The sequence below is a fragment of the Felis catus genome, chromosome E1 (assembly GCF_018350175.1).
Source record: "Felis catus isolate Fca126 chromosome E1, F.catus_Fca126_mat1.0, whole genome shotgun sequence".
Taxonomy (NCBI): Eukaryota; Metazoa; Chordata; class Mammalia; order Carnivora; family Felidae; genus Felis; species Felis catus.
Genome location: NC_058381.1, coordinates 44,292,549 through 44,405,122, shown reverse-complemented (window position 1 = coordinate 44,405,122; position 112,574 = coordinate 44,292,549). Strand labels below are relative to the sequence as shown.

The 112,574-nt window shown below is 51.0% G+C and overlaps 1 long non-coding RNA gene across 10 annotated transcripts; it reads right to left on the bottom strand.

Annotated features, from left to right (window-relative positions):
- Nucleotides 1–44,146: 44,146 nt before the first annotated feature.
- Nucleotides 44,147–105,286, bottom strand: LOC102899185. Of its 10 annotated transcripts, none has more exons than XR_006589479.1 (15): nucleotides 104,571–105,286; nucleotides 103,001–103,873; nucleotides 102,358–102,458; nucleotides 101,986–102,084; nucleotides 97,781–97,868; nucleotides 91,728–91,795; nucleotides 89,549–89,694; nucleotides 89,196–89,402; nucleotides 86,656–86,812; nucleotides 85,200–85,336; nucleotides 56,521–56,631; nucleotides 55,699–55,786; nucleotides 48,144–48,505; nucleotides 45,961–47,762; nucleotides 44,147–45,725 (listed from the first exon to the last, which is right to left on the bottom strand). It is a non-coding gene; the product is annotated as an uncharacterized LOC102899185 (long non-coding RNA). The 10 variants fall into 10 exon arrangements; XR_006589482.1 differs by having other exon boundaries at nucleotides 45,961–48,505; nucleotides 103,001–103,271; nucleotides 103,779–103,873; XR_006589480.1 differs by having other exon boundaries at nucleotides 45,961–48,505; nucleotides 103,001–103,268; nucleotides 103,779–103,873.
- Nucleotides 105,287–112,574: the final 7,288 nt, after the last annotated feature.

Here is a 112,574-nt window from a genome sequence, read left to right as displayed (position 1 = left end):
TTTGGGCTCTGAAGTGGGGAGGGGCATTGCCCAGGAAGCCAGCTGGTCACCCTGGCTTAACCACACAAGACGGCACTTTCTAGATGAAGCACATAGTCCCGAGTCTTGCAAAACCCCCATTAGGTTAGTGCTGCAGAGCTGGTCACGCTGAATCCCACCCCACCCAATCCCAAAAGAGATGGATGGGCGCACCAGCCAGACTGCCAATTTTTGTCCTCAACAAAAATTGAACGCAGGGGCGCCTGGGTGGCTTAGTCGGTTAAACGTCTGATTTCAGCTCAAGTCATGATCTCAAGGTGTGTGAGTTCGAGCCCCATGTTGGGCTCTGGGTTGACAGCTTGGAGCCCGGAGCCTGCTTCAGATTCTGTGTCTCCCTCTCTCTGCTCCTCCCCCACTTGGGCACTCTTGCGCGTGCTCTCTCTCTCTCTCTCTCAAAAATGAACATTTCAAAAAAAAAAAAAAAACACCTAAACGCACAGTGGTCTAGCCTAGTGCGGGTTCTTGAGTCAGGCAGCCTGAGTTCGAGTCTTGGCTATTCCACGTACAAGCTGTATAAACATGAAAAATGACTTAACAGTGCCTCAATTTTCTCATCTAAGAATGGGGGTAGACTTACCTCATAGGGTTGTAGGTTGTTTTAAATGAGTTAATGTTTGTAAATGGCTTGGAACAGTGCCTGACACGGGTTTAGTGAAAGTTAGCTGTAGTCGCTATAATATCATCGTCACCATCACCAACACCACCACCACCACTATCAAGTGGACCTGATGCTCAGATGTATAGGCCTCATGGTCCCTCCTTCTAGGCAATTCTTTGTGGGAACAGAATTCTTGATTAGAAGGTCACAGCAGCAGTGGATTGTGGGTGGAATCAGAGGAGAGGAAGCTGGTGGGTCCTCAGGGAGGTTTGCCCAGGCCCTGATAAGACTTTGCTCTCCAGCCTTGCCCAGCCTCGGAGCTGACTCTCCAGGGACCAGACAGCTCCAGATTTCCAGATTCTGTGTTTCTCTATGTTTAATAAACACCATCAAATTCTGCCTTTCTGAGTCCCATTGTCCTCCCCTAGACTTGATCTTTAAATATGCTAATGCCATCGATTAGGCTGTAATCATGCCTTGTACTTCCTACCTTTTTGGCCTGGGATTCAGACCTTCTCTTTCTAAAGGAGCATCTACAGGGGCACCTGGGTGGCTCAGTTGCTTAAGCATCCGACTTCGGCTCAGGTCATGATCTCCTGGTTTGTGAGTTCAAGCCCCGCGTCTGGGTCTGTGTTGACAGCTCAGAGCCTGGAACCCCCTTCGGGTTCTGTGTCTCCCTCTCTCTCTGCCCCTCCTCCACTCATGCTGTCTCTCTCTCTCATAAATAAATTAAAAAAAAATAAAGGAGCATCTATAGATGGTACAGTTCCCCCCTCCACCAAATGGACTGTCTTGATTTCACCAACTTAACATCCACACCCCACTCCCACTCTGGGGTGGGAAGAGGAGAGCTTCTATATCACTCCATTACCTACCTACTTAGAGTTTTGGCCTTTACTGCTTGATTCGGGGGAGGTACAAGAGCCTCCTGTTTAACATCCCTTCTGTAGAAGGATTCCATATCCCCTTTCATTTGTCCTGAAACTGCTTCCTTCCACCTTCAAGAGCCTGGCTCTCATCCCCTGGGCTTGGTGAAGCTTCCAGCCCCGAGGCCTTCCATGCTCCTCCCCCATCTCAGCCCCAGCTGCTCCAGCCAGCCAGCCTGACAGCTGAGTGGTCTCCTTAGCAGCCTCCCCACCCCTCTCAGGGCAGCCCCCTGCTCCTGGTGACCATTCCCTTCCCAGACTCTCTTCTGACTCCCCCTTACCCTCCCCTCTTCCTGTCTAGGCCCAGACCAGAGTCACCTTTCATTCATTTAACCTGCCAGATTTGGAAGAAAGGAGAAAAATGAAGAATTTAAACAGGAATAAGAGGCACTTCCACGTCCTTCCAAACAATAGGAGAGACAGATGATGCCCCCCTTACCTATGGGTTCTGTTGACTCCAACCATGGGTATCCCAGTGAGTTTGATGGTCTGGAGCAAGACTAGTGGTTCCAGACTCCTTGGGCGAAAAAAACAGTTCTTGATTTTTAAAGTCTAATCTATTGCCGGATGATATAATTGCAAAGAACAGTGAGAACGCATTATTAGAAAAAGGAAGCAACAGATAAAGACATACAAAATAAAAGCCCGATTTTTAAAGCTTTTAGATCCAGTGGACTTAAAACTACTGTCAAGGTACCTAACATTTCCTAAAAGCTTACTGTCAATTTCTGCACTTGCCCTGTCATGGACTGGCAACAAATTGTTTGCAGAGGGATCATGCTTGGAGTAGCACTGGTCTAGAATGCTTCTTCAAGCGTAAGGTCAGGAAAATGGCCTCGTGGAGGGAACAGCTCATAAAACCACCTGCACATCGGGGAAGATGGTATTAATTACCCCATTCATCCGTGCATTCATTCAACAAATATTTAATGAGCAGCAACTATGTGACAATCACTGTTGGTCGCCAAGGTTAATAAAGATAGTCCTCAAGACGGTCACAGAATGGGAGACTTTGATAAATAATTAAAACCTAATGAAATTAGGTCAATAACAGACCAGGCACCATGGGTATGGAGGCAGAAATATTAATTCTGCCTGGGGCCAACAGGGAAGGTTCTACCAAGGAAGTGATATTGTGCTGGGGTCTGGACGAGAGACAGATGTTCAATCCCATATGGCCAGCCAGCACTCTATAAATGAGTTAATACATGCAAAGTGTTTAGTGCAGTGCCTGGCACATGGGAAGTGCTTCAAAAACATTAGTGGTTCTTATTATTAAATCTTACAAATCATCATCATCATCATCATCATCATCATCATCATCATCTTATCATCATCAACCCAGATCGACCCATAACTTTGTCTTGGGTTTGTGGGGTTGTAGGTAGCTCAGTTGGGAGAGGAGGACAAACGGGGCTTTGCCCACCCCCTATGTTAGAGGAAAGATCTAGAGGAGGAGGGTTGGGAGTTGGGTATTGAAGGACACGGGTATGGACAGGTGGAGAAGAGAGGAGGCCTTCCAGGCAGGAGGGTCCCTTAGAGACATAGCCAGAGGAACAAGTGCATGGCAGGGGAGGAGACTGATCTGATGGGGACAAGAAATGGGGATGCAGTGGCTGGGTGAGGCTCAGCAGAACTGAGGGGGGGAGGGGACAGGCTGAGGATCCCCTTGGATAAAGGACTTGATATTATTCCTTCTCTCATTTAGAACAACAGGTAATAACAATAGTAATTAGGATTCGTATGGCAGTTTGTACCACATAGCTCTTTCACAAACATTTTCTCATTTAATCCTTATAACAACCCCCTAAAAAAGGTATTAATAGCCTCACTTTACAGATGAGAAATCTGATCTCAGAGGTTGATCTCTTGCCCGAGGTCACAAGGCTGGCTTTGACACAGGCAGGACTCCAGCCTGACGTCCCCAGCTCCCACTCCAGATATTTTCCAGTGTACCAGAGACATGAGCTGAGCCTAGACCCCTAGGCAGTTGTGATATCACCCAGAGGCAATCATAGCTCCAAGAAAATGAGTCTCTAAAATCATTCTTTCCTTCTACTTTCTCAGTGGGAGGACAAAAGAGGGGAGTAAAGGCAAGCCACAGGACAAGCTTGGTAGTGACATAGGCAAGGTGGGCCACTCAGAGTTCTCAGGTGACCTACCCATTCCTCCTCCTTCCCCCCTCCCCCAGTCTGAATCTGTATTGATCCAGGGCAAGGATGCTTATCCTGGGTACAATTACCATGTTTTTGCACTTATTAAGTGTGGCCAAGAGGGCCACGGAAGTTGTTTCTAAGAAAACTTTTTAAAGGCGCACTGAAGTCAGAAGAGTTGACACCATGGGAACATTCTGGAAGCGAAAATAGATCAGAGATGCTGGCCATTTGTGCAGAGTCAAAAGGAAGGGCACACACTCACATATTTTCACAGAGAAATAGCATCCCTCTAGCCTAGACTAGTGGTTCTCAGCTAGGGGCTTCCCCCCCCCCCCCCCCCAGGGAACATTTGGCAAAGTCTAGAGACAGTTTGGTTTTTCACAACTGGGGAAGAGATACTGGCATCTAGTGTGTAGAGGTCAGAGATGTCACTAAACATCCTTCCATGAACAGGACAGCCCTCACAGCAAAGAATTATCTGGTTTAACATATCCATAGTGTGGAGGTTGAAGCACCATGGCCTAGACAAGTTTGGTACCATGGACAGCAGAAACCTAGGCTTTCCATGGGACTGATCCAAACCTAGACATTCTATTCTGTCTGAAAACCACAGAAAAGCAAGGGTTCCCCACTCCAGATTTCCTGAACTCCATCATTTTGAAAACACTGAGGCCCCAGGGAAGGCACTGAGGTAATACCATGGTTGGGGGCGGGGGGTTTCTGCTTAATGTCCCCCAGCTGGGTAGTTGGTAGAGCCAGGACAGGACTTAAGGGCTCTGGGGTCTTCTGTGAATGTTCTGTATCCTTCTCCCAGGTTAATGTTTAGCCTTCCCCCCTCCACATCTTCTATAAGTATCATTTGTCCCTTTTTTCTGATTCTTAAAATCCTATTCAGAACTAGGAGAGGTCTCATAGAAACCTGCTCGTGTAACAGGTAAGGTGCTATTATTTTTGTTTTACCGATGGGTACATTGAAGTCTGGAGGCTAAATGCGCAATGTGCCTGTTTCCCTGAAGAGCTGTGAGCTTCTTGGAGGGCAGATACTGCTTCCTTTTCATCTCGGTAGTCCCAGTCTCTGGCAAAGTCCTGCGCCTCAGCAGATGCCAAATGAAACGTTTACAGTTAATGGTCAATCTTACCATTGGATTAGATGCCAGGCTCCTGCCTCCAGGGCAGTGCGCTCTTTAGGGATCTGTCCTCTTCTGGATCCTTCTGGACCCACCAATGTAGCACTTCCTGTTTTGGAGTTTGATCTCACCCCAGCCTCGGACTCTGGTCCCCCAGAACAGGCAGTTACACCTTCCTGGTGGGAAACCACAGCGCTGAGACTCGGCCTGGCCTTTTCACTCCTTCTCTCCCCTCCCCTCAGGCCTTAAAAAGGGCTCGGGCTGAACAGATTTCCTTTCCAGTTTGCTGGGAATGTCTTCACCACACCCAGAGAAACTTGGGAAAACTGGCCACCCTGACTTTTACTGGCCACTTACAACTCACAGAGCAAGACAGAGAGACTGAAGAGCTGTATTAACTAGCTACAATATGAGGACCTCACGCAGACTCTGATTCAAACAAATAGGGGGAAAAAAAAAGACCTAGAAATAAACAATTGGAAACAGGAATTCTAATTAGAAATTTTAAAGTGTGCTAATGGTATTGAGTTCTTATCTTTTGGAGATACAACTTAAATTTTGACAGATGAACCAGCATGGTGTCTGGGATTTGCATTAAAGTAATGCAAGAGGAAAGGAAGTGGGTGGGGATGTTGATGAAACAAGGTTGGCGGTGAGTTGCTAACTGTCGAATCTGGATGATGGGTACATGGGAGTCTATGGTAACATTTTGCCTGTTTTTATGCACTGCAAAAATTCACAGCATGTGAGAGCTGCCTGGGACCACTTAGGGAGCACATATGGCAGGGTTTCCAGACCATCTTCCTTGGAACCCCAGGATTCTGAAGAGATGCCTCGGGGACTGAAGTTAGAGACGAGGCGGGAGGAGAAAGTGGCGATGGGGAGATTGAGGAAGGGGCTCTGAGGCTGCCCTGGTTTTTAGCCAGTTTTATATATTAGGGTTGTACAGTAGCTGTCATTTTTTGAAAAATGGTTCTTCCCAGAGGGGGAGGCAGTTTTTCCAAGACCAGGGGTACTGGGGGCAGAGCTGGGCAGAGCCTGGTCTCCTGACTCTCAGATTCCTGCACTCTGTACTGATGCGTCAGGCCTCAGGCCTGACTGATGCCCTGTGGCCCCTGCAGGACCCTGTGGACCTGAGACCTCGGTCCAGTTGGCTGTAGCTGGGATGGGGGCCGGGTCACGCTACCCCTGCCTTGAGGTGCCTGTAGGCAGGCTGTCTCCCATGGGCTGCTCACTGCCTGATTTCCTAAGCCAGGCCTGTGGCTCAGAGCCAGGCTTCGCTTTGCTGGCTGCCACCTGGCCAGGCCCCAGTGGCTCAGCTGGACGTGGGCCAGCACCCCCAAGTACGCCTGAGCCACAGAAGTGCTGACTGGGGCTCAGCCTAATGGCCACACAACAGTAGTTCATTCCAGAAGAGGAAGGCCTCATGCTGCATGGGTCCCTCCTGCATGAGAGGACTGGCCTGAGGCTGGCCAGATGGTTCCATCCCCATGTGGCCAGGGCAAGGGGATGATAAAGGCTGAAGTTATTTCATCCCACCTGCACGCTTGGTAGGGGAAAAGCACAGAGAGTTTCTGAGTCATGGGGCAGAGGTGAGGGGGAAGAGGAGGAATTACCTGTAAGATGGGTGGGAGGTCCATTTACAGGAAACAGAGCCTGGCTGGACTTGTGAGGGCACAGAGCGAGAGTGGCTGTGTCAGCGATGGAGAAGGTCATGGTGGTTGTGCGGGGACCTTCCATTTGCCCCTCCATATCTACCCTCCACATTTCCCTACCTGCTGTGTCCCAGTCCCAGGGCTGACCAGTGTGAACTGTACCAAATGGTTTCCTCACACACCCACCTTCTGTTGGGTTCGGCCAATAGGAAGCCGTGACTGTAGATGAGCTGAAGAGAGGAGAGTGAGTTGTGTATTTATCCCACTAGCTCTTTCCCTGTGGGGGTGGCCATGGCATGGCTGTGTCCCTTGACCAGGGGCCCCTGCCGCTCCCACAGCAACCTCTCTCCAGAGGTTCTGGTAACTTCTTTCTCCCCTGGTCTCTTTGGATCTCAGGAGAATCAGTCCTCGCTGGCCTCAGGATACCGCATGACCCCCGGTAGTTTCCCCATTCTGTGCAAATCTTTGTAAACAGTCTTTTTAATAAACCCTTCTGGAATTATCTGATTCAAGTGGGTCATGCATTTCTTGCTAAAACTTTGGTCAGCGCGGGCTGCTCAGAAGCTGAGTTTACAGACGTGAGACAGTGCACAATGAGTCTTTTCTTGCATGTGACTCTAGTGAACTAGAGGGATGGTGAGGCCTCCCAGGGGGCCTGACTGGAGAGACAGAACAAAGCTCGGTGCAACCTAAAAAAATGAGCAGAGACCCCAGTGGAGGGAATCCAGCTGGAGGCATGGTCGGTAGAGATGTCAGGAGGACATCTCTCCAAACCACACTGGAGAGATACTGCTATGGGGTAGGGAAGGGCAGGGGGCGGAGGGGTCCAAGACAAAGAGTAGCAAAGCCAGGCTGTGCCCATGCCTGTCTCACTGTGCTGATGGAGACAGCTGTGCACTGCATGACTCCAGGGGTACCCCGGGGGCCCCGGGCCTGTGGCTGCTAAACTTCCAACGATAGCCCCATTATCTGGACCAGAATGTCCTGCCCAACCTACGTCCCCAGGCTTGCTCTGGGTCCTCCCCTGTAGACATCCGGCCTCCAAGTTCCCTGCCCTGGCCCTTGTCCTTAAGCTCTGCCAGCTTCCTGAGTGCCTTGCCCCATCTGTAGAACTAGAATCTCTATCCTGGATGCCACAATCTCCAAGCCCACTTCCCTCCTGCACCAGTTCCCACCTTATATTAGGGTTGTGTCCCCACACCTGCCCTCCAGCCCCGGTTCAGCAGTCTTTTTGCTGCATGATATTGGCAAGTCACGTCTTCTCTCTGGACCTCAGTTTCCCATAGTGGGGGCTAGAGGTATATTAGGGGACCTCTCCTGTCCCTTTCAGACTTAAATAAATCCATGATGTATGTCCTTTGTCCCAATGACAGATGATGCAAGAGAAGAGAGTGTTTTACATATTCATCTTGTATTCCCACAGCACCTAGCAGAGGGCCCAGCCAGCAAGGGTTGGATGGATGGACTGGTGGGTGGGCGGGTGGGTGGATGATAAATCTCCCTGGGGTGGAGAAAAGCAATTCATTACATGGCCCTAAGTTGATAGAAATGTCCCCTGGGAACTTCTCACTGCCTCTGCCCACCTCCTGACTAATCCTGCGTGTTCTCGTTTGTAACCTGGTGCCCTGAGCAGTCTCTCCCTTGGAAGTGCATCTGGAACCAGCCTAATAGTTACCCTGTGAAGGAACATGAGAGACCAGCAACCACAGTCACCTCCAGGGTGTGAGTTTGGGGGGCTCAAGAGACAGGACGCATTCCTTGTATTCCCTTTTATTCTCTTTGGATTTTTTTTTTTAACCATGAATTACTTCTATAATATAAAGGAAGTTTTGTTTTTGTTTTTGTTTAAAAATTTTTTAATGTTTATTTTTGATAGAGACAGAGAGAGACAGAGTGCGAGCAGGGGAGGGGCAGAGAGTGAGGGAGACACAGAATCCGAAGCAGGCTCCAGGCTCTGAGCTGTCAGCACTGAGCCCGACGTGGGGCTCCATCCAACTCACGCGAGATCATGACCTGAGCCGAAGTTGGGCACTTAACCCACTGAGCCACCCAGGCGCCCCAAGGAAGTCTTTTTGAAGAAAAACGAATACACTAGAGGCTGATAAGTATTTGTTTCTTTCAAGGAGAGGAACTAGGTAGCTGAGGAGTGAGGCAGGGGTGAGAAACAGGGAGGAGACCCACTTGTCAACTTTGGTAACCATCCTTTGGTAACTTTGGGATTTCATACCACGTACGTTGATCATCTATTAAAAACGAAACACAAATTTAAGGAATCACTAACCTGAATACAGTATTCTTATAGAAAAATGGGGCACTTGTATTTGACAATAGCTCACTTCCTCCTCATGACAGCCCTGAGTAACCATTATTATCCCTATTTTCAGATGAGGAAACTGAGGCTCATAGAGGATTAAAGCTTTGCCCCTGTCTCCTTAGTTGGTATAACGTGGCATTGAGACTCACACCCCAGTTTTCTAATCCTGAAGCAGGCTGCCAGAGAGGCTCAGCTTACCAAATATACTTCCATTACAGAAAAACAAATTGGCATTTTGACATGTGACTCAGTCTCTGAAAAGTTTGTTTATTGTGAGTCAGCCCCACTGAGTTCTAGCCTGCTGGAGGCAACTGAAATAACAAAGTTCCCAATGCTGCAAAGCTGAGGCTGAGACACAGGGCCGAGGAGACCCCAACGAACGGCACACAAGAGGGGCTCCCCAGGCCACCTGTCGCATTTCAACTTCTCAACTCTGGAATTCTCAGCTTCATTTTTGGAAATTTTACCTTACACTTCACTCCCTCTAGAAAGCCTCACCGGTGCCCCAGACTAGCTCCGTGAGATGCCCTTGTCACTCAAAACACCCTTGTCCCAAGTCTGCCTTCCCTGCTCCCCTAAGCTCTATGTCTTGATCACAGCCACGTTCCTGCACACCTAGCCCAGCCCCGTGCCCAGATCGTAGCAGGAACTCGACGGACACTTGTCAAATGAATGCATAAACCAATGGCCAGGGTCCTGCTCCTGCCAGGGCACCTTACTTGTCTCCTTTTCTACAGCCTGCGTCTGTGCTGATCACAGGTGCTCAGGAGTGCACAGGGGCAGCCACAGGGAACAGCCGCCTGGGGAGTCGTGCTGGCCAATTCCTGAGTCTCTCTCCAGGGATGAGGACAAGGGGTGGGCAAAGTGGCCGCTCATCTTGTCAACAAATGAGCGTTGGTCCCTCCCAGAGGGCTAGTCCCTTCCCCTCTCTGGACCTCCCAGGCTGCCCAGCCCCCAGTTCGAATTTCTCACAGACCCAGGGACTGGAGTGGAGTGGGGGTGGCAGTGGGTGGGGGAGGGGCTGTGGGAGGCCTCAAGGGGCTCCTGCCCCTGGCGTTGTCTCTGATGTTAACTCGGGAGAGCTTGTGGAAATTGCTCATTTCTGTGTCTCCATCCCTCATCTCCCCCTTTGCCTGTCCCCGCCTCACCTCCCAGATCTCCGCAGCCACGCCTTCCAGAAAGACGGGAGGAGTCAGAGGAGACTGAGTTCCATTCTGTCTGGAGCTTGTTCTAATGGGCTGCAGCCCTCCTCAGGCCCTGACACCCACCCAGTCTCCACAGCCGCTGCCCACCTCTAACATCCCCTCCTAATAGCAGCTACCTCTCTTCATTCTCCCCCAGCCCCTGGCTGGGGGATTTCTGCTCCAAGGTGAATGTCAGCCTTCCTAAGCCCTGGGAGAGCTCAGGCCTGGTAATGAACAAAAGCTGACCTGGTCTCTGGGCTGAGGCCACTGCATTTATTAATCCCCCACTGCAACAGGGCCATCACTGGTCCCCAAATACTTGCTCATCACTATTCCATCAGCCCAGTGGAGCCATTTATTGGGCACCTACTATGGGCCAGGATTTCACAGCAGGAGGGACAGTAGTGTTGGGGACATGGCCCGTTTCCTTCTAGAGCTATAGTCTTGTAGGAGCAGCTGCAAAGTAAAGGGGTCGGTGTCCAAGAGGAGACATCACCACCGTGAAACCAACAGACCTGGAGTCTGGTCCGGGTCTTCCTACCAGCCAGCTGTGTGACCTTGGGCTAGTCCCTTCCCCTCTCTGGACCTCAGTACTTCTATCTATAAAATAAGGAGCTGAACTAGGTTGGCTGTATCCAAACTGCAATTTGGAACCCATTACAAGATGGTGAGGGGCGCCTGGGTGGCTCAGACGGTTAAGTGTACAAATGTGGCTCAGGTCAAGATCTTGCAGTCTGTGAGTTCAAGCCCCGTGCCAGGCTCTGCGCTGACAGCTCAGAGCCTGGAGCCTGCTTCGGATTCTGTGTCTCCCTCTCTCGCTGCCCCTCCTTTGCTCGCACTCTGTCTCTCTCTCTCTCAAAAATAAGTAAACCTTAAAAAAAAAGATGGTGAAATAAATTTAGTGAGTCAGAACGAGCATTCAAATATTAAAAAGGGGGGGTGCACCTGGGTGGCTCAATCGGATAAGTGTCCCACTCTTGATCTTGGCTCAGGTCATGAGCTTACGGTTTGTGAGACTGGGCCCCATGTCGGGCTCTGCACAGACGGTGAGGCAGTGAGGTGACTGCTTGGGATTCTCTCTCTCTCTCTCTCTCTCTCTCTCTCTCTGCCTGTCTCTCATTCACGTGCACACGAGCCCTCTAGATAGATTGATAGATAGATAGATAGATAGATAGATAGATAGATAGATAGATAGATAGAGATAGACAAACTTAAAAAAAGGAGCAAACATATCAGAGCACCACGCATCGTAGAAGTAAGTGTTACATAAAGAAACTTCTTTCGGTTGTGGGTATGTGTGAACACACGTGTGTTTTGTATCCATGTTGCTTTGTATGTGCTGCCTGATGGTCTGGCAAGGAGTTTTCACACTGATGTGTTGGTATTTCACAGATCTTCATGTTTGTGAGGACATTTGGGACAAAATACTGGAAACTCTGTGTCTGGCAATCCAATACACAATCAGATGAATTCACTTAATCCCTCCTTCTGGAGACGAGGAAACTACAAACCAGAGGGAAGTGACGGTGAGCACTAGAGGGCTAGAACCTAGCCCCAGTCCATCGTCCCCCAAATGGCGGGGTGCTGCTGTGGGGGGGTGGGGGGGTGGGGTGTGATGGGTAGAGAAGAGGTGGTATTTTGGGAGGCCAACCAGGGAGTCCTCTGGGAAGGTGGCTGCCTACTCGAAAAGCCTCGAAAAGTATTTAAAATAAAACAGCTCAGCCTGGCTTCCCTCCCCCACAGAAGGCGGCCTCCACCCCCGCCCTGCTGGATCATTCCTTGACAGACACATTAGTTAAAGCCGAGTTAACCCTCGACGCCCAGTCCCCAGCATCAGGGCAAGACCTGGACCCCAAGGCCGTTCCTTCCCTGGCAGAGACTGGATGTTGAGCAGGAGAAGGTGAACCCACAGCCATACTATTTTTAGTCCAAGAAGTGGTTGCCAGGGACATTAAGCTAATTCCCTGCCGTGTATCAGAGAAGTGACAGTGGTGCTGTTTGCAGAGTCTAATTGCGGGGATTTATTGTAAAATGCAGCTTGTCAGGGCTGCCGTGCCTGGGGTTCAATCTCCTTGTCATCGGAATCTGAGCTATTTGCCGATTTCTTGGGTGGGAAGGAAGGGAGTGTGGTGGAGAAGGGCAGGCGCTAGGCCCTGGTACCCTGGACAGCTCTCGGCTGACCTTGTACCAGGAGGCGACGGGATAACAGGGATGGAAACTGGACTGGGGCTGAGCAGGAGGGGCCGGACTGCTGGGCCCCCAGTGGACGAGACTCAACCTTGACTTGCTTTGTGCCTTCAGATCTGGAAAGGCTCCTGCGGGACCAGGCTGACAGCTTTTCCTTTTACCCACGGATAGTTGTAGCACAGGGGGCATGGATGGGGGTTAATTAGCAGGAGGGCTTTCGGTTAGACAGAAGGAGGACCTCCTTGACATGAGGGTGCTTGGTGGAGGCAAAGAGGGGACAATGTCTGATCTCGGTGGTGGTTGTTCTTCCACCCAAAGGAGGGAGATGAGCAGGTACCTAGCAGAGCCACTGTGTGCCAGGCACACTGGGTGGCACATTGATGGGGTCTTAATCTATGGCCCAGGGCGTTTCTGCACCCATTGCGTAGATGAGGAAACTGAAGCTCGAGTGAAGAGACTCACCTAAGGTCACATGGCAGCCAGGAGAGCAGAGCCGGGATTTCAAAGAGAATGTGTCCAACTCCAGAGTTTCGTTCACCTGCTTTCACTGACCTAGGATCCCAGGAGCTGGAAGGAGACCTTTATTCCTCTGCGCCTGAGATTCTGGGGGCAACAAAACATTCATTCACCCATCTTTCCGACGAACGTAACAGATACTGCACCAGGCCTCTGGAATATATAGAAATAGAACGTGGTGTCCACTCACAAGGAGCTCACGTGGAGAGGTCATTCCGTCCAGTCCTCTGCCTCACTTCATCCTCTCCAGAGACAGCAGTCTGCATTTCAAATAGCTCAGTAACGGAAGACCTGCAATCCTGTGTCGGGAAGCTTCTGGTAACCCTGGGAAGGGGTAGGGGAAGGACAGCTTGGACTCTTAGCGTCTTGGGGGACGGCTGGACTCAGGCCTACTTTCCTTATTTAGAAAGCTGGAGTAATGATGCAGAACCACCTTATGGGAATGCTAAATGAGAAAGGGAAGGTTGAATGCCCCTGGCCATGGGTTCAACTTGCCCGAGACGAGCCAAAATTGGGTTGATCACTATAGCAAAACCCTGTGATCGGGCAGAATTGTGGGGATTCTTCACAATTATTTTTAAGTTGTATATATATACATATATATATATGTATATATATAATGCATACATTATAATGAATATATATATTAACAGATACCACAGAACTCACACATGATACAAGAATCAAAAAGTATAAAGACTATCTCCTGAAATTTCCCCTCCCTCCCTGGCTTTTAGCTGCCCAGTGCCTCTCTCCAGAGGCTCCAAGTTTATCAGTTTCTTGGTACCCTTCCGGACGTCGTCTGTCTATTCACATAAACAAGCAATTATGGCTGCACACTCTTTTTGTTTCCTACAAACATGCTTCTTTGCACCTTGGTTTTGTTCCCACTTAATTTATCTTGGAGATTGTCCGAAATCGGTCTACAGAGAGCATCCCCAGTCATTCCTTTGTAATGGCCGCATAATATCCCACTCATCAGATGACCATGTTCTCTTTAAATTATCCCCAGGGATGGCATTTAGGCGTTTCCAATATTTGGCTCTTATAAAGAGTGCTGCAAAAAACAACCTTGTTCCTAAATCTTCTGACATATATAAGAGTATATCTATAAGAGAGGGGCCCCTGGGTGGCTCAGTTGGTTTAGTGGCCGACCTCAGCTCAGGTCATGATCTGGAGGTTTGTGGGTTTGAGCCCCGTGTCGGGCTCTGTGCTGACAGCTCAGAGCCTGGAGCCTGCTTCAGATCCTGTGTCTCCCTCTCTCTGTCCCTTCCCAGTTCATGCTCTGTCTCTCTTTCTCTCTCTCTCAAAAATAAGTAAACATTAAAAAAAATTTTTTTTTGATTTTTAAAACATTTTGAAAAAAAATTTTTAAAAAGAGTATATCTATAGGATAAATTCCCAGGAGAACTGCTCACCCATGAACATGTGCATTTATAATTTTGACCCTTATTGCCAAATCGTCCTCCAGATAGATTGTGCCAATTTGCACTGTCTTAGGGTGGGTTTCCCCGGAAGCAGACCCTAGGATAAGGATTCAAGGGCAGGTAGTTTATTTGGGGGGTGATCCCAGGAAGCTCTAGTGGAGGAGGGGAGAGTGAGACAGGGAGTGGAGGAAACCAAGCAGGTTACCCCTACAGTGACCGGAGCTTAATCCCACGGAGGAACTTGGGGAGACTTTGTGGGGCACAGTCCTCGGAATTATCCCACTGGGGGCATGAGTGCACAAAGGTAGGGCTCCTCAGGAAACCAGGGTGCCCCGTAGCCCCACACCTTCACCGATAGCACATGGTTATTCCGAAAGCCCAGTCCTCCTTCCCCTGATGCACATCCCTGCGCCCCATCCTACACTAGCTCACCGACAGTCTCTGCCCTGCCCACCCTGCTGCCCCATCCCAGGCTGCCAACTGACCATTCTGCCCTCGAGGGGTCCCTGCTGGCTGCCACGCCCTGGGGAAGGTTCAGAGGTGCGTCTCGGGTGACTAGACACGAAGCTCCCTGAAAGGAAACTTCATCTGGCACTTCCTTTGTGCCCTACCCCCACCCCCTCCAGGCATCAGCACAAAATAAGGCCACTCTACAACTGCATAACTGGCCCAAGAGAAGATGCTGCCCTCATTCCCCAGAACCCATACCCTGCATGTCTGCATGTGAACCCTGGGCGGGGAGGCCGGTGGGGGGAGGGGGTGGAGGCAAGGCCACACAGAGGACATAGACATAGACACCAGGAATCAGCTTGGCCAGAGCAGAGACTGGCTGCCTCTGGAGGTGGACAGGGCTGGTGTAGGGGGTGGCACTGCCCTCCCGGCTCAGGACGCTTTTCCCTGCTCTGCCTTCTCTCTATGCCTGCTCTCCTGCCAGGCTGGCACAGAGCTCGGGGTCCCCCTCACTAGGGCCCCTGAAGAAGACTGGAGAGGGGATGAGCTACTGATGAGGGTGCAGTCCTACCCTGTCACTTGCTGCAGGATTCCATGCCCTCCCCTAGCTTGTGTAACTGATGGCTACTGTCCCCACCAGGACGCTAGCAGTCAGCCTCAGATGCAGCAGAATAATAATAAGGCCCAGAGCAGGACCCTGGTCAGGGGCATTAGTCCTTGAACCAAACCGGCAGCCAACAGTGACATAAACAAGATGCTGAGGTGGGAACAGAATGAGCATCCTGACATCTGCTGGACTAAGCGGGGGGGGGGGAGGGGGGGGGGGTATTAGCGACGGCCTCTCCCTACCCGAGTCCTTTTCCCACCCGACCATTAGTAGAAATGCCAGAGAGAAAACCCAGCACTCGTGGCAACTGGCTCAGTGTCAGGGTGGGGGGGAGGGCAGGTTGAAGGGAGCCTGGAAGCTTGGGGGGCACTCCCTATCCCCTCCCCCCAAGTCCGACTCGTAAACACTGGACGAGGCCTGGCCCCTCTCTAGGTCTCAGCTTACTTCTCGGTAAAGTAACGATGCTGTGCTAAACGCCACAGGTAAATGAGCAGTGAGCACCTGTTTATTACGTGTCAGGTGGTAGGGAAACAAAGTCGAACAATACACGGTCCCTGCCCTCAAGAAGCCTTCTGTCCAGCAGCAAATAAGCGTAACCGAACAGCCCCATGGGAAAAGAACAGAATAAAGTGGTGTGGGAGGGTCACGGGGCACAGATGAAGGACTGGTTGATTCTCCCAATAAGGTGACACCACAGATAGCCTGAGGCATCCGAAGTGGGCTTCAGAGGACGGGTAGGAGTTTTCCAGAGGGACCTCGGTGGCTTTTCAATACTTCCAGTGCCAAAACTCTATTCCCTAGTCTGCCTCAGCATTTCCAAACTGCATCCCACAAAATTCTAGCCTCTTCGAGATGTGATCTGAGTGCTCTCAGAAGATGGAAGAGGTTTGGGGAGGCAATGTTCAAATGAAAAGGGTTTCTTTGCTGCAGGACTCATCAGAGCCTTCACTATACTCCCTGCATTGTGAATGTCTGAGAAGAGGGCAGAGACTAAGGATACTCCTTCCTTCCTCTCTCATCTTGAAGAGTTCTACACAGCCCAGTTGGGAAAGGGCTCTCCCAGCGGTAGGGGTGGGGCTGGGGGGTTTCCAAGTGAGCGCGGGCCCCGGCAGCTCCGGTGCCTCCCTCGGCATCAGGGCACAGAGGCCTGGGCTGACTCCCAGCCCCCTGCCTGCCACGCAGGCCGACATCCATCCATCCAGGCAGGCCTTTACAAGCCCGGTAATCTCCAGAGGACTCTTGTCCTGCTTCCTTTCCCACCTACAGCCAGGCAGGTGGCCCGCGCATGCTAAACAGGCCTGCCCCTCAGCAAGGCCCCAGGGTGGAGAGCCGGAGGCTAGGCGGAAGCCCGAGAAGGAAGGAGAATGCACCTCTGGCCAGCCGGGCACGGCTCAGGCCCGTGCTCTGGCCTGTCTGGGCCGGACGGGCTGCTTCTGTTCTCCCTGCCGCCATGCTGCACTTGGCCGGGGTGGGCTTTCCTGGTCCCCCCCGGGGCAGTACAGGGCCTCTGGAGCCAAGGGCTCTTACCTAGAAGCCCCACATCACCCCAAGCTGGACAGAAAGGGAAGTCCAGACCAGGGGAACACAGACTAACACCACATTCCCTCCTTCCTTCCTTCCTCCCTTCTTTCCTTCCTTCCTTCCTTCCTTCCTTCCTTCCTTCCTTCCTTCCTTCTCCTCCTTCCCTCCCTCTACCCTTCCTTCCCTTCTTCTTTCCCTCCACCCGTCCATCCATCCACTCATCCACTCACATGAAAGGCCTCAAGCCCCTGTTCTGTACCAGTCAGTGTGGAATTCACAAGATATCCATTGCTGATAAAGGAGACCTTCCTTCCCTCCCTGCCCCCATAATTTCTTTCTTGCTCCTCCCTTTATTCCTTTCCTCTCCTTCATTTCCCTCCTCCTCTCCTTCCCCTTCCCCTCTTCCTCCTTTCTTCCTCTGCCGTTCCAGCCCCCATCTCCCTTTGATGTGCACCGAATGCTCATTACGTACAGAATTCGGACCCTGACCCTCCAGACGGGAGCTGGATGCCCACCACACTGGATGCACCAAGCGGAGGAGGCAGGGGTAGCCTGCTCTGTCCCCAGAATAAACTCTCTGGAAGAGAGGTGGAATGAAGGAGCAGAGAGCACCAAGGGGGCCAAAGAAAGGACTCCAACATTCCTGAGAGCTTACAAGCGCTGAGCCTGTCCTAAGGGCTGTTACATACACTAGGTTAATTTCCTCAGCCCCAAAGTGTGTGAAAGTGCTGTTATTGTCCACATGTTTACCCATAAGGGACTTGAGGCTCAGAGAGGTTATGCAGTGGGCCCAAGGTCACACAGGAGTGAGTAGAGACCAGAGGCTGTTGACTCCAAAGTGCCTGCTTCTCGGACCAGGTGATATTGAAACAGGAGTTGAAGGATGTGACGGGCCCGGACAGCTGGAGAGGCTGGTGAACTGGGGCTGAGCGCCAGACTGAGTCTGTGGGAGGCTGGCCTGGCTGGGGCTGGGGGGTTGGGGGGGGGCGGGGAAATCAGCCAGGATGGAGAATGGAGGTGAATTGGGACGAGAAGGGACTGCTGAGCAAAGCCGCTGGCAAGACAAGAGGGTGGGGCTGGCTTCCCAGAGGTGGCTCATCAAAGACCCCAAGACAGAAAGACTTCTGGCCAAAGGAGTGGGAGAAACACTGGGGAATCCTCGCAAAAAGGCACTGAGACTGAGAAACGTAAGCTTCTCCGATTTATCTGCTGCAGGTTATGTTGTGGGTATCGATTTTTTTTTTAATAAAATTTCATTCTGATTTCTTAAAAAAGAAAAATGAGCACAGATGCATGTGGAGACAAATGGCTTGGTATAAAGCTGCTTCAAGGGCAATGGGGCACAGTCCCCTGGGGGAAGGGGTGGTCCCACCCCTGGCTGCGGGACGGTGCTGGGGGTGGGCAAGCAGGCACGAGAAAGACACGGGGATCAGAGAGGTCCCCCAGACATCAGTCCCTACCCACGCCCTTCCCTCCCACAAGCCACTCTGGGTTGGAACGTATGCCACCTCCACCGGTCATGCCTCTGCTGGGACACCTACACCAACCCCCCACCTGATGTCTGGGGTCTCTCCTGCACCACCCGGCAATTGTGTGCCTAGGAAAACCACACCACCTCTCTGAGGCTCTCCTCTTCCGCAAGCGGGGATAATGCCACTTTGTGGATGTCCTGCCTCCTCCACGGGGATGTTGTGGTTACAGAAAATAAAAGCACTCTGCAGAAACTACAAGTTTCCCCCAAAGGCAAGGATGGGGTATGGGGCTGTTGATGCCTCCCCCCTCTGCCGAGCAGGCCTTCTCCCCCAGAGGCCTCCCTCACTGGCACTCTCTCCTCTCCCCTACCCGCACCCTACCCATTTTCTGTTCCTGGAGTAGGGGTGGCATGGGGAGGCGGGGCTGTGCCCCCGAGGGGCTGGTTAGTTTCTCTTTGGCCCCCTGTCCCCAAATCAAGTAGCCGCCCCCACAGAGCGCAAGTCAGACAACAGTTTCGCTCCTGAACTGCTACATCTCATGCGTCTCTATTTGTAAATAGATTTTTTTTCATAAAGCAGAGACACTAAAACAATGATATACTTATCTAACACCTCTCTTTTGCCTGTTGAATTTAAGATAGCGTTTTATTTGGCGCAAGATTTAAAGTAACCCCAATTCCCAAGTATAGATGCGTACCTTCTATCCAACAAAACTGTGACCAGTCTCTGCTGAAATTAAGTCTGACTTCTCCCTGAGCGTCTCTGGAGATACTTTAGTTTTCACAGCCCACGGTCTGGAACTATCCATCGACATTTGCAAGCAGTTTGCAGTTCTTCTTTTGGAAAACCCTTTCCAGGTGCTGCCACCTGCCATGCTAATTGCGCCCTTGACTACTAATTTTCTAGGTGGGAATTCACCTGCCTTCCTACCCCCGCACTTTGCAATCCCTTCTGCCCAAGAAAAATTTGGCCTTTAAAAAAAAAACCTATTTCTGGGGCACCTGAGTGGCTCAGTTGGTTAAGCGGCGGACTCTTGATTTAGGCTCAGGTCATTCGTGAGATCTAGCCCCGCATCGGGCTCTGCGCTCACTGTGCAGAGCCTGCTTGGGATTCCCCGTCTCCCTCTTCCTGCCCCTCCCCTGCTCACGCGCACATTCGTGCTCTCTCTCAAATTCATCTCAAATGAATAGATGTTGGGGCACCCGGGTGACAGTCAGTTATGCGTCTGGCTTTGGCTCAGGTCATGATCCCACAGCTCGTGAGTTCGAGTCCCACGTCTGGCTCTGTGCTGACAGCTCAGAGCCTGGAGCCTGCTTCGGATTCTGTGTCTCCCTCTCTCTCTGTCCCTCCTCTGCTTGCTCTCTCTCTCTCTCTCTCTCTCTCTCTCAAAAATAAATAAATATTAAAAATTAAAAAAAAAACGTGGTTAAGGATCAAACCATCCCTGGTTTGAGTCGCTATCCCTGCTCTGCTCGATGAGCTGCTTAACCTCCATAAGCCTGTTTCCCCCTGACAAACAGGGATGATAATAATAGCACCTGCCTCATAGGGCTGTTGTGAAGATTGGATGCGAGTCCGTGCACTGGCCTGATGCGTGGGTGGCAAGAGATCCTTATGGCTGATTGCAGTGGCCCAGGCTACAGATCAATGTTTCTCCCACTAGACAGTGGGTTCCTTGAGCACACGAGCCAGACCTTACTCATCTCGCAGCCCGTCATTCATCAGGACAGCTCTGGCCCGACCTCATCCATGCTGCCTTCATCCAATGCTCCAACCTCATGGTCCTTTCTGTTCCTTGAGACCCCACCATCATTCATCCTACCCCTCTGTATTCCCCTAGGTTTAAGTTTGTGTACAAATGATCAAAACAACAACAACAAACAAACAAACCCCAAGTAGTAGTGGCTCGAAGGACATGGAAGTCTATCTTTGTCTCACACAGACATCTGGGCAGGTAGCTCAGGGCTGATACGGTGTTTCAATTTTAAGGCCTCACGCTGTATTGCCTGCCAGGTGTGACTCATGAGCTCTCGGCCCCCAGCTTCATGATCCAAGATGGCAACACTCCCGGCAGCCAATGAAGGAAGGGACAAAGAGGAAAGTTAGGGGCGCCTGGGTGGCGCAGTCGGTTGAGCGTCCGACTTCAGCCAGGTCACGATCTCGCGGTCCGTGAGTTCGAGCCCCGCGCCGGGCTCTGGGCTGATGGCTCTGAGCCTGGAGCCTGTTTCCGATTCTGTGTCTCCCTCTCTCTCTGCCCCTCCCCCCGTTCATGCTCTGTCTCTCTCTGTCCCAAAAATAAATAAACGTTGAAAAAAAAATTAAAAAAACAAAGAGGAAAGTTAAAGGGTGCATTGGTGTTGTCTCTTAAGGAAAGTTCCAGAAGCTCTCACAGGACCCTTTCACTTACATCCATGTACTAGAATGTGGTCGTATGGCCACACCTATCTGAGAAGGATGCTGAGAAATGTGGTCTTTATTCTGAATGCCCTGTGCCCATATAAAATTTCTATTTCTTTTTTTTTTAATTGTATGTTTTATTTTTATATTAGAGAGAGAGAAAGAGACAGAGTGTGAGCAAGGACGGGGCAGAGAGACGGAGACAGAATCTGAAGCCGACTCCAAGCTATGTGCTGTCAGCACAGGGTCCAACGTGGGGCTCGAACTCACAAGCCATGAGATCATGACCTGAGCCGAAGTCGGACGCCTAACCGACTGAGCCACCCGGTGCCCCTAAAATTTCTATTTCTATGGAAAGAGAAGAGAGTGAATATTGGCAGGAAACTAACAGTCTCTACCACCCCCACACAATGCAACACAAATTTTTTAAGTTTAAAATTAAGAAAATTAATTGTGGTAAAATACCTATAAGATTGACCCTCTTAACCATGTTTAAGGGTACAGTTTGGTGGCATTAAGTACACTCACAGTTGTGCAACCAATACCATCATTCGGCTCCAGAACTTAAAAAAAAATATTTTTTAACATTTTTATTTATTTTTGAGAGAGAGAGAGACAGAGCACGAGTGGGGGAGGGGCAGAGAGCGAGGGAGACACAGAATCCGAAGCAGGCTCCAGGCTCCGAGCCGTCAGCACAGAGCCCGACGTGGCGCTCAAACACACAAATCACAAGATCGTGACCTGAGCCAAAGTCGGGCGCTCGACCGACTGAGCCACCCAGGCGCCCCTCCAGAACTTTTGTCACCTTGCAAAACTGAACCTCTGTCCCCATTACACACTAACTCCCCATTCCCCCTCCCCCAGCCCGCGGCAACCACTGGTCTACTTTCTGTCTCTCTGAACCTGACCGCTCTAAGCACCTTGTATAAGTGGGATCAGACAGTGTTTGGCTTTGGTTTATTTCACTTAGCCTATTGGCCCCAAGGTTTATCTGTGCTGTAGCGCATGCTAACACTTCATTGTGTACCGTCCCAGAGTAATTTCTGCCGTTCCTTGATTTTGGACCTGCCCTCCGACTAGACCCGAAGATCTCCATTCTTTGGCAAAATTGTGTCAGAGGATTAACACGCGGCAACGAGAAGGCTTGGTGCTGGGGGGGGGGGGGGCTTGGGCAAGGACAAGCTTTATGCTCCTCTCTGCCCTACAGCACCTTTCTAGGCAATAGCTCTCACTGTTGCTTCATACGTAATTGTTCAGTGATTGACAAGTCACAGTCTACCATCACTGTGGGTTAATCTGGGGACACTGAGACCAAAGACCCCACAGATCGCCCAGCCTACCTTCTCCCATGCCTTTTGTCCAACTTCGGGCACCTTGTCCCCAAGCCTCTCCTTATGTTCCCTGAAAGTCCTTTTCACTCCGTCTGTTCTCAGTTGTCTTTTCCTTGCTCTTCTCCACTGCAGGAGAAAGTGGAGAGCTTGAGAAGGGGCCGGTCAAGGTTTGGGTTCAGGCTCTTGATGGGTTGGGGAAAGGATAGACGGGGGGTGGGCCCACAGTGTGCTCTCCAGGAAGACCTCCCCTCCCCCAACTCACATCTCTGCCTTTCGCTCTTGAAGATTACATGTACATCTATGGGGCGGGGGGGATGTACCTGAATACACCTGGCTCTGTACATAAATACATCTGGCCTTGTTCCCGAATCTTCTGAGAGAAACGGTGAAAATAGAAGCAAACAACAAAAAACAGATTCCTGGGCCGCACTCCAAGCCTACTGAATTGGAAGTTCTGAAAATGAGGGACCAGAAATCATTTCTAACAAGGTCCCCTGATAAGTCTAACGTAATGAGCTTGGACCTGGGAACCACTAGTGCACAGAGGAGTTTGTGGAACTGGACAGCCTTGAGTCCAACATCTGTCTGGTGCTTGTGTTAAGCTGTGCCACCCAACCAAGTTGCTCAGCCTCTCTGAGCCTTTGCCCTAAAAGGCGGTGGTGAGAAAAACATAAAGTGATGCACGTAAAGCATTCAGCGCACCGCCCGGCATGCCCAGCACCCTAATGAGGAGGGAGCTGATTTTACAGTTATTATTACGTCATTAATTAGTATCATTGAAACGCCTGGCATAGCCCACTCTAGTTCTGAAGGGTGCTGTCGCCAGGCAAGGCCCCCTGGAGAGAGGGTCTCAAGTTGAAAGGCAAACAGATAAAAGGCAGCAATGGGGCTATTTGCTAGATGCTGGGCTCAACGAAAGCGTAAGCGCCAGGGAGCCCAGGGAGATGAAAGGAAGGATGCGCCATGTTGGTGATGGAACCCGGGGGATGCTGTCTGCCGAGCTCACCCCTGTAACTCCAGCCATCAAGGCAGCTTTCCGCAGCAGCAGCAGCAGAGGCTTTGAGAGGCCTCGGGGCAGGGAATTCATTCAGGGGGATAGTCCTCTGGGCAGCTGGAGCCACGCTAGAGACCCTTGCTCCTGGCAGGGAAAGGTGGTGAGCGAAGGGCGGAAGTCCATGCTTTTCGAGGGCAGTCTCGAGACTTGGTGCCCAGGTTGCCTCCTCCAGCCTGAGTTCAGGGCTTCCCTGCCTGTCCCCTCTGCCTCTCCCCCTGGAGAGTGGTGACTTCTCCCACGTTACCCCGCACTGCTGGCCCCTCCGCCTCCATTCTGCAAGCCCACTGTGCTGTCTCTGGGCCCCCTTGCTCTGCACTTGGTAGGCTATCTTTTGGCTCTTGGTCTCTAGCCCTTGGCTCTTTCTCCTCAGTCTGCACACCCTAGAGAGCCTCTCCCTAGACCGTCCCTGTCCAAAGCAGGCCAGCCAACTGCTCTCCACCACAGCACCTACCTATTTCCTTCGTGGCATCTCCACGATCCAAAATCGTCTTGCGTATGATGCACTTGCTTATCGTCCGTCTCCTATGGAGGGGAACATATGAGCTCTGTGGAGGTAGGAATTTGTGTCCTAGTCGCCTCCCTATGTCCAAGACTAAAACCCAGTGCCTGGTGCAGAATGGGGGTCGGTGCACATTGCCAAATGATTTCTTTACCTGGTCATCTTAGTCCTTATCACCTGGCAAAGTGCCAGGGACCGGGAGCTGCCTAATAAAACCTTGCTGACTGAATAGATGATACCCTCAGCCGCTCCGGAGTTGGTTTGTTACCAAGAAATCTCCTTAGAGTGATCCTAGGGCTATTCAACAGTATTTACTGAACAACTACCATGGGTCTGGCACTGAGAGAGGCTCAGGGGATGAAGCAGAAAAGCAGAGCCCCCAGGGGTGCCTGGGTGGCTCAGTCGGTTGGGCGTCCGACTTCGGCTCAGGTCCTGATCTCACGGTCCGTGGGTTCGAGCCCCGTGTTGGGCTCTGTGCTGACAGCTCAGAGCCTGGAGCCTGCTTCAGATTCTGCGTCTCCCTCTCTCTCTGCCCCTCCCCAGCCTGCACTCTGTCTCTGTCTCTGTCTCTCTCTATCAAAAATAAATAAAACATTAAAAAAAAAAAAAGAAAAGCAAAGCAGAGCCCCTTCATGGTCTACACTACAGAGGAGAGGAGGTTAGCTGGGAGGAGGGATTTTCTGGGAGGCGAGTATAGATGCTCTCCACTTCCCCCCCATCCTTTTCCCTGAATTTCGGGATCTTCTAACACGCCATCATCTATCATCGTGGTTTAGGTTTGCAGGTGTCGGGGGTTGCTGGCAGGGGGTTGAATGTTGGAGGAGGAGCCAGAGGAAATTGCTCTTTTTAGGCAGGATCAAAGCAGCCTCAGCACAGCTACAAAGCTTCTCCGTCCCCTGTCCCTGTCCCTCAAAGCCTCTCCCCCCTCCCCGGTCCCCAGTCCCTTCGCTCCCGCCCACTTACAACCCAGACAGCCTGCAATCAGGCACCTTCATTACAAAGACTGATGTCGCACAGGAGATGGGGATCTGAGAAAGCTTCTGCTGTGTCTGACTTTCGTGGTGGGAACGCGGGGCCCTTGGTAACCAGATCGGCATAGCTCCGTGACTCTGTGCCGACCGACCAGGCTAAGGCAAAAGCTTCCTAGGAGGACCTGGAGTGAGTCCTGGGGGCCTAGGACAGCCAGCGGCATGGGGTGCGCCGAGCAGCAGACACAGAAACAAGGGTGGGAGGGAGACCGTGGGGCTGGAGAGCTGGGGCAGGAAAGGATGAGAGTTTTGGGGCCCAGACAGCGGAGCCCTGGAATTGCCTCGACACACACGGCCTGTCCAGAGGGTCAATAACCAGAGGGCTTTCAGCGACCCTGCATGCTCCAGGGGCTGAGGGACTCCCCGAGGTGAACCGCAGGCTCCAAAATACGAATGCCCCATTCTGCTTGCCATGGCCTGAAAGTTTGTGCGCGCCCAAATTCGTATGTTGAAACCTCATCTCCAATGTGATGGCATTTCGAGGAGAGGCCTGTGGGAGCCCTCACAGATGGGATTAGTGTCCTCGTAAAAGAGACCCCCGGGGAGCCCCCTCGTTAGGACACAACGAGAAGACTGTACGACACAGAATTTGCTGGCACTTTGATCCTGGACTTCTCGGCCTCCAGAACTGTGAAAGATAAAGTTAAGCACCCGGTCTGTGGTATTTTTGTCACTAAGCCACTGCTAATGGGCCTGGTCCCCTCACCTCTCTGAGGTACAGCCACACACACATAGCCACTTGGCCAGAGCCCCCTATATTTCAGGGTCACCCCGTTCCTGTAAATCAGGCTCTCAGCCCGTGGGAGTGAGGGATACCCAGGCTTCCCTCACCCCACTGCATTGCCCACGCAGCCCCTCGGGTCTAGCAGAGACCCTCTGCCTGGAAATGAGAAATCTCCGCCCAGAAAATCCACCCCAAACCCTGAACTAGAAGGGGCCTTGAGATCTTTAGTCCAACCTTTCTTCTTACAGAGGGGAGCTGAGGCCCAGAGAAAGCAGAGACACCCCTCCCGCCCCCCACCAAGGGCTGGTGCTGAAATCTGGCTTCGCAGACTCACCCCAGTTCTTTTTATTCCGCAACGCCGCCCAGTACACAGTAGGTGCTCGATATATATACTGGCTGAATAACTGAACGACTCAACGGATGGATGAATGGATGGATGGTTGGATAGGTTGGTTCGCAACTTTAGAAAAGGAACGGGGACATCATCCTGACTTCCTGTGGTGTGGTTAGCTCTGCAGACCATGCCTCGGAGATGTATCAATAAACCAAATGATCAATTAGACACAAGCCAAAAGTGCATCACGCACTACACGGCAGCGACCAAATTGGCTCTGGGAGCAGCAAACTGTGCCAGACCAATTTAATTTCCTCTCCAGTGATAGAGTGACGGGCTCACCGGCGAGAGGGGGAAGAAGGAGCTGTCATCTGTCTTGATTTCAGGGCGGCTCTTTGGTTCTGTCCTACATGACACTCTCATCAACTTGCCAAGGAAACACTGTGTTCCAGCGTCCCCCAGGGGTGGACAACCAGCCCGAGGCTTCACACCGGAGGCCTTGTCCCCACGTCAACTCCCCACGGGCACTGGGCTCCCATGCAGACGCCAGCCTGTGCGTGCCTTCACCCGGGGGCCCTCCCGGGTGCTCACACCCTGAAAACCGGAGAGGTTCAGATGCAGACATGCACGCACGTGTGGGCAAGGACATAACGTGCACAAAGCCACAGAAATATACACGTGTACTTGCGAACATGCGTGTGTCATACTGAGATCTGCATGCCAGGTACGGGGCCACACGTGAGCCCAAGGAGGCCAGCATTTGAACCCGAGAATGTGGTGGAGGGGAGGGCAGGGTGGGGCTGAATTGTTAACCACGTGCTACATCAGTGGCTTCCATAAGTGCTATCCAATTGAAATAGAATTCAAGCCACATATATTCTTTTCTCTTTTCTTTTTTCTTCTCTTTTCTTTTCTCCTTTCCTTTCCTTTCCTTTCCTTTCCTTTCCTTTCCTTTCCTTTCCTTTCCTTTCCTTTCCTTTCTTTCCCTTCTTTCCTTCCTTCCTTCCTTCCTTCCTTCCTTCCTTCCTTCCTTCCTTTCCAGAGAGAGAGACAGAGTATGAACAGAAGAGGGACAGAGAGAGACACAGAATCCGAAGCAGGCTCCAGGCTCTGAGCTGTCAGCACAGAGCCTGATGTGGGGCTCAAACCCACAAACCACGAGATCATGATGACTGAGCCACCCAGGTGCCCCACCACAGATATAATTTTAAATTTCCAAGTAGCCACATTGAAAAAAAAAAAAAAGTGGAGCCTGGGTGGCTCAGCCGGTTAAACGGCTGACTCTTGGTTTTGGCTCAGGTCATGATCTCGCAGTTCATGGGTTGGAGCAGTACAGAGCCTGCTTGGGATTCTCTCTCTCCTTCTCTCTCTGCCCCTTCTCCACTCATGCTCTCTCTCTTTTTCTTAAAAAAAATAAAAGTACATTTTTTAAAAACAATAAAGAGGAAAAAAGATGATGGGGTGCCTGGGTGGCTCAGTCAGTTAAGCAGCCGACTTTGACTCAGGTCATGATCTTGCAGTTAGTGGGTTCAAGCCCCACGTCGGGCTCTGTGCTGACAGCTCAGAGCCTGGAGCCCTGCTTTGGATTCTGCGTCTCCCTCTCTCTCTGCCCCTCCCCTGCTCACACACTGTCTTTCTCTCTCTCGTTCAAAATTAAATAAACATTAAAAATTTTTTTAAGAAAAAAAGGTGAAACTAATTTTAAGCTACATGTTTGCTTTTTGCACTTTATGCTAGCTCAGTACATGCTAAATATAATCATTTCAACATGTGATCAATAAAAATATTGAGATATCTTATTCTTTTTTTATTTTGTTCAAAGTCTTCAAAATCCAATGTGTATTTGATGCGAACAGTGCCTCTCAGTGAGGATACTAAATTCAGCCACACGTATTTCTTATTGGATGTGTTACATCCGCGTTTGGATTTCACAGAATATACAGTTGGGAAGGTAGGTTCACATACCTAAATTCTCCCAAACGTATTAAAAGTTTTTAAATAACTTATCAGTATCCGTTTTTAAATTTAAATTGGTGTAAATGGAATAGTTCAGCCCCTTCGATGGCCTACCCACATTCCAAGTGCCCAACAGCCACGGGAAACACTGGCTACCAGATGGGACATCAGGCTTGAAGCCCCTCAGGCTGACGTCAGACAAAGGCAGGGGCTGCACGGAGGGGGTCTCGGGCGGTAAGGGGAGCTACATTAGAAGGACAGGCAGGGGTCAAGTGTCCAGGGCCGCTGGGCCACTGAGGAGCTTCATCCCACGGGCGGTGGGGAATGGAAAGGAAAGGAGGGTTAAGGAAAGCAGAAAACAGGAAGCCAAAGGGTTTCCTGATGGCTGCTCCGGAGGCAGGTAAGGGGGGAGAAGAGCAGAGGGGATCAGGGGACTACAGATGGCATTGTTAGCCTCCTGTGGGCATCTCCCAGTCCCCAGGACGCAGCCTCAAGAGCCCGCTCCTCCCCAGGAGGAGCCCTGGTGTTGCCTACCTGGGCTGGTTCTGCCCATCTCCTTAGCCACAAGTATCCCCACCTTGACCCCCACCCCCACTGCCACCTCGGCATCCATATAACCAACCTCCAGCCATTTGGACAAGCTCTTGCTGGCCCCACCTCCGACTGGGAGGTACAGTCACTGGAGGGTTGGCTGCCTGCACCTGGACGGGCCCTGGTGACATCTGAGGCCCTGGCAGAGACAGGGGAGGAGGGAAGATGGTCTTAGGGGAAGACTCAGGAAGCACTCTGTGTTCAGGATAGACAGGGCCACAGAGGGAATGGCTCATCTCTGGCCCAGGACGTTTATGGCTGCAGTTCAGGTGATTCACAGGGCTGGGAGCTGGAACTCACGGAGGGGGAGCCCAGCATCTCTCTCTCTCTCTCTCTCCCTGCCTCATCTTTCCACAAGGCCCCTTGGGCTTCCTCCCTGCATGGCCACCTCAGGGAGCCCCTAGAGGCTCAGCCAGGAGCTGCAGGGTTCTTAGGATCTTGCCTTAGAAATTCCGAGTATCAATTCCTCGCCACATTTTACAAGTCAAGCACATCTGCAAGGAAAGCCCAGATTCAAGAGGCGGAGAGGAACAGCTTCCACCTTTCAGAGGGAGTATGGCGTTCATGCATAGAAAAGGAGGGAAAAGACAGCGGCCACCTTGGGGACAAGCTACCCTGCCCACTCAGCCGGGATAGCAGCTGCTTTACCTGTTCCCCACATCCATCAGCCCAACATTTCTCTCACTGTCACAGCCTTCCGTATGGAGGCCACAACCTCAAGGACACATTATTGAAAAGATCGTCTTACCTACAACAGAAACCCTGAAGAGTTGAGACGTCTCTTCTATGCCTCGCTGCCCTGACCTTGACATGTTGGGTAATTTGCTTCCTGAATCAATGTGTCTCACGTAGTCCCATCAGCCTTCTGCTGACGGCCCAGTGCTTCTAGAAACATCCTGAGTAGCCTGGCTCCCAGCCCCCCAGGGCGCCAAGAGGTCTCAGTATCTCACCGCCAGGGAGGGCTCTGGTGCTGGGACTTGGGACAGATGGAGGAGGAGGAGGGTGGGAGAGGAGGACAGAGGCATGGGGTGGACAGAGCAGGAAGAGAGGGTGCCAGAGGGCTGTGACCGCGGCAGGCCTGATCTGGAGGAGGCTCAGGTGCCGGGGCTGCCTGGATTTATGCTCTTGACCTGCACACAAGCCACCTCTGTCTACTGAGGCCCCCCCTGCTGCATTTCAATTCAACAGTTGTTCCTAGCCTCACCAGGTAAACTGCAAAGTGAAGAATTACATTGTTTCTGGGAGGGGGAAAGAAAGATGAACAGGAAAAGGGCGGGGGGGGGGGGGGGGGGGGGGGAGGGGAAGAGTAGCACCCTTTAAAGAAACTACTCAGCTCCTTGTGGAGAAATGCACGCGCTTGCACGGAGAGAGCGATTCGTCCAAACGTATTCCTCTCACCGGGGCGGAATGTGGCAGAACAATGAGCTTGGGCCACGCAGAGCAGAAACTGCTGATGGAAAGGTGATTTCTGCTCCGGGGGGCAGGGGCTGGCCTCCGTCTGGATCCCTTTCATTGCCCTACAAAGAGCCCTTTCTTCTGGCCGGACTGCACCTAGAAATAACAACCAGGGACTTTTCCTCGCCCCGATTTCTGAGCCTCTTCAAGGGTCACCTGGTGAGCAATAAAATTCATACCTGGAATAGTGTCTTTGACCTTGGGCGAGTCTGCGCATTGCCCAAGCGCCTGGCCCTCTTATGGGATTCTGGGAGAAGTAGCTTGCTTTGGAATTATGAGGGAGATTGGGGGCTCCCTGGAATGTTGGCCAGCCGTGCCTGTGCATTGGGTTTTTATAAATAGTTTTTCTATCGGCCACTGTCAGATTGGGGCAAGTGCGTTGTCTGAAGGGAATTGCATAAGCTCCCCTCCCCACACGACCCACCAGCCACCGCAGCCTGGGCATCTCCAGCATCCCCCTGCGGGTTGTGGGGTACCGCTTTGCACGTCTCTGCCTGCTGGCCTTCCCATCTGCCAGGGCTCGCGTCTCCCCCCCCCCCCCCGTTTGCCTTGTTCTCGGTCTCTGTGTTCGCTGGAGCGTACCTCGCTGCCCTGGCCTTGACACTTGGGGTACTTTGCTTCTAGAACTGGCGCTCCTCACCCGGTCCCTTCAGCCTTCGGCCACCCGTCCCCTGAGTGACTGACTCTTCGTCTCGAGGAATGAGATGATAGAGACAGCCCAAGCAGCTTGGAAACGGGGGCCGGATTCGAATCCAGACTCCACAACTCACTAGCGGCAGGCCCCGGACAGGGCCCGGAAGCAGCAAGAACTTCTGTTTCCTCATCTCTGAAACAGAGATAGTAAAGCCCTCTTTGCAGGGTTGAAGCGAAAGTCACAACTTTCCAGGCCAAGGGTCTGGTCCTCCGAAAGCACTCGATCAACGACGGCTCCTGTTACCCCCTCGCCTTCATTTTATTTTTAATTTTTGGTTCATGTTTATTCATTTTTGAGAGAGAGAGGGAGACACAGAGCTTGAAGGAGGCTCCTGGCTCTGAGCTGTCAGCACAGAGCCCGATGTGAAGCTCAAATCCACGGACCACGAGATCATGGCCTTAGCCCGAGTCGGTTGCTCAACTGACTGAGCCACCCAGGCACCTCTCCCCCTCGCCTGGGGCTGCCTGGCCAAGGCCTTGGTAAAAAGTCCATTGAGCTCCCCGACCCAAGGAAGCTAAAGGTGAGGGAGAAGCAACCTAAGAGTCACGGAGCTCCTGGGCGTCTGTGTTTTGCCGGGAGCTCTGGTTATTCATTTCATCCTCCGAGAGCCCCAGGAGGGAGGCGCTACTATTATGGGACCTGGGACCCCGGGAAGAAGGAGGATATAGGTCTAAAGGCTGTAGATCTGGGATCCAAACCCCACCTGGAACAGGGCCCGGAGTGAAGGATGATTTCCAGTAAGGCCAACGAGAGAAAGGGTGACCCAGTGCTGAGTCTACGGACCCCCCAAAGCCTCAGCAAGGGAGCAGGGTCAGACGCAGTCGTCCCCGCAGATGGAGGCTGAGTGCCCCCCCCCCGGGGGGTGAGGCAGTGCTGGAGGGGCAGGGAGGGGTCGGGCCCTTGGAGGCCTGTGGGGTGCATTTCACTGTGGTTGGCTCAGGACCTACACCTCAAAGCTTGTGAACCCTCTTGCCAACTCAGCACGGGACCCACGAAAAGCAGCACCCAGAGTAGGAGTGAAGGAGCGGGGGAGACAGCTGTGGAGGCCAGAGGAAGGAGGCCTCAGCCTCTGAACACAGCCACTTGGGTCTCCCACGGCCTGCTTTCCAGTCCCCCTTCCTTCTCCCCTCCAACCTACAGCCACCTCCCCACTCCTTCTTGTCTCTCTCACTAACACCGTACACGGTCATCTTCTAAAATCACTCCCCCTTCTTCCTGCTGGGATCCAGGGCCCAGAGAGGTGTCCCACTGGCCTGGAGATGCACAGCCAGTCCGCTGCAGAACCTGTCCCCTAGCGTCCCGAGACCTTGCTCCCTGCCTGCCCCATTGTCCTAGTCGGGCTGTGGCCTCATCCTCGGGTGGGAGTCAAATCTGTCTTCTTTTTCCTCCTCTAGAGGGGAAGTGGTACAGCCCTTAAAGTGACAATGTTTGTCCTCCCATTTATAGGCAGAAGCCCCACTGACTGGCTTTTCTAGAACCTTTCACAGCCCGCCTACCCAGGGGAATGCAGGCTATCTCCAATCTCCCCAAACTGTGAAACCGAAATACAGAAACAAAGGCCCTTCCTCAGGGGCCCTTAATCTCTTGGCCAATCGTGGTCAAGGGGCCCTCTCTCCCTGATCACACCTGCCCAGCTCAGGTTTAAAGCCGAGGGCACAGCAAAGAGGGCAGCAGGCAGGTGAAGACAGAGCTATTGTGTTGCCTGTTTAGTCTTGCAGTCCCGGCCTGGCCAGCTGGGAGGGGCAGGGGCTCGATTTCACCGTGACTGGCACAAGCTCTCCAATCAGAACTTGCTAGTCCAGCGGCCAACTCTGCGAGGGGCTCCGGGCCAGGGGCACCCACGCTGTGAGAAGACGGTGCTCGTAGAAGGGTAACAGAATACCAAGGGGGTAACAACAGCATCAGCACCCGTTGACAACCACCCCCCTCCGCTGCCACCCATATGCCCCGATGGTGGTGGGACTTGGGATGGAGGGGACAGACGCTGTAGGCTCAGCCACCCCTCCACGAGAGCAGACCCCAAGCCCTGGCTTTCCCACCCTGCTGCCCCGTGACTGGGCAAGCCGTTCCCAGGAGCACCCTGGGAGCTGCGGAGTGGGAACCTGGGCCTCCTGGTTTGGGATCAGGCGTTCCGTTCCGCTCTGGCATTTGCTGTTAAGGAGGATGTCACAATAGGAGACCCGTCCTTGGTGCCGAGGAACTCCCAGACTTGATGACAATCATTCATCATCCTCGTCAATAACTACTTCCCGGTCTTCTGCGGCTGCGTGTGACGATGTGGCTGGGTAGGCCCACCCGAGGGCCCCGGGCAAGGAGCTTCCTGTGAGGCTGGAAGAGAGAGGTGGCAAGACTTTCAGCTGAACAAGTTTCCGTCCAGCCCTGCTGTCTCTCTGGGCCAGTGCCCACTCTCAGGCTGTGTAGGGAAGCGGTAGGACTGGGGGTTAACACTGGGCTTTGGTGACCGGATTCAAATTCTGGGTCTGCCACTTCCTGAGGGTCACCTGACCTCTCTGAGCTGCCGCGCCCCTGCCTGTAAGAAGGTGAGAATAGAACGGCTTCATGGAATTTCTGGCAGGTCAAGTGAGGTCCAGCTGCAAAGCCCCCAGTACCCAGGGCCATCAGTCCACAGAAACGGGTATTATTAAGATGTCACACAGGTGTCGCATAGGTGTTACCTAATGTGGATGAGAAGATTCTGGACTGATGGCGCCGCTCCTGACAACCAAGGCAGCCTCTTCCGGCATCACTGTCCTTGCAAAGGCCCTCAGAGCATCTGTGGAATCCCAAGGCATCTCACCTCCCTGCAGAGAAAGAGAAAAAGCGAGGGGACTGGCTTCATGCCCTCAGGGACCGGGGCCCCCACAGGCCAGCAGCAGCAGCGGGGGTAGTGTCTTGACGTGCCCAGGGCAGGACACGGGGGTTCCCTTCGAGGAGCTGGAAAGTGCCAGGTTCCTCTCACACAGATCTGTACTATCGTCTGGAGCAGATGGCAGGGGTGGGTGTTCCCGGCTGGGCTAACAGAGTCTCATTTGCCTGGAAATTCCCTCCAGTTCCAGGAAATCCTTTCCAGATGTTCTCACCCACAGGCCAGCAGAGCAGGAGCAGTGGGGAGCTAAAAAGCCGCAGCTGAAAAGCCTTAAACACAGAGGAGGCAGCCACCCGTGAGGCCAGTCCAATGGCCCTGCTACCCACAAGCCCCCGCCCACCACCACTTACACAACCCAGGACTCCACTATTAGATAGCCATTCCTTTGGATGCCATTCCATCTCAGGAAGTTCTCTTTCAGACTTTAATGCCCCTGTGAGGGATAACGCAGGAACCCTTGGGCAACATTGGCTAGAATCAGAGGCCCCACCTCAGATCAGCTGGAGGAGAATTTGCGTGTGAACGAGTGGCTGCTCTAAACCATTCCTGTCCCTTCACTTTCTAGAATGCAGGCTCCAAGAGGTCCGGAATTTGTTTTGTTCACTATTATATCACCAGTGCCCAAATAGTTCCCGGCACAGAACTCATGAAAAGCTTCTTTTCTTTTCTTTTTTTTTGATGTTTTATTTTATTTTTGAGTGAGAGAGCACAAGCAGGGGAGGGGCAGAGACAGAGGGAGACACAGACTCCAAAGCAGGCTCCAGGCTCTGAGCTGTCAGCACAGAGCCCGATGCGGGGCTCGAACTGACGAACCGCGAGATCGTGATCTGAGCCGAAGTGAGACACTTAACCGACTGAGCCGCCCAGGCGCCCCTAAAAGCTTTTTGAGTACATGAATTAACACTATTTAGAACCTAGCTTCCCACAGCCCTGAGGGAAAACGTGCACACTAGATAGGTCAGTTTTGATGTGGGAGGAAGAAGAAGGAATTCAAAAGGAACGGCACCAGGGGCCAAGGCACTCCGAGGAGAAAGGGGCTGGACAGGAGGAGAGGGCGTGCATAAGGAATGGTGGCCCCCAAATAAAATTACTCCCAGAACTAGAAGAGAGAGTGGGCTGGGGAGGGAAGGAGACGAGCCCCTTCTCCTGGAGGCCCCCTCCTCTGCCTTCACCTTCAACCTGACCCCTCTGGAGTACTTCCCAAGAAGCCTCCTCCTTCAGGAGCACCCCCCCACTGCCCTCTGCCACCTTTGATGCCTGCCAAGGCTTCTGAGGACCCTGCACGTGCCTCTTCCCCCTGAAGCTATGTTTAGACCCTCTGCCCTGCCTTCAGGCTGCTCCCTCCGCGTCCCCGTGAGGGGTCTCAGGGAAGGTGGGCGGGTCCTGGCAGGTGGCACCCTTAGCACTGACCACGCAGTGAGCGCGAAGCTGGGCCCTCCACCGATAGTTGGGGAAACTAAGGCCCAGCGATAAAGCAGCGTGGCCAAGTTCACAAGGGTGGGAATGCTAGGCTAACGCTGGTTGGGTGCTCTCTCCACCCCACCTCTGGACAGCTTGGTGCTTCTCCTCTGGGTACCCTAGGATCTAGTTCACGGCAACAAGCGGGGGGAATAACCGCGGAATGAATGAGTGAGAAGCAAAGAGCGACCCCCCCACCCCCTGCCGGAGCCAAGAGGACAAGAAGAGTGGCACAGGCCACCATTCCTCCAACTCTTCCTCCACGCCAGGCACTGTGCTCGACACTCCGCACAGATCGTTCCTTGGAATCATTACAGCAGCCTCATGGGGGAGGCCCTGTTGTTGTCCCCCTTAGGGATGAAGAAACCGAGGCACAGGGTGATGAAGAGATGAGCCTTAATCCTGCCCGAGCTGGGATTTCAACACGTTTCGGGCCAGAATTCGAAAGCCTCGGGCCCTCATCAGGATGCTGTGCTGCTCTCTTTCCTGGTAAACGCTTTTCTTTGAAAGAGGCCACCGCTGCCCAGACGACTCTGGCCCGGGCTCTGAGTCGGATGAGTTTTTAACTCACTTTGAGGGCAAGCACAGTGTGTCCCCCGCCTGGCTCATCAAGGGGCCTGAGACTTCAAGGAAATCTTTCTGAATCCAGCTCCCCCCCACCCCCGACCCCCGAGATGCCCCAGGTCCCTCGATTCACTCTCAGTGGCAGCTTCTATTCAAATACCAGCTCTTCTGCGGGGCTTTGGGGGCCCTTCGGTCTAAAACAGCCTCCCACACACCCACCCGTTTCCATCCTCTCCCTGCTTGCTTCCTTTTTCTCCACAGCATAAAACATGGCCCAACACTGCTCGGAGGCTGTGAGCTGTGCTTTGCCCCCTGGGGAGGGAGGGCACCTCCATGAGGGCAGGGACATTGGCTACGTTCCTGCTCTGTCGCCAGGGCCCTGGATCGGCCCTTAGTAGGTGCTCAGTGCACAGTGACCGGATGAACGAATCCTCACAATGTGATACATAAAACAGTGCTTTTCTATATCAGTGCAAGTTCGTAGCGATTTTGCGAAAGACGCACAAATTCGTTAATTTGAGTGTTAACGGGAAATCGTTAAGAAGAGTAAAAAGCCCACATTTGCCGGAGGCTCCCTTTAAGGAAATCACAGGGGATCCATGTGCCCACCCATGAACACCCGCTGAGCGCCAGCCTGTGCCAGGCAGCATGTGGGCTCTGGGCACGCATCAACGCACAAGCCGTGGCCTCTGCCCTGTCCCAAGGGGTGTATTTTAATGGGGGAGAAGGACATTGAACAATCCCCACAATAAATATTGAAAGTGTGCTGTAATCGAGTTGGAGCCGCCCGGGGCCCTCACCTGGTCTGCTGGGAAGGGCACGGCATTGAGGACCGCCTCCTGCCAAGGTCACTCACACTTGTCTGCATTCTCGTGGGTCTTCCGGGGGCAGGGGGCAGCAAGGGGACTGGAGCAGCGGCCAGCATGCCCAGAACCGTGTGTGCCCGGGGGGCTAGATGCACAGCAGCAACATCCATCACGCCAGCTGCGGGAAGAGCGGCCGGTAAGTGCTGGGCGTGGCGGGGGTGGGGGGGCGGCGGGTAGGGGGCTCTGTCTCCGGGAAAAGCTGGGCTCCGTAGGGTTGGGGGCTCGGGACCACAGCCTGGGGGGGGGGTCTTCTAAGTCACCTGCAAAGACCCCTCCCAGCCTGGGCTCCAGGAGCCAGTTTCTCCAGCTGTAAACACAGCAACACGATCTGCTTCCCTACAGGCGAGGGACCGAACAGGGAGAGAGGGACGTGAAGGATGTCACAGCTCAGTGCCTGGCTCGCAGGAGTGACACGTGTGGGTCTCTAAATGAGAGACGAGGTGGAGATTCCGGGGGGAAGGGGTACAGTGAAGGACCGGTGGGACGAGAAATCAAAGACAGGGACCGGGATTGTTCCTTCTGGAGGGCGGATGGCTCCTGTGCCTCAGTTCTCGTCTATAAAATGGGTCATTGGCCAGTTGTTTTCACGCAAAGGGCAGAACACGGAGAAACGACTTTAACTCAAACAGGACGATTTGCAGTCAGATAAGAACTTTCTGAAACTCAGAAAAAAAATTGCATAGAAAGATGCAATGAGAAGGATGAGTAGACTCCCTTGGATGGACACAGAATTATAAAGCTGGAAGGATGAGTCAGCTGCCCCCCTATAGACACACATCCCTTGGGTTTTGGATTTTAGAAGTTGACTCAAAGGAGAGTGGCCTGCCTCTGGTCAAGAGGTGGTCGGTAGCGGAGCTGGTGTCAGACCCCAGAGCCCCGAACCCTGGTACCAGTGCTCTCCCCATTGCCCACCTCAACCTCAATTCCATTTTTCCAGGAAAGTACATCGACCACCGACGAAGCACTCACCCAATGCCTGCCACCGTTCTAAGCCTCCCCTTAGAATTCCAGGGTTAATCCTCAAAGCAATCTTGTGAAGTAGGCGCCTTATCACAGATAAGGAAACTGAGGCAGAGAGAAGCTCAACAAAAAACCCCTGGGCATTTAGCTCGGCAGCGGTGGAGGGAGGCTCTGTACCTGGGCCTCCTGACTTCCCTGCTGGCTCTGCAGCCCCTGGGGGCGGCAGCCTCTGTCATTACGGATGGGGGGCCCATTTGGGGACCTATCTGTCTGGCAGTGCTTTGACAGTCACGGTTCAGTGTGATAGGACTCAAAGACCCTGAGCTCTTCAAAAAGGACAGCAGTGTCCTCGGCAGAGCTTGGCACACGCCTCCACACCAGAACCAGACTCCCCTGGTGGCAGTTTCAGGCAATGCCAGCTCCACGGGTGTGACACCCGTGCAGTCACATAGGACCCACCTTGGAAGCGCAGTCTTCACACTTTTTTTTTTTTTAACATTTTTATGTAATTTTTGAGAGGCAGAGACAGAGTGTGAGCAGGGGAGGGGCAGAGAGAGAGGGAGACACAGAATCCGAAGCAGGCTCCAGGCTCCGAGCTGTCAGCACAGAGCCCGACGCGGGGCTCGAACTCACGGACCGTGAGATCATGTCCTGAGCCGAAGTCAGACGCTCAACCAACTGAGCCACCCAGGCGCCTTTGTCTTCACACTTTTTAAGCAAGTGCCCCGCATTTTTGTTTTATACTAAGCCTTACAAATTACATAGCCTGTCTCAGTTGTGGACAAAGGTCCTTGACCTTTATCTGAAGGGACTGGGGGGTGCACAGCAATGCCACTACCACTGGAGGACAGCCATCCAGTGCCAGGCAGACTCTGGCACCAGGGACCTCAGCTCCCTTCCCTGGAATGAGGTGATTCTACCCCTTTCTTTCCTTTTCCTGGACAGAGGTGTGAGGTCAGCTCAAGGTGGCACTCATATAGATTCTCTCCCTCCCTCTCTCTCTCGTTTTCTCTCTCCCCCTCTCTCCCTCCCTCTCTCCTTCCCACTGGCTGTGGATGCACCAGCAGAGCGAGGCAGACACGAACCTTCTCCAAGCTCAGAGGTAACAACTCACCCTCGGGCTTCCTCCGCGGCCTCTGGCCTCTTACCGACCCTGCTGGGCTTGTGGCTGAAGGCAGCCCGTCCACGTACCTTGGGACAAGAAAAGGCACACAGAAACTCTGCAATAATATTGACAGCGGGCAAAACAGGGACGTGGGGGCAACCCGCGGTGGAAAGCTACAGGGCGGATAAAAGGGATGACCTAATTAGATCTGAAACACAAAATCCTGAGTTAAAAAAAATATTTTGCTAAATGATATGCTACTTGATACCTTGTATGTATCACGTGCACACACACTCGCAAAATGCTATATATTTTCCACGAGCCCATGCGTGTGTGTGAAAAGAAGTTTAAGTGCAGAAGGATCACATCAAAGTCATGTAATAGTTGTTAGCTCTGGAAGTGAGGTAGGGCATCAGAGAGCGGACTAACTGTGAGTATGTAACAAGCTCAAAGGAGAGTGGCCTGGGTGGTTTTAAGTGGACACTCCAACCTTGAAGCCGAGGAGGGAGGTCAATCCCCTCCTTCCTGGGGGCCCATTAGGACCTGCTCCCACTGACTTCACAGCACACTGCACGTGGCAGAGCCCTGTCACCTCCCTCATTTTAGGTGATGCCCACGGTAATGCCGTGAGGGGCAGGGCAGGCGTAATTATTACCCCCATTTTACAGACAAGACAACAGAGTCAGGAAGGTCGAGGGACTTGTTCAAGGTCACCAAGGTAGGAAGCAACAGACCGGGACTCTCTGATCTTCCAAGCCGAGTCCGGGACAGTGGGCGTGGAATGGCGAGGGTCCAGGCGGCCATTTATTTCCCAGGAGCTAGTCAGGGACTTCGGGGCTTATGATGTCCTTCCAGGTGGAGGCAGCTTCTGCTGGATCCGCTCCGAGTCTCCAAGCCCCCACTCCCATCCATAGATGCCCCCTCTCCCATCCCTTGCCCACCATTCTCCTCCTGAACCCCAAAGGTTATGCCCTTCCAGCTGCCTCATGGTGTTAGCAGCTGCGCCCAGGCAGCAGTAGCCAAAGTACTTTGGCTTCTCACCTCAGAGACGTTACTTCCCCACCTGCAAGCCCAGCTCTCTCCTGGTCCAAAGTCTTCATTCCCCTCGCAACATGCATCCCAGGCTCATTGCATTTGCTTCTCCTGATTGGTTCTCCCCTCTGGCTCCTCCCCCTTTCTGGCCACTGATTGGCTCCCCTACTCTGGCTCCTCCCACCTCCCTGGACCAAGTCTCTAACTTCGGCCAGAGGCTGCCTCAGACTCGGTTTTGTGAACTTCGGGGTTGTACTTCTCCAGCTGTCGTCAGTGCCCCGCCGGCCACACAAAACCCCGCCTGAGGAGCTTGTTAAACACCCAGATGCCAGGGCCTCAAGTCCACGGATGCTGATTCAGTAGGTCTGTGCGTGGGGCCCAGGAATCAGTAGCTTATAAAATAAATCCCGGTGATGTTGATGTTCAGTGAAATTTGGAAATCACCCGAGACCAAAACTTTGAATCAAAAATCAGGGAAACCAAGACCCAAAGAGGCTAAGTTATCTGTCCAAGATCATACAGCTAATAAACTGTAAGAAACTGTTTGGAGGCTACCGGGCCTGCTGTGACGCTACGCGTGCCGCGGAATCACACGACACAGGGGGATGGATGGACACACGGCACATACCCTCTGCAAAACTAACCCTCCAGGCTCCGGTCCCGGGGCCTGATGAAAATCTGGGTCCTTTTAATTCTAAGCAAAGGACCCAAAGTCTGGGCCAGCGCAGTCCCTACGGAGCAAGGAGAGGACTGCGGTTTTTTGGTGAAAGGTATCACCCCGCAGGGGGCCAGGGCCTGGCATTCTGCTGCCTGGTCGGTGCCCTGGTCACACATCAAGCAGTGATGAAACTCGAGCTGCCCCTCCCTGTCCTCAGTTGTCCCAGAGGCTCCAGGGACCTGGCCTCTTACCTCTTCAGCCACCCTCCCCAAGATTCAGGTGTCACACACCTGGGCCCCTAGCCAGGCTTCTGGTTCCCAGGCTCCCTCCCCACCCTTCAAGCCTGTGGGGGCCCCCAGGAGATTGCGATTTCCTCTGCTGGAAAGGGCTGGATGCCCTGGAAAGGAGGGAAGACGCTGAGGCAGCGGGACCTCCTCCTGGGCCCCAACAGGCCCTTTCCCACTATCAACAAGCCCCAACTGGACAGGCCACTCTGGATTGACGTCCCCAGGCCCTTCACTGCCAGGCCTGCCCTGGTGCCCCTCCAGCCTTTGCCCCTGCCCTCATTCTTCACCACACACTCGCTGACGGTCACCCCTTCTTAAAAACTGCAGTCTCAAAGTTTCTAGTGTCCAGGGGATCCTGAAAGCCAGTCCTTGTGTTTCTCCTAATTGTGACCGCACCCTCTCCTCACCCCTCACTGGTGCCCAAAGTTGGGAGTGAGGTGTGCAGGAGACATAGGAAGAAGGGGGAAAAACTCTGAAACTCACACCACAAAGAGCGGCCAAAATAATGACAACAATGATAATAACCTGACAATACCAAGTTGTGGCTGAACAAAGCACCTGGAACAGGCATGCGGTGCCTGTTGGGAATGCAGACTGGTACAGCCACTTCTGAAAACAATTGGTCTATTTCTTACGCAGTTAAACAGATACGTGCCATGCAACCCAGCAATCCTACTCATAAGTATTTGCCGAGAAAAATGGAAACCATATACATGCAAAAACCTACGTGTGGATGTTTATAGAGAAGCTATTAGCAATCATCAAAACCTGGAACCTCCCCCACCATGCCTTTCCACTAGTAAATGGATAAATTGGCATAGCCAGACAATGGAGTGCTTACTCAGCAATTAGAAGAAATGAAGTGATAAAATGTGGTGGAATCTCAAGTGCATTTTACTAAGTGAAAGAAGCTAGACTCCAAAAATTACATATCATCTGATTCTATTTATATGACTTTCTGGAAAAGGCATAACTTTAGGGAAGGATCAGCCGTTGTCTGGGCTGAAGATAGGGGAAGGGTTGACTATTGAGGGGCAGGTGGGGATTCTGGGGAGGGTGACGGAAATGTTCTATATCATGATTGTGGCGGTGATTATCTGACCGTGTGCATTTATCAAAACTCGCAACCTACACAGGCTGACTTTTACCGTATGGAAATCATACCACCATTTTCCTAAAAGCCTCTCTCACCTCCCGTCTTACTTCCTCAGTAGTTTTCTGCCACATCCTTGAGGACGTCTGCAAAAACCACAAAATTAAACCATAATTAAATTTAATGTGGGATCCAAGATTGGCTTCCAGGACAGAAAAAAAAGACGTTAATGGAAAAACTGGTAAAATCCAAATAAAGTCTGGAATTTAAGTGATAGTAGTGTGCCAATGTCATTTCTTACTTGTGACAAATGTCCTATGGTAATGGAAGATGTTGACATTAGGGGAAACAGAATGAGGGGCATAAGAGAGCTGTCTATATTATCCTTGAAACTTTTCTGTAAATCTAAAATTATTCCAAAATGATGGGGCACCTGGGTGGCTCAGTCAGTTAAGCATCCGACTTCAGCTCAGGTCATGATCTCACAGTTCATGAGCTCAAGCCCTGTGTCGGGCTCTGTGCTGACAGCTCAGAGCCTGGAGCCTGTTTCAGATTCTGTGTCTCCCTCTCTCTCTCTCTCTGCCCCTCCCCCGTTCATGCTCTGTGTCTCTCTGTCTCAAAAATAAATAAACGTTAAAGAAAATTTTTTTTTTAATTTAAAAAAAAAAAAAAGGGGCGCCTGGGTGGCTCAGTCGGTTAAGCGTCCAACTTCAGCCAGGTCACGATCTCGCGGTCCGCGAGTTCGAGCCCCGCGTCAGGCTCTGGGCTGATGGCTCGGAGCCTGGAGCCTGTTTCCGATTCTGTGTCTCCCTCTCTCTCTGCCCCTTCCCCGTTCATGCTCTGTCTCTCTCTGTCCCAAAAATAAATAAACGTTGAAAAAAAATTAAAAAAAAATTTTTTTTAATTAAAAAAATAAACATAAAAATTTTTTAAAAAATAAAGTAAAATTATTCCAAAATGGTTAACAATTATATACAAAATAATTGTCAATATACCAAAATATATTTCATAGACTTTTTATATTTTTATTATATATATGTAATTTTTATCATTTTGGAAAATTAGTCCCAGCTCTTTCGCATAGAGAAATGAAGATTTATGTTCACACAAAAAACCTGTACATAGATGTTTATAGCAACTTTATTTGTAATAGCCCCAAACTGGAAACCACCCAATGTCCTTTAACAGGGAATGGTTAAATAAATTGGGGTATATCCTACATGAAAAAATACTCAGCAATGGGGCGCCTGGGTGGCTCAGTTCGTTAAGTGTCTGATTTCGGCTCAGGTCATGATCTCATAGTTCGTGAGTTTGAGCCCCGCTCGGGCTCTGTGCTGAGAGCTCAGAGCCTGGAGCCTGCTTCAGATTCTGTCTCCCTCTCTCTCTGCCCCTCCCTCGCTCGTGCTCTGTCTCTCTCTCTCTCTCAAAAATAAATAAACATCAAAAAGAAAAAGAAAAAGAAATAAAAACTACTCCACAAAAAAGAAATGAACTGTTGATCCACACACCAACCTGGATTAATCCATAGACTTGTGTTGACTGTAAAAAGCCAGGCTCCAAAGTTTACATACTGTGGGATTCCATTTATGTAACATCCTTGAAGTGGCCAAAGTACAGAAGTGGAAGACAGATTAGTAGTTACCATCAGTTAAAAGAGAAGGTAGGTTGATCGGAAAGTAGCTGTGATTATAATAAAATGGCAGCAGGAAGGTCCTTGTGGGATGGAAATGTTCTGTATCTTGATTGTGTCAACATCAGTATCCAGATTGTGATATTCCTTTTTTTAAGATTTTATTTATTTACAGATTTTTTTAAGTTTATTTATTTCTGAGAGAGAGAGAGCATGAGCAGGGGAGGGGCAGAGAGAGAGGGAAACAGAGGATCCAAAGCGGGCTCCACACTGACAGCAGTGAGTCAGATGTGGGGCTCGCGCTCACAAACCCTGAGATCATGATCGGAGCGGAAGTTGGACGCTCAACCGACTGAGCCTCCCGGGCGCCCCCCCGGGTTGTGAGGCTCTAGTGTAGTTTTGCAACGTTACCATTGGGGAACTGGGTAAAGGGCACTCGAGAAGTCTCTGTACTGTTTCTCCCAACTGCAGTGAATCTACAAGTATCTCAAAATTTTCAAGTTTAAATCACCTTAGACTTGGGAAAGAAGAAGAGAAAACTGCTGCGTCTTCAAGATGAAATAAGAAGGGTCGGGGCGCCTGGGTGGCTCAGTCGGTTGAGCGTCCGACTTCGGCTCAGGTCACGATCTCGCGGTCCGTGAGATCGAGCCCCGTGTCGGGCTCTGGGCTGATGGCTCAGAGCCTGGAGCCTGCTTCCGATTCTGTGTCTCCCTCTCTCTCTGCCCCTCCCCCGTTCATGCTCTGTCTCTCTCTGTCCCAAAAATAAATAAACGTTAAAAAAAAAAAAAAAAAAAAAAAAAAAAAAAAAGAAGGGTCACGGCATTCAGACGGCCGAGCAACCTGGAGCCACCTAAAATAGACCAGTTGGATCAGGAGGATGGTCAGCGTCCCCATTTTGCATCCCTTCTCTTCCTTTCTCCAATACGGCCTCAGGCAAGTCTTCTCAAGCCCTCTCCCTCCTTTACCAAAATGGGAAAAGGCACGGAAAGCCACTAGGAGCAGTCCTAGATAATTGTGCAGACAGGGGGTACCTGCTCACAAGAGGATGTGCATCTGAAGGGCGACAAGTTGGTTAGGCTGAAAAGCGAGCCTCCAATACCGAAATTGCTGACACAGCAGGCAGGGGAGGAAAGATAGTTAACATAACTGGAGGAATGGAGAGCTTCTTGGAACTCAGGAAGGCCCATCAGGCCTATAAGCTGAGATGATCCATGAGGCCAGTTGCGCCCAGCAAGCAACAGGGTAGGAGACAGGAGGTTGGCAGAATGTAAATGTTTTTAATTAAAAAAATTTTTTTTAATGTTTATTTATTTTTGAGAGAGAGAGTGTGTGTGTCAATGGGGGAAGGGGCAGAGAGAGAGGCCAACACAGAATCTGAGGCAGGCTTGAGGCTCTGAGCTGTCAGCACAGAGCCTGATGTGGGACTCGAACTCAAGAAGCATGAGATCATGACCTGAGCGGGAAGTTGGATGCCCAACTGACTGAGCCACCTAGGCACCCCCAGAATGTAAACTTCAGAGTGGCATTTCAATATTGGATGGGAATGATTAGGAGCGGAGAGAACTGGGGTTTGAATAATAAAATATATTCATTTTGCCTAGAATCTTTTATTTCCTGCCCCCCACCCACACCCCGTTTTCCCGGACAAAGCACTGCCCATTCCCGCTCTAAGTAGTGGGACTGAACTCGAACAGCCAACTTGCTAAAAATGATTGGCCTGGGTGTGATGGCATGATCCAAGCCTGGCCAATCATGCTACTTTTCTTCTTGGGCTCCCTACAGTAAGTTGTTCAAGGTAATTCAATAGCGAGAGGCAAAGCCTGTGTTGGGGCTCCAGGATTTCCGACTCCAAAGCTAGTTTCTTTCCCATTTTCCACCCTGTTCTCTGGGAGCACAAGGATTTCTCTCAGCAAGGCTCATCTGCTCAGATAAAACTTTATGGTACTCAGACATCCCAGTTGCTCTGAGCTTCAAAGCCACGGGGGGCCCTGGTAGCCCGTTGTGCCGTAGCCAGATGGACATGAGACCCTGGGAAAGTTACTTTACCTCCCTGAACCTCAGTTTCCCCATCTTCCATCTGAGTTAATAACGGTAAGGATCTCCCAGGGGTGTCTTGTGAATTGAGACAATCAGCGGAAGGTGCTTAGCACATAGCGAGTGCTCTGGCAGAGCTCAGTGAGCAAACTCTGGTCATTACGAAAGAGAAACCCAGGGCCAGACATCTGTCACCATGTCAGCTGTCTGACGTCCCTAATCCCCCAGGCTCTGACCTTCTCCCTCTTCCCAAGCTCAGCCCTGTCCAGGCTATTCTTGTCTAAACTTTCCCAAATGTCACTCTTTGGGTTTTTTCTTCTTTATGCTCTGTGTCTTTATCTAGGTGACATTTTTCCCCCTCCACAGGGACTTTTGTGAGAACAGGAGTAGAAACAACAAAAGGGCCTCTGGTCAGGCTCCCCCCAAAGAGCAGGAGGATACTGTGACCTAGAGACACCCGGAGGGAGTCCCGAGGGAGTGGAGGGGGAGAGGAGGGGGAGGTTGAGCTGAGGGAGTGCTGGGGGGCAGTTCTGCAACTAAGCCAAAGGGCAGGCCTCCCTCTCTAGAAAAAACTCCACTGACAGAATCTCAAGGATGATGAGTCAGGGAAATCCAGCTCTGGAATCCTTCACAGACCCTGTTCCGCATGGGAACTTGGGGAGCAGATTAAAACACCTTCTAGCACTTTCTGTCCATATGTGACTATGCTGGCTGGCTCGGTCAGGTCAATCCTAAGCGTCCCCAGGCTGGGTGGTGAGATCAAGACACGGAGCTGGCCCCGCCACAGGCAGGCCGTCCCAAGGCTGCAGGCCCCTCGGCCTGGCGTTACCGTGGTCGTGTGTGAGGGGTGAGGAGCGTCTCCACGGCACCAGGTGCGTGTAGTACATCCATGAGAGCTTCAGGGAGGGTCGAATGAATGAAGAGCAGGACCTGCTGAGAGGAGGTGTATGTCAAGGGCAGGAGAGGGCTCCCTTCGCAAACACCTCCCTCGGGTCTGCCGGCTCACCACCGCCCAGGCTCTGGAAACTGGCCATGCTCAGGCATTGGGCCCCAGCGTGCTCCCGGGTTACCCCTCACTGTTGGATTCAGCCCATTGGATCCAAGAAGAACGCCTGACTGGAGGTAGCCAGTCTGATTCTTTCTTCCGGGAATCGGCGCTCCTTACCTGTGAGAATGGCAGGTGAGGGGCAGACAGGCCCATCGCTGCCAGGAGGGTCCAGGGCACGGGGCCAGTCCGAAGCCGCTCTCGACGCTGTTCTCCCAAGGCCCATGCTGTTAGCTGGGAGCCCCAGGACTCCCCAGTTCACCCCCATTTATGGCTTGAGCTGGCAAGAGTCCACTTGTGTGCTTGCAAACAGAGGAGCCTGCTGCTTAGGCCCACACATGGTCACAGGCCAGCCTGTGTGCCGCTGTCATCCACACGTGAGGGGCTTGGAGCCACAGGCCACCAGCCGTGAGCTTCCCCCCCACCCCGCAACACCCAGGGCAGCGGAGAGAAGGCAGGCCAGCCAGGCCTTCTGGATGGGGCGACGAGCTCAGGGGAAGGAGCGCTGGGTTGGAATCAGGAAGCCCACCTTTGAGGCTTGGCTCAGCATTCAGCTTCCGTGTGTGACCCTGGACCCTTGTCACTGCATCTGTCGGCCTTTTGATCTTTTATCCTTTTCTACCTCCGTCTCTCCGGTGCCAGAGTTCTTGGACATCTTTGTCTTGCTTTCTTTTTGAAGTTTATTTCTTTTGAGAGTGGGGAGGGGCAGAGAGAGCGGGGGAGAGAATCCCAAGCGGGCTCCTCGCTGTCCGTGGGGGGCCCGATGCAGGGCTTGATCTCACAGACCGTGAGATGGTGACGGAAGCCAAAACCAAGAGTCGGATGCTTAACCGGCTGAGCCAGCCAGGTGCCCCTTGGGCATCTTTTTTTAGTCACCCCTTCAAACTGATCCCTCCCCTTTCCTTCCATCCTGCCCTAACATAGGCACACACACACACACACACACACACACACACACACACTCACACTCACACATTCCCACACTCTCTCTCCATTGTGCACATATGGGCTTGCATGCCTTCTTTCTTTGTCTTTCCGTCCTTCTCTGTCCCTTGTAAGATGCCTTGAACTCGATGTGCCTTTGCAGCGTATGGGGGGAGGCAGGGGCCGTATCAGTCAGAGTAGGTGAGCTGATGCCGCGGCACCAAAGGCCTCCCAAGCTTCAGGGGGCTTCTTCCTCCTGCTCACTGTCCGCGGTGAGCCCACTGGAGGCCCAGCTTCTTCTAGTCGCTCTACCCCAAGGCCTGGGGATGACAGAACAGTCACTGCCTGGGGAACTGCCCACTCTTTGGCCAGTGGGTTTTAGTGACGGCAGGAAAGAGGAACGTGGCTGTCCAGAAACAGACCCAGAGTCAGTGGTGCGAGTGCCAACAGCTAATTTGGGGGCGGGGGGTACAGGGGACACTGGTATGGAGCGGGAGAATGCCTCAGGGAAAGGAAAGCAGCTAATAAGGGACGTGGATTAACCCAGCTGCCGCTGTGGGTGAATGCGGTTCGTCCCCTGGGAAATCCCGGGGAAACGGTGAGGAACCCATGTGCCAGGGTGAGCCCGCCTCAGGGGTGAGAGAGCTGGGGTATTTATATCTCAACCCCCCAGTCGCTGGCCCGGGCTGACGGGGGTGAGGTGTGTATTTCCCTGGCACTCCCAGCCTGGGGTGTGCGCGGGCAGAGCCGTGTTTTGTGGTCTAGACAAAGCCCTTGGGCGCAGAGACGCAGACACTGGGGGGACTAAGTCATCAGGATGCTCCAAGAGCTGTGGGCGGGGCGCCATCCAGCTGTGCCTTGACCGCCAGTCACGCATGAGCTCTTCAAGTTTGCCCCTAAAGTGATACCGTCACTTCCACTCACGTGCCAGTGGCCAAATAGAGTCACACGGTCATGCAGACCCTCAACGGCACAGAGGATCTAGTCCCGCCAGGTACCTAGATGGAGAGAACGCCGGAATATTTGTGACAACCACGGGGACCCAGTCTGGACTCTTGCTGCTGGTGCAGAAGCAGCCGGACTGAATCTGCCGTGAGACACCAAAGGTCATGTCCACGGGCCACAGGTGGTCTCCTGCTGGAACGCTTGCAGCCTGTCTCCTCCCCCCCCCCCACCAAACTGTGGTCCATTTTGGGTTTCCTCTCCCTGTTCTCTCCCCCTCTCCTCTCAGCAAAGTCATTTCCGGGTTGCCCCTCAGCCCTCCCCTCACAGGTGCCCCAGGGGGGTTCCTTAGCTGTTCCCATCCACCTCGAAGTTCAAATAAGCAAACACTTTGAGGTTTGCAAATTGCACGGGCAGCCAGTCTTTCTTCTCCTCACCTCACGTGAAGGACACCGTCTTCAGCTCAACGGATGTGGAAACTGAGGCACAGAGGAAGTAGATGGCCTGCTTAAGAATACACAGTTCATGGCAGTCTAGTTGAAAAAGTCCTCGTCCAGGAAACTTTGGAAGGTTCCTGTCTCCTAATCCGATGCTCAACCTTCCCTCTTATGTGGCTTTTTAAAGGTCAGCTTCTGGGGCGCCTGGGAGGCTCAGTTGGTTGGGTGGCCGACTTCGGCTCAGGCCATGATTTCACGGTTCGTGAGTTCGAGCCCCGCATCGGGCTCTGTGCTGACAGCTCAGAGCCTGGAGCCTGCTTCGGATTCTGTGTGTGTTTCTCTCTCTGCCCCTCCCCTGCTCTCTGTCCCTCAAAAAAAAAAAAAAAAAAAAAAGAATAAACATTTTAAAAATTAAAAAAAAAAAAGGTCAGCGCCTGACTCCACCCACCATCTAGGGCCACAAGGGCCACCTCCTTCTCACCATCCTAACTGGCCGGCACCCTGTCATTCTGTTATTTCACAAGTGCGTGCCCCTGAATGTGTTCTTCTGTCTTCCTTGAAAGCCCTTTTCTGTCTTCAGCAGCCAGCGGGCACCCAGAAGCTGTCCACCTCCCTCGAGCATAAGAGCCCCTGGGTCTCCTCCCTGCAAGCTAGACTTGCTGGCAGGTGGATTCCTCCCGCCTGTGGCTACAGCCACTCAGATGCCAGTTCTGTGGCTCACGGCCCAAAGGGCAGCCCAAACCTCCCTCTTTTCATCAGCCCGTCCATTGGTTCAATTCCCTGCACCAGTGAAGCTCTCAGCCAGCCCAAGGATCCAGAGCTGGCCCGTTCACCCCACTCCCTCTCCTGGGAGGGCAGCCACTAGAATCTTCTGCCTAAATCACCCCCCTCGGCTCTTCTCTAAACAGCCCATGGCACTGGTTTGGGCTTCCTTGCACTGGGTCCGGCCTGAATTCTTCACCCCCCTCTCAAGGCTCCAGACCTCCGACGGCCATGGCAAGGGGACAGGAGAGGGCGGAGGGCAGGCCTGAGTAAAACCTTGAGAGTCAAGAAGGAATTGGGTATCTCGCTGCCATTGTGGTTCCGGCAGGAGACCACATGTGGCCAGCGGACAGGTGGAATAAAGCCTTTGCCTTCTAGGTCCCTAAGTACGTTAGAACCTGGGGCGTCTGTGGCCCACACTTAGCCCGCACTCGCTCCTTTCGTCCCAACACACAATCCCATTTTATGGATGAGATAACAGAGGATGAAGTAGGCAGATTGAAATCAGAGAGGAGTTGTGTTCATTTATCCTTGAAGAATATTGACTGAGTGCTTATTATGTGCCAGTCGCTGTTCCAGGCACTAGGGATAGACAGACACGGGAAGGAGATAGATGAAAAGTATGTCAACAAAGAAACACGTATAGTAGAGTGTCGAGTCATGACAACTGCCCTGGAGGGAAACAGAGCAGAGCCAGGAGGTGCAGGGAGACGGCACCACCCCGGAAGGAGGGTTTCTCTGTCCAAGGAGGCAGTATTTGATCGGAAACCTGGACAGAGCGGGAAAGAGCGTCATGCAAACCTTGGCGAGAAGAACACTCCAGGAGGAGGGAACGATGCCTGGTGAAGAAGGCACAGAGGTAGAATGAGCTCGGAGGATCTCAGGAGCAGCAAGAAGGCTGGTGTGGCCGGAGCAGAGTGACAGGAAGGGACAGAGGCAGGTGGGCTGGAGTGGGACCAGACCACGCAGGGCCTTGTATTGGTCAGGGGGACCCAGCTGCTGTAACAGCCACCCAAGCTCTAATGGCTTAACACGTAGAGGTTTGTTTTTCTGCTCATGTAATTGTTCTGTTAGTGTCATAAGACACTATGACACAGGGCACAGGGGTCTTGTTCCACACACCCAAGGACCCAGGCACCTTCCAACTTGGGGCCCTTTCATCTCCTCAGAATCCTCGGTGGATCCCCCACGTCTAGCTGGCCAATGAGAAATGCGAGGGGAGAGGCCACGCCCCTGCCCTCCCCGCCCCACCTCCACCCGTGCAAGGAGGCTGAGGCACGTTGCAGGGGTGAGTCCAGGACCCAGAGGAGAATGTAGGTTTTGGTGAGCACTGGTGGCCTCTGCCGTGAGCCTCGGTGAGGCACTTGGATTTCACTCTACAAGTGGTGAATAGCTGTCAGGAGGTTGAGAAGAGACGAGGGAAACCATCCAGTTTGTTTGAAAGGCTCACTCTGGATGCAGGGAAGGAGGGGCGCTGGAGTAAAGAATCAGCCGGAGTCACCTGGTTAGTTCAGTGCTACAGCTGGAATTTGAACTCCACCAGGCTGGCTCCGGAGGCCTTGGGCTTCGCCCCTGGGTCTGCTGCCTCCCGAAGCACGTCGTGCAGCTGTCAGCTCTTACATGGTTGCAGTAGCCGACCTGCCCACCCGTCTTTCCTGAAAACAGTTCACATGGGAGGTAGAGGACAGGTTTCAGGTAAGTCAGGCCTGGGGTCGAACCCTGGCTCTCTCTGCCCTTGCAACTACAGGGCCTCTGTTGCCTCGTTCAGCCTCAGCTTCCCGAAGAATGTAGCTCATAGGGTGATTGTGGCCATGAAGTGACGCACTGTGTATGTAGTGTGGCACTGGGGCACAGCGGCTCTGTGCTAGGGGCTCCAGGGACAGTCTTCTAGGTATGCTTCTAGAAGCCTTGGGAAGAGCATCCCTGATCCCCAGTGTCAGGCTTTCCTTTTCCTGGAAGCCTGGGATCCTGTCCCCTGGGCTTAAGGCTTTGCCTCCTATGACCATGCAGAATCCACTGACAGAGGTGGCTACAGTCCAAAGTCCCTGTCAATTCTCTCCAGGGGAAGAGCTTCAGCAAACCCTCCTCAGAAGGCTGCTTGAGCCAGTCTGCAGGGAAGGGAGTGCCCACAAGGGGAAAAGTGGCCCTTAAATCAGGACCAGAGATCCACGTTCCCTCCTGGGCAATTCTGCCTGCTCTCACCCCAGAATTCTCTCACGTTCCTTCAATCCATTCCAGGAAGAAGAAGTTGGCCAAACTCTGCTTTCCCCGAGCTCTCGGTGGGACCTCACAGGCTAGGACCTCGCCAGTATGAAGATCTGGGAGTGAGGCCTTGGCACCGACATCTGAATCTCTGAGCACCGAAACTTTGAGCTTTTCTTTTCTTTTCTTTTCTTTTCTTTTCTTTTCTTTTCTTTTTTAATGTGTATTTATTTTTGAGAGAGAGAGAAACAGAGCACGAGCAGGGGAGGGGCAGAGAGAGAGGGAGACACAGAATCCTAAGCAGGCTCCAGGCTCCGAGCCGTCCGGACACAAATCCTGACGCGGGGCTCGAACTCAAGAGCCGTGAGATCATGACATGAGCTGAAGTCGGATGCGGAACCGACTGAGCCACCCAGGTGCCTCCAAAACTTTGAGCTTCTCTGATGCATGATGTTCGCAATGATTCAAAGGAGGAAAGCTCCAAGAAGATTCTAAAAAGCTCCGACCTAAACCTCCTCCTGGCTGAGCACATTTTGACATGTTGAATAGTGACAGGTGGAAGGAAGAGGGATTCTGACAAGTCTGGGCAGGAGATAAAGCCTGAGGGTGCGGGCTGGGGCGGGAGAGTGTCTGGGGCTGTTCACTGGCCACGTTAAGGGGCTGGAGCTAGAGAGCCACAGGAAGGAACTGGGGAGGGCCAAGCAGGAGCATTGAAGAAAACCTGCCAGAACGTTCCCTCAGGACATGCGGAGCTAACAGTTGTGATCTAACAGACAGGTGTGGCTTCGGGGTGGAGAGAAGGACTGGAAGTCCAAGGAGAAGACAAGAGAGAAAGGGAAAGAGGACAGAAGGGGTTTAAAAAAAAAACCTTGAAAGATAACGGAATTTCAGAGTCCACTGAAAATCTCTCCCACTGCACAACACCAGAAATGGGGGGGACGGGGTGCAAAATACAACAAACACTCTGAAAGATATCTTTCGGGGCACCTGGGTGGGTCCGTCAGCTAAGCGTCCGACTTCAGCTCATGTCATGATCTCACAGTTCGTGGTTTCGAGCCCCACATCGGGCTCTGTGCTGACAGCTCAGAGCCTGAAGCCTGCTTCACATTCTGTGCCTTCCTCCCTCTCTGCCCCTCCCCCACTCATGCTCTGTCTCTCTCAAAAATAAAAAATAAGGGGCCCCTGGGTGGCGCAGTCGGTTAAGCGTCCGACTTCAGCCAGGTCACGATATCGCGGTCCGTGAGTTCGAGCCCCGCGTCAGGCTCTGGGCTGATGGCTCGGAGCCTGGAGCCTGTTTCCAATTCTGTGTCTCCCTCTCTCTCTGCCCCTCCCCCGTTCATGCTCTGTCTCTCTCTGTCCCAAAAAATAAATAAAAAACGTTGAAAAAAAAATTAAAAAAAAAATAAAAAATAAAAACATTTTTGAAATTAAAAAAAAAAAAGCACTGAATTCACAGACAGGTGAGGGCAATCCTCAGGGCCCCCAAATGAAGAGCGAGTAGGAAATAAAGATGCTAAGATGACTGTAGATAGTAGCTGCCCCAGGACATTAGCCCAGCTCCCTAACATAGGGTCTTAAGTTTTAAGATCCACACAGCACTTAAGCAAGGGGGGGAAATTGGAATTGAGATTCCAGTGTAAAACCGAAATCCTTTTCATCTGGAATGACCTGGAATGAGGCTGGTGGCCTCACCAGCAAAGAGAGACTGAAGGAAACATAGCCGTCTTGGCCTGGGCTCTCAGTTGAAAAAAAAAAGCGAATCTTTCCTGAGAATTTGGGAATCATAGACTCTTTTCTTCTGCAGGTTGGGGTTCAAATGTACACTGCTTATGTGATTTGGAAAACCACAAACCAGGAAGTGTTTTCTTTTTTAAATTTTTTTTCAACGTTTTTTATTTATTTTTGGGACAGAGAGAGACAAAGCATGAACGGGGGAGGGGCAGAGAGAGAGGGAGACACAGAATCAGAAACAGGCTCCAGGCTCTGAGCCATCAGCCCAGAGCCTGACGCGGGGCTCGAACTCACGGACCGCGAGATCGTGACCTGGCTGAAGTCGGACGCTTAACTGACTGCGCCACCCAGGCGCCCCGGTATGTGCTTTTTTGAAATGCTTATTTATTTTTAAGAGACAGAGTGCAAATGGGAGAGGGGCAGAGAGAGGGAGACACAGAATCGGAAACAGGCTCCAGGCTCTGAGCCCTCAGCCCAGAGCCTGACGCGGGGCTCGAACTCACACGACCGCGAGATCGTGACCTGGCTGAAGTCGGACGCTTAACCGACTGCGCCACCCAGGCGCCCCCAGGAAGTGTTTTCTTTTTCTTTTTCTTTTTTTTTTTTTTTTAATTTTTTTTTTCAACGTTTATTTATTTTTGGGACAGAGAGAGACAGAGCATGAACGGGGGAGGGGCAGAGAGAGAGGGAGACACAGAATCGGAAACAGGCTCCAGGCTCTGAGCCCTCAGCCCAGAGCCTGACGCGGGGCTCGAACTCACGGACCGCGATATCGTGACCTGGCTGAAGTCGGACGCTTAACCGACTGCGCCACCCAGGCGCCCCGGAAGTGTTTTCTTAAAGTCAAGCCAGCTTAGTAGTACCTTGGGGAGCCAACGTTAATCCTCTTGGGAGTCGACGCTCTTAAGCGAGGCCTCCCAGAATTCCCACAGATAAGGACAGCCCACGTGGACATGCGGGCACAACCTGTAACTCCAAGGTACATAAGAAAGCGAGCCACAATGAGTGAGAATCAGCAGCTAAAACAAACAGCAGAATTAGACCTCCAGACGACCTCAGCTATTGGAATTATCAAATTCGGACCAAAATCCAGCAGGTTTGAATTATTTAGAGAAAAATACTAAAAAAGATACAAAGCTTTTACCCAAACATGATTTTGTGCCAGCTTCCCAAAACCTCTTTGGGATAGGAAGGGGAAGCTGCATTTGCTCCAGTGTTGGATAAAGACTCAGAACAGAGGCCAGGAGATCTGCTTGGGATCACACATCAGTAACGAGCAGCATCAGAACGTGAAATCCATGGTCGCCTGCCTGCAAAACCGATGCTGATTTCTTGTAAGTGCCCTTATTCTCAGTTACATTCTCGAGGGCCGCTTGGATGGGGGGTGGCTTAGCAGTGGCGAAGCAGTCAAGGATCAGTACTGGGAAAAGCAACAGGGATGCATGCCACTGTCCTTAGCTCTGACCGTCTGGAACATTGGGTGCGCTCCGTGACCCGTGGAGCCTGGAAACTCCATCCTACTTACCCTAGGAGGTCTGTGTTAGGGTGAGGGAAGAGGTGGAAGAAAGAGTAAGGGAGAAAGAAAAGGAGGGGAAGGAAGAACAAGGGAGGAGAGACACAGATAATGCAAAAAAGCATAATCATGGGGCACCTGGGTGGCTCAGTCAGTTAAGCATCTGACTCTTGATTTCAGCTCAAGTCATGATCTCACAGTTCGTGAGTTCGAGCCCCACGTCGGGCTCTGTGCTGACAGTGTGGAGCCTGCTTGGGACACCTCCTCTCCTTCTGTCTGCCCCTCCTCTGCTCATGCTCTTTCTCTCTCTCTCTCTCTCTCTCTCTCTCTGCTCCCCTGCTTACTTGCTCTCTTTCTGTCTCTCAAAATAAATAAAATAAACATTAAACAACAACAAAAGAGCATAATCGCATAAAAGGACTCTCCAAAGGGAAAAGCGAACCTTTGGATTGACAGTTTTCAAAGATCCAGGCTCTGCTAAGTGATCCATTAAATTTTATATCCCCCTCCTCCCTCAATGATAACGTTGTATCTCAGCACATGAGAGCCTATCTAATGAGAGGGACCACATTAACCCGCCTCCCTTGCAGTCAGATGTGACCTTGGAGCTAAGTGTTCACGAATAGAATGTGAGCAAAGAGAGGGGCTCCATTCCAGGCTGGAGCCATAAGACAGAGGCGTGCCTCCAAGAAAACCCGGCCTTGATTCTAGACCCCAGGGCTGTGGGTCCACGGAACCACACAACAGAAGGAATCTGGGCCCCTGTACGTGTGCGTGAACAGAGTTGCCCGCTGACCTGGGATGTTACAGGAGAAGGAATTGACCTTGTATCTTCTGAGCTGTTGGGGCTCTTTGTTACAGCAGCCTGGCTTTACCTTACCACACCAAGAAAAACACGCCCTGATACTGCTGTGAACAGGTGACAGAGCATCAGAAACACACATGTCGCATGATGCAAAGCTCTGTAAAATTCTGACACGAACCAAAAGTCCGTGCCGATGGCTGGAAGAATTGGCAGAGATGATGCCCCTGAAGTGTCATTGTCACCTGGGTGATGCTGCGAGGCTCACGGTTTTTCTTAGTTTGGGGTTTTTTTCTTGATTTTCTAAATACTATTTCACCACCCATGGAACTTTGACTTTTGTCTCACAACTTACAGTACCGATTCCATGGACTTCTGCCACCTCTCATGTTTCTTACCATCGTGAAGCATATTTTTCCCTCTGAGTATTCAAGAGGGCAAATGCTCTTTCTGGGGGTTCCCCTGGCTGCACAGACAGAGGGAAATGTCCGGGGCAGGAGGAGCCCAGCCGGCCTGGGCAGGCAGTGAGGAGTGGGTCTGCTCACCTGGCCCTTTCCACCCGGGCTCTCTGCCCCTGCTGGACTGGGGCCTCCGGCTGGGTCCCTGGGGGCGTCTTCAGCAGTTACTTTCCTTCTGAAACCAGAAGCGCCTGGTGGGTAGACAGTAAGCCCTCCCCTTCCCCCACCCACCCACATCCTCAGCAGAAGGGACAGGAGTGACCCCCACCCAGGGAGGCCTGAGAGTGCTTCATGCAAATCACGCCAGCCCCCATCCCGGGGGAGACTTCGAAAGCCTTGCCCCTGTCCCCACTGTGCTTGGGACACAGTGTCCGGGGCCTGATAGCCCTTTCAGGAAACAGGGCAGGTCAGAGCGGGAAGGGCCTCCCAACACTCCTTGGTCCAACCCCTTCAATTTACAAAATGGGAAACTGAGGCCCAGAGAAAGGGAGTGACTTCCAGGCAGGGTTTAAGTCTCAGCTCCTCAGCAAGAACATTTTTTACCAAACCCCGCTAGCTCTGTACAGATTTGTGTTGGTGGCCTCTTATCCATGGCATGTATTTTGCATCCAAAAAAACAAACCACATGCAAATATCCCACCCATTCTCACTGAAAATACACACAGTCCCTCTAAACGCTGACCCTGAGCTCATTAAAACCAAGATGCTCTGGCTCTTGGGAAGGAAGATGGACCCCCACCGCCCCGACACATACACACACACCCCACCCCTGGGGTAGCAGAGGCAGACTCCTGCAGGGATGGCCCCGGGATCCCTGGGGTGGGGGGGTGCTGAATGTGCCCCCCACAGCACACAGGAGGAGGCCCTACAGCTAGAAGCCGCTGCCCTGGATTCTGGCCCCATCGATACCTGTTTGCTGTGTGGCTATGGGGCCCTCACGTGCCCTCTCTGAGCCTCAGTGTTGCAGGTGAAAAGTCTCAGCGCGGGGGTGGTCCTGATGACATTCCGGGATCGGAATGGCTGAGGAAAGAAACTTTGTTAGGTCCTCAAGTGGGCAAGCAGGACTCTGCTCCCAGACCGGCCCAGCCCAGGAGGGCGCAGAGAGAAGAGCCAGCTTTCGGGTGGGAAGAGGGAGGAGAGGGTCCCAGCTGCCCTGTGCAGCGGCTCTGAGGTGGTTACGTGGCAGGGACAGAAGCAGCTCGTTGGGCGTGGTCCGACAGCACCTTGCATGGTCCTGCCTGGGACTGAGCGGGTCCTCATACAGGGACGTCTTGCCGGGGTGAAGATCCCACCGGCTAGGGGTGAGTGAACCCTGGGCAGACAGAACCTTGGGGCTCCTTGCCCTCACACACTCGTTTCCTGCTTCATCCGCCCTCTCCTAGAACAACCTGAGGAGGCTGTGAGTCCCGGCTCATCCAGCCCTCCCTTCCTCCCTCCCCAGTGCCAGCCAGCAACCCCTGTGGCGGGGAGGCCTTCCCTGACTCTGCACCGCCTGTTCCCAGGACGGGGCTCCTGCTGCCTTCTTCGGTGTGGACAATTAACAACTTCTCATCACACAGCAATGCCCACCCCCAACCCCATGTGCTTCTGATGCAGCCCAGGAGTTACAAGTTCTCAGGACTAGTCTTCTGATTCCTCTCCGTGAGTAAATGCACTCACGTGATCACAGCAGCCAAGCCCAAGGCCCGTGCCATGGTTCCCCTGGGGGGCGGGGGAGGGACCTCGTGTCACCCAAAGGAGCACGGGAGGGGGCCTCCTGGGAACCCTCAGGTCTGAACAAGAGGATGATCGGAGTTTCTGGCTTTGATTCTGTTTCTGCCTGCCTTGCGTTCAGCCGAGGCAGCCTGCTCCCCGAAGCCCCGCGGGCTGACTCAGAGGCCAACCGCCTCTCTAACCGCGGGCTTCTTCAGTTCCAGGCCGCCCCCCACCTGCCCGGGCCCCGGGCCCTCCCAGCTGGCCTCCACCCCCTCGCCCTCCCCCACTCCTGTCCAATCTCCGCAAGGAAACCTCCTCACAGCTTTGATTTTGGCTTCTCTTCCCCAAAGCCTCATCGTGCTCTGCTTCTTCTCCCCCCCCCCCCCCCCCCCCCCCCCCGCCCCAGAGTAGTTTCTTTAATCCTCTCTGCCAGGAGGCCTCTTTTCTTCCCTGCTCTGAGATCCTCTTCTACCCCTGCTTTTCCTCCTGCTCCTTCTCCCCTTTCTCTGCCTCCTCCACCTCCCCTTCCTCCAGAAAGCCCTCCTTGCTTAATTGGGAAGGGAGAAAGAACACCCCTGAGTCATCTGTAATTGTCCAGCACCATCTCGCCTTCTCTGCCAGATGCTACAAGTGGCTGGGGCCAGAGAGGCAGGCAGGGGGCCCCGCCCACACTCACTGCCACCCGGTACACGGCTTCCTCTTTGGAATTAGTCAGGCTCTTTCTAAAGTTCATACAGAAAAATAACCAAGCAAGAATACGCAGAGATCTTCTAAAAAAGAACCGTGAGGGGGCCTAGACCTACCAACTATTTAAAATAGTATAAAGCTATGGTGATTAAAACAACACGAATAGACAGACAGATCAAGGGAACAGAAAAGAAAACTCTAGAGCGAAAACAAATAGTAACAGCAATTTGGTCTCTGGTGAAGATGGTGTCTCAGATCATTGGGGATAAGACGGGTTATTTATTCAATGGCGTGGAACAAATGGACAACGGAGCTGGACGCCTGTCTCACACCTTGTACCACAATAAATCTCAGACGCATTAAAGGCATAAACATAAAAATATGAAATCCGTAAGATACTGTTAAAACATACTTTCAATGAGTTTGGAGGAAGGAAAACCTTTTGTTTATTTATTTTGATTTATTATTTTTGAGAGAGAGAGAGAGTGCAGGGGAGGGGCAGAGAGAGGAAGGGACAGAGGATCCAAAGCAGGCTCCGTGCTGACAGCGGCAAGCCCAATGAGGGCCTCGAACTCGTGAACTATGAGATCATGACCTGGGCCAAAATTGGATGATCAACTGACTGAGCCACCCAGGCCTCCCAGAATGCCTTTTAAAATACATTACAAAACCTAGGGGTGCCTGGGAGGCTCAGTCGGTTAAGCTTCCGACTTCAGCTCAGGTCATGATCTCACGATTTGTGAGTTCGAGCCCCGCGTTGGGCTCTGTGCTGACAGCTCAGAGCCTGGAGCTGCTTCAGATTCTGTGTCTCCCTCTCTCTCTCTCTGCCCCTCCCCTGCTCGCACTCTGTCTCTCTGTCTCTCAAAAATAAATAATAGACGTTAAAAAAATTTTTTTAAATAAATAAAATAAAGTACATTACAAAACCTAGAAACCATAAAGAAAAGGTTTATAAATCTGACTCCATAAAAGCCAACATTTCATCCATGGAAAAAAAAAATCCCATAAATAAACCACAAACTGGCATCTCTTAGCACAGGCAAAGGGATTGTGTTCTTAATATGTAAAGATTCCTCCAAATCCAAGAAAAATGAACAACAATCCAGATGCAAAACTAGCAAGTAAAGAATATAAATGGTTCACAAAGAAGGAAGAACAAATAGTTCTCAGACACATGAAAAGAGGCTCAACTTCATTCATAAAAGAAATGCAAATTAGCCTACAAGGAGACAGCATTTTTTTTCACCTAGCAAACCAGCAAAGATAAAATATATTTGCCAACACGTTTTTATATATTGCTGGTGAGGGTGTAAATTGGTACAATCTCTAAAAGAGGCCGTTTGACCATATCAAAATTAAAAATTCATATGCCTTCTGACCCAGGAATTCTACCCCTAGATATTTATCCCAGAGATTAAGAACAGACGTGCATTTTTGTAGGGCTAATGTATTGATGCACCTCTCCTAAAACAAAAAATTGGAAAATGGCCTGAATGTCTACATAGAAGGTTAATTAAATGGATCAGCCTTAAGATAGAATACCAGCAACCATTTAAAAAATGTAGCTACTCTCAGGGCGCCTGGCTGGCTCAGTTGGAAAAGCATGAAACTCTTGATCTTGGGGTCATGAGTTTGAGCCCCATGTTGGATGTTGAGATTACTTAAATAAAACTTTTAAAAAATGTTTTTAATGTAGCTACTCTTAAAAAAAATGTAGCTACTCTCTATGTGCTGATATGGAAAGATCTTCAAGTAAAGCGGAAAGATTGAGGGGCAAAAGAGTGTGGGTAGCACGTTACCTTTTCGGGAAGAACAAAAGTCATCTGCCTTTATCGACATAGACGGTCTCTGGAAGGATTTGTAAGGGAGTGGAGCGGTGGTTGCCTGTGGGGTGGGACTGAGTATGGGAAGTCACAGAGGCACTTTTCATGGGATACCCTTTTGTAAGTTCTGGATTTTGCTTTGATTCTAACCAATAAAATCGTTAAAACAAAACAAAATAAAGCAGTTCTGGGGCACCTGGGTGTCTCCATCAGTTAAGCATCAGCTCAGGTCGCCATCTCGCGGTCTGTGAGTTCGAGCCCCGGGTGGGGCTCTGTGCTGACAGCTCAGAGCCTGGAACCTGCTTTGGATTCTGTGTTTCCCCTCTCTCTCTGCCCTTCCCCCACTCCTCCTCCTCCTCTCTCTCTCTCTCTCTGTCAAAAATAAACATTAAAAAATTTTTGAAAATAAAAATAAAAGCAGAACAGTTCTTTCTACAGTCTAAGTGAGCTTTCCTGTCATGGTTGACCCTTGTTTCTTGCGGGTCATGTGTTGTTCTTCTTGTCTCAAAGCCCACCCTGGGAGACCATTCCCATCCCTCTCCAAAAACTTAAAAAAAAAAAAAGGCATGCATTTCCCATGGGACCCTACCCTCACCCCCGCACCCTCATAGCAGGTACATGAAGCCCTACTCCACTGGAGACAAATGAAAAAGTCTAGCTGTCCCCACCCTGTCCCCCATCCCCAGCAATTTCCATACACTCAGCTGTTTCAACATATAGGCAACATGAAGGCCTGGACAGCACTTCAGATTAGATTCCTCTGTGTGTGTGTGTGTGTGTGTGTGTGTGTGTGTGTGTGTGTTTAGGGGATGCTTCTGGAGGGAATGAAAAAAGGGAATCTAATTACATCAGAAGGAATCTTTCCAGCTGAGAAGAGCCTCCTCCCCAGTAAAAAATGAAAACGGTTCTCATGGAGCTTGAGATTGCCCCAAGGCATCTGGCAAGGTTCCTGTTTGTCTTGGAAAGCTGTCCCTCCTTCCAACCAGCAGGTCCTAATCCCTAAACTCTTTGAGGCAGCCATCCAGCCCGGGGCCGGGGTGCAGGATGGCAGCGGAGGGAGGGGAACACACAAAGACAGGCAGCGTGGTTCCCAAGCCTAACTGAACATCAGAATCACCTGGGGAAACATTTAAAAATACAGATTCCCAGGGGCACCTGGGTGGCTCAGCGCATGATCTCGCGGTTTGTGAGTTCGAGCCCTGCGTCGGGCTCCGTGCAGACAGCTCAGAGCCTGGAGCCTGCTTTGGATTCTGTGTCTCCCTCTCTCTCTGCTCCTCCCCTGTTCACGCTCTGTCTCTCTCTCTCTCTCAAAAATAAATAAACATTAAAAAAAATTATAAAAAAGATACAAATTCCGAGGCCCCGTCCCACCTACTGGAGCAGATCTTCCATAGGGTGGGGCCAGGGATCTATATTTTAAAAATATTTTTCTAGATGGTTCTGATATAGCCCATCCAAGAGGTGCTGTCTGGGGCCCCCGATCCAGGCCAAGCCGCTTAGGGAGAAACTGAGTCACAGAGAGCCACAAAGAGCTAGGCTCAACACGTTCTATTTGCTGTGTGACCTCAGGCAAGTTACTTAACTTCCCCGAATCTCCAGATCCTCATCTTTAAAGGGGAACTAAGGTCAGCTCTCCATGGGGTGACTGGGAGAAGTCATCTCATCAGAAAAGCGTGATGATATTTGACAATCCTTGAACTCTACTGATGTGTGAGTCACTGCACTGCGCCCCCTGCAACCATTGCCTCCTCTAGCCTCCAGGACAGCCCTACCCGCCGGTGGTACTATAGCCCCATTTTGCTGCTGAGAAAACTCGAGACTCAGAGAGGTTAAGCAATTTGTTCACGGTCACACAGCCAACCTAAGAGCCAAACCCAGAACTGGAGCTCTTAACCACCACATTTAGAACTGTCTGTCAGCACAGTCCTAGCTATCGGTAATAGGAATATCCTGCCACTGTCCTCAGAGCAGAGAGCAAAAGGATATGGGTGGGGAGAGCACGTCCCGGTCCCCAGGAGGCTGAGGCTGATACAGGTCACTGTGGCCCAGTTACTAAGGTGAAAATAGTAAGTATGTGCTAAAAAAAAAAAAAAAAAAAAAAAAAAAGGCGTGGTCCCTGCTTCCACCAAAGGTTCCTCCGCCTTGGCTGGTCCCCGCCTCGCCTTGTCCTCGCCTGGTGGCCTTCCATTTTCAGTTTCTGTTGTGAAGAGTGATGGCGTCGCCTAGGTGGGAGCCTGGCCATGTTACGAACACCAGGTGGGGACAGGCTGACCCAGCCTGGCCTCGGGCAGTGCAGGCAAGTGGGAACCTGGCAGAGGCCTGCGAAACCCAGGCTGTCACTCACCGCCGTGCACTAATTGCTTTAATTAAGGTGCAGGGCTGTAGGTCAAAGGAGCACATGATCACGGTTGAGGCATGTAAACGGGATCTTAAATTAATTTACAGGGAGGGCTCCTCTTACTGACATCAGCGGTCAGGTCTTCAGCCTGGGATGAATGCGTTCCTGGACAAGAGCTTTGTCCTGATGGAGGCTCCCGAGTGGAGTGGGGCCTAGGAAAGCTCTTTGGAAGAGGTGTGACTGGCACGTGGTCAGGAAAAAAACATCAGCCAGTGACCGTAGCAAGGAGAAAGTTACTGTCTTTTTTTCTTTTTTTAATATCTGTTTATTTTTATTTTTTTAATTTTTTTTTGATGTTTATTTATTTTTGAGAGAGACAGAGACAGGATGAGAGTGGGTTGGGGCAGAGAGAGAGGGAGGCACAGAATCTGAAGCAGGCTGCAGTCCCCAAGCTGTCAACACAGAGCCTGACGCGGGGCTCGAACTCACGAGCTGTGAGATCATGGCCTGAGCTGAAGTCGGACGCTCAACCGACTGAGCCACCCAGGGGCCCCAATATTTGTTTATTTTTGAAAGAGAGAGAGAGAGTGTGAGCAGGGGAGGGGCAGAGAGAGAGAGGGAGACAGAGGATCTGAAGTGGGGCTTGAACTCATGAACGGTGAGATCATGACCTGAGCCAAAGTCGGAAGCTTAACCGAATGAGCCACCCAGGCGCCGCGGACGTTGCTTTCGTCCCTACTGTGCACCAGGTTCATTCACATTAAGAACTCTGGGTCATCCCCCAGCAATACGGAGACAAGCAGTGTGCTCCCCATTCTGCAGATGGGGAAACTGAGGCTGAGAGTCAGCTCTAAATCTGGGCTATGATCACAGAACTAGATAAGCAACAAAGAACAGGAAGATTAGTCAAGACCCCCTATGTCTGTCAAGTGCTTTATCATTCATGTTTTTACCTATTACGAAATCCTATAGCACAGGCGTGTTTATCGCCATTTTACAGAAGAGAAAACTGAGGTCTGGAAAGCCTGAGGTCCTTGCTGGCAAGTGGTCTCTCTTACAGCAAAAGTCACTCTCTTTCCTGGGTACCTCAGAGTCTCGGATCGCAAGGAATCTGTGAATCTACACTGTATCAAATAATAATGGAATAAACACTACACCTTTTATGTTTGCGTGCTGCGTTTCAAATTTTTTAATGTTTATTTATTTTTGAGAGACAGAGAGAGACAGAGTGTGAGCTGGGGAGGGGCAGAGATAGAGGGAGACACAGAATCCAAGGCAGGCTCCAGGCTCCAAGCTGTCAGCACACGTGGGCTCGAACCCACGAAGCATGAGACCATGACCTCAGCCGAAGTCAGACGCTTAAACGACTGAGCCACCCGGGTGCCCTTGTGTGCTGCTTTTCAAATGTTCACCAACCATTACTATATTGGATAAAATATATATTAAAATATAATTCGTAGCTGCTTTTTTATCACTGCATCTCTCCCCCCCAACTTGATCCCAATCGATGGTTACCAAAATACATCCACTAAACCTTGGGGGTCTGAGACATGAGTCGGTGCTGTAAAAGGACTGTTATGATGGAAAAAAAACTGGGAGAACTTGCTCTATCCTCCCCAGGGGGAGCATATTCTGGAAGGAAAGCAGGTACCCTTCCAAGGGAATGAATTTGACAATGGGGGCGCCTGTCTGAGGGACAAGAAGATGCTTCTCCAACAGGATACGGAGGGAGCAGAGCTGGGAGGGCGGATTCACTTTTCTGTGATGATGCCCTGTGACAACCCCCAAATCTCCGCGTCTCATGACAACGAGCTCTCAAGTGTGCAGGCTGGCTGCGGTGGACTGTCCCGGCTGGGATTCAGCTCTGCTCCACGTGTCTCTGTCCCAGGACCCAGGCAGAAGGAGCAGTGACCGCGTGAGGCACGCTCTTCTCAGGCCCGGAGCCCCAGAACCCAAGTGGTCCGGCAGGCAGATATAAGGCCTCTGTTCGGATGAGCCGTAAGTCATGTCCACCCACATTCCATTGGCAAAGCCAAGGTCCCTGGCAGGGGCGGAGCAGTATAATCAGCTCACAGCAAAGAGGAGACAGTGAATAGCTACCGAACAGTAACATATGGCTGTAGGATGATGACTCTCCCTACAGCTACCCGGGAAGGAAGTCCTGGAGGACCCTTCCAGGGGAGCAGGTCCCAAGAAGCCAGAACTTAAAATCCACAGTAGTTTCAGACCAGGACACATGCGGCCAACACCTGACAAGCATTAGGGATGGAGACCTTCCAGGCCCTTGGCCGGGCCCCATTCTGCACCCACTCTGCCCTTGGAGTTACCGCAGCTCAGGCTTGGAGCCTCAGAACAATCGAGCCAGCCCCAGTCCAAGACTCCCGCTTCTCCCGCCATCCCTGCCCATCTCAGGGGATTGCTTCCCCACCAGCTCGTGAAACATTCATTTCCCCTAATTCAAATATTTTCACTCTTTGGAATACTTATTAATATAGTATTTTAAGACGCATTTTTTAAAAATCACTCTTTGCTCTGGCTGGGACAGTAGTTCATAAATTATTGATTTCTACTGGCAGGAAATGAAGATTCTCGTCTTTCTTGAACGAAAAAAGACACTGCCTTGGCTGGAATCTCATAAGGAGAGGCAAGTGGGGGGGGGGTGCAGGAAGAGGGTGTTCACCCATCCAGGGCAAGGGGAGGAAGACACGAGTCCCCTTTTCTCCATCTGTAAATGGAGTTCCAATTCCTGGCTTTCCTCACTCCGGTTTGGGCCGTGGGCTTGGCGGGATTCCTGCTTTGTCTCTGGCCGGCTGTGTTACCCTAGGCCAGTACTTGCTCTCTCTGAGCCACAGTCTATGCCTGTAAATGGCATAGTGCCACCTGCAGCAGGGGGGCGTTGGGAAACAGGGAAGGAATGACACGGTGCCTGAAGAAGTCACCATCCTCCACCAGGTCCTAGTAAGTGGCAGTTTGCTTCCTTCTCCCTCTGGTTTCAAATTCCACCGGAATGGTGCACCTTGTTCTTGCAGCCACCACATTCAGACTCTGAAATCAACACGGGGTTGGGCCTAGGGCAAGAAAAAATTTCAGTCTGGGTTCAGCAGGGAGGCCCTCTGTGCTGCCTACAGGTCCCCCGCAAGGCAATCCAGCATTGCCCTTGAGCCTGGCTTGTCCCCCCGGGAGGCAGGAGTGACCTTGATCAGCGATCCTCAGCGGTACCAGTCGAGGGAGACCGCAGGACTCAGCACCAGGGTGAGAGTTGCCGCGCAGCCTGCCTTCCCTGCCAGCCGCCGCCGCCGCCCCAGCCTGTCGTCCCCAGGGAAGCCATTAGCATCTCGAGACCCCTTGCAAGCCTTGGTAAATCAGGCTTCCTGTGTGGCGGTATTCACTGGAGACTCAGAGAAAGACGCAGAGATGTGGGGAAAGACAGCTGAGAGCCCGAGGGAGCGGGCCAGGAAGGGCGCTGAGCGGCATCTGCACCAGCCCCGCGGAGGAATCTGGGCATTTGACCAGTTTTCCTGGCCATCCGCAGGAGGCTGGTGTCCAGACAGCGGGAGGTGGGGACCGGGGGCCGCAGCAGCCCCTGATCAATGAAGGGCTTGGAGGCTGGGCACCCAGCCCTGGCCCAGCCACCGCTGAATGGGTGACTTCTTGGGCCAGAACCCCAGAAGCAGGGCGTCTTAGCCCCAGGGCAGCAGGACCTGGAAGGCTGGAGTTTCTGGAGACAGTGACCCAGGGGCTTGGTACATCATTTGTTCCTGAACATCAAGTGCAAAAGCTTTGAGTTGGGTTATATAAATTAGGACAGATCCCCGCAATGCCATTCTTGGCCATTGTTCTGATGAGCTTTGTGGGCAGGAGGATAAGGGTTTGTCCTGTAACAGCTCCCGGGGTGGTCCTAAAGGAGCCCAAGGGAGGGGCAAGCCCGTGGAGTCGTGGACGGTAAAAAGTAGTCTGAGTCATTGATCTGGTCCAACCTACACAACCGAATGAAGAAACCCAGAAAACTGAAAAGGTGTGGACAACATCGCACAGCCAGTTAGGGCAGAGCCTGCACCAGGCCCCAGCCTCCATTCCACTTCCTTCTCCACGTGTCTGTTTTCTCTACACCCACTTGGCCGCTGTGGGGCTCACTCTTCCCACCTGCAAAATGGCAATAATCACGCAGCCTTTCCCACCCTAAGATCTGAAACAGATGAAACAGGGTGGGATCAGTCACCCACAGCAGTGCCCTTGGCTTGAGCTCAGGATCACCAGGCCCCCGAAGACCAATCCTCCCCTGGGGGGCGTGGGGAAAGCTCAGCGTAACCTGCTTCTCCCTCGCAGAGCAGCAGAACCCTGATAATAACACATTTCATTGGAACTATTCTCCCTGATGGCTCAGTTGCTTGAGTGGCTGACTTGGGCTCAGGCCATGATGTCACAGTTCGTGAGTTCGAGCCCTGCATCAGGCTCGCTGCTGTCAGATCCTCTGTCGCCCTCTCTCTGCCCCTCCTCTCTCTCTCTCTCTCTCTGCCCCTCCCCTGCTCACACACTCTCTCTCTCAAAAATAAAAATAAACAATAAAAAATATATGGTTTTTTTGGGCACCTGGGTGGCTCAGTTGGTTGAGCGTCCGACTTCAGTTCAAGTCATGATCTCCAGGTTCGTGAGTTCGAGCCCCGTGTCGGGCTCTGTGCTGACAGCTCGGAGCCTGGAGACTGCTTCGGATTCTTTGTCTCCCTCGCTCTCTGCCCCTCCCCCACTCATGCTCTTTTTCTCTCTCTCTCTAAAAAAATGAATAAACATTAAAAAAAAAGAAAAAGAAAGAAACTATTCCCCCTGGGTCCCTGGGCTGGCTTTCATTCAGATCATCTATCAGGAAACACCATGCCCATGGCCAGAGCCAGGTTGAGAAACAGGTGACATTGTAACAATTTTTTTAAATGTTTTATTTATTTTTTGAGAGAGAGAGAGAGTGCAAGCGGGGAAGAGGTAGAGTGAGAGAGGGACAGAGTATCCAAAGCAGGCTCTGTGCTGACAGGCTAAGAGCAGAGAGCCCGATGTGGGGCTAGAACTCAGGAACCACGAGACCATGACCTGAGCTGAGCTGAACTCTGACACTCAACCAACTAAGCCACCCAGGCGCCCCATGAAACAGGTGACATTGTAAGGCTCCTCCACCACCACCCCTCCCTTTCCCTGCAAGGACACTCCAGAGCTCTCTGCCATCAGTGTCCTTCAGCCCATCTCTGAGAGATCTGCATTTTAAAAGAGGAAGGGGGGGGGGGGAGGAATGTCTGTTCTGTGGGGTGGAGGGAGTAAGGGGGAACACCTGTTCCCAAAGGTACAAATGACTCCTGCTAAGATATCAGGGTCTGAGCCCCTCCAAGCAGGAGGGGCATTTGGGCATCTCTGTGCCATTGCTTCCGCTGGGTGTTGGGCGAGCACTGGCTCCCAGGTGCGTGAGGCCTCCCTGACTGCCCCTGGCCGCCTGGGCTCTGGTTTACTCTCTAGCCTTGTGGTACCAACTTCACAGCCAAAGCCCCTTCCTTCCTTCTCATCCTCCTCTCCGAAGCAAGGAGCCCAAAGACCTGAATTCCACTCCCAGTTCTGCCCCTGCCTCTGTGATTTTGCTTATGGGCAAAACATTCCTTTTCTCTGGGCCTCCGGTCTCTCATCTCTAAAATAGGGAGATTTGACCTGAAGATGGTTAAAACACCTTCCAGCCCTAGCTCTGTGGATCTCTGTGTGCCCAGCAAAGGCCTGAGGAGGGATGCATATTTGTGTTGTTGTCCTTGGAAAGACAAGGCCTGAGTAGTTACCAGAGCCAACGGCAATGTGAGATGATCCTACAGAAGCCGTCTGTCACAAGAAAGCTCACACCGAGGGCCAAGGGGGCTGGAAATGACCTTGGAAAGAGGGAGGAAGGAGAGAGGGGGCAACACCAAGGGGCTGGAGTGACTAAGGAAGTACTCTGGCAGCAGATGGGGCAGAGTTGAGCTTGAAGAACAGGTGGGGTATGAATCAAGGGAGAAGAACAATGGAGAAGAACCAGGCAGGGAGACAGCACAGGCAGAGGTGGGCGCTGGGGGTTGGTGAGTGAGCAAGGGGACAACGAAGATAAAGCTTAAAGTTCAGGCAGAATCTCTATGGGGACAGCCTTTTTTCTTTCTCCCAGAATCCACCCTTTGAGCCCTGGTTCCCAAGATGGCACTGAGGACTTGAACTCACCTCTCAGCCAGTTGGCTTTCCTGCCCAAATGCATCTGTCAGTCAATTCTCTCTGCTCCCCAACACTAAAGGGAGAGGCCAGGTATCTTCCCATCATATACCATGCGACCTTCCCCCCTCTGGACCACAGGGGCTTGGAGGAGGGGTGGGCAAGTGACTGCTCCATCCATAGGCTGATTCAAGGGCGCCAGAAATGTTCTCTCTTGAGAATAGCACGAAGACACATAGAAACTGTAGTCAGGAATGGTGACTGCAAAAAGCTGTAACACTGGGAGAAGTCAAGGGTAGCTTAATTGGCCCTTGTGCAAAGTGCGTAGCTGTAGGGCCCCAGGAGGAGGGCTGGAGTCCCTGGCCTTCCACCTGCAACCTTTGGACACTTGTCTCTACTGCCTGAGGCTGCCTGTCATCTTTGCCAACCAGCAACACACCAAGGCAGTGCAGTGGGTTGCAGCTGCTTGTAACAAGCATGCGTTGAGCAGAATACTGCTAAGCCAGGGCAACTAGCCTGAGAAATTGTGGCCATGACATCCAGGAGCATCCCTCGTCCCTGTTTAGAATTAGCAACAGAAACTATCTCCACAGAGGCCCTGCTTCTCTCTCATCCCAAATTCCTTGCTCCTCTGGGCCTGTGCCAGTGTCGTTCCCTGTACATTCAGAGCCCAGCTCAAGACTCACTTCCTCCAAGGAATCTCTAACTGTCCCAGCCTCACGTGCCCACACTGTCATTCAGGTCAGCCCCAGTCAAAATGGTAGTCAGAATGAGGACCATGAGGGGAAGCCCTTTATACTTTATAGCATGCTTTTACTAGCATCACCTGGCTTGATTTTCATAATTGCTTGGAGGAATGCACGATAGGCTACCTTATCTCTACTTTGCTGCTGGTGCGGGGCAGGGCTGGGGCTTGAGACCAGCACTCCCGAATCCCAGTCTGAGATTTCATCCTCTACAGCGGGTAACACATTCCTGGACTGATCTCCTGTTTGAAGAATTGTTTTCATTAGGGGCGCCTGGGTGGCTCAGTTGGTTAAGTGTCTGACTCTTGACTTCGGCTCGGGTCACGATCTCATGGTTCGTGAGTTCGAGCCCCGCATTGGGCTCTGTGCTGACAGTGGGAAGCCTGCTTGGGATTCTCTCTCTCTCCCTCTCTCTCTGTTTCTACCCTACGTGTGCTCTCTCTCTCCTTCAAAATAAATAAATAAACTTAAAAAAAGAATTGTCTTCATTAATTTACTAATTCAGCTAAGATTCACTGAGCACCTTCTTCATGCCAGGTGCTTTTCTAGACACAGGAGGTATTGCAGTGAATAAAACAGACAAAATTCCCTCCCCTCATGAAGCTTGCATTCTAGTGGAAAAAGATGTTCAATAAATACAGTGAATAAATCGAAGATATAGTATATTGGATGGCGATAAGTAATATGGATAAAAAATAAAGCAGGAAGGGAGAATAAAAAATGATGGGGGTGGGGTGACATTTTAAAGTAGTGTGGTCAGGGAGGCCTCACTAAGAAGGTGCTATGTGAACAAAGACCTAAAGGAAGTGAGGGAATTGGCCATCCAGATATATGGAAGGAGTCTTCTATATGAAGGGAATAGCATGTGCAAAGGCCCTGAGGTCAGTGATGGCCAGTCCTATGTGGCCTGTGGCAGCACCTCCTTGCTCTTTTTCCTTACATAGTTTGGCCTCCTCAGAACAGTTTGTCCCCCTGCTCCTTTCAAGGTGCCGGCCACAGAAAAAAGCAGCAGCCTATAGCAGTCAGGATAATATCCCTCCCCTCATTTTCCAAAAAGAGAGGCCACATAGGCCATTGCAATGTCCAGTGACTAAGACAGACTCTTAAGTCTCTTTCTCCATGGCAGACTCTGCTCCAAAACTCAGGCCAGGACACTAGCAACTAGCTCCATTCCCCTCTGATAGATGTGGACCCAGTAGCTGGGGGGAGGGCACTGGTTTCAGATTCCCTGAAATTTCTGTTCACCAACCACACTGGCTAAGAAGGGCTAAAGAGGCCAAGACAAAATATTCAGGGAAGTGGCAAAGAATGCAGATGGGACAATATCCAGAAGACAATGCCATACACATGGGCCACACAAAGAGAGACCTGAGAATGGTGGCGCCATTAGGCCAATATCAATGGGCACCAGCTGCTCCCTCCCCAAGACCCTTGGGCTCCCATATTTCCTTGGGCAGGTGAAGATGTGCAAACCCCTTGCCTTCACCCACATTCTATTCCCTTCACTGAGTCATATTCCCTTTGTCATCTACTCCCACTCAGAGTGACTCACTCATGTCAACAGACCCAACATGCTTTCCCCACCCTTCCTGCAGCTCCCAAGACTGGCCCCTGGTGCAGATGGGGCTAGTGAGAGCAGGGAGTGGTGAAACCCAGCATTGCCTCAGTGTTGCTGCTGCTGGGAAGAAAGCAAGAGGGAGACGTGGAAGAGAAGAGTCCTGGATTTATGTTAAGGCAGCATAGCACCTGAAAAGTATGGTAAGAACTGAGGCTGGAGGCAAGAGGTTAGAGATAACTTAATCTACATGGCTGGTGCAGTTCTACTGCCCATCCAGATATGACTGAGCTTCCCTCCAAGAAGAGCCCCAGACTCTCCTCCAGATACCCACCCCAGCAGTTCCTCTCCTGTCCCTAGCCATGCTAAGTGTAACAGAATTTCCAGGGATGTGTTGGGGGTGGTGCTGTAAGATCCACTGGGACAGCAATTGAGAATAACAAAATTGATGAAATTGATGGACCGAAAGAAAAAAAATCCATTTACCTACCCCAACCCAGTATTTGCCAAACACCGAAGCCCCATTCTCTTCTCTCCCGGCAAGGAAATAATTACACAGCCTGACAGCCAGTCCCTGGGGCCTGGGCTGAGTTGGAGCTAATTACCAATTGCTAATAAACATTGAGTTAATTCTCTTGACCAAATTAAAACTAATTTGGATCAAACCATAATGACCTAAGTGAAATCCATCTCCCTTGTCTTCTCCACACATATTCACATACTCACACCAACTTACGTCTGGAACCCTAAAGTCTCCCCAAGCTTAAGAGTCCCAGAACAAAAACTCAACCCACAGAGACCCAGCGTCAAGACCGACATCTCATTTGTTCTTATTGAAGCAACTCTAGACTCTGGCATGCAATGCTGTGGTCATCTGTCTACCCCACCATCCTGCATCTCACCACACACTTCTCACACTTTCTTCACCTGGCCCACCGGAGCCTACTAACCTTGCCCTCACCCCAGACACATTGGACTCGCCAATTACAGCTTTTGTCTTTGCAATATATGACTATCTCCATTTCTCACAAATCCTGTTTCAATGCCTCTTCTTAAAGCTTCTCTTGAAAAACCTTCTTGGGCAATCTTTATCACATACTGAATTGGGATTTTCTGTCCTATCTCCGCCTTCCTATCTGCACCAGCCTCCTTTTGGTATCACTCGGTCCCTTCCTGAAGCCCTGTCAATGATTGTTTTGTCTATAGGCCAATCTATTGATTGAAAAGAAAATCTATTCTTCTCTCTTTTCTTTTCTCATTCCAGGGTGGTGAGGCTTTGAGGCTGGTCATGCCTCCTGCCTTTTCTCTTGAGAGTTAATGGAAATTAAAGGAGCTTGCTAGTGAAGCTGACTCTGATTAAGTTCTCAGGGGAGAGATGGGCGAAGGGTTCCTTTAGGCTCCACGTTGTCTAGCCTAGATCCTTTGCAGGACACCAGATAAAGTCACATAAGAATAAAGAGTATGCCCATGGATAGAGAATTCCCTGAGTTTAGCTCTCATGGAGTTAAGACTTCGGGGAATTAGGTAGACAGATGAAGGACATATACGTACAGTGTAAGTAAGGACCAAACCAACATGTTCTGATTCAGAAACTGTGAAGATGAACAAACAAGAACCCTGCTCAACCATCTTGTCAACTCCTCTTGTTTTAAGAGAGAAACTGAGACCAATAGACATGTCACCTGCCCCTCATACAGCAAGTTAGTCAGGGATCAGTATACTGGTCAGATGAAATATCAGTTTTTCCCATTTCAATGACAGAGCTAAAGCAGCTCCTTTCCTCTGTGAGCAGTTGGTCTTCACAAAGATACCTTCTGGAAGGAAGGTGCAGACAAGCTGCCTCCTCCTGTCCATCCTGAAACCCAGGGGGTAGGCAGGGAGGTCCCTAGCTAAAGGAGGAATCCAAAGGTGCAGCCTCTTCCTTTTCAAGGCAAGGGGTGGGCACATACTGGGAGTGGAGAAGGGGGATGAGCATAGTCCCATCAGGCTCAGGTCCTGACAATGCTGAGGGTAGAGGAAGAACTGAGAAGGGACAGCACTCAGCAGTGAGCCTCTGGAGCCTCCTGCTTATAGGATCATCTGGGTGTGACTATAACAAGCAAGGGTTGAGAGACCATGGCCAGATGGTCTGGGGATGGGCATCCAGACAAAAATTGCCCACCAATCCTTTTTAAAGACATAACTAAAAGCCAATCACGTGCTTACATTTCAAACATAGCATTAGCACCTAAATTTAAACTGCTGCAGTTAGATCAACTAGTTTATATCCAAGACCTTTAGGCTTTAAATACTCTAGGGGATGCTATGGCGACTAAAGAAAGAACATTTCATTATAAAGTGGTTTTTTTCCTCTAAAGGGCACAGACCCCAAAACGGGGCTTGCCTCGGGGATCCCTTTATCAAGACAGCCAGAACCTTTCTCCCATGCAGTTTTCTGAGACCCATCATCATATGGACCATTTAGGATTATTCCTATATTTTCTCATGTGGGTGTTTTATTGTCTCCGACTTGATTAAAGGACCTTTTATGGCAGGAACTTGGTTCCTTATGTCCTTTGGGTTCTTCACAGTACACGGTTGAGTGCTGAGACTCAAATAGAAGCCCAACAACTAATTATTTCTGGGATTGTTGTTCAGCACCATGGACAGAACCTCCCCACCTCTTCCTCCTCCTCCCAGGCTGTTTCTCAAGTCTCTCCTGGTTTCCTTCAAAGCGAAGCCTCCAGCTGCCTCACTGAGGTCTTGGCTCCACTCAAACCTGCCTTTTTCTTAGGAGCCTGCACCAGGACCCAGAAGCCACACCATGGCAGTTGGGAGTAGAAATGAAGGGCACTGGAAATAAGGGACCTCACAGCATTTCTTGTTTTGTTTAGAATGAGACCATTTCAGTCATGTGCTCCAGCCAGAGCCACAGACCCTAACCCCCTAAGAGCTGCAGATACCCTTCCCAATAATGCTGAACTTGGTCTGTGGCCATGGGATTATAGGCCAGCAGAACACCCAGCCACCTGGGGCAATGCTGGGATAGAGTCTGGGCTGCACTGGACTGGGGAGACATCTGGCATGAGAGGAGAAAGATGGAGTAAAAACATGTCTGGACTGTAAGTGGGGAGGGAGTCAAAAGGTGACAGTTAGGAGGGCAACCTCAATCATCAGAGCCCAGGAGAGTCCGAAAAGCCCTGGGCAGGGGGCAAGACAAGAGACCAGAAGCGGAGGCACCCAAGGACAATTGACAGAAGATTCAAAGTGGGATGAGGTGGTAGGCTCAAGACAAAGGCTGCAAATAATACCATGGGGCTAGGAACTTCCTCCTATTTGATTCTGGCCATAGGGTAGAAGGAAGTCACCGCTTTAAAGGGAAGGGGGGGGGTGTGCTAATGCGAACACGATAGAATTTTCAATGGGCAATAATCCAGCACCCATTAGAGATTAGATATTGCCATTCTAGAGCTAGAATTAGTAATCTTGGCCATCCAGGATAATTTCAAATATCCACTCATTTGCTGTTATCTCTGTTATGAGGGATGCTCCACAAGCTGACATGAAAACAGGAAGGACCACCACAATACATATAATGATTCTATTAAATTCATTTCCTCTCCTCCTTCCTTCCACATTCTGCCTACCCTTTAAGGCCCACTTGGCATCCTTCCTTATCCAGGAAGACTTCTAGGGCTAGAGTCATCATAGATGCCAAACACATGTTTGCTGAATTAATGGACAGCCTTGGTGTTCACTGGATTTGATGATCCTAAAGCCAGCCCTGGTTGGGTTACCTGAGAGACACTCTAAAATGGAGATTTGCATAAAGGAGATTTATTGAAGGTACTTTGGCATCAACAACCAGGGGTGAGGGCAGAAGGAGAGAATGAAGGAAGTAGGATTGGAGGGAGGGAGGAGCTGAACTGAAGTTTCAACAAAGTTCTCAGCCTATTATACAGAGATCTCTGGACTGATCTGACCCTTCTGAGTGCAAAGGGATGGGTATTTACACCCCCATATCCATAGTTGGATGCACGCTGCTGCCAGGAAGCAGGAAGGTGGAATGACCTTAAGAAAGTTGGTTGTTTGGGCTGAGGGCAATTCCTGGAAAGGGACTCAGATGAAAGGCAATCATCTGCCAAGAGTCACAGCAGCTGGAGGAATGAAGACCTTGGTCCTGCAGGAAGGATCAGGGTGACCCACAGCATCCACTACATATACCAATAAACTTGGACAACATTGAGTGGTGGTGGGGGGCACATATCAGAATCCCTGGAGGGCACATAGTTTAAAGAATCGTCCAAGATAGTTCAAGACCATCTTGACACAGACCAACCATCTATCCTCCTCCCATAGATCATCGTGATTAGAAATTGAGGATCTACTCCAACTGGCCCTGAGACAAAGGAGGTGATTTGCCCAGGGCAAATGGCTCATGTGAAAGGAGTCCATGCATGTGTAGGCTTCTCTTCACTGTGGTACAAGCCCCATTTCCCAAATGAGTACCAAAAAAGTGGCGCCCTGTAATGAACAAAGCCTAGCACACTCATGTTCCAGAAAAGATGGGAATGTATTGGGGGCGGGGTGGAGGAGGTGGAAGTGAGAGATGAGGTGTGGTATGTCAATAAATGCATGCAGAATAGAATTGGTTTTTCAAAGCAGTTATGGGTAGACATGGCCTTTGTGCTGTGTGTACATGATTTAACCTGATGAGCAAATCCCCTGATTCTTAATTAACCTTTTCATTTGAACCCCTTGACCAAGCAGCAAATGGAGGCTGGTAAATTGGAAATGACAGCCTCACCTCCCCTGTGCCCCAGTGTGGCCAACCACCTAGGCTGGTAATTACCTTGGCCAAGGCTAGAAACTTTTTATAGGCTGATGAACAAATAATCTCCCACTAATGGCTGTGATAACCACAGAGCCTGTTCTCCCTTCTTCTCTCCTTCCATGAAACCAGAGGGCAGATTGTAATAATATTCTCTTCTGTGTGTGTGTGTGTGTGTGTGTGTGTGTGTGTGTGTGTGTGTCTCCTTTTAATAAAAAGAGACCATTTGGACTAAGGATCAGGAGAAATGGTATAAGGAAAAGGGAGACATTTGCCTACAGAAACCTCTCTCTCCCAGGAAAAGCCAGATGCCCTGGCCATGTCCTTTAGCAGACCTGGTAAACAGCTGATATTTTTGGAACGTGCTCCTCAGTGGATGTCAGAGCAATTTGGAAGGCTGGCTCTTGGCCCACAGTCACATGAAGAGAATGGGGAGGTGTAAGCAAAGTCTTTAGCACCCAGGGCTTCCAGCATAACAGCAAGGAACATCAGGGAGGAGAAGGGAAGACGGATGGGACAAGGAAAGGGAGAGGAAGAGGAAGATGGGAGGAAAATGCAGGAGAGGAAGCAAAGGTGAAGTACAGGGTACTATAGGGGGTCTGGACATGGAAAGAAGGTCCTAGGGTGGCCTGGGTCCCTGCCACATCCCCCTGAAGTGGCTCATTGGTTCTGCCTGGGGTGTCCTCCCTGTTCCACCCACCTCGAAATCTAATAATAATGGTAGAATCACTTACAGAGAGTTTACTTTGGGCCAGGCCTGTGCTGAGCACTTTACATGCCCACAGTATCTTGAGTGAGCCTCAAGCAACTCTAGGATATAGGCACCAGTTCTCCCATTTTACAGATGAAGGCACTACAGCACAGAGAAGTTAAGAAACTTGCCCTGGGTTCACACAGCTAGTTGGAAATGGGGCCAGGCAGTCTGACTCCAGAACCCAGTCCTTAGAACCCTATTCTGCCCAACAGCACCTCCCCTAGAGCTCCGGGTACCTTTCTTGTATGCTCCTGAGGTAACAGAAACAGCACTGGATTTGAGTCCCAGCTTTGCCCCACCCACCTGTATAACTGTGAGCCCGTGAATCTGCTGGTGCCTCAGTTTTCTCATCTGTGGAATGGAGAGCATCTGTCCTGCTTGCTGCGTGGAACAGGGGCAGGAATCCAGCGAGGTAACCCTTGTGAAAGCCCTCTGTAAGTCCCAGAGGACTTGCACATGTCCGTGGGCATTCTCCTCCCTCTTCCCTTCTGCTTTGTGAGCCTCTGCAAGGACCACAGACGATCCTGCATTGTTCATCCAACCCTCTCTCACATGTGTTGGGCACCCAGGAACTGTATGCTTCCAAGTGAAGAAAGAAATAGAGCACCCAAACCCTCTCTCTTCCCCCACCCCCTGCCTCCTTTCCCCCTCACCCCTCTCCTTCCCCCTTCTCCCCCACCTCCCCTTCCCCCTCTTTCTCTTCCCCATACCCCACCCCTTCCCGGGGCTTACACTGTAATGGGAAGACATCTGTCCCTCTCTTCCCAATCCATCCCACACTTTGAGATCAACTTTTCAAAAGCACAACTGAGACCACATCACAACCTGCTCAAAATCCTTCAATGTGCTCCGAGGAAAAAGTCTGTGCTTCTGGGCCTGGCATAAAAAGCCTCTGCAATCTGGCCCCAGCTCTTTCCTGACCTCTCTTTTCATGATTTTCCCCCAGGATATTCCAGTCCTCACTCACTTCTGTCCATTTCTTCACTCGTAACAACCTCACAGATAATGGGCTAAAGGTGCCCGACGGACGGTGAGAGGTCAATAAATGTAATATACCGAGCAGAACACTCTGTGAGGACTTGCCCTGCTGCTGTGGAATCTCCCCTGAGGTCCCAAAACTGCGAATTTCAGGCGTGAAGTGCCCACACATTCTTAAGGGAGATGCCAGATCATCTGGGTAGGACTTGCTTGGGTTGGGCCCACCCTGGCTGTGTGGCCCCTGTCCCATCTTGCATCTCAGCCCGTGCAGAAGAGAAGGCTAGAGACTGACTGAGGTGCTTGGAGGAGGTGGGAGTTTTTGGACTTCAGAGCTAATGGTGAGGACTGAAGTGACCTGCACCTGCCCATCTCCATGTCCCCAAGCCAAGCAAAACCTCACCCTGGAGCTGGAAGGAGACGTATGTTGACCCGCAGGCCCCCAGAGCTAGAACACAGACACTAGGGCCCAACTCACTCCAAAAAAAGTCTAAAGTCAAGAGACCACTGGCTCAGCCTGTGTCCTCAGATGGAGGAAGAGACACCACTGAGCAGGAAGTCATATCCACTTGCAGAGTTTAGTGGAGCAAAGATGCCAGGTGTTGCCAAAGACTGGGTGGATGCAGGGGAAAGGGACGGACTAGGGCTGTGTTGAAGGGGTCCACCCAAGAGGCCCTGGGACCACCTCCCGGGGGGCGGCAGCCTGGCAAAAGACGCCATGTGGGTGACATAGCAAAGGGAGGGGAGGACGAGGGAAGGAGCTGCTGGGGAGTCACAAAGTGGCCAAGGAGCCACACAGCGCCCAAGGTGTAGGGGCCCCAACTGGTTACAGCTAGCTTTTATTATCTTTTCCAGCACCAATTCTCAAACCTCCTCCATAGGAGTGCTCCTGGCTAGGCTAGCTTGCCCACTATCTTCCCCCATACTGAGTGCGTTCCCTTCTGCTTACATTCATTCCGCTGCCTGGAGCGCCCTCTCCACTTATGTCTAGCACTTAAAACTCAGTCCATTTCTTCAGGACCAGGCTCAATCTCATTCCCCTGATGAAGCCCTCCGTGATCCAGCCGCCCAGACATCCATCCTTCCCAGGAATTTGCTACTTGCAGCCGCATAGCTAGTTGCCCATCGCAGTGTTCATTGTCCTCTTTAAAAACAGAATGTCGGGGCGCCTGGGTGGCGCAGTCGGTTAAGCGTCCGACTTCAACCAGGTCACGATCTCGCGGTCCGTGAGTTCGAGCCCCGTGTCGGGCTCTGGGCTGATGGCTCAGAGCCTGGAGCTTGTTTCCGATTCTGTGTCTTCCTCTCTCTCTGACCCTCCCCCGTTCATGCTCTGTCTCTCTCTGTCTCAAAAATAAATAAATGTTAAAAAAAATTAAAAAAAAAAAAAAAAACCAGAATGTCTTCGTTTTAGCTGGGCACATGGCCGTTTCGGATAAAGACTGACTTTCTCAGCCTCCTTTGCTGCTAGGTATAGCCAATTAGGTATAAATAACAGTATTTGGAGCCAACTTCTAAAAAGCTTCCTTGAAAGGCTGCTGGTGTGCATCTTCTTCTTTGCTCCTTCTTCCTTTCACATGTCTGGAATGCAGATAAAATGGCTGGAGGTTTAGCAGCCATTTTGGACCATAAGGTAACTTTGTAGAACAGAAGCTACGTGCAAGGATAATGGAGCAAACGATCTATCCTGGGTTCTCGACACCATAAGACTGCCCTACAAGTTCTGGACTGCCTTCTTCTTATGCTTTAATTGAGAGCGAGACGAGTTATTTAGGCCGCTATTACTTTGGGTTTCCTGTAGGAAGCAGCTAAGCCCAATCTTAATTGATACATGCCTAAATTGTAGGTCCCAATTCACAGCATTTCAGTCAGCCTCTTTTCTTTCCTAACCTGTGACATCTCTAGGATCGTAGCTTTATACTGTCAATCAATTATTCATAGGTATGTGTAACTCCCAACTCTCTAAATATAGCTTCTATTGTGTAGCACTTTTCAAAATTTTTACTCCTGAGCTTATTTAATCCTGCAAAGAACGCATTACTGCCTCCTTTTTACAGATGTAATTCTACAGGTTCCTTGGCGACCAAAGTAGGCCAGATACCCAGGCCTTCTCTCTCGCGGCCCATTGTTTTCACACCCACAGCAACTGGAACTGACTTTCTTGATTTATCTTCATGTTTTTTCCATTGCAAAGAACATGAACATTTTCTGATAGGAGGCGTGCACACAGTAGGTGTTCAACAAATGTATGAAGCCCCCCAAATTTGGGCAATTCATCCAAGCTAGTTTCCAAGACACCTCTAGACCAGGGGTTGCAGACTGTGGCCCACAGGCAAATCTGGCCCACAGTCTGTTCTTGTATAGTCCACGAGCTAATAATGATGGTTTGTATATTTTTAAATGGTTATGGAAAAAGGAGAGGGACAAGGACAAGAGGAAAAGAGGCAGGGGAGGGAGGAGGACAGGAACAGATGACAGAGACCACAGTGTCCCGCAAAGCCTAAAATTATCTGGTCCTTTACAGGGAAGTTTGCCGCCCCCTGGGCTAGACCGTCTGCATGCAGCTGGATGTTTTTTGGTTTGTTTTTTTCCCCCCATGTCCTAATTGTTTTCTTATTTCTCCAAATTTTTGTTTTTTATTTTTTTAATATAATTTATTGTCAAATTGGCTTCCATACAATACCCACTGCTCATCGCAACGAGTGCCTTCCTCAATGCCCATCAGCCACTTTCCCCTCTCCCCCACCCCCACCAACCCTCAGTGTGTTCTCTGTATTTAAGAGACTCTTATGGTTTGCCTCCCTCCCTCTCTGTTTGTAACTATTTTTCCCCCTTTCCTTCCCCCATGGCCTTCTGTTAAGTTTCTCAAGACCACACAAGAGTGAAAACATATGATACCTGTCCTTTCTTGACGGACTTATTTCACTCAGCATAATACCTTCCAGTTCCGTCCACGTTGTGCAGCTGGATGTTTCATCCACCAGCAGCACCTTCGGCAGCTGTTGTCCCTGAGAGACACGATCCCCCAGGGAGCTTGGAAATCCTGCCGTGAAGGATACAGGATTGGTCTGCACTCTTGTGCCGGACCCGATGGAACCCCCAGGGCCTCACTCCCTGCAGCGCTAACCTCCTTCCGGGCAGATGGGAGTGAATTCCTCTCCCCTCAACCACCACCACCCTAAGACTTAGAAGCCTTTCTGATTCACTGGTCAAATACCTCGGCTCCATTCGATTAAAAATTCATTGGCTTTTTTTCCTGTAAAAAAGAATAAATAAGAGAGCAAACAGCAGGGGCTGAGGCTGTAAACTGAAGTGTGAAAGCCCAAACAGGCTGAAACCGTCGCAGGGAAAACCGTCGGCTCCAGAGCACTTTGTCCAAAACTGCCAGCCTTCCAGAGGGGAGACTGAACTGGTTCTCATTTCCAGTACCCCTGACAGCACATTACCCTGGCCAGGCTCAATTTTTCTCCCTCTTCATCCCCAAACCCATCTTTGAAGGTAGTCCAATCCCCCTAACTTGGCCCTCTTCTTTCTGGCCATGCCCTTCAGCATTCGTGCCAAATCTTCCTTAAACTGGCTCAAATCATCATCCTCCAGGCCTCCTGCCAGGGGTCCCTCTCTCTTCTCCTTTTCCCGCCTCTCCCTCAAACCAGCTTTTGGCCATTTGCTGGCAAATAATAAATCTACAGGCTAAAAAGAATCCATCTTTCATTCGATGCAGGCTCTCGAGAAATCAATTCTTCCTTAACCTACTTCTATCTCCTGAGCTGGGCCCCTGGTAGGTGTTCAATGAGGATCAGCCGGTAGGCCGGCCAGGCGCGTGAACAGTGAGCAGCTGACCGCCGGAGCGTCCCTGCCCCGTGACCGATGTGAATCCCAAGAACTGCTTGGACTCAGATACGGGGCCAGGCCCAAAGTCATCCAGTTGGAGAGCTGCCTGATACGAGAGAAAAAACAAAACAAGGGAATTTGGAAGGGAGACGTGCCTGGTTTGAATTTTGGCTTCCTCTCTGGCTATCTGAGTCTGCTGGGGCAGGCTGCTTCACCTCTTTGAGACTTAATTTCCTGATTTATAAAGTGAGATGAGCCTATAACGAGATACCAATTCACACTCACTAGGATGGTTACAATAAAAAAGACAGATAATAACAAGTGTTGGCAAGGATGCGAAGAGATTGCAACCTTTATGCGCTTGGGTGAGAACGAGAAATGGCGCGGCCACCTTGGGAAACAATCTGGCAATTGTTCAGAAGTTGAAACGCAGAGCTGCCACGTGACCCAGCAATTCTATTCCCAGGTGTCTCCCCAGAGAAAGGAAAACATACATCTGTACAAGGATTTGGACACCAATGTTCACAGCAGCCTTAACAGCCAAAAAGGGGTAACAACCCAAGTGTCCCTCACCTGATAGATGGATTAGCAAACCGTGCTACCCCCCGTGCAATGGGATATTATTTGGCCCTCAAAACCTGCTACGACACGGGTGGGCCCCGAAAACATGATGCAAAGTGAGACAAGCCAGACACAAAAGATCACATATTGTATGAATCTATTTATATGAAATGTTCAAAATAGGCAAATGCATAGAGACAGAGAGTAGATCAGTGGTTGCCAGGGGCTGGGAGGAGGGGAAAGAGCGTGATGAAAATGTTCTTTTGGGGGGTGAGGAGATATTCTAAAATTAGCCAGTGGGGATGGGTGTGCTACTCTGTGAACATACTACAAACCATTGAACTGCACACGTCACCAGGGTGAATTGCAAGGAATGTGGATTTTAGCTCAAGAAAGCTGTTATTTTGAGAATGTGATGGGTAAGGGCTCCTGGGTGGCTCAGTCGGTTAAACGTCCGACTCTTGGTTTCGGCTCAGGTCGTGATCTCACGGGTTCGTGGGTTCGAGCCCCGTTGTGGGGCTCTGCGCTGGCAGGGCAGAGGCTGCTTGGGATTCTCTCTCTCTCTCTCTCTCTCTCTCTCTCTCTCTCTCTCTCTTTGCCCCTCCCCACCTCGTGCTGTCTCTGTCTCTCTCTAAAATAAAATAAAATACAATAAAATAAATACAATAAAATAAAATAATAAAATAAAATTTAAAAATAAAATAAATAAAAATAAAATAAAATAAAATAAAATAAAATAAAATAAAATAAAATAAAATAAAGTAAAATAAAATGTAATGGGCAGGAGCACCTGAGTGGCTCAGTTGGTTAAGCGGCTGACTCTTGATTTCAGCTCAGGACATGATATCGTGGTTTGTGGGTTCACACCTCGGTCAGGCGCTGCGCTGTCTGGGCAGAGCCTGCTTGGGATTCTCTCGCTCTCCTTCTCTCTGCCCCTTTGCCACTCTCTCTCTCGCTCTCTCTCAAAATAAATAAACTTAAAAAAAAAAATGTGATGGGTGGGGTTAAACCCCAGTCGGTTAAACATCTGACTTTGGTTCAGGCCATGATCTTGTGGTTTGTGGGTTCGAGCCCCGCGTCGGGCTCTGTGCTGACAGCGCGGAGCCTGGAGCCTGCTTCTGTGTCTCCCTCTCTCTCTGCCCCTCCCCACCCTCTCAAAACTAAATAAACATTTTTTTTTAAATGTGATGGGTAAGGCCACCCCACCCACTTTATAGGGTCACCCTGAGGCTCAGAGGAAGACGGGTCGTGTTCCAGGCCCTGGGGTGCAGAGTTGTGCTATTACAAATAGGAGGGCCAAGGCCATGGCCCTTCATACAGATGGAGCCATTTTCTGCCCTCCCTTCTTTCCTGCTCTGGCTCAGGACCCCTCAGGGACAGGGTTGCTGAGGAGTGACAACTGCCATCTGGCAAGGCCAGGAAGAGGTCTGGGCCTCCAATAAGTCTGCCCCAGAGCTAGGGAGGCAAGAAGTATCTCCTGTCAGAGCCGCAGATCAGGAGGGACCTGACCCTGCCAGGACGCTCCTTTGTGTCCACAGCTGCCTCTCCCCTCACTCAGAGAGTATCAGGCCCGGCTTCCTTCTGGAGGAGCAAGGGGCCAGCTAAATCTCAGGAGTAACCGAAGGCAAGGTGAGGGGAGCAGCGCAGATCATATTCTAAAGACCATATTTCAAACCTTCAGCGAACATCACATGCTAACATAATAACAATAATGATGATGACTAATTATCGAATGAGCATTTGCTACCTGCCAGGCACCACGCTGTGCATCTAGATGTATTGACTTCTTTAGTCTTCACAAAGATCCCAAGAGGCAGGGACATTGCAAATCCCACTGTATAGATGAGAAGATGAGAGCACAGAGGTTTCAAGTAAATTGCCCAAGGTGGCACAGTAGAAATGGCAGGACCAAGATTTGAACCCTGGCACTCTGGTTCCAGGAGTTTCAGTCTGTGTACTGAACCCCTCTATTGGACTATATAAATGCTACAGTTTGTACACAATGGAAAACCAAGGTTATTACTAAGACCGGTCAATGCCCACCACCCACCCCTGCCAGAAGTAGGTCTCAAACTTCATCAAGCATCAGAATCACCCGGGGCATGTGAAAAATACAGAGTCCTGGGCCCACCCCAGCAAAAAGGATTCACTAAGCCTGTAAGGCCCAGGAATCTGCATTTGTGACCACCGTTCCCAGTGACCCTGATGAAGGCTGTTCAGGACATACTGGGAAACACTTGGCCTTTTGAATCAAGACCCAACTTTGCAGGCCTGGCCGACTGGATCTCAGGCCACACCACACTTACCCCAGTGTCATTGTCCTCATTCAAGTCTTACTCACCTTTAAAGGTCCAGGTCAGGTTCTATGTAGTCTCCTAAATCCTCCACAGGAATGGCAGCCCACTCTGGTTTTCCCTGCTCTAACCGCCCCCCCAACCCTTTATAGAGGGACCTGCTTCAGAACCTCATTGCAAACTGCTTGCTATTCCTACATCAGTGTCCTGTGGCTACAGGACTTTTCTGAGGAACTGGATCATCACAAGTGCCTTAGATGTAAAACGCCTTTTATATCCCTCATGCGTGTCCCCGACAGCTCACAGTAGGTCAGGACTCAATAGAGACCTATGGATTTGGTTACAGATCTCACGTGCCAACACATCCTTATTTCAACGACCGACACGGCATATGTTCAACTGGCTGGTTCAATGGGCATAGTCCAACTGTCTGGATTCTTCCTCTACAGGATCCAGGTGCCTTCTCTATGCCACTTAGGGTTCAGAGGATGCACCCTCTCTGAGGGCTGACATACCCAAACACATCTCATTCCAATACAGGGTCCTTGGGATCACTTTTACCCCCAGAGGACATTCGGCAATGACTGGAGATGTTTTCATTTGTTATAACTGAGGGTGATATGGCTGCTGTATTCTAGAGGGTAGCGGCGAGGGACACTGCCAAATATCCTACAGTACCCAGGACAGCCCCCCCACAGCAAAGCAGTACCCAGCCCCCCAAAGAACAGTGCCAACGTTGAGAAAGCCTGCTCTACTGGGAAATGCTAAGACCTACAGCAGAGCAACAACAGGTGTCAGGAACCCAAAGGAAGGAGCCATTAACCTGCAAAGGAGTAAGAGGTTGATGGACAGGGGATTCGCAGAAGAGGTGCTTAATACAGATGAATTGATTGCTGAACAATGGACGGGAAGGGTTTTACCAGACAGGAGCGGGGGAGGAAAGAGGCAGTGTTCTTGGCAGCGAAATGTGAGAGTATTTGGCACGTTTGGGAAGCTACTGCTGGGTATGATGTGGCCAGAATGCCTGGCACTCACTCCTCTCATTCATTCATTCATTCATTCAACACTGTCTCCGGCCATCTTGTTTTCATTACTCATTTGCAAACGCATCAGCAAACTCTGTCCCCCAGCAGAGTGGAGTGGCCAGCTCTGGCCCTGAACCGTCCCTGATTCCAAATCAGTTGTCTCTGAACACATGAGGCTTTGCTTCAAGGATGGGACAGGTTGAGCTAAACGTGGCCGTTTAGGTCAAGAGGTGAGAACCATGAAAACACAAGGTGCCTCAAAGCTTTTGGTGGCCTCGTCGTAAAAGTCTACGTACCACTTGAGGTGTGATGTCTTCCTTCCCAGGGCCATAAACGAGCGGCGTCTGCCCCAGCAAACGAGGAAAATGGATTTGGGGGAATGTCCGTGCTTCTCAAAGTTCAGGTAGAAATGAAAACACGTGCCAAAGTAATTCTGAAGAAAAAAAAGAAGAAGAAGAAGAAGAAGTAATTCTGGTAATCTTTGTCTCTTTAGGAAACAACAACAACCCTTGATGGCCTTGTCATTTACTCCAAATAGCCATTTTCCTGGATGAGCTCAGTCTCAGCCTCCCTCCACACCCCTCACGTGCTCCTTGCTGTCACTCGGGCTTCTCCATCTCCGTTTCTCATCACATCAAGGGTCTGTGTCTGTGTCCTGTCCACGCTTCCCTGTTTTTGTCTGCAGGTTCGTTTCTTTGACTGTGGCTCTGCTTCGTCTTCTCTCTCTCCCTGATTTTGATATTCGCCTTATTCCTCCTCGCCTGTTTCTGACTCAGCGGCTCTCCCCCTCCCCCATTCCTGGAACCTCTCTGTCCCCCTCCCCTTCAGCCTCGCTCAGTAACTGGCCACAGTATGGACCCGCGGTGTGTTTTTATTCGGGGTTGTGTTTGCCAGAGAGAGAGTTGCATGCTCCCCATTCCTGATTTGTAAAAGCAAATGACTGTAACCTTTTCTCTTTCTCTCTCCCCAAGGAGAGAGAATGAAGCTGCATTTTACTTTCATCTTCCTCCACTGATTGATTTTTCCATTCCATGGGCCATGCCCTTGATAGAAAACAATGAGTTCTCCACCCTCGTTTTACCGTATTTCAGAGAAGAGCCAGCCCAGGTGGCGCGCAGACGCCCAGGCGGGTGGCGCTGGGGGAGACCGCCGCGTGCCTCCGGGTCGGGGGACCCCAGCGCTCTGCCACCGAGGGCTTTTCTTGGCTCATCTGATTTCAGCGGAGCCAGGACCTGCTTTGGGTTTAACATGTGGCTCTGGAGGAAAACCTATCTACAGAGTCCTAATTCATCACCTTTCAGGCTGCTTGTGGCTGGAGACGGTGGAAAATGATTAAAGATGAGGGCATCTGTCTCAGGGAGCACATCTTTTACAGCTTAAAAAGGAGGGAGATTTTCAGCCTCGCAGGGATGTTAAAGTGGATCCAGGAGCTTTGTGCTTTTCTGTTTGACTTGAGCCTTGGGTATGTAGGAAGCGTTGCAGTTGGTTAGCAGGTCCGGCGTCCTGACCGCTGGTTGGAGTTGACTCGCTATCTTTTCACCCCTGTCCTCATCCCGCAGGATGGCTTCTGACAGGGGTCATTATAGAGTCACGGGATGTGCAACATCAGAGATGGAAGGGTCCAGTCGAACTGCCTTATCGCCAGAGGAGGGTGGAAATGACTTGCCCAAAAAGCACAAGGCCACCTAGTGGCCTACGTTCCTGAGTGCCCCTCCCAGACCCATCAGCATATCTATCAAAAGGTAGTTTTACCTGGCTGGGGTCTCTGGGCTCGACCCCTGTCTCCACCGACAGCTCAGGATCTGGGGCACACAGCCAGCCTGGCAGCACGCGGGTCCATATGGCCGCCCTCAGGGACCATCTCAGGGCACACACAATACTCACCCCCGGAGGGATCGCAGATGACTTCCTGCCAAAGTGAAAGGGAAGGGGGGAAGGAAAGCTACCGGAGCAATCACACCTGGGTCTATATTCAGTCTCATTAAACTCAATATCATTTACTGACCGACCAGTGTCAGCCACGCCCTTGGCTAGAGCTGGGGTTACAGTGTGAAGTTTAGAGCCTTAGGGAATATTGGGGTACGTGTGGGGTGACAAAGGGGCAGAGAACCAGTCCTCCCTCCCAACCCACCCTGGATGGGGTGGGGGGGGGGCGCGGGTAGCTGGGGGGAGAGAGCCTAGGAAGGTTTCCTGGAGGAGGTGATGTCATGAGTGACAAGTGGGCGAATGTTCCATCAGACCCTTCCTCAGTGAGCTCACCGCCAGGGCCCTCTGAGGAACACCATGCAAATAAAAGGCATTTGGACATATTAGCAATTCAGATCAAAGCACTTAGTGTTTCCATCAGCCTCCACACTGGCTCATCAGCCATGTGTCTGCAGGCAAGTCACATGACCTCCCTAGTCTCCCTTGCCCGCAGGGGCTGGGTGAGTGTCCATCCAGCAAGACGTGCTGTGGGAATGCGTTTTGCACATTTTAAACTGCTTGGACATTGTGGGCCATTATAGCCCTTAGGATCCCCTTTGAGTCCCTGCCCATAGAGTGTAGCTGAAATCAAAGCCATACCCCCTCCCTCGAGGGTGCAGCAAAGGAGCAAAGAAACAGAGTCTCAGACTCCGTGTCCCTGAGCATGCCCTGAGGGTCTCCAGCCCTGTTTCCTCACCTGAGAAATGAGAGCTTTGGCCTTTTCCTCTAAGGCACCTTCCAGTATGAATGCCTGTGATTTTAGGCCAGCAGCCAAGAGGCAGAGGCTGGGACTGGCAAATGTCCAGTTCTCTGCCAGAGCAGGTGCTGCCTTGGCCTTGCCCCCTCAGGCTAAACCTGAGGCCTGCATGACCTCTGACCTGGCCTGCCACTTCAGGCTAAACCCATGGTTCTGCCACTTTGGGCCACCACCAGTGGAGCAGGCCCGTGCTCTACACAAGAACCAAGATACTGGAAATGAGCTCCATCCCCAAAAAGAGGGAGCTGAAGGAAGTAAGATCTGCCTTCTTCCTCAAAATAAAAACAGAGGCAGATGGCTGGGAGGGTTTCCATGGTTAATTAAATATGCTTTAGTCTCTAAGTCAATTACGAAGTGATTCCTGCAGGGGGATGTCCTGCTTTGCATGGAGTGGATTCAGGTAATGGCCCCGGGGAGGATGCAGGGCCCTTCTGCACCTTCCCCTGGGCTCACAGAGATCCTGCAGGCTGGGCCTCAAAGGCAGTGAAGTCCACCCACTGGGGGTGACAGGAGCCACTCACCTCCCCCGGCATCTTTAAGTGAGGACAGAGGTACCGCACAGCAGAGCTGAGACTCTGTGATTTCCCTTCTGGGAATTTCTTCCCAGGAAACTATCAGAAACCCAGATAAAGATTTCCTGGACAAGAATATTCACCACAGCATCATTTATAACCATTAAAAATGGGAAACTGCCTGGGTGCCTACAAATAGAGAATTGGCTGACTAAATTCTGCAGCAACCAGACAATGAAATATTATGCGGTCATTAAAATGGTGTTTTTGGAGCATAGATAATGAAATGGGGAAATGCACTGGTTGTACAAAGTGAAATGAAGCAAAATGCAAAACTGTGTATGAAGTCCCGCCGAATTTTATATATAGCTGTGCGCAGAAAAAAGGGTGGCACATTAAATGCTAATAGTAGTTATTTCTAAGAGAGAAGATTCTGGGAGAATTTCTTTCTTCTTATGTATCTTGCTGCATTTTCTTAAGTTTTTGGAATGAGCACGTATTGCTTTTATAATCAGGAAAATAAAAAAAATTCTTCGATGCCAGACCCCCTTATAATGGATCTCCGAGTGGGTCTGAGCAATTTTATCACACCTTCTTTGAAGTAAATTAACTTGACGAAAATAGGAGCTTCTAGGATTGATAACGGTAGGCAATGGCTTGTTTTCTAGAATTCTTGAGTTAAGGTGCTTTCAAAGGGAAGCACAGCACATATTGAGTGCCCATCCCCACCAGTGGACTGTGACAGGCATCCTGCTCTGTCAACTATGATAACTGTACCCGAGGCTGGCAGAGAGGAGGTAGGCATGAGCTCCCGGAACTGCCTAACCCAAAGACTGGATGAGACTGTGAGGTCCTCTGGGCCGGGGAAGCCCGAAGAGACTCAGGAAGTGTAATGATGACAGGTCAATGAGGAAATCGTGACCTGGCCAGGACCACAAGACCGGGCTGTCCTCTGTCTCCAGAACCTCCAGAACCCAGAATCATACAGGGACAATGGCAGCCAAGCTGACCTGTAGAAGCTTGGTCAATACCCAGAATTAAAAAGTCGAGGGCCTTACCATGAGAGGGCAAAGGAGAAATTCAGTGTCTTGTCCTTATGAGGTGCTATCCGGTGCTGGTGTCCCCGTGCTGGGGCCCTTGGTTGCTTCTGTGTACAGGGCCATCCTGTTAACACGTGAAATCCTCCGTGGGCATCAGGCCTCTCTTACGCCTCCACACCAGACATACTGCTCAGAGTCACATGTGACCTCTCCGACATCCAGGATCTAGCCACCAAAGTGAGGAGAATACTGAGATTACATAAACCCCAACTGTAAGGAGAGTGACGAATTCCAAAGCTGTCTCACTCACCCCAGTCGCAAAACGAAACAAAGAAATGTGGGCTAAAGAAATGAAGATGTTAGTGAGTTACCAGCTATACTGCAAGACGTTCTCCAGGAGAACAAAAGGGGAGAAGGATCCAGGCCACACTGAGGATGCGACCTCGAGTGTCCTCTGCTCCCCGGAACTTCTGAAGCAGAGTACGTGGCAGAACTCACGATTCCATTTAAGCTTCTGCTACAGGAAGGAACAGGTAATTATTAAAAGTATTCTTAAATCTCTCTGACCCTACAATCTCAGCATGACATAGACCTGGCCCCATCACCAAACCCGTCAAAGCCATCCATTTCCCTATAGAAGACCAGCTTAACTTCACAATGGAATTTAAACAAACAAAAACATGATTCGCCTTATGAATGGTTGCTTTATAGCCAGCTCTCTCGGAATGGGTCTGCTTTTCAGGTGAAGGATGACTGTCTCCAACTTCATGGTCACAACTGTCCTTTCAACAAGTAGATCATGACCCAAACCCAGCCATATGTCCCAGCCTCAATGGTCCTTGGCTTCTGAACCATTGTCACCGTCATAATGGACTTCAACATTCCTAAATTGGTTTCCCTTCACCAAACTCGAGCTTTTGTACATCTACCAGCAAACATACTGACATATCATAAGGTGACACAAGCCATCAGCCACAGTCCCCTTTTGGAAGCGCTGCCACTCCATTTGGCCCGTGCCATACGCCGTGCTGGCGTAATTGTTTGAATATGTTGTTGTGTTCGTTGGTACAAAGAATGAGCAAAAACAGGAGAATAAAAGTGCAAGTGTTACTAGTAACAAACAGAGGTTTCACAAACTTGATACAATTGGAACTAAAATGAAAGTCATCAGGTGGCTGAAAGCCGCAAAACCTTTAGCTTTCGCTGAGTGTGCATCGATCCGGAGCTGGCCGACTGGATTCGCTTGTGAGAGATAGAAAACGAAGCCTCAGAAATAGATCGTCGGTGGGACGCTAGGGTGGCTCAGCCAGTTAAGCGTCGGACTCTTGATTTCAGCTCAGGTCATGACCTCATGGTTCATGAGATGGAGCCCCGCTTCGAGCTTTGTGCTGAGAGCATGGAGCCTGCTTGGGATTCTCTCTCTCTCTCTCTCTCTCTCTCTCTCTCTCCCCCTCCCCCTCTCATGCACACACGTGCACGCACACATGCACGTGCTCTCGCTCTCTCTCTCTCCAAAAAAAAAAAAAAAAAAAAAGAAATAAACTTTTAAAAAAGGATTAGGGGCACCTGGGTGGCTCAGTCAGTTCAGCATCCCACTTCAGGTCACAATCTCACAGTTCACGAGTTCGAGCCCTGCATCAGGCTCTGTGCTGACAGCTCAGAGCCTGGAGCCTGCTTCATATTCTGTATCTTCCTCTCTCTGCCCCTCCCCTACTCACACCCTGTCTCTCTCTCTTTCTCTCTCTCTAATATAAATAAACATTAAAAAAAATTTCTTAAAAAAAGGAATCGATCATCAGTGATTACATCAGGGGTAAAATATAATTAGGGCACCAATCTTTTTTTTCAGCTGAGTATAGAACCCACTCTAGGACATACAACAATAATTGCTAACTCATACCATGGATAAGAGACCCTGTTCTAGTGCTTTCAATATATTAATTCACTTAATTTGCACAAGAACCCTGCAAGGTAGTTACTATAAACATTCCCGTTTTCAGAAAACTGAAGCACAGAGAGTTCTCTCGGCCATGGCAAGCGGCAGGTCTATGCCCATGGCACCGAGATCTATGGTTATGCACTTAACCGGTAGGGCACACTGCCTCTTGTATAACATAAGGCCATGGCCCAACTTTGGTACATTTGGTTTTCACAGACACTTTCAGGAACTTATTACAATGTAAATAAAACAAAACGAAACAAGGTAAACGAAACAAGGTAAACAACCCTTGCGGAAACCTCCCTCTTCGCTGCTCTTGGTTTTCATGAGCGTACTGAGATCAGCTTTCAGGATTACAAGGATTGAGGAGGAATGTAGATAAGACCAAGACAGAAGCCGTTTTGCCATGATCACTGCCATTAGCAGGTGAACAATGCTGTTGGTAGGTCACGTTAGAAAATCGCGTTCAGGTCCAAGAAATATGAAAACTCCTATACGAGCAGAAGCCCATGCAGTTAAATTAAAATGTAAACAAAATCCCTGAGAAGGGCCTGCCAAGATGCAAGATATATGCAGGGAGCAGAGGATTTCCCTGTTGCTGGGGATATTACCTGCAGCCTGGGCTGTGGCTGTAACATAAGGCTGGTCCGCTTTTAGGTACAAGGAAACCGAGGTCTGCCTGGGAGGAAGAGAAGGACAGAGGGTGCACCTGCTTGGCCGGTTTGATCTCAAACCTCCCGAAGCAGGTTGAGTATTAGGGATGCAGAGTGAAGAGGGCAGTACTTCTTCAGGGTGAATGCCGACAGCCCTTAAACACAGAACCAGATTTGCTGGGAGTAAACATCAATGTGGGGCCAGTCTGGATAGCCCAGCACCAAGTTAGACCCTTTTCTGGGTCCCAGTCCCCTTTCAGGAGCTGTAGACATCCTAGGGGGGAAATGGTACAGGGGCACATACCCGTGAGGTTTAACCCACCCGCTGCATCTCAGAACCTTCACGCCCTCCCCAGACACATCCATATCCCTCACCAGATTAAAGAGTCCCTGCAGAATGTAAGAACATTTGGGATGTGAGCCAAGAAAGCTCAAAGGGCATAGTAACTTGGGTCATGTGATGTGTCCTCTGGTTCAATGCCAGGTCCGGAAGGTTACAAAAGGTCTCCTCACCAGGCCGCTTCGTCAGAGCCCCTCACAAGCTGTTCTCATTCACACTCTCAGCATCTCTGCGAGAGGCATGGGGCGGCGACCTCATTCCTCCTGTGGCCATTCAGGAAAGGGGAGAGCTGGATGCTTGTCCATCTGTCCTTCCTGGGGCTTGCCCTATCTGCCTGTCCCCACACCTTGCCCCTCAAGCTGTGCAGACACCCCATCCATCTGCCTTTCCGGTACTCCTACTGTGAGAGATGGGCGCAGGGGAGTGAGGGTGTCTACAGAGGGGGGTTCATCCCGAGGAGGCCTGAGAAGCCTAGACTCAAACCACTCGGAGAGAGGCTGGTGGGGAGGGTGCCGTAGAATTTGATGGTCTTGAATGGCAGGAGGAGGCTCGCCTCCTCACAAGTACCAAGGAGCCCACCGGGTTCTTCAGGAAGAGGGTGGGGCTTGCAAGAAGCTTCCTGCAGTTGTTTATTGATGTGTTTTTAAAAATCACACGAAACTTAGTAGCTCAAAACAACTGTATGGAAAACACTCCTGAGTTTCTCCCTTGTTCTCACATGACCACACTTCACTCCTGGGTGGGAATTATTTTCCACACATCAGGCAATTCCCCAACACCAGCGAGAGTCCTACACTTTAACTCAGTTCTGACACTACCTGGAGGTAGCCTCAGATCCCACAGGTTGAGGGCTCAGACCCACAAGACTGCTTCCCCCACCCCCCCACTCCAGATGCCAATTGTAAGTCCCAGGTTGTCACCACACTTCCGACCAACTGGCCATAAATTGGTGTTCCCACGATCACCTTCTTTGGTTCAATAATTTGCTAGAATGGCCCACATAACTCAGGGTAACACTTAGGTTTACCCATTTGTTATATAATAAAAGATGATATAAAGGATACAGATGGACAGGTAGAAGCAAAGGTATATAGGGTGAGGTCCAGAAGAATCTGGAGCACAAGAGTTTCTGTCCCCATGGAGGTGGGGTACACCACCCCCCTGGCACATGGATTGTATGCACCAATCTGGAAGCTCTCTGAACCCCATGCTTTGGGGATTTTTATGGAGTCTCCATCGCATAGGCATGACCAATCATCGAGTCAATGTGTTCCTCTTCCCTTCCGAGAGGATGGAGGGAGAGCTGAAAGTTGTAAGCTCCAAATCATGGTTTAGTCTTTCTGATGACCAGCTCCCATCCTAAAACCATCCAGGAGCCCTACCAAGAGTCACTTCATTAAAACAAAAGACAGTCCTGTCACCCGGGAAATTCCAAGAGATTTAGGAGCTCTGTGTCAGGAACCAGGGACGAAGACCAAATATTAGAACCAAAGATGCTCCTAGTGCTCTTACCACCTAAAAAACTACAAGGGTTGAGGCTCCTGGGTGGCTCAGTTGGTTAAGTGACCAACCCTTGATTTCAGCTCAGCTCATGATCTCACAGTTGTGGGGTTGAGCCCTAAATCAGGCTCTGCGCTGACAGCGTAGAGCCTGCTTGGGATTTTCTCTCCTTCTCTCTCTGCCCCTCCCTCACTCATGCTCTCTCTCTCTCTCTCAAAATAAATAAATGATTTTTAAAAGAAATTACAAGGGTTAGGGGCACTTGAGTGGCTCCGTTAAGTGTTCAACTCTTGATTTCAGCTCAGGTCACGATCTCATAGTCATGAGATCAAGCCCTGAGTAAGGCTCCATGCTGGGTGTGAAAATTGCTTAAGATTCTCTCTCTTCCTCTCTCTCTGCCCCCTCCCCACCTCAAAAAAAAAATTACAAGGGTTTTAGGAACTCTGTACAGGAAATGGATATATCTCTCCATTGGGTTTCTTTTTTTTTTTTTTTAATGTTTATTATTTATTTTCAAGAGAGAGAGAGAGAGAGAGAGGGAAACAGAGTACAAGTGGGGTTGGGTTAGAAAGAGAGGGAGACACAGAACCCGAAGCAAGCTCCAGGCTGTCAGCACAGAGCCTGACGCGGGGTCAAACTCACCAGTCATGAGATCATGACTTAAGCTGAAGTCAGATGCTTAACCGACTGAGCCACCCCAGGCGACCCTCCACTGGCCTTCTTGATCGTCCTTACAACCTGGCGGCTGGCTTTCCTCCACACAGTAATCCAAGAAAGAGAAGGCAGGCACAGTCCTTTTTGTGACCTAGTTTCAGAAGTTGAATATCGCCTTTTCCACTTTATTCTATGCATTAGAAAGAAGTCACTAAGTCCATCCACACTCAAGGAACGGGGAACCAGGTTCCATCTCTACAGGACGGAGTATCAAAGAATTCCCATTCATATTTTAAACCCATCACACCTTGAGAAACAAACTCCTCCCTCCAATGTCTTTTGCCTTTTCCTGCCCAGTCCAGAAACAAATGGACCAGGGACCTCTAGCAAGTAGGGAATCCCTCGGTATCGGGAAGGTTGGCTGAGGTGGGGATAAGGTATCCTCTATCTGAGGACACTTGGGAGATCTCCAATGACCCTCGAAAACCTCCTCTGGAGGACACAGCAGAACTGGCCAGAGAGGACAGAGGTACCATCCACACCATCCTACGAGTTCCTTCCTGATTTCCTGAAATTGGGTGGGGAGGGAAATGTTGCCAAGTGAGCAGCTAAACCCACAAGACTCATCCAAGTTTCAGGGGGGCAATTACTACAATTTTGGGCCTAGCTGAGACAGAGCCGGCCCAGTTCTTGCACCTGAAATGGGGGAGAATCCCCACACCCAACAGGGGTCCCTGGTGATGAGAGAATCACCCTGTTAACAGGCACACTCCTGGACCTCAGCTCTAACCTCCTGCTTTGGAATTTCCAGAGCAGAGGACTCGGGATCTAGGTAGTTGACAAGCACCCCTAGGTGACTCTTACCATCAGGGACATTTGGCAAATCACAGGGCTGTTGGAAAGAGGACAATTCAATTAGGAGCCACAGCTAGCTTCACTTACTGAATCTGTAAAATGGGAACAACCAGGATTACCTTGGTTGCCTAAAGGAGAGCCTGGATCAAATGGTTTCTTGTGGTTTCTTTTGGCTCCGGACCAGAGCAGAGAGGAAGTGAGAAAGACAGTGTAGCAACTGGAACCAGTAAATCCCCTGAGGGAAAGAGATTGTAGCTAAGGCAGATGAAGCAGGCATGCCTGCTCTCCCCCGGGTGCTGAGGCTCATCTGAGGAGCTGGTGTCACGGCCCCCCGGGGTCCCCCGGGGCTGCCCACCCACTCGGCAGCTTTGGCCGGGGGGAAATGTGTCAGCTGGGTTTGGCAGCTCTCCCAGCGCCAACCCGAGACAGCTCTGAACAGAAATAAAGTCTGCCTTCCCACTCCGGAGGATGGGCTCCCCTGCTCCCCCGTGAGTCAGCCGCACACGTGCGAACCCAGAATATGCCGGATGGATGGACGGATGGAAGGGAGGCGGGAGGGGAGCCGAAAGCAGGCCGTGGGGCAAACTGGCAAATGCAAGGGCTTTGGTGGTGGAGACAGCTGGGTTCAAATCCCGCCTCCACCGCCTCCTGGCTCTGTGAATCTGGAGCAGGTTACTGCGGGAATGCTTCCATCTGTGAAATGGGAATAATAATACCACGTGTCTGTGGCGAAGAGAGGTAGCATGGTGGCCAACAGCTCAGCTCCGGGGCCGGAGTCTCTGAGTTGAATCCCATCTCTACTGCTTACCACCTATGTAACCTTGTGTAAATCACCTCAACCTCTTAAAGCCTCAGTCTCACCATCTATAAAATGGGAGTGATGATAGTCCCTACCCCAGAGGGTTGCTGCGGGGATACGATGAGTTAACTGACGGAAAGCACGTAGCGTGCTTCCAGGCAAACAGTAAGTGCCATGTAGGCGTGTATAAAGGAAGACCTGGGGATACCAGGATACTGCTCTTTGTCACCACATAGCAGGGGCAGGGAGGGGAACTGGCCTTCGCTGAGCTCCAGGGACAGCCCACCGTGCTAGTTGCCTCCATACCCAAGTTCTCCTCCTGCCTCCCTCTCCTGGTTCTCTACCTCCTGCTTTCTTTCCGTTCCACACCCTCTCACCTGCCACTGAGTCATCCACTCTTCCTGCCCCACTCCTGCCAGAGAAGGGTTAGCCTGGAACCAAGATCCTCCCTATCATGAAGCCCCAGACAGGGGCCCCAGGAAGGGACCAGGGTGTAGAGGGGTTGAGAGATAAGACAAAAGGAGAAACCAAACCCCAGACCTCGGGGAGCACCGGGTATGCCCCTCGGAGAGGCGGCTGTGTCACAGGTCGGGTTGCCAACCATCTCTGACCGCGCAGAGGGTGACGGTGCTCGAGGACGGTACTTCTCCACACCGGCCGTACCTGAGACGCAGCCAGGGAGCTTTCATAATGCGGGTGCCTGCATCCCATCCCAGAGGGTCCAGTGTAATTGCCTGGGCACTGAAGAGCCTTGAAAGCTCCCTAGGTGGTGCTCATGTGAAGCAGGCCTGAGAGGGCTCTAAAACAGAGGTTCTTAAACTTCGACATGCATTGAGAATCACCTGGAGGGCTTGTTAAAAAAACAGATTCCTGGGATCTACCTCCAAAGTTTCTTTTTTATTCTTTTGATAATTTTTTTAAATGTTTTGTTTATTTTTTGAGAGAGAGCAAGAAAGCATGAGCAGGGGAGGGGCAGAGAGAGAGGGAGACACAGAACCTGAAGCAGGCTCCAGGCTCCGAGCTGTCAGCACAGAGCCCAATATGGGACTTGAACCCACAAACCGTGAGATTGTGACCTGAGTCGAGGTCGGATGCTTAACCAACTGAGCCATCCAGGCGCCCCCACCCCCCAAAGCTTCTAATTCAATAGGTCTGGGGGATTGGTTTCAGAAGTTGCATTTCTGGGGGTGCCTGGGTGTCTCAGTCGGTTAAGCGTCTGACTCTTGATTTCAGCTCAGGTTATGATCTCTTGGTTCGTGGGTTCGAGCCCCATGTCAGGCTCTGCACTAACAGCACAGAGCCTGCTTGGGATTCTCTCTTCCTCTCTCTCTGCCCCTCACACTCGTGCGTTTGTGCTCTCTCTCTCTCTCTCTTATTCTTTCAAAAATAAATAAACATTAAAAAAAAAAGAGGTTGCATTTCTAACAGGTTTTCAGATGCTGCTGATGCTGCTGGTTCCCTAGGACTACACTTTGAGAACCACTATTCTAGGGTAGCCGTGAGCAAACCATGGCCTCTGGGCCAAATCCAGTCTGTGGACTGTTTTTGTAAATAAAGTTTTATTGAAACACAGCCACATCCGTTCATTTACGTATTGTCTATGGCGGCTCTCATGATACAACAGAGTTGCATGGCAAGGACAGAGACCATACATCTGGCATAGCCTAAAATGCTCCCTCTCTGGCTCTTTAGAGAAAAAGTTGGCCAACTCCAGTTGTAGGAACCTGTGAATTGACAGATGGTGGGATCCCGGGTCCCTGAGTGACTGCCTGGGGCAGGGCTTTCCTACTGATCTGGGACTGTTAGATGAGAAAGAAATAAACATCAACACCTTCGAGCTGTATGTGGAGGCCTCTTTCTTACCATAGCTCAGCTTTAGCTAATGTTCTGTATCCTGGATCCAGCGCTTTCTGGCAGTTCTAGAACCTCTCTGGGCCTCAGTTTCCCCCGTCTGTAAAACATGAATAATAATATCGACCTTATGAGTTATTGAAAGGATCGAATAAAATATAAAGACCTGGCTAGAGTAGGGGTTCAACAGATCTCAGTTCCCTGACCTGCTGCCCTTTTTGGTGCCCATGGTTTGAAGGTGAACTTCACTTCTGCCCCCTAAGAATTCCAACTGCTCAGGGAAAGCAGGTCACACGATCTCACATACCAGAAAAGTTGCTAAAAGCTCTAGACATGTGTTTTGGCTCTTAAACCAAAACAGACTCCATTTCTCTGGCCCACCTACCGCACGTGAATATGGTTTTCTTTTATTTGGAGGCTGGCACAGCTGTTCGCTTGCACAAGTGTCCTTCTCCAGTCCAATAAGCCAATCTTGGAGGTACTTTAAAATAACAGTCTCTCCAGGTGGGGAACCCTCCGGCTGGGCTGAAGGTTGAGGAAACCAACTTAAGTGGCCGCCCACAGCTTGAGGGGGGTGCACACAAGCACTTCATACCAAGGTCAGTAATTATAGTTTCTACTTGGTTCCACTTAGTGCCAGCTGTGGGATGGGGCTGCCTCTCCCCCCGACTGGTGGAGGGTAGGTAGGTTAGTTCAAAAGCGTGTCTTGATCCACTGATGAATGTTGACTGTGCTCGGGAGCTGGGGGAGGGGGAGGGGAAGGAGAGGGGGCACAGTAAGAAACAGACCAAGAAATGCCACCTTCAGCAACACTTTGCAGGACCCAGCTGGAAGCCAAGAAATGAACAAGTTTATTAAAGGCTCAGGGATGCCAAGAGCCCTGCATTAAACCCATCCCACATCTAGCTGATCACCCAGTCACAGGAAATTGTTAAATATACAGATTCCCGAATCAAGCTGGGACCACAGAAGCAGATTCCCTGCGGTGAGGACTCAGGACTCGGTATTTTTAGCAAGCTCCTTGAAGGATTCAGGTGGTACCCACCTGGAACGGGTCTAAAGATAGATTTTTGAGGAAGCACTACCTAAATGTAATAAGAGGAAGGACTTTGGGGCTCACAGATCTGGGTTCAAATTCTGGATCGAGGGCACAAAAAGACTTAAGCATAAAAGAAAAAAAATTGATCAGTTGAACCATATCAAAATAAAAACCTTCTGCCATTCAAGAGACACTATCATGAAAATGAAGAGGCAAGCAAAGGGCTGAGAGAAAATATCTGCCAAGCATATATCGTATCTAATAAAGGACTGGTATCCAGAGGTGCCTGGCTGGCTGAGTCAGTGGAGCACACAACTCCTGGTCTCGAGGTCGTGAGTTCCAGCCCCAAGTTGGGTGTAGAGATTACTTAAAAATAAATTTTTTCTTTTAAATTTTTTTTAATGTTTATTTATTTTTGAGACAGAGAGAGACAGAGCATGAACGGGGGGGTGGGGGTGGGGGTCAGAGAGAGGAAGACACAGAATCCGAAACAGGTTCCAGGCTCTGAGCTGTCAGCACAGAGCCCGACGAGGGGCTCGAACTCACGGACCGCGAGATCATGACCTGAGCCGAAGTAGGCCGCTTAACCAACTGAGCCACCCAGGCGCCCCTAAATTTTTTTTTTTAAGGACTGGTATCCAGGGGCGCCTGGGTGGCTCAGTTGGTTAAGTGTCCAACTTCAGCTCAGGTTGTGACCTCACAGTTTGTGAGTTTGCGTTGGGCTTGCTGCTGTCAGTGCAGAGCCCGCTTTGGATCCTCTGTCCCCCTGTCTCATTGCCCACCCCGAATCTTGCATGCTCTCTCCCTCAAAAATAAACATTAAAAAAAAAAAAAAAGGATTGGTATCCAGAATATAAAAAGAACTCTCAAAACTCAATAACAAGCCAATAAAAACCAACCCAATAAACAATCAATTTTTTAAATGGATAAAAAAAAATTTACAAACATTTACCACACAAGAGATACAAAGGGCAAATCAGTGCATGAAAAGACCCTTGACGTTAAGAAATGCAAATTAAGGGGCGCCTGGGTGGCTCAGGTCATGATCTCGCGGTCCATGGGTTCGAGCCCCGCGTCAGGTTCTGTGCTGACAGCTGGGAGCCTGGAGCCTGCTTCGGATTCTGTGTCTCCCTCTCTCTGCCCCTCCCCCACTCATGCTCTGTCTCTCCCTCTCTGTCAAAAATAAATTAAAGTAAAAAAAAAAAAAAAAAAGAGGGGCGCCTGGGTGGCTCAGTCGGTTAAGTGTCCGACTTCAGCTCAGGTCACGATCTCGCGATCTCGCAGTCCGTGAGTTCGAGCCCCGCGTCAGGCTCTGGGCTGATGGCTCAGAGCCTGGAGCCTGCTTCGGATTCTGTGTCTCCCTCTCTCTCTGCTCCTCCCCCGTTCATGCTCTGTCTCTCTCTCTGTCTCAAAAATAAATAAACGTTAAAAAAGAAAGAAAGAAAGAAAGAAAGAAAGAAAGAAAGAAAGAAAGAAAGAAAGAAAGAAAGAAAGAAAGAAAGAAACACAAATTACAACCACAGCAAGCTACCCCCAGACATCTATTAGGATGGCTTCAATCAAACCCTGGGTGTAATGATTACTGTTTGTAAAAGTTCAGGCAGAGTGTTGACTACCCCATGCCTTAGTCTACACAGTTTTAGGATAGGCATGATACCCACTCTGTGGGGTTGTTGTAAAACTTTTACGAAATAATGTATCTAATCTGGTGTGCAAGTAAATACTAAGTACGCTTAGTTCCTTTCCATTGCCCTACCTTTTCTCTTCAAACAAGGGATCTGAATCCTCCAGTCAATTTTTTACCCTTAATTTCTACACAATCAAAAGGTTAATTATCTTCTCCCATTTCACAGGAAAACAGGCTCTTGTAGATAGGCCAACCGACGGCAGGGAGAAAAAGCGGCAAAGGCATACGTGATGGGCCACTAGCATCCATGCATTCATCCGTTGGGCCCAGTTTCCCCAGCACCTGATGCCGTTAGGCACTGTCCTAGGATCTAAGCAAAGGCGGAGACTCCAGGAGCTCAAGGAGTTATTCCCCTGGGAGACGCAGAAGCATGCTACCAGCTAAGCCTCTCCCAGTTGCAAGGAACAGAATCCCAGTTCACACCAACTTTGGGACATTTGCTGCCTCTGTTGCTGGGAAGGCTCCGGGGATCCAGCGCTGGGGAAAAGCAACAGGAACGGGGGAACCCCTGGAGCTCACACGAGGGGCTCAGGACACCAAGACTCTCCCCAGCCCTCTCTTGCTCCTGCTCGTCTCTCCTCTTTTCACCACAGCCCCGCTCTCTCTCACACAGCCATAGTCTTCTCCATCGCCCAAGCACTTGGCCCTGGCAACCTCAGCAGCCCCCACAAAAGAGGGGCTGTTCTCCCAGGGAAGGATTCTGATTGGCCTGCTTGGGTGACACCACTGTCTTTTAGACCAATCACTTTTGCCAAGTCCGGTGCCCCCGTGGTATCTGAGCTTGCTTTTCCCAGAAAGCAGAGCGGGAGACAACCGGGATGCAGGGAATCCCCTGGGGAGGTGATTGCAGGAAGTTGGCATGAGGAGAGTAAAATGGGGTGGCGGGAAAGCCAGTGAAGGGTGAGTTATTGGGCTGCTTAGCACCGGATGCCATGTGGAATACACTGCAGGATTGAGCCCTGAAGGACCGGAGGCTGAAATACTTCTCCGCCTATCCTTGTTCCCCAGTGGTTAAGGATTGCCCCTACCCTACCCCTGCCCTTCCAGGCTGCCCTGTGCAAGGGCTGAACCAGCTTCCAGCACTTCGAGGCCAGGTGGCGGTTGCTTGGGGTGGAACTGAACTGTCCAACACCACCATTGGAAGTGGTCCGAGGGCATGAGTTGGGAGACACAAGGGCATCTGCTCCCCTGGCTAAGAAAGTCTAATCAATGAAGAAGGGAGTGGGAAGGCCTTGGGGACAGACCCAATCAGCAGCCCCAACAATCTAGCACACCTCTCCACCAACAGTTACAATACGGCAAATAGGATGCTAAGGCAAGGTACCCAGGAGCGGAGACCTGCCTGGGTGCATGAGGACTCCCAGATCGCTTCCACAGAGCTGCTGCCCAGGCCAGGGTCAGGGGGGCCCAGAACAGGTTCAAAGCTCCCCATCCCCACCTGCCCTTTCTCTCACCTCCCCTCCAGCAGCTGCCTGTTTGTTATATTCTCACCTTCAGCTGCCGGGCCGGGTAGGGATGCCACACTGCTCCAGCTCCTAGACCCTGAGCAGTGATGACAGAAAATCCATCCTGGGCCTGCTCTTCCCACTCCTGCACAGGGGAATGGGGAAAAAACAAACAAACATATGCCAGCCAAATATTGAACCTTTCTTCCTTCTACTTTGCCAGTGCCTCCCACCAGGAAGATAAAGCTCTCCACCATTGCTAAGAGAAGCAGACACTCAGAATGTGAGGTAGGGTCCATGGCTGCCTTCAGCCTGCTCCAAAAGGCCAGGGTGCGCTGTGTCCGTATGACTTGAACCCGAGCACATAGGGATGGACCTTAAAAAGGATGGGATCTAGGAAGGGGGCGGTGCTGCTTACCTGGCCTGCCTTTCTGGGCTCCAGAATCTTGGCTTTCTACGTCAGGTAAGGGCCACCTGGCCCAGGTATCCGTAACGTCTGGAAATGTTCTTGAACTTGGACTTCATGAAAAGGACAAAGAATTGATGTTTTAAATGGTGGAACCCTTCCAGGCTTAGAATGAAAGGCCAACATAATTAATTATGCAGAAAATATTTTTATTATCATCACTGGCTAATACTTAGACAGCATCCGCTGTGTGCCAGGCCCTCTTCTAAGGGCTTATTTAATCTTTACAATTTTATGGGGTAGAAACAATTATCTCCATTTTATACATGAGGAAACTAAGTCCCAGCAAGGTTAAGAAACTTGCCTGCGGGTGCACAGCTAGAAGATGGCAATGCTCATTGCCCATATATTACACTGCCTCTCAGGTGTAATTAACAACCATGGCAGCTGGTAAGAAACCTATGGTCAGGATTGGCTACCGAGATATGCCAGCTCTTTCCCTGACTAAAGTGGAATCTGTTCCGTCTTTTGCAGACATTGGACCTTCTCTGGGGGCCCCCATGCTGTTTCCACCATACAAAAAAATTGGCACCGTCTCCCGTTCTTTGTTGCTTTGTGCAGATTGTCCCGTTCTCTGCAACTGCGCAGCGTTCACCTGAACACGGATTCTTTCGCAACAGCGTTCCTCAGAGGTCGGTGCACTCAGGGCTATTGTTCTCGGGATGCCAGCTCTCATGGATGAGGGGCAGTGGCCCCCTTCTGGGCGCGTCGGTGCAGCTCAGCTTTCCCGCCTGGGCGCTCTGTGATTGCACTGCCCACACGATGCTGCGTGACCATCCTCCCTTCAGCAGTAAGTGAGCGTGGGAGGGGACTATTCTGCTTCTTTGGGCAGCAAGAGTAACTTCCTGATTGAAATAGATCCTCTGCTGGACAGAAATGCAAATGTCTCAACCCTTCCTGAGTAGTATCATTAATCATCCCCCAGCTTCCACATCCCAGCGGTGTCCAGGTTTAACCTCATTTCTCAGCCAAGAGCCAATGGGTTCCCCACCTGGTGAGGAGTCCCATCAGTCAGAAGGGCAGGGAGGGGTGGGTGTCTCAAAAGACCTCTGGGGCCTTCGTAACTGCGTGAGCAGTGATCAGCTGGCCGTGGTCCAAAGGGGCTGAGCAGAGGAAGCAGGCTGGGTAAGTGGGTAGTACTGTGGAGGAGCAGTTTGGAGACACCACCTCCAGAAGCTTTTCTGAGTCTGGCCCCATAAAGAGGAGGGAAAGAGAGGGGAAGGAGACCCTACACAGCAGCGACAGCAGCAACAGTGGCAGTGGTGGCTGGTCCTTCCCGTCCAAGGGGCCAGGATATTCTAGAACTACTGAGCCTGCCCAGGGAAGATTCTGAGATTTGATCAGCCTCCAGTGTAAGCACCGACTGTGGTTACCTCTTCTTCCAAGCACAGCCACACAATCTGGTTGGGAGATGGGATGTTGACACAATGTAAGAGCGGAGGACTCAGAGGAGGTGTATCTGGAGGGGCTGCAGGGACGAAGTAAGCCATAAAAGAAATGACACACCTTGACTGGCCATGAGGAGGGCAAACACATTCCAGACAGAAAAAAACAAAAACAAAACCAAAAAACACCACTCATTCATTCATTCATTCATTCATTCATTCAGTTAAGCGTTTATTAGTCTGCTACTATGGTCAGGCACTGTCCTAGGTCCTAGGGGTACAAAGATTTACACGATGTGACCTCTCTCCTGAGCAGCACTGGGTCTAGGGGGAGGCAAGGAAAGCACCGAGAGTGCACAAAGGACGTGCTCACCCTCAGGGGGCCAGCCCTGCTCTGGCACAACTCTGAGAGTGAGTGCCTCCTTACACGTTGCTCCCTTGGCACACCACTTGCTTACCCCAGTCCTAGCCTTGCTTCTGAGGGGCTCATAGTCTATGATGAGCAAAGGCCTGAAGGTGGGAAACCATGACCCCCTTCGGGCGGTATTAAAGCCCCCTGGATCCGGCCCCACCTACCATTTGAGGACCATCTCTTGCCCTTTCTCCCTTAAACCTTTGCCCAACCAAACCATGTTTATTCTTCTGGAAATGGGGGGTACCTTCACACCTCCATCCCTCACCCAGAACTCCCTCCACCTCCCCAACCCCTCCAGCTGGCAAAGTCCCGTTCACCCATCAAGACTCAGCTCAAGCAGCACCTGTTCCCGGGTTCACTCTTACCTGAACTGTCACTGGCAATCCTAACGCCCACGGCAAGGACAAAGATCGACTTGGTTGTTCCCGATACGGCGAGGGAGGAAGTGGGGAGGAAGGTATCATTAAATATGTATCTGGAAGTTTCCTATTTTAAATCATTGCTCTTCTTATCAGGCATCCTGCCGCGTAGAAGGAATGTCCTATCATCAGGTAAATGTAGCAACATTTTTTACTTACAAAATCTAAAATCATTTCCCCCCCAAATATCAGACCCTCTATATTTGACTGGTCTGGAGCAAAACCCTGGCCGTCTGAGTTCCAGAGCTGCTAATCGCTCTCCTACAGAAGATGAGAGGTTCCCTCTGTGAACTCCAAGGCTGCCGGCACATTCTGCCTTGGCACAAGCATCCCGTGTTAGTCTCTGAGCCTCTCCTCCCACCCGGGCAGTCGGCTTCCCCAGGGCAGAGGGAGTCCCTGTTCATTTCTAGATCTCTGGGACATAGCACAGGGCCTGGCACACGGTCAGACTGGTGACTAAGCTGACCAGATGTGCTGGAGGTCAGGGAAAGCATCAAGGAAAGCACTGGCTCAGATGGAGCATGAAATACAAGGTACCCTGGGGCGCCTGGGTGGCTCAGTCAGTTAAGCAGCCGACTTCAGCTCAGGTCATGATCTCGCGGTCTGTGAGTTCCAGCCCCGCGTCGGGCTCTGTGCTGACAGCTCAGAGCCCGGAGCCTGCTTCTGATTCTGTGTCTCCCTCTCTCTCTGTCCCTCTCCCGCTCATGCTCTGTCTCTTTCTCTCTCTCTCAAACATACATAAATATTTTAAAAGAAAATTTTTTAAAGAAAGAAGAGATAACCGAGGCATGGGCAGGTGCGACTCAAGGCAGTGAGGGCTGGAGGCCATGTGTGAGTCAGCCAGAGCAGGGGCGGCGGTGGGGAGAAAAGGATGACAGACGCCTAAACAGCTCCCCTCATTCAGAGCAGAGGCAGAAGGGGCCATGAGGCCAGGACACATCCATGAGGCTGGATCCAGATACAAGCCCTGTGCTCAGATGAGAACCTCCTCACAGCATGCCAACAGATGCCTGATGGAGGAGAGAAATTGCAGAGAAGTTACAACCCTTTGTTGTGACTTCTCCCACGGAACTAAAAACAGCACATCGATCCCACGCTCTCTATCCAGATGGATGATTTCTGCAGCCTCTCCACCCGAGGGGTACCGAGGATGGAGCGGACACCAGCCTGGAAGGGGATTCTTGGGGGAGGACAAACCTCGAGGTGCAGAGGATGAGCGGCACCCCTGGAGGCAGATCACACGGCGTGCTTCCTGGACCACCTCCCCACGACGCCCCGATCCCAGGGGAAGCCACAGAAGGGCCAGGGGACGGGGGCCCTTCTGCCACTTTATCTTGATGGAGAAGGTCAGGCATGGGTAGGTTAGGGTACATCAGTGCCAGCTGAAAAGCCAACGCCTTTTCCACAGGTGGCCCACCTGAGAAAAGACCTCTGAGCCCCGAGAAAGTAACCAGAGGGGCTGGAGAAGCCTGGGAGAAGTCACAGTAAAGCACTTTGTCAAGATGATGCTATACTATTCCAGACACAAAAGGTGACATCAGAATTCTGGATGCAGTTATCCCTTGTGTCCCGGATGGCTGAACCCCAAAACAGCTGCACATGGTCCCCTTCTAGGCCCACTGACTCTCCTATCGCTGAGGCCAGCCTTGTGAGGACACAGAGAAGCCCTTGCCCCTCCCTCACCTGTCCCCTCCTTCTCACCCCCTCTCTGGGCCATGGTGCCCAGCACCGTCAGGCAGAGTGGTTACCTTGGGCTCAGACGCCTTAGGCCCAGCCTTGGCAGTGACCAAGGCGATGGGTTGCCAGCTCTGGGAGGAGCAGCCGCATCCAACATGCGCTTGGAAGGATGTGGCAGTGATGGGCAGGGACGTACTCCCCTCCCTGCTTGGGGCTGGTGCACCTGTCCTCCCCGGGCAGACGGCCTTTGGGGCAGGGCAGCACAGGGTCCCCCAGGAGCTCCCGGAAGGCTCCTGTTTACAAGTCCCAGCTCAGCCAACTGTGGCTTCCCATTTCCCGTTGCACCAAATGGAAGCTCCTTAGCCTCCCGGCCACAGGCCTCCCTGCCTGCCCTGTCGCTCTTCCATGGTTATCAGAAAGTCACTCTCCTTACAGCCCGACTGGCTGTGCCTATTGTATGCCACACAGGGTCCTAGCCTCCAACATAAACAGCATGCCTGCTCTCACACCGAGAGCATTTCCCTAAACCAACAGATAGCAGTAAGAACTCTACCTGCAGAGAACCAGAGCTCAGGAGCAGGAAGAGGCATGGGTTCCGGGAGGCAGAGGCAGAGACAGACAGGGCCGGTGACATTTGAGTGTCACCTCGGAGCTGGATCTCATCACAACTCAATCATTCCCACCTCAGGGCCTTCCCTCGACCATTCCCCAAGCCTGGAATGCCCTCTGTCTTCCAGCTGGGTTCCTGCCTCTCACTTTGTTAAGCATACCACACAGAAGGCTGTGGAAGGCACAGAAGTGGGTCTAATACCGAGATGAAATAAAAATACTGTAATAGCTTCTGTTTATTAGCACAAGGTGGGTGCCAGGAATGACGATAAACATTTGTGCGCATAATCTCCTCTAATTCTTACAACACTCTCTCTCGCAAGGCAGGTATTATGGTCCCTATTCTATAAATGGAGACACTCAGTCTCAGAGGGGTTAAGTAACTTGCTCAAAGTCATGCAGCTACCAATGGAGTTCTGTTTCCCCCCAAAGCCTGCATTTACAACTGCCCTCTGCTGCCTCCCCAAACAGATGAGCTCAAAATCCACTCCTCCAGAGGGCCCTCAGGGTGCCCTCAACATCACATCTTCAACTTAGATCATAGATCAGGCCATCTATATCTTACCTGGGGAAACCCACCTGTCAGAAGGAGAGAGCTGGTATAGAAAAGAAAAATGGACAGCAGGTGCCCTCCTTCCAGCCCCAAGAGGCAGCTCAGGTCACAGATAGAGGCTGGCTGGCTAGAGTCAAAAAATCAGATCCTAGGGGCGCCTGGGTGGCTCAGGCAGTTAAGCATCTGACTTTGGCTCAGCTCATGATCTCACAGTTTGTGAGATCAAACCCTGCATCAGGCTCTGCACTGACAGCATGGAGCCTGCTTGGGATTCTCTGTCTCTGTCTCTCTCTCAAAGTAAATAAACTTAAAAAAAAAATCAGGTCACCTTTTAAATAAGTAAATAAATAAAATAAAGCTTCCTGACTGATTTGACTATGCAGCCATGGTTGAAAACCACTGGGCTCTGAGGTCCTTCCCAGTTCTGTGTTTCTTCAGGGGTTACTCCCAGCTGGTCTGTTTTTGTAAATAAAATTTTATTATGGAACACAGCCATGGGGTGCCTGGCTGGCTCAGTTGGTGGAGCATGAGACTCTTGATCTCAGAGTTGTGAGTTTGAGCTCCACATTGAGTGTAGATATGGCTTAAAAATAAAATATTTAATAATAATAAATAAAAAAAAAATAACACAGCCACACACATGTTGTCTGTGGCTGCTTTCAAACTACGTGGGCAGAGATGAGTGGCTACTGTAGAGACCTTTGGGCCCTCAAGACTAAAATATTTACCATCTGGCCCTTGACAGCTACTACAGTGCTGACAGTTCTTACTTCTCAGCTGGGAGAGGAGGGAGCAGGAAGGCCCAGGACCTGCTTTCCATGACAACCAGGTCTTTTTCACTGTTGCTTCCTCAGTGCCTAGAACAGTGTCTGGCACACAGTGGACTCACAAAGTAGCCATTGGGTGAATGGATGAATGGGTGAGTGGGTGGATGGATGGGTAGGTGGGTGAATGGACTGGGTAGATGGTTGGATGGGGTGGGTGGGATGATTAGATGGTTGGATGGGTGGGTGGGTAGATGGATGGGTGGATGGGTGGGTGGATAGATGGATGGGTGAGTGGGTGAATAGGTGGGTGGGTGGGTGGATGGTTGGGTCGGTGGATGGATGGATGGGTGGCTGAATGAGTGGGTGGGTGAGTGGATGGATGGATGGATAGATGGATGGATGAGTAGATGAATGGATGGATGGATGGATGGATGGATGGATGGATGGATGGATGGATGGGTGGGGTTTGTGTGCATGGGTGGATGGATGGGTGCGTGGGTGAGTGGATGGATAGATGGATGGATGGGTGGGTGGATGGGTGAATGTGTGGATGGGAGGGTGGGTGGGTGGGTGAGAGGGGAGACAAATGAAATCAAACCAACCTTACCTAGAACATCACACCTACCGAACCATCATAGTCATTCCTCTACCACAGATCAACTGGAAGCACAGCACAGGAAGCTGAGTTGAAGCGAGACTGCCTCACTCCCCTGGTGAGGTCCTGAACAAAGAAAAGTGCTTCAGCCTCCAGGCTCTCCTGCAGCCCCCAGCATCTCTCATCTCCAGAAAGCCTTTCTGCAAAAGCATGAAAACTGAGTAATTCTCTCAGTAAGGCAATTTCCCTTAGCCCCTTTGATATCTTTGGAACTGTACTGCAGGGTTTTTCTTCACTGAATGTGCTTCCTGAGTCCCAGCTCAGTGGGCATAAGGAGATTTGGAGAGGAGGCTGTGCCCAGGGGTTGTCCTCTCCCTCAGCAGGATTAATTGATGATGGGGGAAGGGGACAGACCGAGTTTTTTCCATCCCCACTGGGGACAGTGAGAAGCATGTGGCCAGGCAAAAATGTAAAGGGCTCCTTTATGATCACCACCATATATATATGATATATATGTACATATATATATAAGCTATATATATATATATGAGCTCATATATATATATGAGTTATACACACACACACACACATATATATACACATACACATAAGCTTTTCTATTTAAAAAAACTCACTCTGGAAAAGTATCTGTTTGGTCCCCATATAGCTATGCCCCTTAAGATCAGCAGTTAAAAGTGGATGTTCTAGAGTTAGCCTGTCCAGTTGTTTTAGCTCCCCTACTTTCTGGCCCAGCTGTGTGACCTTGGGCTCTCTGAGCCTCAGTTTCCTCACCTGTAAAGGATGCTAATTGTACAGTTGGGAGTAAGAGCTCGATAAATTATAGCTTCCATAACTGTCAAACTATGGTGGGCACAGAGATGCACTGCCTAGACCCCCTTGGAGGGAAGACTCACTGCCCAGCTGTGGGGGGCTGGGTAGAGAGAATGGAGGCTCAGCCCCCAGCCCCCAGGCTTCCACTCCTTCAGGTTCTCTCAGCTACAGAGGGCCACTTCACCCCAGGGCAGCCTTTACCAGGTGACTGAGCAAGAGTGGGGCATAAAGGTTCCATCCGCCATCTTGCCTGGGTACTAGGCACGCTGACAGGCACTACTTGCTCCACACCTCCCCTGGAGTTGGCTGAGCCTTTCTCGGGCCTCACAGTTCCACGTCTCCCTCTGCCCATTTCTGCTTTTCCTCCCTTCCCTTCACATCTGTCGATCCCCAGTAAACTGTCTCAGCCTCCACTTCAAGGGAACCCAGCCTATGGAACATTTTTCATTATTTTGGACCAATGCCACCAGTGTGATAAGCCCTGGGTCCAGACTTGGCCACTGTTTCCAGTTTCCCTGAGTCACTCCAGGAGGCCCAGGATGTCTGCAGACCACAGTGCTGGAGCAGGGGGACCACAGCAATGCCAGTGCTTGGTCAGAGCTCAGGATGCACATGGCTTGCCCCCGTAATGGCCATCCTATGTCAGATTTACCAGCTGCTCCCTAGGGTTCAATGGAACCGTCCCTCCCTCCTTTCCTCCCTCCCTTCCTTCTTTCCCTCCTTTCTTCCTTGGCCAGACATTATGCCAATGTGAGTTCTTTGGCATTATTAGGACAGGGAGCTTACAGTCTAATATGAAAACAACTCAATTCAGAATGATAAGCATTCAGATAAAGAATGTCATTGATCAGGGCGCCTGGGTGGCTCAGTCAGTTAAGCGGCTGACTTCAGCTCAGGTCATGATCTCGCGGACCGTGAGTTCGAGCCCCACGTCGGGCTCTGGGCTGATGACTCGGAGCCTGGAGCCTGCTTCCGATTCTGTGTCTCCCTCTCTCTCTGCCCCTCCCCTGTTCATGCTCTGTCTCTCTCTGTCCCAATAATAAATAAATGTTAAAAAAAAAATTAAAAAAAAAAAAAAAGAAAGAAAGAAATAATGGAAACTCTGGGGCACCTGGATGGCTCAGTCACTTAGGCGTCAGACTCCGGCTCAGGTCATAATCTCACGGTTCATCAGTCGGAGCCCCACATCAGGCTCTGTGCTGACAGCTTGGAGCCTGGAGCCTGCTTCGGATTCTGTGTCCCTCTCTTTCTGCCCCTCCCCCTCCCCCACACACTGTCTCTCTCTCTCTCTCTCTCAAAAATAAACATTAAAAAATTTTTTAAAAAAGAAATAATGGAAATTCAGATGATTTGTTCCACAACCCAAAAATATTCATATAAAGATGATTGCAGTACTGTAATATAATACAAAATAATAAAGAAAATACAAAATGTAAAGAAAATAAATTAACCCGCACTTACCTTTGACAACCTTTGTAGCTAGTGTGAGGGAGACAAGAAAGAGGAGGGTTATTGTGTAGGATGACTTTCACTATCACAAAGGAAATCACTGCTATCTACCGGCTCAATGGAATCTTTTTCTTTTTGTGCAACTTTCATGAGAAGCCTATCCAATAACTCTTGCTTTCGCCTCCTTTTGCGGTTTTTGCGGAAATGTGACATTGCATTGCCGTTAAACAGATTCATCGCCCGCACTGCTACAGCCTTATTGGGGTGGTGCTTTTCTACAAAATTTTGCACCGTTTCCCACATTTTACACATCTCCCTAATCTCATTTGAAGTGAGGGATTCCTCCCGCCTTTTTCTCCTCCTCCTCTGCAGACAAGATGCAGACGTAGAGTTCTTATAAAATCTTGCAATTTCGGCCACTTGCATACCTCGTTCGTACTTCTCGATGATTTCCTTCTTAACTTCCACCATAATCATCTCCTTCTTCTTACCACCTTCCTTTTCAACCTTTTTCTGCATGGGCACCATTGTTGGGGTACAGTATTAATAAACTCTTCTCAGATACCGTATTTCATGTAACTGGGAATCAGGCAGCAGAGGAAAGGGTCTATATCTGCAGGCAGCCTGACCTAGAATGAAGCAAAGCATTCCTAAGCTGACTCTTGGATGGAAAAGCAAAGGACTGTCCATAGGTGCTTGGAAGTGACAAAAAAAATACACCAGTGCCAGTTGTAGAAACCTTCCAACGTTCTGAAAAATCACTGACTTCTGCCAAACACGGTGGCCTGAGACCAAGCATCCGAGCGTGGGAGACAATCACCCACGATCCTGCAGGGAGAGAGAAAAAGAGAGAGAGAGACAGAAGAACCATTGGCTCAGTGTGATCATGTGACGTTCGGCATCACGTACGACTCATATTGCAAGACATCGCTCGTTTATCAAGTTAAAACTTATTAGAAATGTTCGCGCGTCTTGCGGAACACTCGCAGGATGAGTTACCCACAGTCCAAGGTTTTACTGTATATTATGGTGATAGGTTGGTTGTAAAAAATAAAAATAAAAAACTGGCCCAATTCTTCCTCACTCCCTTTGTTACGCAACTCGGTGGTGGCCTCCCAGTGTGAGTGTGGCGTCTCATCCTACCCTTCCCCTCGATTCTGGCCTCCGCCACCCTGCTTGCCTCGACCAATGGGATGCCAGCCAACAGGCAGGAAGCAGAGGTGGCAACAAACGCTGTGTGCTTCTGCTTCCTCTCCTGCTCCTGACAACACACCCAGTCTGCCCCGTGGAGAAAGAAGTCCACGGCCCAGCTGCTCTGTCACCCGCCGCCAGCCCTGTGGAGTAGCCAGCCTACATCGCAGAGAACCAAATTTATGTGCTAAAGAAATGTCTATTATGATATGCTACTGAGGTTTGCGGTTGTTACTAGAGCATTATTGTGGCAATAAATAACAATGATCTCATTTGCT